Consider the following 144,179-nt stretch of genomic DNA (forward strand, 5'->3'; position numbering starts at 1 on the left):
CCCAGATTTAATTCCCAGCACTGCATATGGCATCTCGAGCACAACACAGCCAAGAGCAATTCCTGAGCACAGAGCCAGGAGTAAACCCTGAGCACAGCTTCATATGGCCCCAATCTCCCCCACCATAGATATTTTTAATTATTATAGTTTAGATCCCATGTTCATAATAGTGTTATCACTTATGGGTTTGATATGCAGTTCCCTCATCTCTGAATCTGCAAAGTGATGAAAATCCTTAATGTAAAACCCTCAACCAATGTACCTTTGACAATTTATGGTACTTTACATGCAAATCAAAAAGAAATCTGAAAATAGTCAGAGTGGGAGAAGTCTGGAAAACTCAGACCAGGAAGAGTATCCTTCCCTCCAAAGTTTCCTATTGAGTCAAAAGGGGAGCCTGGATGGAAGAGGCTGGGACTAACCCAAAATGCCCAGAACAGGAAATCTCCCAGCAATAAGAGATGTCAGTCACCTCAAACCAAGAAGTGGGATGAGACTTTGGTCTCTAAGCTGCAGTGGTTTATACAAGATGTGAATCTCAAGGTAAAATTGTGTTCATTGAACCTCTATCCTCACATGCTTTGAGTGCCTGTTCATTCTGAGGATGTGCTCTTTCTCTGTTTGAAAAAGGCTTCTCATCTTGCAAGGTCAAGAATCTAAGTTCTTGTCAGTCTTGGAGGAAAGAAGGCAATGAAGCGACTTCTACTAAGTACCACTCAGTGGAAAAGCCCCCGACTTATATCCAAGGTCAGGGGAAAAAAGGAGAGGCCTGCACCGAGCCACTCTACCCCAGCTATCACATCATCTTGATTGAAATGGGATGCTACATCAAGAGAGGGAGTCTGACACAGAGGCTCAGAAGCAGAGTCTGGAGCTAGGCTCCTGGATTCAAATCTTAGTGCAGCCCCTTTTACTAGCTACGTGCCTTGATTAAATCATTTAAGCTCTCCAGGGTTTACTTTGCTCATATATAAATTAATGACCATTGCATATAGATATTGAATGGATGAGTGATTAAAACGTAACAAGAGCTGTATGGGTCAGCACATGCTGCCTCCCCCAGACCCGTGTCCAGACAGACATAGTGATCAACTACAGCATTTGTTTTCATCGAACCTTTTTGAGATTGCTGTCCTTCTCAACAAAACCACTCCATATAGTTAATTGAATCACACAATGAAAATTGCTTCTGAATCAGAGTACATAAGTTGGACTATCTGGACAGTTTTCTGGTTTTTCATACCAGATACCCCCCCAAGGATAAAACATATCCTGATTACTGGTAAAACTAAGTAAGAGATGTTTGGTGTACATGCCCAGTAGAATCCAGTAGCCCATTGTGTAGACACGAAATGTTTTCAGCCATTCACTTCCTGTGACCAGTTGCCATGAAAGAGTCCTCTTGCCTGTCCTCATTTGCTATAGAACAAGAGTGGCTGCTAAGCCACAGACCACAAAGAAAAAGGTCAATTTCATGAAATGTTCCCTGGTCTTGCTACTGTACTTGAAAATGCACGCGCACTTCAAAGTCAGGCAAGGATGAAACACTTGAAAGCATTTATTTCTATGAGGAGCATTTAGCCCTACAACCCAGTCCTTGTGAGGCTAAACCTTGCATCTAAGAACCTGCATCACAAAAGCTCCATTTAACCAACACAAGTGGAACCAACAGTGGAGACACATGGGTAGCAGTTCATTTATAACCAACAATAACAAGTGTGGAGGCAAAGGAAAGCAACCCCCCACCACACACACACACACACACACACACACACACACACACACACACACACAGACTCAGACTCATCTGACATTCTTGGTATGCCTTCTCTACACCTCACACCCCAATTTCCTGAACAAAGACACTATTTTGTTTTCTCATGAGACTCAAAGTAGACTATTCTTCGAAACTCAAAGGGAAAAAGGTTCTTTTAGGATATGGGGAAGTTCCCGTGGTGAGTGGGGTAGGTGAGCAGGTCATGAGCCTGTAAAATCAGGTAATTTTGGAGCCTCAATGAACGTTGACTTCCAACTCCCATTTTCACCCGCATTTATAGGAGTTAATAATGATAAAAGTGGATTGTGGTCTTGGAAGGCAACATAAAATGGATAAAATATTCAGAGCCTGAAAAAGAACAACAGAGGCTTTATTCCTATACCAACTTCACTGGTAAAGCTGCTGTTTCAAATCATGCGTTCAGCTGGAGCTCAGCAGACTTTGCATGAGAAGAACTGAGTTGGAAGCAGGTCTGGCATTATTCCCTGAGCATCACCAGGAGCAACGGCTGAACACAGGTGTTGTAAGAGAGCCCCACTCAGCGTAGCCCCGAAGACAAAATAAGTAAAAAGAAAACCATAGATTCAGGAGTTCAAGAAATGAGAGTGTGCAGCTTAAATTCATTGTCCATCAGCATGAGTGGCAGGGCAAGAGTGTGCTCTCAAGGGCAGCATGCGCATCTTTAAAAGGAGATAAAGAATGCCTCCAGCAAATCTTTCTTTAAATAACACTGCACTGTCCTCCCATTGTTCATCAATTTGCTCCAGCGGGCACCAGTAACAACTTCATTGTGGGACTTGTTGTTACTGTTTTGGGCATATTGAGTACACTACAGGTAGCTTGCCAGGCTCTGCCGTGTGGGCGGGATACTCTCAGTAGCTTGCCAGGCTCTCCAAGAGGGATGGAGGAATTGAACCCGGGTCGGCCATGTGCAAGGCAAACGCCCTACCCGCTGTGCTATAACTCCAGCCCTTTCTTTAAATAAGACTTAAAAAAAATAAGCATAGCATTAACACAAACAAAACCTTATAACCCCCATATTTTGACTTCTATATATACACATTGTGATCCTCACCCCACTCTAGTTTTCACTTTCCACCATACAATGTGCCCCTTCTACTTGTTTCATACACTAACCTCCATCCCTGCTCCTCCTTCCCCACTGGGTTCTCCAAAGTGCACTGTATATCTAAGAATTTGCTACTATTTTGCTTTGCTTGTTTTGTTTTTTTATATTCCACATACAAGTAAAATCATATAATACTGACCTTCGTCTGACTTATATGCACTCAGCATAATGCCGTCAACTTCCATTTTTGTTGTGCAAATGGCAATTGTCTAATTTTTATACCTGATTATTATTCCATCATGTGTGCACATGTCTTGAGTTTGTTTCCATTCATCCATCATTGGGCATCTTGGTGTTATTGTGAGGTTTGAATAATATAATGTGTATTTAAATATCCAATATAAGGACTAAGGTTGTAACTTAGTGGTAAAGCACTTGGCGTGGATATGACTCCTTAGGTATGATCACTGGCACTGCCAAAAAAGAAAACAAAAAACCACAAAAAACAACAAAAAAAAATCTAACATAGATCTAGGAACATGGAAGATAAATGGTAACTATCACCATCAACACCATTTTTACTGATGAATGTTCAAACAAGGCAACCTATCGAATATTTATGACTATATTATCTATAAATATTACAGAGACAGTGAGCTAATGAGTGTATATGCTAAAGAAGAGTCAAATGCATGGTACCTTAAAAAGCAGGAATAACTGAAAGTTAACTCATTCTATTCACGTGAGTACCTATAAACCTCAAACAAGCAGCAGGAAAATATTTGGGATAGGGAGGAATTGCACGATGCCATACATGTCATGCAACCATTGAATTACACTTACAAGAAAGGGACTGTAAAGCATGTCATTTTTACCTCAATAAATATGTTAAAATCATTCTTCAGACAGGATCTGAAGGGGGAATTTAGGCAGTAGGAAGAATATAAATTCTGAAGAGACGAAGAGATAGGATGAAGTGAGAGGCTCTAAGATGTGCTGGAGTTCAGGAGCTGGAAAGGCAAAGGCCATTGACAAAGGTCTAAGACATACTCACAGGTAGACTCCAGTGCTCGGGAAGAGCCTCATCCAGAAATTGATCTGTTGAAATCCTCAGGCATGCAGGTTTTATGACTGAAATCTCCAGGCTTTTATGGAGATGGGGATAGGCTAACTCCCCCCATCTCCCTGTACTTCTGGAAGCCTTGACAGTAATGTCCGTGAATGTCCTCTGAAGCCAAGTAAGCTCATTAACAAGTCATAATCCAGATACTCATAAATAAATCTTGAAAGAGGTCAACGAGTTGCAGAGATGCTTTCTGACCCTATGCCAGGCTGAGCAGTCTGGGGATCCCAAAACCACCATCCAGTTAAAAATTTAACTCAACTCTATCACTCCATTCAAAATTTTGGAATTCCTGGAGCTGCCCTTCAGTTCTATATCCAATAAAAAATATTTTTTCAAGAATGAAGGCACAAAAATAGAAATAGCAAAAATGCAGATTTGCCACCCACAGAGTTTCACTAAAAAAATTCCACTTTAATTTTTTACACCCACTATAATTCTACATCTCTTCCATGTGCTTAATCTTGAATACTCAGTGATGAATTAGGTGTAATCCCTTAATTTCAGGCCTAAAACTCACAGCAGGGTATTAGAATTATGAACAATAGAAGATACCAAATAAAATTTCAGATAAATAAGTATTTACTACCTACATGCCCTCAATATAGCATGGGACATTACACAACATTAGAATGTTTCATACTTACATTAGAAAATTATTAGTCTGCAATTCCAACCAGACAACCCTTCTTACATAAGGGGAGAAATGTCAAGAGACTTCAATGGAAACTGACAGCCATTTCCCAGGTCTTACACGAAACAGCAGATCTAGAGGGGCTTGGAGTGGAGCACATCAAAGGAAAGCTAACTATGAAGGGTCAGACTCTGGAATTTTAACCTTTAAGAGGTTGTTTGGTTATTAGCATAGTAAGTAAACAACAGCCAGTGAAACCATTGAGTCCCCCCACCAGCAGAGAGAGGTTACTTTATACCAATGAGTTAAAGTCTGGGTATGATAAGGATAGAGAGAGAAGATATGACCACAATCAATAATTACTATACAAGGCAAAATCTGTTTGTCCCCCTTCAGTGGACACAGACCCTCCCCTGAGAAGAAATCCCACGTGACACTTCCCTGCCTGTTTGAGCTACCTTAGCCTTCAGTTTTTTCTGTGATTGTTTAGTTTCAGGGTTTTGGGGGATGGGAGGGCACACCCATGGCGGTGTGTACGGGCTGCTCCTATCTCTGTGCTCGAGAGTGACTCCTGGCAGTGCTGGGGACCGTGAGTCTGGGGGCTAAACTGGGGTCAGTAGCACACAAGGGTCTTAACCCAGGCACTAGATCTGTAAGGGCCTTAACCCAGGTGCTAGATCTCTGTAATCGTGTTTTGCAGGATACCATTGGTTTGTGCTTTCTCCTCTGCCACTAGGAGCTTAGGTTTACTGAGTAATACCCACCACAATGCTCCCGGAGCACTCCCATTTCCTCGGTATTCATCTTTAACTTCTCTGTGCTTTGCTTTCTCTACCTATTAATCACTTATTTTCCCTAAGCAGTACCTGTGACTTGTAAAGTCAAATTCCTCAGAAATCCCTGGATTTGTATTTGAAAGGGAAACATTGCTTTTCTCCTTCCCTTATGTCCTTTGTTTCATAGTTTACTTTAGAGCAATGTCCTTTTTGTATAGACACAGGAAGACAGCTAATTTGGGAGTTAATCAACTCCCAATAGTACTCATTCCTGGGCATGTTTTCTCAGCTTAAGACTCAGTTGCCCTTAGTACCTAGCACCCCAAAATCAGGGTCTCAATGAGGGACTGGATGGACCCAGGGCAAGCTGTGAGCTACCTTGACATCGAAATGGGACAGGCCAAAGCGCCATAATACTTAACTGTAAGTTAAGGGCACGATCACGGACAAATTCTGTCATGATTCAGAGTAACAACTGGCTTAGGACCCTACTAGGGTTAGGAAAGACTAATCTGGGCTGAGCACCGTAGTCTGGGATTTATAGCAAGATGTTCCCCGGGAGAACCACCCTACAAGCTTAATGTATCCCTTACTGTGTCCATACAAAATGACTAATATTAAAAAGAAGTAGAATTAAGGTGAATGTTTAAATGGTTGTTAGATACTAGGGAAAGGAGAAACACACCCCTAGACGGTATTTGGCCCCTGAGGGGACCTCCTGGCTGTAGGAGATCTTTAGAAAAGCTTCCCCTGAAGGAAGGGCTTCTACATATGTTGAGTGTGCCATCTCACATGTGTGGTTGCAACCCTCAAGGGTGGGAGGTTGGGGCCAGACGTGACTTTGAGAGGCTGCAAAATGGATCTAGATGGAGCACGAGAGACTAGCATGCAGGACAGGAGGAGATGGGAATGAGGGGCAGTGTGAGACTATCTTGGGGCACTCAGTGAGACTGGAACGGGCGTGTGGGGAGAATAGAATAAACGGCAACTCGTCACCAACCAGCCTGGTGGCCCTGTTCCCTCCTTCATGTGTGTGTTAGTGGTGGCGGCAGGCCAGTGTAGGGAAGTCGCTCATGACCATCAAACACTTGTGGTGGGCAAGAGAGAATGCCACTGCCCGCTGCGCTCACTTAATTATTTTGTGATTACACAGTTTTCCTTTTTATCCTTTCTCCTTTCTCCTGCCTTTCCTCTACAGAACCTCACTAAACATCCTCCTCCACCCCCACCACACACCAGCCCAGTCCTCTTTACTTTTGCAGGGGCCACACCGGGCGATGCTCAGGTGGTTTCTCCTGACTCTACTCAGGAATCACTCCTGGTGGTGCTTGGGGAACCCTATGGGATTCCGGGAATCAAACCCGGGTGGGCCGCGTGCAAGGCAAACGTCCTACCCTTTGGACTATCACTGGTCTATCAGTGGACTACCCTGGTCTTCTTTTCTGGTCCTATCTAGGCTGATTCCCCTTCCCACCTAACTTTTAAACTCCACCCCCACCCCCAGTCTCTAGCCCCCACCGACTTCCTTATTTTTTTTTCTTTTTGGATCACACCTGGCCATGCACAGGGGTTACTCCTGACGCCGTGCTTGGAAATTACCCCTGGCGGTGCTCAGGGGACGATATGGGATGCTGGGAATCGAACCCAGGTCGGCCTCGTGCAAGGCAAATGCTTTACCCACTGTGCTATTGCTCCAGCCCCAAACCAGATGCTTTTTTCAAAGATTACATCCCTGCTACCGAGAGTATCTCACCCACAAGGCAAAGCCTCGCAAGCTCCCCATGACGTATTCAATATGCCAAACACAGTAACAAGTCTCACAATGGAGACGTTACTGGTGCCCGCTTGAGCAAATCGATGAACAATGGGAGGACAGTGCTACAGTGCTAAGAATGATAAATAAAAACTAGGTGTTAAGGAACTTCAAAGGCACCTTTCAATTGAAATTCGTTCCCTGTTCTTGAAAGGTGGGCCTTGGCTGGTAGAGAATAGGAAAGGGGAAGTCTGAATTGGAAGCATAAAGAGGAACAGAATCTTCAGAGGCCTACAGTTGTGAGAGAGAAAGCAGGTTGGAATGAAGAACAGACTAAAGTCCTGCCTCAAAGGGTGGCTGGAGAGAGAGTACAGGAGCTAGGCACCTGCCTTGCATGCAAGTGCTTCAGTTGACTCTGGTTCGATTGCTGGCATCACATATGGTCCCCTGAGCACCATCAAGGGTTATTTCTGAGCACAGAGCCAAGAACAGCCCTCTCCGCCTACCCCCCCCAAAAAAAACTACTCACTTCAGCCCTGAAAGCACTGAAAATTCTTTTATAGCAACGTTTCAGTATGAACTAGTAATGTGATGTTTGCATTAAATGAAGAACACAATGGCTGCACACTTTGAAATCTACCATCTTATCTGGGGCAATGGTTGGGTTGTGAAGTATGGGAAGGAGCTTTTTCCTTGCTGATAATCCTGTTTAGTCATGACCAAATTGAGCACTATTTCTTTATTAGGTGAATAATCAAAGTGGATGTCCTATATTAGTTCACTGAGGTAGATACTGCTATTAAAGAGACAAGTTTCAAGAGCTAATCAGCCTACACTCACACAGCTGTAAATAATGGGGACAGAGTTGCACCAGAATTTCAACCCCACTTAAGCCTGAACACCAAGCACCTGATACTACTTTGCAATTGCCATTGCCTCTGAGGGAAATAGTTATATTTCTATAACAAACCATCAGCCACATAGAGTGTGTCTACCTCAAGATCTCGCGCTCATGTAAAAGCAAAATAGCATTGATTTTGGGCGGGGGGGCTTTTTCGGTCACACCTGGCGATGCACAGGGGTTACTCCTGGCTCACACACTCAGGAATTACTTCTAGAGGAACTTGGGGGACCATATGGGATGCTGGCAATCGAACCTAGGTTGGCCGCATGCAAGGCAAATGCCCTACCAGCTGTGCTATCACTCCAGCCCCACAAAATAGCATTGAAAACCTTCAAAAAGAATTTGGTCCTTTATGGGGTTATGGTGGGCTGGAGTGATAGCACAGCGATAGGGCATTTGCCTTGCACGCAGCCAACATGGCCGACCCGAGTTCAATTCCTCCGCTCCTCTCGGAGAGCCTGGCAAGCTACCGAGAGTATCTCGCCCGCACGGCAGAGCCTGGCAAGCTACTCGTGATATATTCGATATACCAAATACAGTAACAACAAAGTCTCCAATGGAGACGTTACTGGGGCCACTCAAGCAAATCGATGAACAACAGGAGGGCAGTGACAGTGACAATGGGGGTATGGTACCGCCAGCAGATCAATCTGTACCTGTGAGGAAAGTGCATCAGCAGCCTGATGGCGCCTTCAGACTTCCAAAACTGCTGCTGTGCCTTTGGCCAGACCCCAAAAACTTGGGGCAAAGTTTACCAAGAAAGTAAAAAGCCACACACAGCGAAGAAAAAAACTGGCTGGAGGGCCCCACAGCTCCTGGAGAATTCTCTGGGCCCCATCCAAAGCCGATATCAACGAAAGGTCCCAGATGGGGTAGGTGCTGTCTCCCCGCTTTCTCCAGATGGAATCCCAGTGACCATGAGCTTCTACAAGCAGGGTTCTGGCATGCGGGTACCAGGATTATTTTCTGAACCGAGCGGCTGCACAACATTTCCTGATATGCAAAGTGATCAATGGAAAGTAAATGATTTAGCACTTGTCCCTGAAAATCAGGCTTGAGTGGTGGTGGGAAAATATGAGCAAAAGATAATGCCCAACCGAGATACATCTGGACTGTGTATTTAACTATGGTGCTATGTCACCCTGAGAGGGGAAGGGTGTCCCTTTGCGGCAGCGACACGGTGGCCTGCGTCTTTTAGAGCCTAACGAACGGCCAGGTATGAGATTGCATTGACGAGGTACGTGGGGCTTCATGGGATGGGGGTGGAATCAGCCCTGCTCCTTGCCATGACAATGCCCCGGGTTGCCACCCTCAAACACCTCCTCCAGCTTCTGACCATGATCCCAGAGGCACACATACCAATCTTGGAATCCAGGGGCTTCTGGCATTAATCCCTCTAGGATAATTACTAAAATATCAGAAACCCAAATTCACATGGCCACTACTGTGGCCACACGACATCATATGCTCTTCATAATCAGCAATAGAAAACAAATTTTCTAATGATGTCTTTGTGGCAGGTCTGAATGTTGGGGGAAATTCCAAATAACAACGTTGGGTCTTTTGCTGTAATATTGAATGTGATCAACGGGGGGGGGGGGGGGGGGGGGGAGGGGGAGAGAGAGAGAGAGAGAGAGAGAGAGAGAGAGAGAGGTGGAAATCTGCCACACAGGCAGGGGGTGGGGGTGGGAGGCGGTTATACTGGGGTTCTTGGTGTTGGGAAATGTGCACTGGTGAAGGGACAAATGTTTGATCAGTGTATGACTGACTGAGACTTGAACTGAAAGGCTTTGTGACTATTCTCACGGTGATTCAAAAAAAAAAAAAGTAAATGGTAAAAAGTTAGGTATGTGGGAGACACACCCACATCTTTGGCTCAGCTATATAATTGGAGGCATGGCCTCTCTGGTTCCTGATCGAACTGCTTAACGGCCATGATCCCAGAGACTCAAACAAATCTCAAAACCCAACAGCTTTTGGCAGAAATGCATCCAGTCCCTGAAGTAGGTTACAGGTGCCGGGCCACCCCAGGTGGGAATAGATTTCGTGCCTTGGCCTGTTCCCCCTGCGGCCCGCCATCCTCCAGAGGCTACTGGACAGTCAGGTTTGGGCCCACAGTGACGAGACATGTGGGGCCTCACGGGATGGAGCCAGCCCTTTTCTCCCCATACCAACGAGACCCTGAGTTGCTGCCCACAAATGGCCTCTCTGGCTCCTGATCAAGCTGCTTAATGACCATGATGCCAGAGACTCAGAAACAAATCTCGAAACCCAGCGGCTTTTGGCAGAAATGTGTCTGGACCACTTAGTAGGTAACTGTCACCGGGTCACCCCAGGGGGGAAAGGGTGCTATACCCCCACCTGCTCTCCCTTGGTGGCTTAGTGGCCGCCATCCTCCAGAGACCATTGGACAGTCAAGTTTGGGCCTGCAGTGACAAGACACACGGCACCTCACAGGATGGGGGTGGAGCCGGGCCTTTCCCTCCCATCCCAATGAGAGACCCCGAGTCGCCGCCAACAAATGGCCACTCTGGCTCCTGATCAAGCCGTTTAATGGTCATGATCCCAGAGACTCAGAAACAAATTGCGGAACCCAGTGGCTTTGGGCAGAAATGCGTCCAGACCCCGCAGTAGGTTACTGTCGCCGGGCCATTCCAGGGGGGAAATGGTGCTGTCCCTTCTCCTACTCCCCCTACGTGGCTCGGTGGCCGTCATCCTCCAGAGGCCAATGGACAGTTAGGTTTGGGCTCTCAGTGATGAGACACGCGGGGCCTCACGGAATGGGGGTGGAGCCAGCCCTTTCCTCCCCATCCCAAAGAGACCCTGAGTCGCTGCCCATGAATGGCCTCTCTGGCTCCTAATCAAGCTGCTTTGTGGCCATGATCCAAGAGACTCAGGAACAAATCTCGGAACCCAGGTTTTGGCAGAAATTCCTCCATATTTGTTAAAATTTCAAAATCACATGGCCACTGCTGCAGCCATGCAACATCATGTTATTCATAACCAGCAATAGAAAACAAATTGTCTACAGTTGCCTTTTCAGCAGATCTGAGTGTTGGGGTAAAATCCCAAATAATGTTGGGTCTGGTGTCAAAATATTGAATGTAATAAAAATAGAGAGTAATATGGAAATCATCTGCCCCACAGGTAGGGGGAGTGTGTGGGATGGGGGTATACTGGGGCTGTTGGGGGTGAAGAATGGGCACTGGTGAAGGTATGGGTGTTCCATTGCATGACTGAGACTTAGACCCGAAAGCTTTGTAACTGCTTTCATGGTGATTCAATAAATAAAATTATAAAAAAAATGAAAAAAAAAGGTAGAGTTCATGCCCAATTCAATCAGCTAATCAGTGGCTGAATAAATAGCAGTACTCCTACATAAAAAAAAAAAAAAGAAAAGAAAAAAAAAGAATTTAGTCCTTTAGGGCCAAAGTGATAGTACAATGGGTAGGACATTTGCCTTGCACACGGCTGACCTGAGTTCAATTCCTGGCATCCCATAAGGTCCCCCACGCATTGCTAGGAGTAATTCCTGAGAACAGAGCCAGGAGTAACCCCTGAGCATCGCTGGATGTGACCCCCCCCAAAAAAAGAATTTGGTCCTTTAGTGATCAATGAGTATTTGTAATAAGGTAATCACCTGACTAAAAGGTAGTATGTTTCTTCCCCATTGCAAAGGCATACTTTCCTGGCCACCAGGGTTCCACCTGCTTATAAAAGGACTCCTCTTGGTACTGGAGAAAGAGAGGGGGTAGGACATTTGCCTTGCATGCAGCAGACCCACATTCCCATCCTGAGACCCTAAATGATTCCCTGAGATTGGCCAGGAGTGATCCCTGAGCACAGCCAAAACACAGAAAGAACACCTCTTTATTCTAGGGCCCATTTCTTTTATTTCTTCCCTCCCTTACAGGGGCTACCACGGTAACGCCATGATAATAAAGGAAATCCAAACTGACAGTGTTCTGTGGGGCCTAACACTCTTCACAAAATTACATGGCTCCCTGTGGTACCTCAATTTCATTGGTTTGGACTGTGTCACCTGGCCACAAGGGCTGCCCTGGCCAAAAGGCAGTCCCAACACACAGGAGCCCCATCTTCCAGGAGAGTGGCCGCACCAATCTCTGTCCCTGAGCAAGTGAGGATAGGATTCTGGGGTGAAGCCTGAACAGCTCATGAAACCATCTCTTCAAATCCCACCTGAGCGTGCCTCGGGCCACCTAGAGAACTACTTCAGTGTTCACGTACATTTTTATACACTCTCTTTTAGGAAGAAACAGGCCTAGTTATACTAGATTGAAGCTCATGAAATTGCTGCTTTTGGCACTATTTTGTTCATGAAAATAGTCACTTCCCCTGAATCAATCTAGACATAATCACAGGGAGGTCTAGGATTCTCAATATATTTTTCTACACTCAGTTTTCAACTTAAATGGAAACAAGGAATAAACTGAGAAAATACAGCACCTATCATATTCTCAATAAATGTCTGTTGAATCTTCAAGTGTGAGAATTCTAATGATCTTGAAAGTCTTTTATCTGTCTTACATAGGTTAGGGACAATTTTTCTTGGCTGGGTCGACGCCATTTAACACTGTGAAATTTAATTTTAGTAAGCCTGAAAATAACCAAAACTCCATTTGATTTATATATTTACATTTTTATTAGAATTCTCCGTAACTGTCAACAACTAAACAACATATCTGGGAAAAAAACAAACAAACATGGAATACTAACATCCTTTAAACTTGCACCGCTTACATATATTTACACATAAACTTACCGTATATATAAAAAATATTTTCAAGGACCCATGGGCTTGGGAATATTCAAAAGACATTATTGCTACATTTCAATATTTACAAAAAAAGACAAAAGAATTTCAAACATTAAGCCACTGCAAAGGAACACCTGATGTAAAAAAAAATTATAAAAATATAAACTTTCAAGAATATCCAAGACAAAAACTCTCAGTGGAGTGCCCCTGAAGTACCTAAGACGTCTACAATTAACAACCACTTTTCTTACTATCATCAAAGTCAATAGAAATGCAAAGGAATTTTTTAGACAAAGTATGGCAAACAGTGACAATCTCTTATGTGACAACAAAACCCAAAACCTGTAACCTTTGGAAGGTGCGAGAGCATAGAACTCCAGTGCAAAAGGTGACTTCCGGAGGGATGGCCAGTTGTCTACATGTAATCTAAGTGACCTAAGAGGGGGGAACCATGAGAACCACTGAACCTTGCAAGGTAACACACAAACCTGGCCGTGGACACATGGATTCCCTTAGAGTTGGAAAGTACTCAAAAAAAAAAGAGGAGGGGATAAATTCTAAATTCTAATACCCAGACTACAGCTTAAAGGGTAACATTTCAGTATGTTTCAGTTAGAGAGGAGCATTAATAAGGTACAGTATATCGAGTGGAACAGCAGAGACCCTTACTGCAGGTAAACAGATACATAATCACTCTGCTTCCTCTACACTCTGGGTGACTTTCTGGTTTGCTTCCTAGACAGTGAGGGAAGAGAGTTGAAAGCCTAGTTCCTGGGTACTAAAGTACCCTCATGGGCTCAGGGCAAGAGCAAGCTCTCACCCAGTATTGATTTGCAAGCATTCACACATGCATGTGTGCGCACATGTGAGTGCGCACACACGCACACGCACGCGCGCACGCAAGCAAGCACACACACAGCTATAGATACTGGCCTGGTGTCCAGGACATGTCGTCTGCAAAGGTAGCAAAACTCTTAACTCATATTTCCTATGACAGAAGAATTTGACCGAGGACAACATGCCACAGCTTCCTCAGTCTTGCCAAAGTCATGCAGTAAAAACCAGAAACGTTTTAAGGAGCATCAATTCACTGCACATGATGCTTTTCTGAAGCTGGTAGGCTCGTTCTGGGTCATTGACGGAACAAGTTCATTGGCTACAAAAGTTTTCTTGTTAACATTGTGCTTGGCAGTTATATTTTTCCCTTAAAGCGGGGCGGGGGTGGGGGGGGTGTAAAAAGCATTACCGGTTTCCTTCCAACTTGGCCCACTCCGAATTTCTTCTAATGTATAGCCGACTTAGGCCACAGCAGTAGCCAGAAACTACACCTTGAGGGTTTCGCCCAGCCCCTCTCAATGTAAGAACACGTGTAACATAAGAGATGAGTATATACAAAGGCCGACCAGGGAGATCATCTCTCCAAGGCGGCTCTGAAACTGCGAACTCTATTTAGAAACCAGGTCAGTAGTACAAAGGCCCAGGCATAGCAGCAAGACTTGACTCATGCTCAAGGAGCATTTCCCCATGGCCTATCTCTCCTTCCCACCATGAAGTACTAGATTTCTTAAGCCCAAAGAGTACCAGACTTCTGCCTGTGGTTCTAACAATGTCCCCAACCCCCTCATCAAGGGCTTACATTTCAGCATCTCATCTCTCAGCATCATCCTAATTCTAGGAATGGCTACGAAGCGGAAGGCCACTCCTGTCAGTGAGTCAAATGAACCGGCAACCATTCTTTTCCAAATAGAAATTGGAGAAGACTTGGCAAGGACTTGAGTTCCTATCCGCCCCTGCCCCTTCCCCTTCTCCAAGTCATCTACTTGTCCCTTCAGCAGGGCTACTTGGCAAGCGGGAATGTAGGCAGTTCGGCTCTTGCAACAAGAGGGCGGCGAATGACAAAACACAAAAGAAGTGGAAATAAAAAAGGTCACTCAAAAGTGCTTGTCCAAGACTGAGGACCCTGGGTGTCCACTACCTGGGAGCAGGATGCAAGTTGAAGGAAAACATAACAATCATTACAGAATGCAAAAGAAGGGGGGGTGGGGCACTTCCTGGTGTGCAGAGATGCCCCCTGGCCCCCAAGTGCTCGCTCCTTTCACACGTCTTCGTGCACAAGCAGAGGCTGGGTAGAAGAGGCGCTGCTTCCCACGGAATTGATCCGCACCGAATGGTCCACCACCGCCCTCTCGGGGTTGGGGGTGCTGCTCGACAGGTTGGAGTAGATCTGAGGAAAACAAATTCACAATCAATGCATCGGCACCCGCAAGGGACATGGTGACCCAGGGATAGTGTGTGGTAGTGGAAGCTCATGCAACTTGGCCCAGACTCTTCTGAGGAGAAGGTTTCAAAGGGCTTCAGTGCCCTAACCACAATCATTGGTCCAAGAACAGACAACTTTTGCTTGATCCCTCATTTTGCCCAGGATCTGAAGGCAGAGAAAGTGACGCCGTACCCCGTAAAGTGCTTTCCTTATGGCACGTATCTGGGAGCAAACCGTAGTTAACCCATTATTTCCCCCAGGAGGGCAGTGCCTCCCTGCCCCTGAAGGGTGGGTGTCCTAGGGCAAATCTAAGTGGAGAGTGTAACCTTTGACGATACAGTGAAGGGGTATTTTCTGTTTGTTTTTTGAAAGAAGGCAGGTTCCAAAAGGGGTGAGGATACTGATTTCCTTTTTCTTCTAAAAAGAAGAGGGTAAAAAGTCCCATTTAGTTTGGAAACCTCTGAAGGTTTATCAGTTTCTCTAAGCCAACTACAAATTGGATTAGTGTCCTTTGCTCAAGAATCAATGATCCTGTCAGTCTTCTGCCGAGAATCAAGCACTTAGTTAGGAAATGCTGCTTAATGTATACATTTGTGATTAAGTGAGATTTTTTTTAAGATGTAAAATCATATCTCCATTTTGATTGTAGCTATATTAAAAAATGGTGACAAGCCTTTGCATCTTGCTGACCTCAGCTTAATCCCCAGAACTACATATGGCCCCTGGAGCACCTCCAAGGGTCACTCCTAAGTAAGGCCTAGCCCCTGAGGCCCACAGAGTGTCACCTGACCCCTGTCAGCAGTATATGCACTTAGAAAAGAGCATTCCCAGCACACAATTCAAAAGAAAAGCAATTAAAGGCTAAAATCCAAGTCAGAGTAAGGATCACTAATTCCTTAAAGGCAGGAGTGAAAAGAATGAATTTGAATTTGGAATGTTCCGCTCTACTCGCCAAATCAGGGGATCTCTCCCCTTGAAACAACTCCTTTTTTCTCTAACTTGTGAGCTGACGCACCATCATTTCTGGCTATGCTCAGAGCTGGAGGCTAACATTACTTTGGATACAAGCCGCCTCTTCTATATAGGAGTTTATTCTCATGCACATCAGCCCACCCTCCAAAGACTAAGTGACCTGACATGGGAGAGATGACCCAGTGATCCCATGACCAGCATTTGGGGCTGGGGAGGAAATCAAGCAAATCCTTATGGAAAGGTCTAATTCCAGGCTTCTGAGTGCCACACCCTCATCCCACACCTGCTTTGGTTTAGGATGGAGAGGGTGAGGTGGGCCCTACCACTGCTCCACTTAGACCCAAAGCCTCGGAGAAGAGAGCCAGTTGCTGAGTCCTGACTCTCAATGCTGTAGATAGGACAGGGAGATGGCTAAACAGACTAGAAACATGTTCTGCATGCAGGAGTCCTGGATTCAATCCCTAGCACTGCACGTATCACATGATCCTTTAAGCATCAATGGCTTAGGGCCCCTTCCCCTCCACCATCACCCCAAACCAAGTCCAGAGCTTTAGAGAAAAGAGCTACCCCGAAGCAAGAGAAAGTGGGCTACACTCACATGGTTGGTGCTGTCTGAAATCTGCTTCTCAATGAGCTGAACGATCTGCTTGAAGGTGGGCCTCTTGAGGGGGTCGGCATCCCAGCAAGTCTTCATTATATCGTACCTACAAGAAGAGGCCCGGACATGGCCATGACTCAGAGCCTTGCTCCTCAATGGCCACCAGCTCAGGACTCCTCCCAGAACTCTGTGGCTGGACCTCTCTAATGATGCGTGCATATAATCAAACACTGGTTGTAGGAAATGCTGCCCAAAGAGTTTTGTTTTGGGTGAGACCATGAAAATAGACCATAAAAATAGGAGGCAGAAGTAATATCTGAACGGGGGACAAGAGAGTGGGTATTTGTCATAAAAAAAGGAACCAAATGACATTTCAGAAACCCTCAACATCTGGGTTTCTGTCTTTAAAAAAAAAAAAAGAAAAAGGGGAAACATCCTGGGAAGGAAAGTGATTCGGACCCTTACATTTCAGCAGGTGCATGCTCGGGGCTCAGCATTCGGAAACCTTCTTTGATCATCTTGTAGAACTTAGAATCCACAGGCATTCCTGGGTAGGGGCTGCTCCCTGAGACACAAAAAAAGTTTGGAAATCAACATTCATCCTCAGCGAGCAGGACACTGATTAACCTTAAGCTTCTGCTTTGAGTAGCATCAAGGTGCCTTTGGCAGGGATCATCTTACCTAAAGAGAACAGCTCCCACAGAAAAATCCCATAGGACCAGACATCACTTTCAAACGTGTACACACAGTTGAAAATGCTTTCGGGTGCCATCCACTTCACAGGCAGCCGAGCCTGCAATGGAAGCACACACAACAGATACAGCTCAAAAAATGAGAAAGCTCAAAGACAAAAAAACAAATAAAACACCAAATATTACACCACAGCACCAAATAGAAAATTATCTCCAGGGGCTGGAGCGATAGTAGAGCAGGTAAGGTGTTTGCCTTGCACGTGGCCGACCAGGTTCAATTCCCAGTGTCCCATATGGTCCCCCAAGCACTGTCAGGAGTAACCCCTGTGCATCGCCGGGTGTAACCCAAAAAACAAAAAACAAAAACAACAAAAAAACATATTTCCTATACCTGTTGCTCCTAGTAGAGAGGGGGTGAGAATTTGCCCACTATCTCACAAAGACCTTTTCCCTCTGACCCCAGAGACCCCTGACCTACATGGTTTTGCAAGTGTACTAAGCACCATCTTAAAGATAGGGACATGGGATCAGTCAGGATCAGTCATGGTTAAGGTGGTTAAGAGCAAGCACAGACATCACAGACAGATGTGAGTTCTGATCGTCAGTTGCACCACTGGCCTTGAGTAGCAGAGATTTGTCACAGAGTCTGTTTTCTCCTTCCCACTATATTAGACACACAGCTGCCCACAGTGAGAATCTACTGCCCAGCGCCTGTGTAATGAGGTGGAGACATGGGGACTTTATTTTGCTATCATATTTTGCTTTATGTGCTATGCGGCAACTTTAGGAAAAAAATAAAAAATGCAGCTCTGCCTTCCGACTTTTGTCTTCTTCCTCATTTCCCTGTCCATCCTGCCTTCTAGATGCGTTGGTTAGCTCTGCAGTGACAACCATAAAAAAAAGGGCTATCCACCCCAGGACTGAGTACCTCAGCTGCTTTCTCTGGACTAGCCTGGCCTGCTAACTCCCATTCTTCTCTCACATTAGTTTAGGTTTTCCTTCATAGGGATAGCAAATCAGCTGTCCCTTACTAATGTATTTGGAAAGATCATTCAAATGGCCATCAGTAATGCTTTGGCATCTTCTGGAAAACAAAAATACTTCCAAAGTCACTGAGTTGTTTCATGGGTTCAATGAGAGAATGTGGGGAAAAGAGCTTAGCACAAACTGCCTGACTTGCAAAGACCTGAAAAATTACCTAGCATAATAAGTACCCAAAAACGTCTCAGGGAGCTTCTGATGGTTCTGACTATTTCAAGGTGGTAAGTGGCAGATTTGGGGTTTAAATTCAACAGCTCCAAACTTCACATCCTGAACACTTTCCGCTCAAATCGAGGCAAACTTTCCATGACTATTCCTCTTAAGGACATTCTGAGTTCTTGCTTCTTAATCTACCATAAAAAAAGCAAAATCATTCCTTCTTTTAATCCAGTTAGGACTGAAAACTGGGAGGGCAATTTTTTTTCAGTGTTAAAAGTTATTTTAGTTGGGGGGCTCGGTGGGAGAAAAAAAAGCCTTCCAATATTCCTGCCTCGATTTTGCACTCAAGTTCCTATAGGAGCTCTTCCTCAGGCATCTTTCCTATCTTCAGATCAAGGTGCTGAGGAACCCGAGGGAAAGGGAGGAGAGGAGGAAATCACATTTTCTTGTTCACTAACTTCTAAATGAAGTTCAGCATTTCTTTAACCTTATGAATGACGGTCAGAAAGCAAGAGTGGTTGGAGCGATCACTTGATCTGGTCGCCAGCCAGAATCAGACAGCTAGTTTCATTTGATTAGCATTCAAATTTATCAACACTTTGAAATGATAGTGGCTTTTGGACAAAGACTTGGAACATATATAAATAGCGAGAATGTGAAGTTTTCTGGTGTGCGGTGAAGAAGTGTGTGCAAAAATATATCACCAATTTACATTTTAATATTTTGATACGTGTATTTCAATCTAACTGCTTTTCTTGGAAAAAAACCTATGTATTTTTATTTTATGCATTTGTAAAACGGTTCTGGCAAAGAAATCACAGGCTTCGCCAGACTGTAAGATACATATGATGAGGAACCCAGTGGGAACACGAGGAGGTATCAGATGACTATGATCTAAATCTGAGGGCAACTATGCTCTGAGAGTTGCCTACTTGTTTTGGTTTGGAGGGAGGGAGGGAGGGCACACTCAGCAGAGCCAGAGACCAGGCAATGCTGGGAATCAAATCTGAGTGTACTGTACGAAAAGTATTAAGGTAAAGGTAAAGGTAAAGGCCCTCCCGTTGATCATTGATTTGCTCGAGCGGGCCCAGTAACATCTCCATTGGAGACTTTGTTGTTACTGTGTCTGGCATATCGAATACGTCACGGGGAGCTTGCCAGGCTCTGCCGCGCGGGCGAGATACTCTCGGTAGCTTGCCGGGCTCTCCGAGAGGGGCGGAGAAATCAAACTTGGGTCAGTGCAAGGCAAACGCCCTCCCGCTATGCTATTGCTCCAGCTAATACGAAAAGTATTAGCTCGGTCCATATAGTACTCTCTCAGCCCCCACCCTCTCTTATTTTGAATGTGCCCACATACTCTCCATAAGTCTCGTGAAAGCATCACCTGTAACCAGTTATTTCAAATGACTTCAGCAGAAGTTTACCATCTGCAACCTTGGTGAGCCTAATGCATCCAGTCAATTCCAACGAAAGCCACCAACTAATGTTCAGTGATTCCGTAGCTACAACAGGACCACAACCATGATTATCTGTTTCAAATAGGACATCTCTAAAGGTCAGAATAATGCTTGCTAATCAGAGTACTAGCTGCAGCTAGTTCACCTGGCATGGTTCTACTCACTATTAACTCATGAGTCATCACACTGTAGCTTATTTAAGATAGGCGACAGTATTATTTCCAAGAGAAGGGAGATTCAAAAGTACTGGGAAGTCTTGTGAGAGATAACATAGGTACCAAGTGATGGAGCCAATCTGAACAAAGTTCATCTGGGTCTGGAAGCCAAGATGGTCCTTTGTTATTATTCAGAGCCCAGGATAAAGAATCACCTTTCATTTTTCCTTTAAACTTGGAATACTCTCCAAAAAGGAGGAGACTTGGTTTTATTAACACCCCTGGTGGTGAAATCTTAGCCTCGAGAGAGTTTTATTAAAACGTCATGTTTGGGGGCACTGGCGTGGTAGTATAGCAGGTGGAGTGCTTTCCTTGCATGCTGCCAAGCAGGGCTTGATCCCCAACACCACACACATGGTTGCCCAAGCCCCACCAGGAGTGAGCCCTGAGCACTAATGAGAGTGCTCTCCCTCCCCTGTCTCCGCCCCCAAGTGCACATTTTGATTGAGAGGAAAATCCATGAACAATTCTAAAAAACCAAGCTAAGTCAGTCTACCCCAAAGACCATAGTGATAAAAGAGAAAATATGACATTATCATGAGGGACACAAACAGTTACCTCCAGAAATACATCTGAACTGCAAAAACAGACCTGGGAAAATAGACAGATAAGAATATCTACACAGGACTATGTGGCTCCCCTCATCAATGGAATAGAGCTGGGAAAACATGGGCCTGTTTTCACCTCTATTAACCTCTGTCATCTCAGGGCAGGAAAAAACGCCACAGTGTGCTTTTAACTTTCCCTAACATTCAAAATACAAAAACACTGCATCCCAATGCCAAGGGTTTGTTCTAATGACATCATGAAAACTGGCAATGTAAATAAAGCATTCTGAAATAAAACTAAGTTCTATAAACCAGTTATTGCTCAGGAACCTATTTAATAAGCTTAATAATAAGCTTAATTATTTAATAAGCCCACTATTGATTATATGCTCCAATATTCTAAAGACCTAATTCTGCGCATTATCTGGGATTTTCATCTTTTTCACATAGCTTGTCACTCTTCAAAGAAAATCCCCCTGCAGTGACCTTCAGGTCCGCATTGTTTCACTTGAACAAAATCGAGTTCATTGCTATTCTAGGGCTATAATGAAAATTAAGGCTATTTCTGTTTCCTTCGTATGCCCCATAATTACACAATTAGAATTAGAAATTCTATTATCGGAATGTTAGTTGTAGTAATGTTCAGCATACCATGCAAATTCTGCTGAAGTACACTTAATTTGACTGTTCCAATGCATAGTATCACAAAGGTAGGATTTGCATTAGGAAAATCATAAAAAACAATCCCTGTAAAAACTGGAAACTAAAACCTTTCACTGGCTTGTCAAGCAGAGAAGGGATACTCACGTTTCCTTTGACCACATAATTAGAATCATTCTTGATGTCTCTAGCTAGACCAAAATCACAAATCTTCGTGATTCGACCGTGAGTAAGAAGGATATTTCTGGCTGCCAAGTCTCTGTGAATACACTATTAGAAAAATGGGGAAGAAAAGAAAACCATTTAAATTTATTTTAAATTTTTTAAAGAGTGAACACTGTGTTTAATACTAGGGTGCTCCTTATGTTATAAAAATCCAATACTTCTGCTTCACATTTAAACTATTCGGTGCACCAAAAATAAATATTTAAATTACGCCTTGAATGATGCTCAAATTCTGTGTTTCATATCGTTAGGACTGTAATTACTATAATCATTTTCCAAACCAACTTGAATAAACGCTTTCTTTCTTTGTAGGACTGCTTTCATTCATAGCAAAATACATTATAAATAGTCGTATCATATTTTTTAAACTCATTTCGCATGCTTGTCTTCGAATGTCCTTTTATAGTTTCTCAAATGTCTTTGCAACTTCCATTTGACATCTGCCAAGGACACAGTGAAGAGGCTCCTTTTTTAAAATTTTTTTTTCCCAGCCACGAGATCTCATATATTTTGTTAATTACTTGGAAATGTCACCAATGACACTTCAGGGTAGGAGCTCTAACCCACTTTGCAGGGAATTCCTCTCACTCTTGTAAAAAACCAAGTTCCTTGGTTAGGTTCCATCATTCCTTCCCCATCCCCATCCTTTCCCCAAATGCTTACTCTGTTCCCAAGTCTCTCACTTCATAAATCTTCCTACAATATTTGGGCTCTAACTTCAATCAAACTCAAGTATAAGCTTCCCGAACCACAGCAACTCCATGAGGTGCCCACCCCACTGTTTTAATGATAAAATAATGATCTCTTCTCTAAGAGCAGCTCCTAGATCCCCGAATCTAAATATTTTAAATGCACTCATTACGTATAAGGGGAAAAAAAGAAAAAATTCACAGAGCGCTCATTTTGACAGGCTTGCACTTTAAAGAAACTTATACAGAAGACCAGAATTTCAAGAGACAGCCGTGGGAACCTGAAGAAACAAAATTGCCTCTGCTTTTGGCTACCCCCACTTCAAAATGACATGCAGCATTCGAACTGCGGCTCTACAAGGCTCCATTCGGTGCCCGTTGTAAAGACCTCCCCTGAGGATCGCTCCCACTCACATTCTTTGAGGCAAGGAACGCCATGCCCTTTGCCACTTGGTAAGAAAAGCTTAGCAAGTCTTCCAGGTCCAGGGCCAGCTCATCGTCTTCCAAGACTGCAGGCCCCACCTCTCTCTCGATGTAGGAGCCTGGTGGGGGAGGAGGGGGATTTTCTTAGCAATTAAAAACGTCATGGTGAAAGAGGGCAACAAAGACCACACCTAGGACTGCTACGGAATAACCTGATGGGAATCTGGCAGACAATCTCCCAAAAGGTGATCCCTCTGTGTGACATCACAGAGATAATTGTTGCCGCGCATCTTGTGCTAACGATCATATTCGGGGGGAAAAGGATATCCCAAATCTTTTATTTTGTGTCTGAAAAATACATCCTTGATATATTTTGATGTGCCAAACTTATAAGGGATATTCCAATATTTTCCTATCTGTAGGAGGATGGTGGATTCAATAATACTTGCCCTTGCTTCAATGCTCATGAGTTTACTAAATAAGTAAACTTGGCATTTGCCTTGCATGCAGCCAGCTCGGCCGAGCTGGGTTCGATTAGTCCGCCCCTCTCGGAGAGCCCGGCAAGCTACTGAGAGTATCTCACCCGCATGGCGAAGCCTGACAAGCTGCCCGTGACGTATTTGATATGCCAAACGCAGTAACAATAAGTCTCACAATGGAGATGTTACTGGGCCCGCTCGAGCAAATCGATGAACAATGGAAGGACAGTGCTACAGTGCTACAGCGACAACCACAGATGTTATATATTTCACAGTGGCATGAGCAAACCCCATTACTCACACTTGTTTTTATTGCTTGATAGGTACCAACCTATTCGTGCAGATCTCCTTTTGTCAGTCTTAGTTGGGACAACATAAGAAACTCCGGGTTTCATGTCCATGTATTCATTAGTACTGTCATTGCTGGGGGAGAAACAGGCATTAGGTTATGACTGGGATAAAATGGGACATGGGGTCAGGGTGGCACATGCTGGGGGCAGCTGTCAAAACAATAGGCTGATTATATTTGAAGGAAGTTTGACAAAGTTCGCCTGAAGAGAACTGAGTTTCATACAGTTACAGTAGTTAATATTCAACATTAGAGTCCAATCCCCAGGAATTAGAGGTTCTTTCCATTTCTGTGTTCAATCATTGATGGGAGTCCGGTTAGAAAGTTACCATCTTTTGACACCAGGGATTTAGTGGGAATCAGAGAGCCAAAAACATTATCCCACATTACTTCAAACTCTCTAAATTAGCCCCAAGAGACAAGATGAAAGAGAAAAGAGACAAAAGAATAAGAGCTTCTGAGATGTGTCGGGGAGGAAGGCAGTGATCGTGAACATATAGCGACTGATGGGAGAAGGTTTGAAAAAAAAAATCAAGTTGGTTCAGATAAACACCAATAATTTGGATGATTTTCTGAACCATCTGGACCTCTTGAATCTGCAACATTTCAACATTTGGCTGGAAGAGTCTTCAAGATTTCTAGTACTTCCTGCTTCTGATTAGCATAGAAACACCATGACAACAACCTCCTTCCGAGCGCACTGGTGGTTCCAATCCCATCTGGGACCCCCAAAGCACAAAGAACACCTCCCAGGACTGAACATTTAGGCCACAATTTTCTGAAAAAAATATACATGTGGTCAAGTTTTTTTTCTCCCTAAGATATATATATATATATATATACATATATATATATATATATGGAGTGAAGTTTTCAGAAGCAAAGCAAAGTGACTCAGATATTCATATCCAGAGCTTATGTTCAGGGAAAGTTAACAAAAGGTGGTTTATAATGCTTTTTACTATAACTGAACACTCTGTCCTACTCAAGTTTATAGGATTTTTTTAAAAAAATTAAGAAGCCTCACTTGGGGATGAAAACTTGAGACAGAGGAACACAAAAGGGCTCTAAGAAGTGACCACCTATCAACAGTAGGTATGGAAAAAATCCTAGGGTGACCGGAAGATAGGTTTAAGAGACAAAGTCTGGACATCCCAAAATGTTGGGGACAAAGTGAGTGAAGAGGAGAGAAATCTACTACCCAGTCATAGAAGTGTGACTCATGAGGCACAGGGCACAACGAGTATGTGACTTGTCCCCAATTTTTAAGTGGTGGATTTTTACGTTCAGAAAGAACTGGCAAGGATGGCAGAGAGAACATTCTAATCTAATTGGAAATTAGACAAATGAATCTTCAAGGGACTTGAGGCTCTTCACGTGTTATATACAGAATGCTACCCACAACGGAAGAGAGAAAGCTAAGGTACAGGCTTTGTTGTTGTTTGGTTCTGGGCCCCACCTGACTATGTGGTGACAGGATTCAACAAAGGGTTGGGGGGCCGGAGCGATAGTACTGCAGGGAGAGCACTTGCCTTGCACGTGGCTGACCTGTGTTCAATCCCTGGCATCCCATATGGTACCCTGAGCACCACCAGGAGAAGTTCCTGAGTGCAGAGGCGTAACTCCTGAATACAACCGGGCGTGACTCAAAAAAACAAAAACCAAAACAAAACACAGGATCAGGCCTCAACAAAAGCTAGCCAAGTATCTCAATCTACAATGGCATCTTGCTGGCCCAGGACAAAATTTTTACAGATGTCTAGAGCAATTGTGCCTTTTTATGGGAGGAAGTGTATAAAAACAGGGCAAGATACAGAGAAATAATTTAGAGGAGGATGACAACAACTCTTTGCTACTCCCTATTAAAGGTTCCAAAGGAAGGTCTCTGCATTTTCTCTCTAAAGAGCATCTCAAAGAAGCATCTAGCACTGGCTCAACTGTGTAAATGCCACAGACATGGAAGAGAATCACAAAAAGAATAGAGAATGGGTCCAGCATTCATTCAGTGGAGAACTAACTAAAACTTAAGACAGGGGTGGGGGGAGAAATTAAAAAAAAAAAAAATGTCAACAAACACCTAAGGTTAACATTATCTGAATCTTTAAAAACACCATTTGAACTTGCTAAACTGTTAATCACATTCAAATGATTTAATAATTCTGATCCTACACCTCAAAGTACCTTAGTTCATTTTTTGAAAGAATCAGCCTTGATTGCAAACCCTTCTGACCCCATGAACTGCCTGTCAACAGCTGACTGTTTATGTAAATCAGTCTTACCAGGAAGGCTCCTTTGAATGCAGAAGGTTCTTATAAAGTGCGGCGTCTGCGTGATCTTCCTGCTTAGAGCAAATAAATGAATCGCGTTTTCTTCTCAGAAAATTCAAAAGATCACCATAGCAACAGTATTCTGTAATGACCAAGGTGGGACCTACAAGCATATAGGGAAAGGTGACACAGAGGTAAGCTGCAGAGAGGATCCTGCCTGCTCATTAAAATCCCCCGGTGATCATGGCCATTAGCATTCGGGTTCAAAGGAGATGCCTCCTTAGGCCCAAGGCCCACCTCTGAGGACTGGACCTAGGACTAATGCTTCACAGAGGCACATGGAGTTAAACAAGAATCTCTCCTTCCCCCTAAGTGATGCCTAAGTGCTTGGGGCCAGGCTTGACTGCTTGTTTCACAAGTAGGAATGAGCAGTTGCAAACGGTGTACTATTTAGCAAGCTTCCTACACGAATCCTTTGATTCATTTCTGTTTACAGCAGGCCTTCACACCCTCCCAGTAACGTTATTATGGAAATGACGAAGAATACAAACTGCGACATAATAGGAAAACCAATCACATGGAACAGCCAGCTGAGACAAGACTGGAGAGGGGGTGAAAAGCTGAACTAATAGGGCATCTCATCACCTGCGTTCAGAGTACACAGGTTGGGAAATTTTTAAAAGGGGTGTTCAGAACGTCTTAAGCTACAGCCCAGAAATTATTAGGCAACCGATGAACATGAGCAGAAATCTCTCGTGAACAATTAATTCATGACGTGGTGAAGCAGCGGTAGGAAATATTTTATGAAATTATATAAAGCAATGCAAAGCTTCCCTCCAGATCTCAAGGAACTGCTCATTTTAGGTCTCTTTGTTCCTCCTGAATGTTTCTCAACCTTTTTCCAACTGTGGCCCCTTGTGACCTTTTATCCTTCCCATAGCCCCCTGTCCTAATGATTAGCCTCCTAGTCCCATGCCATCACCTGCCTGCCCTTCTGACGGTCCTGCCCTCCCCCAATCAATGATGAGATTTTTCATCCGTGGCCCCTTTGTGAAGATACAGAGGGCCCAGGTTGAGAAAGGTTATTTTAGAACAAAATTCTTTCTGGAAACAGACCATAAGTCTTGTGTGAGAAGCCCAATGAACCCTTAGGAATTGTCATTTAGTTTGATTTTGTTTTGCTTTGCTTTGTAGCAACACCCAGAGGTGCTCAGCTCTGTGCTCAAGAATCACTCCTGGCGGTGTTCAAGGGACTGTGTGGGCTGCCAGGAGATTCAATCTAGGTTGGCCTCATGCAAGGTAAGTAAGTGCCCTTACCGTGAATCACTGCTCAGCCCCTGGACATTTAGTCTGCATAGCAATGTTTGCCTCGTCTTTTGTATATTTCAGGGCTGGTATAACTGGCTTAGGGGCTTATCTTAAATTGTGATATGAAATTAAACACCAACCCTATGATGACGGAATATAATCCAGCAAAACATGAAGTCTGCTAGATAAAGGAAAAATTCTGCGCAGACAATGAACTATTCTGGAAAGAAGTCAATGTGGTGGATGGTGACTTAATAAACCCAACAGTAATCAGAGGTATCCTAGGTTGTCCCACCCAGGCTGATTAAACCGAAATATGGACTTTTGAGAACAGTCACTTTTGGGGTGAGGCAGTAGAGGGGGCAGAATCTAGATTAACAGCAACCTGGATAAGTGGTCTTGCAAAAGAGACAGTCTCAAAAGAGAGAAGAAAGGTGACTGCCATAGAGACAGGCAGGGGTAGGGGGTGAGGAGTGGTGGGTGATGGGAGGGAAACTAGGGACACTGGTGCTGGGAAATGTACACTGGTGGAGGGATGGGTGTTGGAACACTGTATGACTGAACTCCAAACATGAACGGCTATGTAAAAAAAATAAATAAAAATTAATTAAAAAAGAAATTGTCATCAAGCATTATTAACATGAATAATGGCTCATCTGCTAGTTTGACAGATAACAGGAAGGAAGTAAAATCTGCTGTGGCTTTACCTCCGATGGTGCATGCGCCAAGGAGATTGACAATGTTCATGTGATTTCCCAGGTAGCTCAAGACTTTGAGTTCTGACATGAGGGCTTCTCGTTCAGTTAGGTGGGCACTTGCTGAAAAAAGAAAGAGAAAAGAAAGAAGGGGAAAACCTCAGAAACAGCTTGTTTTCATCAAGAATAATGAAAATTGCACATCCTGGCAAATGGATGTGGTGTGCAGGCAGAGGCCCACAGGGACTTACTTTTTTTTGTTTTGTTTTGTTTTTTCACTCTTTCGGTCATATTCAGCAATGCTCAGGAGTGACTCCTGGCTCTGCACTCAGGAATTACTCCTGGTGGTGCTCAAGGGACCATATGGGATGCTGGGAATCAAACCCAGGTTGACCGTGTGCAAGACCCTACCCGCTGTACTATCACTTCAGCCCCAGGAACTTACGTTTGAGCATCTTCACTGCGACAGTCATGGCTGCATCAGATTTAATCAGGCCATATGCAGTGGCCTCGACCACCTTCCCAAAGGCTCCGGCACCCAAGGTTTTCCCTGTAGAAAGGAAGAAGCAAAGGAAGTTACATGGCAGAGATGGTGTGGCAGGGTCCCTCACACAATGCCAAGACTCAACCAAGGAAGGACAGAACAGGTTAGGGAACTTTCCTGGGAATGTGCCAGGTGCCAACTCTATGAGAGGCAGTCAAGTTTCACAGCAAACAGTGTATGGGGAGAACCAGAGAGCAGAAGCATTAGGGTTCCCAAAGTCATTGTTATGCAAACACAAAAGGGTTATTTGGAAAGCCACAGTTTCATACTGACCAAAACTCAGCCTGTTTCTGGGAAACTCCCATTTGTGATCATAAGGAAGCTGCGTTGGGTCTATGTAAACATAATTGTTTCCATTGATCTCCTCCACAACCTTCCACTGGACTTCATACATCGGTTTCTAGGAGGAGAAAAGCAGAGGTAGATCGTCATTCATTCAATGCCCAGGGCTTCCGACAGGACAGTACTTGGGGTAGAAAACACTTAAATGGTTTAAATGGTCACCTGCAAATATTTGTAGGTAAGAATCATCACAATGATGCACATTATTCCGGCCGCAACCACAAAACCAATCAGCAGAGGCGTGAACAGGGTGTGGGGATGGATTTCTTCTAAAATGAAAGAGGAAGGTTAGAATCACTGCTCTAAGCCAAGGGGAACTAGACCATAACCACCCAACCCCAAACTCACCCACCTCCCCTCTTGCAAGCCCAGGCTAGAATTCAAAGCCATGTTAGTCTCTTGGTGATAATCTCTCACTCTTGCCATTCAAAAGCAAATCTCGGACAACAGCAAACTGAAACCAGGTGGCTCTCAGGAAGGAGCTGAGATTCCGATAGCTCAAGCCTTCACATAGGCTGTTTGTTAAGAAACTAACTGCTGCATAAACGCTGACCTTCGAAATCCCATCTTGGACAACATTTAAGAACTTTCTTTTGTGCATGGTTTATGTTTTCTTCTTTATGTTTTCCTGAGTGTCCTACATGTTCTACATTGAGCAGGAATTTCTGTCACAACCAAGAAAGTAATCTAAAGTGTTCTTCATTGCTCTGCCTGAAAAAAAAGCTACATCGAAGAACAATGTAATGTTCCCCCTCATTACTTAACACTGAAAACACACTGCTTTTTTGGCACTTCTCTCTAGCAAGCCAAGAAAATAGAAACTGAGCCCCTGAGACTGTAAGTGACCGTTTTTTTTCTCTTTTTCCCTTTTTTTTTCTGGTCTTCTAACTTCACAGCAATTCATCAATCTGTCTGAAGGATCATTGAATTCACGAGAACTAGTCATTCATGAATCAAATTTTTAAAGATGTTAAAGAATTAAGCACAATGTTACGACTTCCAAAAAAAAGCAATACTAATTTTCTGAAATTCAGCACACTAATTTAGTGTGCTAAATTACAAAAGGTTAACTAAAATTCTGAATTAATTAAAAAAAAAGAAGAAAACACACAACTGAAACTGCTTTTGTCTGGTTTCTATTTCTATAGAAAGTGCATCCCACTCTAACTTCTCTTCACCTTTCATGGGAAAAAAATGGACACATACATTCATCTCAGAGACACACGCACGCGTGCCTATGCCAACATACATAAGTGCACACACAATATAGATATAAAGAGCAAGACTAAAAGTACTGCATAAAATACATGGACTTGTATGAGAATGAAACTTAGTTTGATGACTGTAAAATGCAATGTAGGGTATTACCAGAAATGGCAAGGCCCGGGATGGGATGGACTTAAAAGTCATGACTGACATGGCAGGCAAGAGACTAAACATCCCCTTAAATTGGATTAAAAAGAAATATACCTTTGTTGTTACCTTTAAGTGCAAAGTTAAAAGAGGCAGCGCTCTCCCCCACATCGTTGTGAGCCCTACACTCTACTGTGCCATTGTGCTTGAAGGCGCTGAAGTCGATGGAACTCTGAACCACAAGCATTCCAAACGGTGACATGGATGAGTTTTGGATCTTCACGTCCACGAACCCCGTGGGAGCAGCGCATCTGTGTGGAAGAAAACAACCCAGATGTGCTCAAGGTCAACAAAGACTTGAGATGCTTTGTTTCTGGCCTCCTTGAAAACAAGTGAATTTGGAAATCTGCGATCAGACATTTCCCTTTACAACCGAGTGTGTCTGATGACGAAGAAGCACAATGTGAAAGAATGGTCCCACGTGGGAGTGGAAGAAGGTGGGTGGGAGTGAGATGTGGGTTTGAATCCAGACACAAGCGTGCCTCTTCTGTCAACTTCCGTCAGGCAAGTGAGATTCTCCAAAATGCATTTGGAAATGGGAGTGGCAACTCTTCCCTTCCAAGAGTCTCCGAGGGAACAGCAATTGAGTACAGTCAGATGGCTGGTACGTATTCTGGCACGAAGTACGCCTTTATAAATGAGCTAATCATGAAAGGATGTGTTTCAGAAGGAAAGCACTGAAGTCAATGAGGATATGAAGAAATGTAACCCCCCCCCAAAAAAAACCAAGAACAAGGACTACAGAGTTTCAGATCCAGGTGGTAGAACCCACTGATCTACAAGTGGCAAAATTCTGGGGAACCAGAATGTGATTTGGTTTCTGTACCAGGTTCCCTGTGACTGGTGGAATTCAGTCCTCTTCCTGTGCTCTAGCTCACATACCCTGGCAACAGCATAAAATAATAGATAAAACAGTAGACACAGTGCTTGTCTAGATGCAGGCCCAACCTGTGTTAGCTCACAAGTCCAGGGTGTTGGGGTGTCTTGTCCACTAGCACCCACAACATCCAGTGAGGGCTCAGATGCCCACTGGGCTCAACAGCTCTACAAATGCCTGTTCAATGAGGAGGAAGAGGCTGTAGTCATAGGGGGACCTCTGTGAGGAGATTTCCAGGTGACTGAAGCCCTCCTCATTGGTTCCTTCACCAAAGATGCCATTCCACTGAAACTAACTGCAAACTGCCATCCCAGGGAACCTCTTGCAACTTATAATGATAAAAGGGTCTCTCATTTGTGAAAAATAAAATTTTTTTATTATTACCCCACCTCTTTCATTATGATGTATATATACACCAGACTTCTAAAAAAACAAACAGAGAAGCACCAAATAAAGGGTGTTTGGAGGATCCTCCCAGGATGGTAGATGCATGTTGAAAGTAGACTATGGACCGAACATGATTGCCACTCAATGCCTCTTTTGCAGACCACAACACCCAAAAGGAGAGAGAAAACAAAAGGGAATGCCCTGCCACAGAGGCAGGGTGGGATGGGGGGAATGGGGGGGAGGGATACTGGGATCCATGGTGGTGGAAAATGGGCACTGGTGGAGGGATGGGTATTTGATCATTGTATAATAGAAACCCAAGCACAAAAATTTGTAAGTCTACAACTGTACCTCATGGTGTTTCACCAATTAAAATTAAAAAAAAAAAAAGACAAACAAACAAAAAAATAGGCAGCACTGATTCCATTTTCATACAGTCGGGTGATGTACAAGGAACAATGGGAGGTTTGTTTAAGTGTGAGTCAGAGGGCGAGGAGACCCCCAAAATGTGGGTTTCTCAGGAATTAGACCCCTCATCAACAAGCAAAGCTCCTTGAACAACACTGCTTTCCAACACCATATGGAGGCTGTAATTGCACCATCATTACTTTTTGGTAACTTGGCAATTAACTTCTGAAGTCATTTTTCCATGAAAACTCCAGCCACATTTCCCATCCCCATTACCTCCCGCGTATAGAGTGGGAACCTAATTACTCCATTCTGGAAAATTGCTTGACCTACCTGTGAGCTAGAAATTGCATGAGAAATCCAAAAAGATAATACCATCCCCCACAACCCGTCACAAATAGAAGTCCTTCATTGATCTCCCCTACCCCCACCCCAGTAAATCAAATTAATGTCTACCCAGAAAAGAGTTCAATTATGGCATTAAAAAGCCACACAGATAGAGGGGTGTGTGTGTGGGGGGGGGGGGGGTGGAGGGAGTAATCAAAACCCAGCCTTTCAGAAGGAAGCAATGTGAAAACACAACAGAAATGAAATAAACTGGACTCCTCCCCATACACATCATCAGTTATGCCCCCAAATAACTGCCTCACCTCTGCTCAGATAGGGGACAAAAGTACCAATCGATGGTGGGCTCTGGGAAGCCTTCTGCCTCGCACAGGAACACGCTGTTCAGCTGCTCGTGCTTCCGGATGCTTGGTTTGGCTGCAGGGGGAAAGAAGGAGCCCGTGTCAGCCTGTGGAGAAACCTCACTGAGAGTTAACACCTTCCGCCCATCACCACCATCCTCTGTCTCCAGTCCTTAGAACTTTCGGGAAGCTTGAGAGGCTCACCTGCAAGAACACATTCATAAAGGAGATGGGGCCTTCATGAAGGTAAGGCACTTACTTGCCTTGTACACGGCCGACCTGGGTTTGATCCTCAGCAACCCATATGGTCTCCTGAGCACCACCAGCAGTGATGCCTGAGCACAGAGTTAGGAGTAATCCCTGAACATTGCCAGGTGTGCTTCCCCCCTACCCCCCCCCAAAAAAAGATGTTCATTCATAAAGGACAATGTGAACCCACAGGTGGAAGAGACAGGAAGTTTTCGCAGCCCAGCAGCATGAATGGTCCACCCTGAGGTGGGGCTCTCTGAAGCAAAGGTCACAGGACCACCCAGTGGGGTTTCTATCTCCAGGGAGGCCATCAGAAAGATTGCTGACTGACAACTCTTCCGAACTCCAAGGGCCCGGCCTGCGCCACAGGTGGAAATTCTGTGCAAAGAGTTTCTGCAGTGAATTATTGAGTTACAGCATCTGCTGGAGAAATGTCAAGTCATTGCATGTACTGAAATGGACAAAACTAGAAAGTGAGATGAGGAGAAAAGTCTCCCTTGGGATTTTTTGAGGAAGGTACAAGGGGTGACACTGATAAAGACCTTAAAACATCTTATCTGCGTAAGGCTCAAAGGCAACACAGACTTTTAACAACCAGTTTTTATTTCCAATGATATACGTGGAGAGAAAATTATAAGAGGAAACCACCCCGAGAGCTTTATTCATACATATCTCTGAACCTGAGCACAATCACTGAAGAAGTAAATTGTATCCGCAGGAATGCTCTAATTTGACATTTCTGTGTAACTACAAAAATCAGCTGATATTCAATCAAGAGTGCCCCGAAGCACTGCAACTTCCTGAGATCATTTCTAAAGCAAAAGCGAAATGAACTTGTGCTCAGTTTTTCTATCTTGGGAGAAGAGACTTGGAGGATCCTGACCCTGTGAGGGTGAAGAAGCTGAACTGGCAGCCTCTGCTGGAGGGGTGGGAGTTGGGGGGAGAGGGGGGAAATAGAGGTGTACGGGTTCGCACTGTATTTCTGGCTGGAGCCCGAGTACCGAACTCAGGAGGTGGTGTGTGTGGGGTTCAGGCCCGCACCTTGGTGCCCACACCCACTGGTTCTCTGCCCTTGATTCTGTCCCCTGGGGAAACGTGGGGATAACAGGACGCTGTGATAGAATGAAGGGAGTGGAAACACACAAAGGACTAAGATGAGGGGCTGTCACTGTCCTCCCCTTGTTCTTCAATTTGCTCGAGCGGGTCCAGTAACATTGTGAGACTTGTTACTGTGTTTGGCATATCGAATACATCATGGGTAGCTTGCCAGGTTTTGCTGTGCGGGCGAGATACTCTCGGTAGCTTGCCGGGCTCTCGGAGAGGAGCGGAGGAATCGAACTCGGGTCCACCATGTTGGTTGCGTGCAAGGCAAACACCCTACCGCTGTGCTATCACTCCAGCCCAAGATGAGGGGCAGCAGAGATAAAAGAGTAGATAGAGCACTTGCCCAGATGCATATATCAAACCCAGGTTCAATCCAAACACCACAGATGGTCCTCCTGAGCATCACCAGGCTAGAAATTCCTGAGCATAAGGCCACGAGTAAGCCCTAAGAGCACTGGGGTGTGACCCTCAAACCAAAAAACAAAAGAACAAAGTCAATGATTATTAGAGCCAGAGGAATGGTTCAAAAGGTTCTACCACATGATTTAGCATGGGGGAGTCCTGGTTTTGATCCACCCAACTGCCTGGTTCCCCCAAGGACTTCTGGGAGTGACCCCAAAGCACTGAGGTAGCAACAGTCTCTGATCACCATTGTGGGTGTGGTTCAAACATCCTCCCTCCAAATAAGAAAAAAGTCTCAGTGATCAATAAATGTATTATCCCTCTGGAAAGAAGGACGGCAGACGCTTGGGAGCTTTGTGGAAAGCCAGGTATGAGCCGGTCGTGATGGGGCGACTGAAACCTCATGGGAAGGGGGGCATTCTTTCATGCCCTACCGAGGTTACGAGCTGCCCCCCACAAGCGGCTCTCCGGCCCGGCCATGGCCCCAGAGCACAGAAACCAATCTCATAACTATCTGAATCTCAGCAGAAATACTTCTAGGCTTAATAAGTAAAATACCAGAAATCCAAAATCATTTGATTCTTGTGACCAGCTGTAGAAAACAAATTATTTCACAATGCCTTTTCAGCATGTCTGATTTGGGGGTGTAAACTCTAAATAATAATGGTGCATCTTTTGTCGAAACAATGAATCGAGTCAAAGTAGATAGAGTGTTAACTAGAATTCATCTGCCTCACATGCATTGGGAGGGGTGGAGGGGGGTTTATTGGGGTTCTTCGTGGTGAAAAATAAGTATTGGTACAGGGAAATGTGTTTGGTATTTGCATGACCGAGACTTAAACCTGAAAACTTTGTAACTTTTCCCACAGTGATTCAATAAATAAATAAATTTAAAAAATAAAAATAAATGTATTATTAATTATAGCTGTCTTCTATCCAAATCCCTAGCCTGCTTACTTAACATTCGCTAACCGACTGTGTTCACTGTGTTTGCTACTCTAAATATTCTCTCAACTGACCTAAACATTTGCTTCTTCAAAACCGTTTGATATGGTCTATGTGGTGGCTCATCCACCGTGCGGAGAATCTGACACGCTCGTGTTGCAGCTGATAGAAAAATTGTCAGGACGAGGAGAGAGACAGCCAGCTTCTGAAACTTGGGAAGGTGTGTTTCCTTGAAGGAAGGTTCAGGCGGACAAAAGAAATCTTTAAAGAATCCCCCTCTCCAGCCCCTTGGCCGCTTGCAGGCAAAGGGGCTTGGCAGGGATCAGAGGGTCCATACGTGTGACACACTCACCTGTCACTCAACCTGGCCCTGAGGACGGGCTAGCCATTTGGCCAAGACATACACAAGAATGACACTCCGGAGCGATCTCAAGGTAGGGGCATCCTTGAGAACTGAGATCCAATGCCAGTTTTCACAAATAGAGCAAGAAGACGAGCCATCGTCTCGCGAAGGCACCCATCTGGCACATTTCATTTAATTACCATGGGCAACTATGGGACGGGGCTGGAAAGTAGGACATAACAGAGAAAAAAACCAGTAGAACTCGAGGAGAATGTGATTTGCTCGAGACGGCAGGCGCCATAAGGCAGGTCTCTCTGGACTTTGTTCAAGTGTCATTTCTTTTCCCAAGCCGTCCCCAACTCTCGAGGCCAAGGTCTCATCCTCCCTGTCCCGGCAGCACTTCAGAACTCCTAACATGCTTACACAACATCCTGGGGCCGGCTCCTCCATCACACCCAAGGGCAGGCCTACACCCTACTAAATGGAACGGGTCACTCTGATTCCAAAGGAATTCACCTGGAGCCAGCAGGAAGCCCGATGGGGGCTCTCTGGTATCAGGAACCATCAGAGAGACCCACACGGACCAATGACCGCAGGTGACACCCAGGCAGCAAAGCAAAGCTGACTGGATGGCGCGGAGACAGATGCCTGCACCCTCACAAGGCTTTGGTCTCGGTTTCTTCCGGAGCCTGCACAGTGGAACTTGGTCTGTAGGGAGGGAGTGGTTTAGGCTACTCTCAGTTCTGTGCTCTGAGGTCACTCCCACAGTGCCAAAGGAACTGCAGTCCTGGGGGTGCCACCTGGGTCTCCTGTGTGGAAAGCCTGTGCTCTCTCTCCAACCCTCCCCCATGAAGGAGTTTTGAGGGTCACACTGGTGGTACTTCGGGCTTACTCTTGGCTCTGCGCTTAGGGATCACAACTGAGATGGCCTGGGAGATCATATCTCTGGGGTGCCAGAGATCCAACCCAGGCTGGCCGTGTGCAAGACAAGCACCTCACTCGCTGTACTATCACTCGGGCCCCCCACGATGGATTTTTAATGGAATTAAATACTAAGTCTAATGGAAAGAAAGGCAAAAAATGGGGGGAAAAAAGGCAGAAAAAAAAACTCCTGAACATATGAACAATGGTTCTCTCTCAAGGAGTAGTTTCTACTTTACAGTTTCTATTTTATTCTGACTTATTTTCTCTTTTACTTTTGCAACAAACATGTAGCTAATAATGAACCTATAAAACACTTTTTAATTAAAAAAGTGGAAATAGCTCAAAATGGCAGAATCCATTCTCTTTAGTCATTTTGCATCGGCTGCAAGTGCTGTGAGGTCCAAGCCTCGCAGCCTGACACCTGGTCGCAGTTAGACAACAGCCCGGGCTGCCAAGTGGCGCGGCCGACTGGCCTACTTGCTTCCGAGTGCTGCTTCATTGTGCAGATTTTCCAGATTCCTCTCCCAAGCAGAGGGCAACTGAGGCTGGCGGAGTGGATTCTGTCTGGCTGGACCTCAGATGGGCCAACCAGGTTCACAGGGTCTGGACCTCCAATGTCAAGGTGCATCCCACGCACTGCAGGTTCCTGGCCTCACACCCAAAGGCTTAGTAGACTGAAGCTAAGGCCAGCAAAAGGCTTGGTTGTGTGTGATGGCTGTTGCTCTTATTGTGGGATGCTGGGGGCGGGGGACAAGCAATCCAAGGGTCACTCTACACAGGACTCAGCAAACATCTGGACTACTCCCAGCAGTGCTGGGGAATCAAACCCGGGGCCTTGCACATGCCAGGCATGTGCTCTACCACCTAAGCCCCAGCCCAGTGATGTATGGGAGGGGGTGAAGGAGGGAGCCACAAACTCCGGTGCTCAGGAGTCACTCCTGATTGTGTTCAAGTGTTTCTCCTGGTGGTGCTCTGAGGACCATAGACAGTGTTGTGGATCACACCAAGGTTGGCTGCATGCAAGACAAGTGCCCTAATCCCCCTGTACTAACCCATCTCTCCCTCCCCAGCAAAGTGCTGGAAAGTACTTTCAGGCATCCTGATTGGGGCCAAGTCTAGAGTAAGGCAAGAAAAATAGCACGAGTGTGGAATTTTGAGGGGCCCCACCCTCTAAATCTTGCAAATTCAGACTGGCAGCACAAAGGGAGGGGGGGGCGAGTTCCATAAATTTTGCACCCTAAGCACTTCTCTGGCTTAATCCCAGGCCTGTCCCTAACACTGACAAGGAAGGATCACCTTTGGAAAAGGCTAAAGCTACCTGAGGACAGTTTGGGCAACCACGTGGCACCCTGCAATGAAAAGATTTAATGCATCAAGAATGAGCCAGGTATAAATCCAATTCCTAAAAATGAAAATCTGGGCTCATCTGCATTTTTCCAAGTGCCTCAACACATGGAATAAGGCATTAAATATACGTTTTGCTTTCAAAGATATCTAATTCTCTGCCATTCTTCCGCCTAAATCTGAGCTGTGGTTTCTCAGCTACTCGGCCAGCAGCAGCAGCAGACCAAGTGACTCGTCCCCTAATTCCACCCCAGTTGGTAGGTTTAGACAAGCCAAAGAGGTGATGTTATGTTTTCCAAGAGGGATAAAGAGCCTTTTCTGATGAAGTCATGAAATTTACATACAAGTGGTACTACATGGAAAGCATCATGCTAAGCGAAATGAGTCAGAAAGAGAGGGATAGACATAGAAACATTGCATTCATCTGGGGAACATAAAGTAACAAAATAGGAGACTAACACCCAAGAACAGCTGAGATAGGTACCAGGAGGTTTACTCCATGGTTTGGAGGCCAGTCACACATGCTAGGGGAAAAGGCAGCTCAGATAGAGAAGGGAGCACCAAACAAAGGGTATTAGGAGGATCCTCCCAGGATGGGAGAAGCATGCTGAAAGTAGATTATAGACCAAACATGATTGCCACTCAATGCCTCTTTTGCAAATCACAGCACCCAAAAGGAGAGAGAGAACAAAAGGGAATGTCCTGCCACAGAGGCAAGGGGGGATGAGAGGGGAGGGATACTGGGACCCGTGATGGTGGGAAATGGGCACTGGTGGAGGGATGGGTATTTGATCATTGTATAACTGAAACCCAAGCACAAAAATTTGTAAGTCTACAACTGTACCTCTTGGTTTGTCACTAATAAAAATTAAAAAAAAATAATAAATAAAGAGCCTTTTCTCCATTCAAAGCAGTGTGGGTCTAAATCATCCTGAGTTCGACCAACACCACTGATCAGCTTGAAGACAGGTTTCGGAGCACTTTGGTGCTACTGAGAATTCATTACTTATGCAATGAAAAAATCCTAACCACTTGCTCACTGATTTACCCGCAGAAATGTGATCGTGAGAAACATTCCTCCTTAGGACTCCTCTTTAGGACTTCTCCTGGACCATATAGAAAGCAAGAACGAAATGAATGTCTAAGAACACTTGTGGAAAACAACAAGATGGGGTGCAGACAGAAGGGGGTGCGAAGAGGTGGGGGGACACGCAAGGACTCCTTCTAAGGAAAGGAGGCATTTCCCTGACACACCATCCTATCCACCTCCACAAACGCATGACTTCCCACACTCCTTTGTCAATGGGGAACAACAACAGACCCGGCGCTCCACCTAGGAAAAGTCTGAATTCAGAGAGAGCCCCAAAAGTCTGAATTCAGAGGGAGCGTGGTGACTCGGGCTCTGCTGTTGTCTCGTGGCAGCAATGTGCCAGCATCCTGGCTGGTGTGGGCCACAGCCACCATCTCCTGCTGCAAAGCCACAGGAACAGGGGCAGGGATGAAACTCACAAGGTAAAGCACCAGCCTCTGTCCCCGGCACTGCCTGCCCCAGCCCCATGATACACAGGCTCCCACAGAAACCACAGTGACTACTTTGTTTTTCCTTTTTGGTTTTGGGGCCACATTGGTGATGCTTAGGGATTACTCCTGCTCTGCACTCAGGAATCGGGGATCACTCCTGGTGGGACCGGGGAAATCCTATGACAAGCCCAAAGCTCGAACCTGGGTCGGCTGCATGCAGAGCAAGTGCCTTACCCACTGTGCTATCTCTAGTTCCACACTACTATGACATGTTTAAGAAGCTTTAATGCCTGGAAAATAAAAGCATGCAGGCCACTTAAATAAGAATTATTAAAAGTTGAAGAGGAAATAACATTTTAAAAAGCTTCACATCGGGGCTGGAGTGATAGTTTACAGCAGGTAGGGCATTTGCCTTGCACACAGCCAACCCAGGTGCAATCCCCAGCATCCCATATGGTCCCCTGAGCACCGCCAGGAGTAATTCCTGAGTGCAGAGCCAAAGGTAACCCCTGAGCATCGCTGGGTGTGACCCAAAAAGCAAAAAAGAAAAGGAAAAGGAAAGGGGCTAATTTAATGTAAAAAAGAGGTGGCTCCAATGAAAGGAAATTTCCACAGAGTAGAGAAGTCCTGGTGACATGAAGGGAAACTAGTTCTGCTGATTTTTAGCAGAGTCCCCCAGCCTCTGGGTTCTAGGGCAATACTACCTGAAGTCTACACAGTGGCTTCCCACACCGGGCTTCCCTGCTCTGCCAAACCTGCACAAACAGCCAGAGCAGATCAACAGGGCAGCAACGTGAGCATGGCCATCTCAGGGGAGCGAGGGGCTTGGTGGCCCACCTCGTTCCTAGGAAACAGGTTCAGCATTTAAGTAGCACTCCCCGCCAATTAGCAGAGTGATTTATCTTTTCAGCAGAAGGAAGCACCTCCCAAATGGTATTCAGAAGGTCTAGGGACCCCATTGGTGATTCCTGGCCACAAGGACCAGTGGTCCCATGCAAGAACCCGGGATGCAGTTCTGGGGCCTCTAAGGCTGCACCTAGCGATGCTCACGGGGACTTACGGTGCCAGGAATTGGAGCCGGGGGGTGAGTCACGCACATGCTAGGCTTGTGGCCTACCTGCTGTCCTCCCTCCCAGTCCCCAGAGTGATTCCTCTTGAGAGGCTGAAAGGATATCCACACTTTGGGGGAACAGAGGATTGATGCACCTCAGTTCAGAGTCATGTTTCCTAAATTTCATAGAGGCAAGATAAATAAATAAAATTCTACCATGAAAGCCGATTGTGGGAACATATGCTGCCCGAACCCCTGTGGTCGAGTACATGTGGTGCCCGCATCTCCCCTCTGGTGATGTGTACTTTCATGCTTTCGTGACTAATGCTGGGATGTGTCAAGGGGTTCTCTCTGCCCTTGGAGAAGCCCGCATTCTCTCTTGAGTACGTTACTCACTCCCTCCCAAAAAACACACTTAAAAAACCTTTCAAAAAAATCTATTTTACTTCAACAAAAGAAAGCCGATTGTAGAGCCGGGGCTCTGCAGAAGTAGTCTGCCTCCCATATGTGAGGCCCTGGGTTTGATCCCTGACACGCTTGCCTACAGACATGGCCAAGTCGATTGCCACAACATCCTTTTTTCCTTGCAGAAATTTGTATTTGGAGAAACATACTTTTGAATGATTTCCTATGTAGAAAAGTACCTCCAATTAAAAATAAATCCCTTTGATTGAATAAAGTAAGAAGAGGGCGGAGCGGGGTCGAACAATGTCTAACAACTCCAGCATTTACAGCGATCCTCTGCCTAGGGAGGAAAATATTAAAGTGCCACATCAAAAGCAGCTCATAACTCCCAAGGAATCGAAGAACAAAAAAAAATTTCATTTCAAGTGCAGGGAAAAAAAATAAAAACGGGACACTGTCAGATGTCTCAAATGAACACATATTACCTATAAAAAGGGTAAGGCAAAAAGACAAGCAACCATTTGTATGTAAATTGGCCACCACTCTGGGAAGACCTGAAAATCATTCCCTGACTTAGCACCCAGTGAGAGTCAGCAGGGCCGCCCTCTGGACACATGGTCAAGAAACAGAACAAGAACGATACCAACGGAGAAGGTTACTGTCACTTGGGCACTTAGGCGAGATCACTCATCTGAGATTAAAGAGAAGCACAAACTTGAATCATCTGACAAGGTGGTTTTTTTTTGGTCACTATGATTTACAATTTTAAATTCTCTGAATAGTGGGTTTCACGCATACAATATCCCAACACCAGACTCTCCACCAAAGTGCTCCTTCTGAGAGGGACAGATCTAGAATGGCTGCATTGACTGCATTCATTTGTGGTATATAAAACATGTAGAGTAGAAGATTAATGTCCCTGATTAGGAGAACTGACCAATGGCTGGAACTAATCACAAGTGTGTGTGGGTCTGAGGGTAGGTAAGATAGAGAAGAGACCAGTATGACAATAATAGCTGAGAATGATCATGTTGGATAAGATCTGAGCGTTAAAAGTAGATAAAGGGATATTCCTCATAACTTTTCAGTATCTGTACTGCAAACCACAATGCTCAAAAGCAGGGAAAAAGGGAGAGAGGAAGAGAGAATGAGAGGAAGAGGGAGAGAGAGTCATAGAGGCAGGCTGGGGATGATGGGAAGGAAACTGGGGACACTGGTGGAGGGATGGGTATTAGACTACAGTATGACTGTAACCTAATCATGAACTGCTTTGTAAGTGTCTATCTCACAGTAATTAAAAAAAAAAAAAACACAACAAAGTGCCCTTCCCTTCAACGTTTCTCAGTCCCTGCACTCCCAACCCCCCCCATACATCACACACACACACACACACACACACACACACACACACACACACACACACACACCTCACTGTCCCAGTAAGCTGTTCCGTAGACCAATTCTTTGATTCCGCTGCTTTTAACCATTTGTTGTTCCCTACTATCAGCTGTTTATTTGCTTCTGTGTGTGTGGGGATCATACCTGGTGGTGCACAAGGTTTACTCCTGGTTCTGTGTTCAAGGATCACTCCTAGCAGGGTTCGGGGCACCACATAGGGTGCCAAACCCAGAAAGGCCCGTGCAAGGTAAGTGTCTGACCCACTCACTGTACTAGTTAGTCTCTAGACCCCTCTGGGATTTTACATCCTGCCAATGAGAGAGATCATTCTGTGTCTGTGCCTCTACGAGGTCCTCTCCAGTTCCCTCTGTGTGATGGCTTTCCTTTACAATTCAGCCACTGGAAAAGAACAGGAGCAACCGGTGTTGGTGTGGATGTGGGGAGAAAGTCCTTCACTGCTAGTGAGAATGCCGACTGGTTCAGCCCTTATGGAAAACCGTATGCACGGTTCTCAAAAAATTAGAAATTGAGCTCCCATTTGACCCAGCAAAACCACTCCTGGGAATATATCCCAGAAAGGCAAAAAAAAGTATAGTAGAAATGACATCTGTACTTATATGTTCACTGCAGCACTCTTTACAATAGCCAAAATCCGGGAAAAAAACCCAAGTGCCCAAGAACAGATGACTGATTAAAGAAACTTTGGTACATTTACACAATGGAATACTATGCAGCTGTCAGAAGAGATGAAGTCATGAACTTTGCTTATAAATGGATAGACACAGAGAGTATCATGCTAAGTGAAGTGAGTCAGAAAGAGAGGGACAGGTATAGAAAGATTGCACTCATCTGTGGAATATAAACAGAATGGGAGATTAACTCCCAGGGGTGGTAGAGATAAGGATCAGGAGGTCTTCTCTACGGAAACTGGCCTCACATGCTGGGGGAAAAGGCAGCTCAGATAGAGAAAGGAACATCAAGTAAAGGATGTTGGGAGGACCCATTCAGATTGAAAGATGCGTGCTGAAAGTAAACTATAGACTGAACATGATGGCTACTCAAAACCTCTATTGCAAACTACAACACCCAAAAGGAGAGAGAACAAAAGGGAATGCCCTGCCACAGAGGTGGGGTGGGGGGGGGGGGATGGGTTGGGGGTGGTGGGAAGGATATTGGGAACACTGGTGGAGGAGAATGGGCACTGCTGGAGGGGTGGGTAAATGATTATTGTATGACTAAAATACGAAAGTTCGTAAGTTTGTAACTGTACCTCACGGTGATTTGCTAATTAAAAATTTTTTAAATAAATAAAATTCAGCCCCTGGCCCAGAGCAACAGACCAGCAGGTAGGGCATTTGCCCTGCATGTGGCCGACCCGGGTTCGATCCCTGGCATCCCATATGGTCCACCAAGCACCGCCAGTAGTAATTCCTGAGTGCAGAGCCAGGAGTAACCCCTGAGCATTGCTGAGTGTGATCCAAAAAGCAAAAAAAAAAAAAAAAAATTTCAGCCACATCATCTCGGAATCCCACCACACACTCCATAATGTTACAGGGTTCAAGAAGTGATGGGCAGAGAGCCACAAGGCCCCCGGTGCTGATGTAGAAGAGCAGCTTAAGGTCCTCTCAGAGCCCCAGCACGCAGCCACACACCACCCTAAGGTTACAGCGCAATAAATCCTCATCTTAATTTTAATTAAAGTTTATTAATTAAAAAGTTAAATACGCTTCAGTTTTCAATGATCTAGAAAAGTAGGTAGGATATTCGCAATAGCAATTGATAAAATGCAAATAAAATTAAAGACACAATACTCATTTGGTTCTTCATTGGCATATTTACACTTCCTATTCCTCATGCAACCAGTTTTAGTAAAAAAAAAAAGTTTATAGCCTGCCACTTTACTATACAAGCCTATTGTTTCTAGGAGTTTCTTGGTAGAGGTTTTAGGTTCTCTAAGTATAGTATCATGTCGTCTGCAAATAGTGAGAGCTTAATTTCTTCTTTCCCTATCTGGATGCCCTTAATATCTTTTTCTTGCCTAATCGCTATTGCAAGTACTTCCAGTACTATATTGAACAGTAGTGGAGAGAGTGGGCATCCTTGTCTCGTCCCTGACCTTAGGGGGAAGGGTCTCAGTTTTTCCCCATTGAGGATGATGTTTGCTGTAGGTTTGTGGTAGATGGCTTTAACTATATTGAGGAAAGTTCCCTCTATCCCCATTTTGGCAAGGGTTTTCATCATGAATGGGTGCTGGATCTTGTCAAATGCTTTCTCTGCGTCTATTGATATGATCGTATGATTTTTATCTTTTCTTTTGTTGATATGATGGATTATGTTGATTGATTTCCGAATGTTGAACCATCCTTGCATCCCTGGGATGAATCCCACTTGGTCATGATGTATGATCTTTTTGATAAGTTGTTGTATTCTACTGGCTAGTATTTTGTTGAGAATTTTCGCATCCGTGTTCATCAGGGATATTGGCCTGTAGTTTTCTTTTCTTGCGGTGTCTTTGTTTCCTTTTGGTATTAGAGAGATACGGGCTTCATAGAAGCTGTTTGGGAGAGTTTCTGTTTTTTCAATTTCCTGGAAAAGCTTGAGAAGAACTGGCAATAGGTCCTCTTTAAATGTTTGGAAAAATTCGCTAGTAAATCCGTCTGGGCCTGGGCTTTTTATACCCAAAAATCCATGGCATTCCTATACGCAAATAGTGAAAGAGAAGAAAGTGACATCAAGAAAACAATCCCATTCACAATTGTGTCCCAGAAAATCAAGTATCTAGGAATCAGCTTAACTAAGGAAGTATAGGACCTGTACAAAGAAAACTACAAAACGCTACTTCAGGAAATAAAAGAGGACACGAGGAATGGAAAAATATCCCCTGTTCATGGATGGGGAGAATCAACATCATCAAAATGGCAATACTTCCCAAAGCACTGTACAAATTCAATGCAATCCCTATAAGGATACCCATGACATTCTTCAAAGAAATGGAGCAAACACTCCTGAAATTTATATGGAACAATAATAAGCCCCCACGAATAGCTAAATCAATTCTTGAGAAAAAGAAAACGGGAGGAATCAATCTCCCTAACTTCAAACTCTACTACAAGGCAGTAATAATTAAAACAGCATGGTACTGGAACAAAAGCAGAGCTGCAGACCAATGGAACAGAGTTGAATATACTGACATTTCCTCCCAAACATATAATCATCTAATCTTTGATAAGGGGGCAAAAGTGAAAATGGAGCAGGGAAAGTCTCTTTAATAAACTGTGCTGGCAAAATTGGACGGCTACATGCAAAAAAAAGTGGGCTCAGATCTCTGCCTAACACCATGCACAAAAGTAAGATCAAAATGGATTTATGACCTCAACATCAGACCAGAATCCATAATGTTTGTTGAAGACAAAGTCGGCAAAACTCTCCATGATATTGAAGCTAATGGTATCTTCAAAGATGTCACGCCACTGGCCAAGCAAGTGAAAACAGAGCTAGACAAATGGGACTATCTTAAACTAAGAAGCTTCTGCACCTCAAAAGAAACATTGACCAAAATACAAAGACAGCCTACAGAATGGGAAAGGATATTCACCAAATACACATCCGACAAGGGGTTGATATCAAGGATATACAAGGTAATGGTTAAACTCCACAAGAAGAAATCACCCAACCCCATCAAAATATGGGGTGAGGAAGTGAACAGAAACTTTCGCAAAGAAGAAATTCGACTGGCAAAAAGGCACATGAGAAATGCACTACATCACTAATCATCAGAGAGATGCAGATCAAAACCACAATGAGATATCATTTCACACCACAGAGACTGGCCCACATCCACAAGAACAAAAGCAACCAATGCTGGCGCAGATGTAGCGAGAAAGGGACCCTCCTTCACTGCTGGTAGGAATGCCGGCTGGTCCAACCCTTTTGGAAAACAGTATGGATGACTCTCAAAAAATTAGAATTTGATCTGCCATTTGACCCAGCTATAGCACTCCTGGGAATATATCTCAGAGAGGCAAAAAGGTATAGTCGAAGTGACATCTGCAATTGTTTGTTCATTGCAGCACTCTTTACAATAGCCAGAATCTGGAAAAAACCTGAGTGCCCAAGAACAGATGACTGGTTAAAGAAACTTTGGTACATTTACACAATGGAGTACTATGTAGCTGTTAGAAAAGATGAAGTTATGAAATTTACATACAAGTGGTACTACATGGAAAGTATCATGTTAAGCGAAATGAGTCAGAAAGAGCGGGATAGACACAGAAAGATTGCATTCATCTGGGGAACATAAAGCAACAAAAAGGGAGACTAACACCCAGGAATGGCTGAGATTAGTACCAGGAATTTTACTCCATGAATGGAAGGCCAGCCACACGTTCTAGGTGAAAAGGAAGCTCAGATAGAGAAGAGAGCACCAAATGAAGGGTGTTGTGAGGACCCTCCCAGGGTGGGAGAAGCATGCTAAAAGTAGTCTATAGACCAAACATAATTGCCACTCAATGCCTCTCTTGCAAAACACAGTACCCAAAAGAAGAGAGAGAACAAGGGGGAATACCCTGCCACAGAGGCAGGATGGGACGGGGGGGGGGGGGGGGGGGGGTGGATGCTGGGACCCGTGGTGATGGATGACGGGCACTGGTGGAGGGATGGGCACTTGATCATTGTATAACTGAAACCCAAGCACAAAATTTGTAAGCCTATAACTGTACCTCATGGTGTTTCACTAATAAAAAAAGAAGAAAAAATTTTAGCAATACATATAAACAAATATTTGCACAAACCGAGTTATAGTCTAGTTACGATGGCAGTCTTAGAGCAAATTCTCAAAAGCAAATAAAATCAGAAAGAAGTTCTATTTAGCAGTAGCTTTATTTATGCTTAAGAACGCCAGTAATTTAACAGAGTAAGTCTACCAGAATCCACCTAATTGGGTAGAGAGAAAAGCATGAAAATGCAAAGCTTTTTAAGCAAAACTCAATGGGTCAATGTACTAAAATTTTAAGCACAAATATGGCTTGCCTTGGGCTGGAGCGATAGCACAGCGGTAGGGCGTTTGCCTTGCATGCAGCCAACATGGCCGACCTGAGTTCAATTCCTCCGCCCCCCCTCGGAGAGCCTGGCAAGCTACGGAGAGTATCTCGCCCGCACAGCAGAGCCTGACAAGCTACCCGTGACGTATTCGATATGCCAAACATATTAACAACAAAGTCTCCAATGGAGACGTACGTTACTGGGCCCGCTCGAGCAAATCGATGAACAACAGGAGGACAGTGACAGTGATGGCTTGCCTACTCGACCCCCCCCCCCCCCCCCCCCACACACACACTCCCCAAATTCTTGGAAGCTTTTTATCTTTACAAAATGGACTGGAAAGTAAGGGGCTGGAGGAACAGTACAAAGAGGGTCAGGCACTTGCCTGGCACGCAGCAGACCCAGATGGTTCCTTCATACTACATAGGGTCCTCTGGGCACTACGAGAGTGATCCCTGGGTAGAGATAGGAGTAGCCCCAAAATACAACCAAACCAAGCAAACCAGTAAAGGAAAAGGAAGGTTAATCCCAAACAGGTTAATTAAGAGCTAGAGAACATTTCTTAGACTCCAAGCCCCCACCAACCACGAGGTGGCAGAAGGCGAGCCCCTACTGCTATCATACTCTGGGCTAAGGGGCCAGAGGAGCCCAGTCAGGTGGAGGGCTCAGCTAGCTGGCCAGCAGGCGTGCCAAGACCATCCATCACCAAGGCCTTCAAATGAACAGGACTGCCCTCACCAACCTTGAATAAGGGGTAGGCTGGCCACGTACTCTATTAACTGGCTGCTGCCCCTCCGGTGCCCTCTCCCTAAAAGGAGAGCCGGGCCATCCGGATCTGGGTGGCCCAGAGGCAGAAAAAGGGCCGTGCAGAGTTTGCAAATGGGGTCAAAAGGAAACTTTCTCATAAGAGACCTCAGTCTGGCTGATTTCTCACTGGGAAGACTATCTGATCTCTTAATGATCCTGTACCCCAGACAGAATGCTAATTCTATGAGGCAGCGGTTTAGAACTAACACATTATTTAGCATTTCCTTAAGTTGTCTCCACCACCTCTTAAAGCTCTACCACAAACAGAGTAGGACTGGAGACTTCTCAGAGTGAACCGGTGTGACCTGGCAGTCACGGGGGTGGGGGTTGGGGGGTGCAGGGGGAACCAGTCTTGGTGAACATCTGCATGTTCGTTCCACAAGGCAGGCTGTGAGCTCTCTCTTCCCTATCTGCCCTGGCCTGCATGCTCCCCGACCATGGACTGGTGAGTGAAGGAAGGAAAGTGAGCTTCTTAAATTCACAATACTCATCCAGAAAATGCTTTCAGATAATGGGCCTCCAAGTGTCCCCTTAAGGTCCCTGGCAAATCAAAGCTACGAGGTATCATCCATCCTCTAGTAGGATGTCTGTTAAGAAACAGATTAGAGATAACACTTGTTGGCATGGATGGAGAGGGCCTTGGGGCATTGTTGTGAGAATGTAAACTGGTACAGACACTGCAAAACACTATGGAGGTTCCTCAAGAAATTCAAAATAGCTCAGTGGTGCAACCCAGCGGGACCACTTCTGGATACATATACAAAGGAAATAAAACCATTATCCTGAAGCATTATATTTACCTAAGTTCAAGGCGGCAATGATCACAAAAGCAAAAGCAAAGAAAGGAAAACTATTTAAGTGATGGTCAATGAATGAGTAGATCAAGAAAATGTGAGAGAGATATATAAATACACACACACACACACACACACGCACGCACACACATACACACACACAGGAATGTTATTCAACCTTCAGAAAGGAAATCCTGTCCCTTGCGACAGAGACCTTGAAAACATTATACAAAGTGAAATAGGTCAGACAGACAGAAGACAACACTGCCTGTATCACTTATTGTACTAGGAACCTTTGTGGTATACTAGGAAAATTTGTGGGGCAGCGGAAGGAGGGAATTGAGTCAATTTCAGAAACGAAGAAGAAAAGTGGTTGCTCAGTTAGGGTGCAGGTAGGGTGCGAGAGGAGCAGCTATTAAAGGGTGTTGTCTTTCAATGGTTCAGATGAATCGGGTTCAGCTATCCAATGATGTCGGGAAGGAGAGAGGTGGGGGGGAGGGGTGCAGGAGGGAAACTGGGGACACTGGTAGTGGGAAATGTACACTGGAGAAGGGATGGGTGATGGAACATTATATAACTAAAACAAAATCATAAACAACCTTGTAACTGTGTATATCACTGTGATTCAATAAAAAAAAAATTAAAGAAAAACACCTCATTGCATGACATCTGCTGTGACGTAAGACTAAGTGACACATACTTCCAGAGTGACAAGAGGTGTCACTTTTGCTAACATCTCCAGAAATTTTGGAAAGATGGTATCTCTTAAGAAATTGGAACAGTTTCCTTGTTTTTAAGCTTCTAGTTTTCAAAACTAAGAATCTGATATCTGTATATGTTTTTGACAAGCAATTCAAGAGCAAACATAATAGTGTGAGTTCAATGCAAAGGAACCAACGTTTTATGGTACATCTTGTTTTGTACTTAAAAACTCCCAGAAGTTTCTTTAGAATTTCTGCTCAAAACTCATAGCAAACACTGCTCTTGGCCATAATAAGTCACCTTTCATACCACTGAGCCAGCGTAATAGATCCATTTAAACTACTGAACAATAAGTTGGTTAAAAGGATTTAAAAAAAAGTGTTAAAACATCTTTCAGCTTAACATATTGGAGATGGGAAGAAGGTTGGGGCCAGGGTCAGGGATCACTCCTGGCAGGCTGATGGAGCTGTCTGGGGTTCTGGGGATTGAACCTGGGTTGGCTGCACACAAGGCAAGCAACCTTACCTATTGCTCTGGCCCCAAGCTTAACATAATTTTAAGCCTGGTTTTTAATTAAGCTTAATACTTCTCTATTAAACCAAAAGAACATGATTCCCTACAGCCTACTACATAGGCAATTACAACATATACACTATATATAAATAATGCTCTCTGTATATACATATATACCACACACACAAACATCTACACTCAAATCTGCATGTAAAATTTCCAAAACAAGAATTTTTCAACTGCTGAACATTTAACCATCCAAAACAGAATTTTCATGAGCATTTCTTAGAGCTGAATCTATTAAGTAATTGTGCATCAATGCCATGGAGTTAAAGCTGCCTGCTTGTCTCCATTAATAGTATGCACTTATTATTCTGATTTTTATTAACTATTTTTTGCAGAGCACATTCTCTTTCACCCTTGAGGCTAAGCTTATTTACAGAATAAACATTATAGTAGATCTACATATGCCTTTGGTTCAGTTAAATATCATGTAAAAACGGGCAGAACTGTACCCACTTTGGATTTCAAAACTATTTTTAGCTTCTCATTTGAACATTAAAAAAAAAAAGAAGAAGAAGCTTGCCCCATAAATATGCTAACTTGAATTTGTGTTCAATCAAAAACAAAATCAACAAAGAAATTAGCTAACTACATCTGTGAAGAGCGACTGGGACAGATTTCACACAAAACAGATGTTTTAAGTTGCACACAAAAAAAGCTACCTCTGTCAAACCATTTGGAGAACAAGAAACCCAATGTGTGAGGTAAGTGAGATCAATCTGTTAGTCAGTGTAGAGTTTGTAGCAAATTGACATCGATGCAAAGACTTCCTGAAGCGCTTAACCTAAAAGGACAGCGACTCTGCCATCCCATCTGTTGGTCCAGTGCCCTGAAGCTTGAGAACAAATCAGTCCTGGGTGGGGATCCAAGACCCCCAACAAATAAAAAGACCACTGGGAAGGATAATGCTCTTTCAGTTGTTTTCAAACAAGCATGAAATTTGCCAAGAGAGGGGGTTATGTTTTGAATAATACTCATGCTTGGGAGATTGCAAATTACCCTGACAAGTAAAAATGGTAACAATTTGGAGACCTGAATAGGGCACTTGCCTTGCATATGGCTGACCCAGTTCAATTCTCGGCACCGTGTATGGTAGAAGTGACCTCTGACATAGAGCCAAGAGTAAGCCCTGAGCATGGCCAGGTGTGGCCCTCTAACTCTTAACAGTAGCAATTTGGACACTCAGAGTGAAATAGAACTTCAGACATGTCTTCCTAACACCAATGTCTCATGACCAACTAGTGAGCCACATACTGTCAAGGAAAGCATAGAAAAGGGGCAAAGAGACATATCTTCGTGCCCTCTTGGGATTAAGGCCAGACAAAGAGACAGTAAAATGATATTTCATTTGAGACAACTTCCAGTGAGAAGCTGGGCTTCCCAAAGGAAGGTGATTGGAGGTCTGGGCTATGGTCGGCCACTAATGACCCCTAGCAGGTAACTATAGGCACAGAGAATGAGCACTTACAAGGAGCAATGCAGCAGAATAATTTTTACCATCTGTTGAATCTGATCATTAAAAAATTAAAAAATTAAAAAATCCAAGCCTGAATTTTGAATGTCTCGATTCTCTTTCATTTCACTCTCCTGGTAACTGGTTATTACCAGATTTTATAAGAAGCATTGATCCAGAATAAATTGGAAATATAAAAACCAAGAAAGTCCTCTGCCCTGTTTAAGACAATCTGAAGCAGAGCACCCAAATAAAAATTCTGTATGGATAACACGCACATTATGCTTGCAAAGACACTGATTTATAAGCAAACATCTCTTAAATTACTTGAATATTAAGAATTTTTTCCAAAGCAGATAATTTTGCCCATGAGTAATACAAATACACTAAGTTCCTCTGATTAACATCTGAATTAATCTAGATCTATTTGAATTGTGGGTCAATGAGATACCATACAATCAACAGTGTTTGGAAGAACTGAGATGCTTCATTAACGTGATTTCATTGAGAAAGGAAGAGTTCTGTGGTCCAACAAGTGTGGGGCACAAACTCTACCCCCCGCCCCCCACTCCCCTCCTGGAGAGGCGTAATACACAGGCACATATTAAGCATCCTTAGAAGGCCTGTAGTTAAAAAACTGTTCAAATGCACAGATGTGCTCTTTCTCCAAACACATGTTAACAACCCTGCTCGGGGAAAACACAATTTTGGAGACGCTGTAATAGTCAAGACTCCAGATTAGCAATCAAAAACCTGCCCTGAGTATCACTTACAAGCTGCTTCTTGTCTTCGTCGGTAAGTGAACCTCATTACCCACCTCAGTGCACGCTGAGTGGCAGCACGGATGAGACAAGGATGTAAAATCACTACTCTACTCCGGCAGGAAGGGGCAGCAGGAAGTGAAGGATTTGCCCGCAGCCTGGTTCCCGCCACTGCACTTGACAGCCCAGCAAACACCCAGTGCTCACACAGACATCGAATTGTTCCAGGGGAATCTTCTAGGTTGTCCCTGTATCAGCCACACACTCAGGCTGGCTAATGCATTTAAAAAGTTATGGGGGGGGGGGGGGGGGTGCGGCACTAGAGCTCAGGGGGTAGGGCATTTGCCTTGCAAGTGGCTGACCCAGGTTTGATTCCCAGAATCCCATATAATCCCCTGAGCACCGCCAGGAGTAATTCCTGAGTGCAAGAACCAGGAGTAACCCCTGAGCATCACTGGATGTGACCCAAAAAGGTAAAAAAAAAAACTGCTTTGGGTGGGGGGGGGCTGGAGTGATACTACAGCGAGTAGGGCATTTGCCTTGCAAACAGCTGACCCGGATTCAATTCCCAGCATTCCATATGGTCCCCCAAGCACCGCCAGTAGTAACTTCTGAGTGCAAAGCCAGGAGTAATCCCTGTGCATCGCTAGGAAGACCCAAAAAGGGAAAAAAAAAAAAGTTATTTGGGGGTCGGAGCGGGGACACTCCCTTGGACCCGTTTGCCCTGAAGAACCCATCATCCTCTGGTTGTTGTGGGAGGGTGGGTATCCGGCATCAGTCCCTGAAAAGATAGACGGGCCCCAAAGGAGAGTTGGTAGAGGCCACAGTCCCTGTGCAGCCACACAGCTCGGAGACCTGGGGGAAGTGTGGGTCACAGCTGGGCAGAACCCAGGGGGTCTCTGAGACCCACATGCACTGCCAGGTTCCCCGTCACTCCCTTCTCTTACAGAAACTACAGGTGCATGCAGGAGAAGCTGGATCAATTCTGGATCAATACAACTTACACAAACTGTATCACAGCCCCCAAGAAAGCAAGCAATGTCACACAGCAATCACATGAGGGGACTTGAGCGTATCTGTCCAGCATCACAGTCTAAGCCAGCTTCGACTCCCCTGGTCAGCGATCAATAATAATAGAGTTTCCCTTCCAACCGCGGGTAAACTTCAATGGCATCTCTGTGTATGGTAGCACCCCACAAGTGGGGCTGTGTCTGCCAGGTCATTCATGTGGTCGGCGCAACGTAGGTCAAGGCCTGGGTTTCCTTTCAGACATTCTTCCAACCACCAGACCAAGGGGGTCTTTGTTAAGGTCAAAATTATCATGAAACATTATTTACATAGCACACAGTAAGCACGGGGCCGCAGTTGTTACCAACACGAGTCGCAAAGTGAAAATAGGAAAAGGAAAAAAAAAAAAAAGAAACAAACCAGAAATGAAAACGATAAGAAGTCATTTGTTTCACTCACTGTTCACATAGACGTTAAATGTCACGGAAGAAACAACTTCGGCATTGGACACGAGAAACGTGTACGTGCCTCCTTCGGTGGCTTTTAATCTGGTTAGGTGAAGTTCATTGACATATCTACAAAGAAAGGACAAACACATCAGTCACCGAGACTGGCCCACCTCAGCACCAGGGGGAACAGGTGCCAACTGGGGGCAGGAAGAGGCTTCACTTAAGTCAATACTGACTGGAGTCGTGTGAATGCGCACACACACACACACACACACACAAGCACTCGGGGGGGGGGGGGGGGAGAGGGAAGAGAGGGGAGGGAGAGAGTAAGAGAGAAAGAGAGAGAGAGAGAGAGAGAGAGAGAGAGAGAGAGAGAAGGAGGGAGGGAGAGGAAAGAGAGCAGGGAGCAGCCAGTGGCTTTTTTCTGAGCCTAGAGGCCAGCTCGTGAGCTCTCCCTCCAGCCCTGGCCAGCACATCCCCTGGTCCTTGTCCACCCCCTCTCCTCGGGATGCTGGCCTCCCTGCGGCTGCTGCCTCTTTCCTTACCGGATATTACTGTCGTTCTCTGACTTGGGGTAACCATCCGACTTGTCGGCGAAGGTTCTGTTCATGTACAGCCACTGCCGGTGCTCAGGTTTGGGGTAGGATTCATATTCAACAATCAGATCGACATTTTCGCCATTGTTTACAAACACGGTGGTGTTCATCATGGGGAAGATATTAATGAATCCTTTATCTAATAGTGACAATAAAAAAGAAGGGGGACGGTTATCCACAAGATCAGACTGCACCCCACATCACCCCACCCCAATCCCCAAATGGTACAAACACAACTTCATCTTTGGACTTGGTATCTGACTCATTTGCAGGATTAATTGGCAAATATAAATGAGCATTTTCCATTACAGCTTGCTCTCATGGAATTGTTGTCATAGAATGAAATGGAACCCAAATCATACAGAGCAGGTACTCTGAGTCCTTTCAGCCATCTCCCTGGCCCCTCCCTTTGTCCTTTTTCGGGTTTTAGTTTGCTTGCAGGGTCACTTTTCTGGGAGTGCTCAGGGACCACTACTGGTTTCATGTTCAATGTTGTCTGAGAGGGGCTTTGGGGAACCACGTGGTGCCAGGAATCAAACCTGGGCTTTCATGTGAAAAGCAGGTGCTTGGTTCCATGAGCTCTGTCTACCTTTGTCTCTAAACATGATTTGCTGTGATGGTTCTTAGGCTAAAATAACAGTGGGGGAAGGGTGCCCCAAGAAGCACTGGAGAGAGGAAAGAGGCTGTGTGCCATGCCAGTCATCCAATGCAACAGTGTCAGAATTGTGCATCAGGTGGGTCCTACCTAAAGAGGGTCTAAGTTCACCTGAGTCACACTCTACAGTTTTGGGGTGCCTTTGGGGTTGGACTCAGTGCTTAAAACCCAGCCCCACATGGCTATCCTCAGGGGACTGCGTATTGTTGCTGGGGATCACATTCAAGGCATGAGTCCTAATCCTGGTACCATTTCCCTGACCCCTTAAGAAGTCACTTGAATTAAATTTAGTCTATACCCAGATTCAATATAGTTGGGCATATGGCAAAGAGGTGTCATAAATCAAAAAGAAGAGGGATTCTAGTGTTTAACAAAAATGCTGAGAAATAGGCTGGAGGAGAGATAGTATCAGGTAAGATGTTCAACTTGCATATGGCTAACCCAGGTACAATCTCTGGCGTCACATATGGTCTCCCAAGCACCACCAGAAATGACCCCTGAGCACAGAGCCAGGAGTCAGTCCTGACCATAGCTGGGTGTGACCCCAAAAGAAAACAAAATGTTAAAAAAACAGATAGCATTTAAAGAGGAATAAACCTTCATTCCATCACTACAGCTGGACCACAGATAACATTTTCCTAATCATGCCCCCTTGGAGGGAGGCATGTTTTGGTTCACACCCAGTGATGCTCGGGGGCTATTCCTAACTTGACTGCTCAGAGGGTATCCAGGGATCAAACCCAGGAGTCCTGCATACAAAGTGGTTGCCCCACGTCACTCGGTTATCTCCCAGGCACAAGGTCCCCTTCCAGATATTTTCAATTAAATAACATAATCAATTTCTATCAAAGTTCCATGGCAGAGCAGTTTTCTAGGCTTTTGAAGCAATGGAAACAAATGATAAAAAAAATCTGAATATATAAATATTTTAAAATGCATGTAATTTAGAAATGTAAAATTAATGAAGGGGACAGGAAAAAAGGTCATGAAAATGTAGAAGGAAAAAAATATTTACACTAGTAACTGAAATAAGGCATCAGTGATCACTTATTAAAAACAGCAAAAGCTTGATAAAGCTGTTAAGAAAGAAGTATAGCAAAACCAATCTGAACCAATTTGGAAGTGTGGAAGAAGCATAATGAATGATTGAATTGGTACAGCTCTTTCAGAAAGCATTTATCAATACAGATTGTTTTCCCCAAAATATCTATTCCTCGGGGCCAGAGAGGTGGCTTTAGAGGTGGAGCATGTGCTGTTCATGCAGAGGGCCCAGGTCCAGTCCCTCCCCAGTACCACAGGGGGGAACCTTCCAAGTAGCCCCTCAACATCACCAGGTCCAGGTGTGCGCCAAGATAAACCCCCCAATTAAATTCTCTATTCTTAATTTATCCCCATAATTTGCCTTTGGGAATGCTTCTTATTGAGGCATGAAGTTGTAAAAGGAAGTTCTATTCACATTGGTACAGTAATTTAAAAATGAGGAAATGAAGAAGAGATCTGATAAGTATCTTAAATGTTTATACGGGTGCCCCCCCTCCCCCACAGCCTGTGTTCTTTATTGAACACGTATCCTTCTCTTTCTCTCCTCTCACAATTCCCTAATTAAATTCCCTTAAATAAAAACTATTTTGCTTCAATCAAAGCAAAACAAAAATGGTTATACAATAAAACAGAACTGAAGAATAACTGAGGGCTGGGGAGAAACTCAAGAGGTAAAGCACATGCCTAGCATGCATAAAGTCTTGAATGTGATCCCTGGCACGCTATGCGCCCACCCCCAGAACCACTGGGGATCGCCCAATCACTCTGGGCTACGGTGAGCTCTGCTGGGAGAAGCTCCTGAGAGTGACCCAGAGTGACCCCTGCACTGTAGCACTCTCCTCCCCTTGTTCATCGATTTGCTCGAGCGGGGACCAGTAAGGTCTCCATTCATCCCAGTTGCATGCTAGTGCAGCCCAATGGCATCTGCTCACTCGAGGAACACGAAGTGAGACTTGCTGTTACTGTTTTTGACATATTGAACATGCCACGGGGAGCTTGCCAGGCTCTGCCTTGCCAGCGGGATACTCTTGGGAGCTTGCCAGGCATTCTGAGAGGGATGGAGGAATCGAACTGGGGTTGGCCACGTGCAAAGCAAACACCCTACCCGCTGTGCTAACACTCCGCCCTATAGAAGATAACAAAATCATTGCCAACATGAATTTTTTTTTCTTTTTGGGTCACACTCGGCGATGCTCAGGAATTACTCCTGGTGGTGCTTGGGGGGCCATATGGGATGCCAGGGATCGAACTCAGATCATCTGCATGCAAGGCAAATGCCCTACCCACTGTACTATCATTTTGGTCCCCAATATGAATTTTTGTAGTCACCATTTATAGAATGTTTACTGTGTACACCAAATTGCCCTAAGAATTTTACAATACATTGTACATATGATATATTTAATCTTGTAATATACTGAAAGAGAAAGCTTAATAACTTTAATTTACAGATTAAAAATATTGGAAAGCCTATAGCTAGCTACCCAATGGCAAGTCCTAGATTTGAACACAGATCTCTGAGAAAACTTACTATGGAAGAACTCAGAGGCCCCACATAGTTTCAGTGTACACAGCATACAAAATAGAAACCTCTGCTGTACAAAAGTATAAAAACTAAATATTTCTATCAAGTGAGATTATAAAAGAGTTCATTGTATTCTCTCATTTTAAAAAAAGGATTTCACTCTCTTTGGCACTCTGGTTAAAATTACCGAAGTCCTATGGGAAGTTGTCCTCTGAGACTCTTGAACCCACTTTGGTTTTCTAGAGGTGCAGAAGAAAAAAAAATGAAATCCAACTCTCCTGTGTATAAACTCAGAAAAGTGGACTCAGAATATTAAATGAAAATCAGGGACAGAGATCATCACCTATCTGAGTTGAAAGTAATAGACCTAAGGATTCTTAAAGCGAAATTTGATTACTCTGGAGAGAATACGTTTCCTCAGAATGCTGCAAGAAATTTTCAAGTTCTCAAAAACATAAATCCAAGGATATCACAGAACACAGAACACTGAGACACTATAGCCAATAATAGACTGAATTATGTCTCTGGCAGTCAACACAGATATACAACTCATCTCAGGTTCCTTTGGAGTTTCCTTAAGTAAGTTTAGGGTGGGAGAGATCTCCAAATTCTTTAATTTAGAAATTATTGGAACCAAATGAAGAAGTTGGTGGTTTGATCAAGTGCAAACAAGATGCGAGGCAGTTCTAGACTATTTATTGTCTTTCTTCCTTTCTGCCTCCCTGGAAGTTATCAGATGTGTTTCTCAGAAATAAAAATGCAGCAGAGTTAAATTGGGGTGCATTTAAAAGACAGAGTGCCAATTCAATACCGGATCAGGACCACTTCAAAGCCTTCACCAGTATCTGCGCTATATTCAAATCCACTTCATCTCCTTTGCCGTGTCCTTCTGTTTGTGATCTCTCCAACCCACTACCGAAACAACGCAAAACCAGATTCGGGTTTCACCACTGAAGGTCTTTCCAGTTATACAGTAATATTCTTGGAAATTGATGAATGCATTTAAAAAATCTGATTACATACAACAATATGCTCAAAACATCCTTACTAATTGCTTTCTGGAGCTGAAGCTGATATATCAACATGCTCCCTAATCAACTTAGCAAATTAGCACTTATGGAGTTTTAATATTTTAAAAGCATAGCCTCCTATTCCAATTAATAAATGGCTCACAATCTCACAATCACGTTTAGGGACAGTAGTGTTCGTTCTCTGGCCTGACTGTAATTGCAAGTAAAGTATCTTCTCCACATTGGGTCTGGTGACACATTTCCCATTACAGCTTGGGCAAGGATACCAAAATTCAATGAGAGTAGGGTGGGATAAATCACAGGGCTCAAGCACTGCTACATCAATTATTGAAGAAATGGTTGGGGGGAGAAAAACAAATACCACAACATTTTATAATGGTGCATGAAGAAAACTTTCATCGCTCTGGAAGTGCTTAAGCAAAATCATGCACTAAGAATATGGCTGCCTGAAAGGGACAAAAGCTAAATCCAAAAATTACTCAACTTAAAAAAAAAGTATGAGGTACTTTAAAATTATTCTCAGTGAATCTAAACACAGCATATTTGACTGTATTCTGTTCTCTTTAAATTATTCTCAGTGAATCTAAACACAGCATATTTGACTGTATTCTGTTCTCTTTAAATACAAGTACTTGGAGACACACAAACAAATCTCAGATCCGAGCAACTTGCTGCAGAGATGGGCCTGGACTTTGCAATAGGCTGTTTCCACTGGGCTGCTCCAGACGGGGGCAGGTGCCGTCCCTCTGCCTGCCCTCTAGGAGCCCCGGCGGCCACCATTTTTCAGAAGCCAGCAACAAGCATCAGGTACAAGGGGCAATGGTGGAAGATGCCAGGCCTCACGGGACAAGGGTAGAGTGGGTCCTTCTCCTTTCCCCTCTGCCCCAATGGGACTCTGAGATGACGTCACATCCGGCCACCGTCTACTTAAGCTCCCACAAGGCCACGATCCAGAGACACACCAACGAATCTCGGACCCGAGCAACTTGCTGCAGCGATCTCTCTAGATCCTAATTATTAAAAGTTTAGAATTCCGAGAGTGCGCGGCTGCTCTCTCAGCCACCCGACATTATACTGTATTAATAACAAGCAATACAAAACACATTGTCCAGCATTGCCTTTTTGGCAGGTACGAATGGTGGTGGGTCTGGTAACTAAAGTAGAGAAAGAGTATTGTGCAAATTGTCTGCCACACAGGCAGGGGAGGTGTAAAATGCGGGGAGGGGGATACTGGGGATTTTGGCACTGGAAAAAGTGCACTGGTAAAGGGCTGGGTGTTTGATGACTATATGTATGATCAAAGCTCAAACATGAAAGTTTTGTTACTGTACCTCACAGTGAATCAATAAAATAAATAAATAAATGTGCTTGGAAAGGAAACAGCTGAGGAGCTATGTGGCATAGGGAAGAAGCACTGTAGCACTGTCCTCCCCTTGTTCATCGATTTGCTCGAGCGGGTACCAGTAACGTCTCACAACAAATTGTGAGACTTGTTGTTACTGTGTTTGGCATATTGAATATATCATAGGTAGCTTGCCAGGCTTTGCCGTACAGGTGAGATATTCTCGGTAGCTTGCAGGGCTCTCCGAGAGGGGCAGAGGAATCGAACTCGGGTCGGCCATGTGCAAGGCAAACGCCTTACCCACTGTGCTATTGCTCCAGCCCATAGGGAAGAAAGAAAGGAGAGAGTAAATATCTAGACTAGGTATAATGGGGTTAGGGGTCCAGGTTGCCAGGTTCCAATTGCTACTCTGTAAAGCCAACAAATTTTAAATAACGTGGTACCATAATTTGTGCTAATTAGGACACATTCAAGTGTGAGCCACCAGTGGCACATGCAGTCGTCAGCATGATAAGGAAAAAGAAAGTGTCTGAGATGGAACAGACAGGGGGGGTCTGGGGCAGAAGTGCAATTCAGCAATTCAGCCTTTCCTGCCTCTAATGACCAAGAACCCACAACAGGTAAAACAATGAGCTAAATGGCTGAGGAACCCCGCCAAGAGTCAGAGAAATAAGTCTCGGAACATTTGTGGCTTTTAATTGAGCTATCATGGTTTATAATAGTATTAATATCATTGCTCTCTGCTTACAAAACTACCACGCGACACCCACTCCAGAGTGCAAATATCCCACCACTAGGGTCCCTGGATTCTTTCTCTCTGCCTCCCCCTAACCCTGCCCCACCCCATCCTAGCCTCAGTTCTCAGTGCCCCGGGCAGTATCTTATACAACATTCATAGAACTCTCCTTACATCCATCTCTAAATTCAAGTTATTCAGAGAGGACTCAGCCTTTAAAAAAAAAGCTCAACAATTTATGCTTTATTTGTTTTGGTGGGGAGGGGAGGGAAAGTTGCACCAAAAAATGACAAGTTTCAACAACCCCAATTACAGCCTCCACTTCCCTCCTTATAGTTGATAAATTTTACTTTTGTCACCTAGCTGGAATTGGCTACAAGGACATTCCCTGCCAGCCAGCCACTCATTCATTCAGTGATAATAAAATTTCTAAGAATCTGTTCAACATTCCATTTACATAAAAAGGAAACTATCTAGTAATTTCTTTCACAACCGCCAGTAATTTATACATTCCAATAGAGATATTTACCTACGACTTCCAAGGTTGTTGTGACATTTGCGGATCCAAAAGTATTATTGGCATAACACATGAACACTCCAGAATCATTAACTCTTGCTGAGCTGATAGTCAACTTTTCCTGACGTACAAATTTGAAGTTGTCCTGGTGCCAGCTATTACTCTGTACCTGTGCTTTCGTCTGCTGTTTCAGAAGGGGAGGGGGGTTAAAAAAGAATTAAAGATTACCATAAAATTCATATTCATGATCTTTCCTGGATAAATTAAAAATAGCAGCAATTAACTTCATATTAGCATTTATTATACACTTAAATAAGAATAATAAAGCATCGTGACAAGTCTGTCATTGGAACAGTTCATATTATAGGATTATGTTGAATGACAGTCATTAACAATCATTGGAAAAATATAAAATTTTATTTCTTAATAACCACAGCATAGTCCCTTCTAAACTCCACAGTGATACATTTTTTTCATTATGAGTTTTAAAGTTAGGTGATAAATATCACAAAACAGATACTTGATGAATCAACATACTTATGACTTACCAGTATTTCCTATAATTCATTTGTATTTTATATTCCAGTGAGTGAAAGAAAACACATTGCTAAATAACAATCTTGTTCTACCTTATTAACAACTGTGCTATTTCCAGTAAAATAAAAATAATTATATTGTCAATAACTAATTTGGAAATCCTATGGTTATTCTCAAAATTTTGCCAACTCTCAAGGCAGTTCCAAGGTACATGAGACATAAGATCAAGGCCCAAATTACTCAAGCATTGGTTGAAAAGAAAAGGCATAAGTTTTCCGTTATCTCACTTAGTATTCATCTGTAGATAAGACATGAAGAGATTTCTTCAAAGGCTGAGGGGGGGGGAGAGAAGAAGGGGCAAGGGGGACCCATAATACAAACTATAGCTGCCCTATGAAAAGATTAAAGGGAAGGATATATTGTTTTCTGCATCTTTCAATTTTTTTTGTATTTTTCTGTCAATGCACACAATCCCCCCAGAAAGAAAGTAAATAGGAGCTGAGATTGATACAGAATGAGATCGAGTAATTTGTCGGCCAAGCTATGGTGAACCTCTATAGCACCAGAACATTCTGACAATACAGCAAATCAGAACAATTATTCTAGAAAGCAATCTGGCAGTCCCTTTCTACCCTAGAAAGTAACAAAAGCAAAAACTCCAAAATGTTTACTGCCATAAACTCAGGTATATATATCAGGTATCATATCTGTGACTGTGCTGAAATAAGAAAAAAAAAGTTTCTATTATATAAAAAGTGTAAGTGTATACAGTAAAACTATAACCCTGCGATAATATGATTTTTTTTTAAGATGCAGGTATATGAACTGGTCACATGTTGCTACTGAACACCTGAAATATGGTCATCCAAATTCAGTGTCAGAACTAAATTATGTGACAGATTTTGAAGTCACAATATGAAAAAAGAAAACAAAATCTCATTAATTTATGCGGACTACATGATAAAATATTTTATAATTTTAGGCCAAATAAGACACATTATTAAAATCAATTTTACATTTTCAATCCTCTGCCCTGTGCCTACTAGGAACTGTTTAATGACATAGGAGGTTTGGATTATATTCTTACTGCCTAGTAAGACTACAGAGAACCATGGGATGATAAACTATTTTTAACTCATGTTCCATTTTGGGAATTTTTTTTTTACATTAAAATAAGTGCACATAAAAGCTGACTGCCAAAGTGGAATGCTTCAAAATAAAAGAGAAAGTTGTTTTTGTTGTTAACTAGCAGAAATCTCAGGCAAGTTAAGGACACCACTGGCCGGCTTCTAAAATGGGGTGAAGGAACAAAGATCTCTGAAGACCTCTGCAGTTTGACACACAATAGAGATTTGAAGCTACCCCCTATTATTTGTTGTTACAGAGCTAACCCGGCAGGTGGTCAGGCTCGAGTCACAATACAGGCAGTGCGACCCTGCAACCCGGACTACCCACCTCTAAGACTCTTCTGATAATTGGCAGCAACCTGCCATTTAACTGCATAAGATAGACTTTATTTAATAAGTTGCAGTAATAACATGAACACGTTTCCCACTTTCTCGCATCACAGGCTTCTCCTCTGCAAAGGAAGACCCACAGTGGATAAAATGCTTCTAGATTCAGGCATTTTTCTTTGATACTTGCAAAAGCCTAAGTAGCATCTACATGAGGGATCTAAACAGGAACATCGAGATGTCAACACTGGAAGGAAGAGCTTGGTCATGCTGGTGGGATATTAACAACCCGATCCAAAGACCTAATTAGGACTTCATCAAAGATCACATGCTAAAGCAAGTAAAAGGACTGAGAAGCATTAGAAAAGCTGACCAAGACTCCCTTATGTTACCCAACCAACAAAGGCAAAAAACTAAAAACACCCTCTCACTTTACCCTCAATGACATTCTGAGTTACAGTTACTCTAAATGGCCAGAATCAAATACTATGGATTTTTTAAAATAATTTGATAGTGCTAATAGTGCCAACCATTCCAAATTAAGCCAAAGGATATCAATAAAAGATTCATGGATGCGCCTTGGCAGGGAGCCGAGAGCCCATCTGCAAGTCACACATTACATATTGTTTGCACCTGATTTGGTTTTCCTTAACCCTTAGAGGGGCATGCTGGGATTTCCCTTGGGTTCCCAGCACTGCAGGCTGATCCTCCAGTGCCAGTGGATTAATTGGGAATGGCATGCAAGGCCCCTGGGAAAACCGCTCAGAACAAAACTGCCTGGGGCAATTTAATTTCTCATCTCAAAAAAAGACTAATTTTCAAGTTATACAGATGTTCACACACACACACACACATACACACACACAGTCTAAATTGTTCTTTCATCTGAAATCAAGGATTATAAAAAGTCATTAAATATGGGACCGTGTTCTGTTAGGTAAAGAATCCATCCATAAACTATTGCTTTTATTAAATTATGGTTTTAAACTTGTTTATCTCAACCATTAACAACAAATCCATAGCATAATCCATTCTCATAGTCAATGGCTGGTTTCATTTAGCAAGGTATCATCCATCACTGGTCCATACAGCTACCATTATAATGCTCTTGTATTATGCTAATCACCATGGTTACTTATTTAACAAAGAATTCTTTAACAGGCATGAAATTGCCCATGTTGACTATATATGAGACCTGAGGAGGAGGAGAAGGAAGAGGAGAAAGAAATCATGTTTCTGTTTTCCAATGTAATACAAAACATACAGAGAAAAACCATTATGATAGCAAGCTTAGCTAGCCAAGCCTAAACAATTTTGACTGAAATCTCAAATCAATGGAAATCTCAAAGCAAAGTATTAAAAAAAAACAAGACATTTCCAAGACATTGTGGTTAATATTTAGAGGGAACATTTCCTTCAAATGTAAGTGGTTAAAATTTATTTTCATTTTAAGATATGATGGATCTGGTATCTGACAGAAAGTAGCCATTCAATAGGCATTTGTTAAGTGAATGAAAACCTAACCATGTGCAAATGTTTCAGATGGAAGATAACCATTTTATTAATAGGGCCTAAAACAAATAGAAAACCATTAGTAACTTGATCCCAGGTAATCAGCCCCAGGAGGAAATCAGACCCATCCAAGCAGAAACTCAGCTCCTCAAATGCAGGGGTCACTTTGTGGGGGAAGGGAAGGACTTCCAGGGGCACAGTTGAGATCGTTGGGATTTTTTATATATATATTAATATGGAAGAAAAGGGCAACTCTTGCCCATTTTTGAATGTGTTCTAAATATGCTGGTCACTTGTCGTAAAAATCATGGAAGAATATAGTTAAGCACTCATTTTTCTTAACTTTCCTAACTTAGGCATTCAAAGAAATAGCAAGAGGTAAGATGAGTTTGAAAGGCTGTGATTCAATTACCTGACAAAATGCCATTTGGTACTAATAATGAAAATACACATAGACGTGATTTACAGAAGGTGTGATAAAAGGAAAATTAAGCACCCAACATACTTCCTGGGAGAGGCTTGGCAGCCGTGATAGCTCCAGCACACTCAACAGAAGCTATGGAGAACCTTATCATGACCCCCTCCCACAGACAGCAACACACTGGGGCGAATGAAGCCAAGAGTTCCCTCACCTGACTGTTCTTTATCCACATTGATTCCACGAAACTAGACACATCCTGTATCCAGCAAGTCACTGTAAATTCTTCCCCTTCCCGAAGAAGTTGGCTTGGTTTGGAGACAGTCACAATGGGCACAGCTTTGATGGCTAGAAAAATAAAATTTTGGCTTTCAAACAATTTGCTTTAGTAGAATCTGGAATTTGTTCTTTACCATTATGCCTCATACTTGGCACAGCTTATTTTGATGTCCTTTAAATAAAATACCAAGTATGGTACTAACAATTCTGCATTGTTTGCACCACTGAAGACACCAACGATCAAAGCAGCCTCCTCCTTCAAGTAAATCCATTGAATTTACTTGAAGTCCTACTGAATGGAGAGGTGAGGAATGCTTTGTTTGAGAGGACAATGCTATTCCGAAACAGGTAAATATCCTGACAGGGCAAAGTGGCATGACCTTCCAGGATTCATTCGGATGTGACCCACAGCCAGTGACACTTTACACCTAGTGGACTGGTGCAATATACAAATATCCTGCTTATTTCTTGAAAAACCCTGTTTTAAATAATCAGACTTGTCTTCATTTCAATGAGCATCCTTTTCCAAAAGCCTAGAAAACACCAGCTTAACAGCTAAATATCCACCATTACTGAACTACAACAAACCTAGAAAGAGAACCTAGATCTCTTCCTGCTCTAGAGGACACCACCAGAGCAGTCAGGATCCCCCTCCTCCTCAGAAGAGGAAGTTCTGAGAACTCATTAAAATGAAATAGCTGAAAAGAAAGCTGATGCATAAGGATCTCAAGGAATGAATAATCCGGATGTGAATCAGAGCTTCCCAGTTTCCCTTGGAAGTACCACTTTGTGCAGTGTAATGGCTTTGTTGGGAGGGGTTGGGTGATTGGGTTTTGTTTTAGGGTGTCAGGGATGGACTCAAGGGTCTCACCCAGGCTAGACTGCTGCACAACCAGAGTTGGGTTCCCATGCCACATCCCGGATGCCCCTTTGTGTAAGCATGAAGTGTTTTGGTAAAACTGGGAGGCTTAAGGACCACCCCCCTAGACGGTCTCCATGGGAACCCATGACAGAGAAGCTGTAGGCGGTCATGGAGGAGTACCCAGAGGGTGGGGTCTGAGGAAGCTGGGACCCCACATCTCCAACATGAATTTGAAGCTCAAGAAATGGAGTTTCTCTCAGCTGTCAGAAGGATGAGACAAAGTTAAGAGAAGAGGCAGATGGCCAGGGTGTGTCCCCATCCAGACCTGGGGAAGAGCCATACCTGCCCTCACTTTCAGGGTGAATTTTGGGGAGAGCACTTTTTTGCCCTCGTGGATGGCAGAGCAGTGCAGGCAGAGCCGATCGTACTCCCGCTTCACGTTGTGAATGGTGATGCCCGCCTTGGGGTTGGCCACAAACTTCAAGTTGTTAGGAAGGGACTGCCCCGAGCAGCCTGTGAGCGAGAAGTCAGTCACCTCTGGGTTGGTCGGCAGACAAAGGACCAGCGTGTCCTCATCTTCTTTGCCAAACAATGGGCGGTCAGATTTGATGAAGAGCTTGTCAGGATCTAGAAGGGATTAAAGAAAAAAGGAAAAGAGTCAGTACCATGGCAAGGTACTGACCTGCAAGAACCCTTAAAAATGCTGATTCTTCTATTAACTGGCCCAGGGGTCTCGGCCACCTGCTGGCCTTTCCTTTGCAATCAAAGTAGAAGGAATGAATACAACACAGCAGAGTTCACCGTCCATCAGCATTTCCCTTGTGACAGGCACTCCACAGGGTCATCAGTCACTTTATCTCCATTTACTGTATTGTTCTGGGTCACACTTGGCTGTGCTCAGGGATCACTCTGGTGAGGCTCCAGGAACTGTACAGTGGCCAGGATGGAACTTTAGTTGGCCACCTGCAAGGACACAGCCTTAGCTCATGGTGTGCGTGCTCGCTCTCTCTCTCCCTCTCTCTCTCCCTCTCCCTCTCCCTCTCCCTCTCCCTCCCTCTTCCTCTGGCCCCACTTTATCTCATCTAATCCTTAAAACATATCTCATCTAATCCTCAAAACATCCCTATATGAAGGGCACCATCCTAATCAATCAGCCTTCAGAGAAGAAGTAAAGGAAGCTGTTTCACACACAAGTGGAGTCTTTCCCAGAGCAAGAGAGTCCCAAATTTGGGGCAGTGGGCACAGAATCCCACCTCCAGTGCCATTTTTACCACACCCTAGGTGAGCTCTGAAAACTCTGAAAGAACAGCTACTCATTCTCAACAATGCTTCAAAGAGTACTGGTCATGAACAGGTCCATCTAATCATACCTATGATTGTCAAAGGGATGTGACCCACAGCCAGTGACACCCTTCTAACCTAGAAAGCTGCTCTCTGGTGCAGTATACAAATACCATGCCTGTTTCTTGAAAATGCCTGTTTTTAAGTAATCAGACTTGTCCTCATTTCAATGAGCATTCTTTTCCAAAAGCCTAGAAAACACTGGATTAACAGCTAAATGAACACCAACTGCTACTGAACTACACAAACCTAAGTAGAGTATCTAGATCTCTAGAGGTTCCTCCTCTAGACCCTGGGCACAGACCCCCTTTCCAAAACCCCCTCCTCCCTGCCCACTCCATATGTAGCTTCTAAGAAGAATTTTAAAAAACCCTCCACAGGGGCTGGACTGATAGCACAGCGGGTAGGGTGTTTGCCTTGCAAGCGGTCGACCCAGGTTCGATTCCCAGCATCCCATATGGTCCCCTGAGCACCACCAGGAGTAATTCCTGAGTGCATGAGCCAGGAGTAACCCCTGTGCATCTCTGGGTGTGACCCCCCCCCACCAAAAAAAAAAAAAAACACCAAAAAACAGCCCTCCACAGAAAACCCAGTGCAAATGATATGTGGGCCTGATTCTATTCTTTATATTCCTTGAAAGGCATGTGCAATTCTGGAAATTAACTAAGTTTAAATGCACATGGGGACCTAGGAGTGTCAGCAAGCCTGTGGAAACTTCTCAACTATCTAAACCCCTTTTTAAGAGCAAAGGGTATTAACGATCATTAAAGTAAGACATTAGGCATGGATGACAGAGCTTCAGACCAATTAGGCTGTCATGTAAGCAAAGAGAAACCTCAAGTCTACACAGAATAGAGTTCTGAGCTTTAGAGTTGAGCTCACAACTTACATTTAAGTTTTTGGGGCCACACTCATTGGTGCTCAGGGCTTACTCTTGGCTCTGCACTCAGGAATCACTCCTGGCAGGCTCGGGGAAACCATATAGGATGCCAAGGATAGAGCCTGGGTTGGTCACAAGCAAGGCAAACATCTTATCTGTTGTGCAATAGCTCCAGCTAATTGTTTTTTTCATTTGTATTAAGGCACTACAATTTGCAAAGTTATTCATAGTAGCGTTTCAGGCACACAATGTCCCAACACCAAATCCCACCACCAGTGTCACCTTCCCTCCACAACTGTCCCCAGGTTCCCTCCCAGCCTGCCTCTTTGATTGGCACACTGTTAAGCTGGGTTGCCATAGTTTCTATCTCAAGCTTGCGGTGTTGTTTGCTCTGTGGTTTGGATATAGATACACACAGCACAGTGCGCCCAAGAACCCTGACCCCTGTCTGCCTCTTACTTCCCCGCTAAAATTTGTTTTTAAACAGTCCTTTCCACCTGGAATCAGATGCTCCACACAACATGAATTTTGACATGACTGAAACATGCCATCCATCATTTAAGTTTGACCTATTTTGAAAAAATTTATCAAAATGAATTGTGCACCTCTCAGTCTGTGCATTTACTCTGCAAATGAATTACTGCATGGAGATTGACTACCATGGCTTGGTTCTTTTTTTTCTGTCCTTTGAATTTAGCTACTACAATTCTCCACTTCCTGAAGGCTATAATGTAGGTTAAGTATCCAATCATCTTAAATAGGTGATAATTTAATTCTAAGTTACTGACAGAGACTTCCCCTGTTAAAGGAAATCCATGGATTTTATGACATTGATTTGGTGACTTCAGCAGTTTTTCCCCATTTGTTTTCCCCAGTTGTCTCTCCATTCTATTAATCCACAGGATGATGCTTTTAGCACAATCTGGATAGACAGTCATTTCTTCTTTTATTTGATTTTGGCCACACCCAGCAATGCTCAGGGCTGACTCCTGGCTCTGCACCCAGGACTAACTTGGAGGGTTAGGAAAGGGATGGGTGTTGCTATTGGGAGGCTGGGGATCAAACCTGGGTCAGTCATGAGCAAGGTAAATGCCCTAATGCCCTATAACCTCTGTCCTATCACTCCAGTCCCAGCAGTCATTTCTTATCGAATGTCCAAGAACAGCATACAGGTTGGCACATTGATGGAGCCAGGCCCAGAGGCCAAGCTGTGTGGCCTATCGGTGAATATTTCTTCTCTGGACTCTACCTCAGAAAGGACAGTACATGAACTCTGAGGCACAGACAATGTCACAGCCAACTTCTTTAAATGGAACACATGAACCAGCTTTATTCACCACTGACAGAGCTAAGCTTTGGCCACTCTGTCTCCCTAACAGTCACAAAAGACAGGCAAAGCAGGAGACGGAGACCCCGGGGGTTGGTCGGCTCTGCAATTTGGGATAAATGCATTCCTTTCGCTTCTCCCATGGGTGAGGGCTCCTATTCAGCCTGTTACAGTGATAGCCCCATCCAGCCACCAAACCAGGACAAACAAGAAGCTACAAGCCAGGTTATGATCTAAGATTTAGATGCTGAAATTTGGGGGGAACTTTTTTCTCTCCCCTAACAAAGAGACACTCCTCCCTAAACCTTCCCCAGCAAACCTCCACTTGAAATGGTATTCACTGCACAAAAACAGCTGAATCACTGGATTTGTCCCAGAGAGCAAGGTGTCAGACTCCAGCTGCCATTTTTATCTTGCTTCTAAGTGATCGCAATGTTTTACAATGGACCAACTAACATTTATTAAGGACCAAAGAGGAGTAAGGGACAATTAGCTCACTGAAAATTTTTTCTGGAATTTACTCCCTGAAAGTGGGTCAATTCTTTTGAAGTGTCAGTCTGTGGGGGTCTGTAGAGGCCCTTTGTTCCCTGAAGTGTCTTTACTAGATGGGGGTGTCTGGGATCTCAAGGTATTAAAAAGTAGATTTCCCAGAGGGCCTAATAAAGTCTCAGGGTTGACCACAAGCCTCAAGACAAATGGACCTACGCATTGTAATCTCATTAGGAACTGGGGCACAGTCTGACAACCTTCAGTTGGTGTTAAAGCTACAATTTATCAAAAGATGGGGAAGACTGACAAACAAACAAACAAAATGTCTAGGCTTCCTAAACCCAGCCAGTTCTGTTTCATCTACAGCTCTGTCATCCTTATTTGTGTTCGTCAAATGCTGGGACCAGTGCCAAACTCATAGGTGTAGTAGAAAGGCTGAAAAACCACCTTGGTTATAAAGTGCCAAATTGGAAGAGAAACGGGACATTGGAGGTGGAAAATATACGCTGGTGGTGGGAAGGGTGTTGGAACATTATGTGGCTGAAACCCAATTCTGAACAACTTTGTAACTGTGTATCTCACGATGATTCAATAATAAAAAAAAAAATCTAAAAAATCAAATTAAATTTAAAAAAAAGAAGAAGAATGAGGGGCTGGAGCATGAGCACAGCAGGTAGGGTATTTGCCTTGCATGCGGCCAACCCAGGTTCGATTCCCAGCATCCCATATGGTCCTCCGAGCACCGCCAGGCGTAATTCCTGAGTGCATGAACCAGGAGTAACCCTATGCATCACCGGGTGAGACCAAAAAAAAAAAAAAAAAAAAGATCCGCAAAAGCAGTCTTTCTCAAAATTGGGATCCATAAGCCCCCCGCCCCTTGGGGATACTAGGCTATTCTGAAAAGTTCACTGGTTAAAACTGCAGCAATAATAGAGGAGGGAATGACATGCAACTGGAGGTCAACAGGCAGGATTGGGGGGGGGGCGGGGGGGGGGCGGGGCGCCGCACAAGGATGGGGAGATGGCTGGCCACAGGAAAGAAAAAGCTGGTAAAACACTGCTAGAAAGCATAATTACTGGGGAGGGGGGGAGAAATCAAGTCTTTACCTTTCACAAACACATAAATAGAGCTGCTAAGGCCAGCTTCATTGATGCAGGTGTAATTGCCCGTATTGGGGGCCTCAGCGCTGTCTATAAGCCATTCACTCTGAGTATTCTCATTCAGCACATCCAGGGATGCAAAAGTCCACTTGACAAATCCAGGATCGGTGCAGAGCAGCCGAATCTCGTCACCAACACCAACTATTAACTCTGATTGCGCTGGCTGGATGGATGGAGGAGATGGTTCCTGTGGACTCACAGATGGTTGTGGAGAGCCTGCCAAGAAAAACAAGAATTGTGTTGAGTATGATCTTTCTATTTGGTAACATAAAGCCTTTTCTACAATCTTCCTTTCCATTTTCTGTGTTCTCTACAATAAAAATAGGACAGAGCGGCCCTGCTATTTATGGTGAGGAAGAAGAGATTCTTAAGTTCATCTAAAAAAACTTTTCTACAACTCTCAATTAATCCTGAAGGTCATGCTTGGTATGCAAACCAGGACGTGGTGGATGCTGTGACTTCTCTGGGTTAAATGTACAACTAAACCAAGTTTCCATTCTGAATATGGACTACTAACAATGGTCTGAGGACAACCGGCTTAGATTTAACAACAGCTACAAAAATCTCACAATGAAAAACAAATGAAAAAAAAAGTTATAGTCCTATCCCTGTTTAATTGTACACAACCATGATACAGCCTAGTTTTGTCTTACAGTTCTATTGATTAGTCATCTCCATGGCAGTGGCCTGTAGGACAACCTACACCCAAAAGAACCATTTGTCAATTTCAAACACTAAGCAGATATGACACTACCTCATAAATATATTTCTTTGTGGGAGAGGGTGGTGTGAGCACCACATCATAGCCAAAAAGTACTCAGGAGTTACTCCTGGCTTTGTGCCCAGGGGACCTGATTGGTGCAGGATCAAAGCAGGGTCAATGGCTTTGTGCCCAAGGGACATGATTGGTGGCAGGATCAACACAGGGTCAATGGTGTACAAGGCAAGTGGCTTAACCCAAATACGACCTGTCTACCCCCAAGAGCAGACCAGGAACTATTTCAAGGCAGATGTTGGGTTGCAGGCTGACTGACCAAATGGCTAGATAGGCTTCCCAGGGAGAAAAATTAGCAAGAAGATGCAAAATTTAGCCCAGAGATGGGAAAGGTCCAGCTCCAACTGGAAACCATGGGTTCTGGCCGCAGTATATGATGTTCCAGATACGTATGTATGCTTCTCCTTGGCTGCCTATGACCAATTTGCTGTACTGTGTGACACCAAATATTACAAATATCCAAATGGCTCTTGGTAGAGAAAAGTCTTCCCAAACTGCTTTAGACTGTGAATATAAAACATGAACCTTTTCATTCATGCATGAATACAAATTATATCCGTTCATTAATTATATGCAGAAGCAAGGTGCTGGGGAAAGTTCATTTATGTGTGACATGTGATCCTTACACTTCAGAGATCCATGAACATTGCACTCAAATGTCCAAACAAATAAATGAGACACAGCTACAAGATTGTACTTTAAACTGGAGGGAAGGGGGGGTGTGAGCAGGATATTCACAGTATTAGAGGAGTCTAGAAAAAACAGACATGCACCACTGGTATTAAATGACTGTAGAAACACAAGCCCTTTCAGCACTAAGCCCACATGAAATAGACTGAAGGGCAGCTGTGAAAATCTGCAGTATTTTCCCCTTTGCGATCATGTAACACACCTCAGGCTCACTAAGAGGTTAATTTTTAATTCATTTTCAGATTGTTGCCAAATTTTTCGTGACCTACCTCTCTCTCCTCCTCCACATACACTCAGTTACATGAATCCATGTGAGGTTATGACCGGTAGTTTAAGAAGCTAGGCACCATGCTATTATTAAAGCAGAGGTTCCAAACTTATTTGGCCTACAGCCCTCTTTTCAGAAAAAAAAGGGGGGGGGGGATCACATCACAACTTCCCCTGGAAATCAGAAGGGAACAAATTGAGAGGGAATTGCACCTGTAGTCACTGCCTTTCCAGGCCCATCACTCATTCTGGTAAAGACTGTCAGAGAAAAACCCTAAAAATGGTTATGAAGTAATGTGGCAAAAAAAAAAAAACCCAAGGTTGACCAGATGCCCAGGCTGGGTACAGGAAATGGAAGCAAGTTTTCAGCTGGGAAAGGGCTCAGTGGCTATCGGTGCTGGCCTTGCAAGTGTGAGCCACGAGTTCACTCCACGGAGCCTCCCAAATATGCATAAAATGGGGCGCAGAAATGGAAGCCCAGATGCCTGGGACCCCCAGCACCACCACGGGAGATACTGTCTCTGGCAATAGTTAAAAACCAGGTCCAGAGGCCCAGGAGATGGCTTCGTGGCTAAAGTACCCACCTTGTATATGTGAAACTATGAGTTTAATCCCTGGTGTTGCCCATATATGCTAAGCGTGATCCTGGGAGCTCTGCCACTCAGGCCAGAGGCTCGACCTGGTGATCCCTGGGAGCACTGTGGTCAAGGACAAGAGCATTGCAACCCAAGAGGCCACCCCACAGCAATGCAACTGTGTGGATGTGTGGAGGCCAGGCACCCCAACAGCAGCAATGGAGCAAAAGAAAAGGGGCATGGGGAAGAAGAAAAGGTTTCTGGGTGGGGGGGGCTGGGCCAGCAGCATACAGAATGCCCTGGAAAGCTTTCAGTCAGTTCTGCAGAATCTCACGGTATGGACTCCCAGGGATGGGACGTGGGTGCCACCAACACACACCAGGATGGACGGTGCCACCAACACACACCAGGATGGACACTAGCACTGCCCTGATTCAGAAGCCGGAGTGAGCACCACCAAACAGGTGGGAAAGGGGGCTGGGAAGGAGTGCAGAGGCTTCCAGGGAACTGTGCAGAGGCTCGCGTGCTGTAAGGGAAGAGGAGCAAGGGGAGATGAATGGGCCAGGAGAGACCAGGGCTATTCCCAGCTGCCACCCGGGCAGTGGATGGATCGCTCACCTTACGCCCAGATGGTCAGATGGTGGAGGCAGAAAGGCTGGTTTCAGTGAAGATAAGATATGGGAGCAGGTGATCAAGGCTAAGGACTGTGGGGAAAGAGAACAGACTGAGGGTGGGTCTTAGAGGGCTCTGCTGGCCAAAGAAGAGCACAGAGGGGAAATTACAAAAGTGTACACATGCATGCACACACACAGACAAGTGCACACACAAACACACACAAGCCCAAGTACACATATGCACACCCAGGCACACACATGCCAAAGCACACAAGTATAAACATGCCTACGCAAGGACCTGCAGAAGTACACAGATAAGCAGGCACGCGTGCGCGCGCGCACACACACACGCACACACACATAAGACCGACTCGAGCAAGCACACATACTCATCCAAGACAGGAAGAGAAGAGATCAAAGAGGCAAAGAAGGTAATGCACAAGGCTTCAAAGGTAACACGGCTGGGCACTAGATGGTAAACGCTGAGAACAATGAGAGAAAATGATAAAAGGGACCCACATTTGATGAGAGACCACAGGAAATTCAGGAGTAACGATCTCTGCTATCTAGGAAATCCTTTTTGCTTCTCAGTTGAAGGGAAAAACAACCATCGACGTTTCCAAGAGCGGGCTGGGGGTGGCAGAAGGCAGAGAAAGAGAGCTACAGTCCCACATGGTTCAAAGTGATGCAACCCAGAGGCCCAATTGGCATGTGAAGCTAGGAGAGAGGGATGTCGTGAAGGTGCTCAAAGATGGGGTGAACCTATCCCCTAGGATAACTGGGATGGGAGCTGCCTCAATCCCAGTGCATTACTCAGACAAGATCTTCAGGACTACCCTGGCATCAGCCACTGTCTGCGGTTGTCACAAGAAGCTTTTTCAGTCGGATGAGGCCATCAGCAGGCTGGAGTCCCAGAAGGCAACCATAAGGTCATTATAATCATCAAATGTCACTTTTAGCACCCACAGGAGACAGGCTGCTGGGCGAGGCTCCCAGGTCCACTGAACTCAGCCTCTGAATGGAGCCAGCACAGGAAAGTATACGGAAGCCAAGCAGCCAGGATTATTCTCAGAGTCACTCAGAACACTCGAGAACACTCCACAACACCCCAGAATGGGAATGGACACAGAAAACAAAGGGAAACACTATAATCTTATCTCTCCCCCCTTTAAAAAACAAACAAACAAAAGGTAGTTTGGGGCTGGAGTGATAATTCCAAGGATGGAGCCCATGGCTGGTACACACTATCCCCCAAGTCCCATCCACAGCATCACAGAGTCCTCTAAGCATGGGGGTGGGGGGGGGAGGGTCCGGTTGACCCCAGCAACACTGGCCCAGCACTGAACTGTCAGAGGCACACAGTCAGGCCCCAGGACTGCCACACCGTGTGAGGCAAAAAGCAAAAGAGCAGTTCAAAGTGAATGTGAGTAACCTGCATAAAAAATTCCATGCAGAAATTCTATTGCAGAGGAGGGCCAGAGAGAGCACAGGGAGTAAGGTGCTTGCTTGCCTGACACACAGCCAACCCGGGTTCAATCCCTGGTATCAAATATAGTCCCCTGAGCACCCCCCAGGATACACATGTGTCCCTGAGCACAGAGCACAGAGAAAGGCCTGTGTACCCCAGTACGTGGCTCCAGCCCCCAATAAACATTTTACCAGCCTTCCTCCCATCAGCCCCAATTTTCACGTCCTGTGGTGAACAGTCCCACCATCTTCTCCAGGGGCTCCTCCTCATGTCTCCACTCCAAGCAACAAATCCCAACTCCCTTTCCCTGGCACCCGCACATCCAGGCACCCCTTTCTCTGCTGCAGTCCCGACCCAGACCCGACACCTGCCCCCTCTCCAAGAGACACCCTGCTCTCCCTCCACCAAAATCTCCACGTCACCAGCCTCAGCTCCCATGTACCCTGCTCCTCCTGACTTACAGCCCGGAGGTCCCCAGGCTGTGACCTGCCTTTTATACAACCTAACTACGGACTCAAATCCCCAAAGAGAGACCTCAGGATGGGTCCCTCTTTGACAAAGCATTTTAACGGGTCTGATTCCTACCTTTCTTCCTGGACCCCACCATCCTCCCCCTCCAATAAAACACAGTCTCCGACTGACTGGCTCATAGTCCTGTTAGGGGTTTCCATTCCTTGTGAAGCCCCTCTTTCTGCTCTTCCATCCACCTGGGCCCCCAAAGACATACCTCCACTGAATCGAAAGGTCCTGGCATCGTGGGTGCTGTTCATACCACTGCAGGTTGACCTGTCTTCACTACATCCTGGGACACATTCAGGCTTGCCTTCATGAGCTTGTTCAGACTGTCCCCAGAGACCATGTCAGATCTTACCTCCTTTCCCTGAGCAGAGCAGTGTCAAATTCCCTTTACGGACTGAACACATCCAAAACGGGACAGGATAGGTCCCCAGACACCAACCCCCTGGAACCACAGTCAGCAGTCCACAGACTGAGCCCCACTCCAAAGAGGATTCGGGTCTGGTCCCTTTCTCAGGGAAAGACAAGTCAAATTGATCCAGGAAAATGGCATCAAATTCATCCAGGAAGATGGTCACGGACCTTCCAAAGATGGGCCTCCAAGTGGCAGGGCCTCCATTCACGCTTCGCTTCTACAGTTTTCGAATATTCTTCAAAAAAGTAATTACCACCAGGTGCATTCCGGGTTTGGATTCCAAAATAAATTATTTATATACTCAACTCCCAGAATCATAGTACAAAATGAGAATAGAGCTGATATTATGGTGGGATTATGGGTAATGTTTATTCTTTTTTTTTTCCCCAAAAACTACCTTGAATGTTGTTATAATGTTCTCGTAATAAGACTAGAGACTCATGTTAAAAGATAGATGTATGCAGTATGTAAGAGAGAGAGAGAGAGAGTGTGTGTGTGTGTGTGTATAATATACAATTCAGTGCCAATAAGGTATTCCAACTGAGCTGAATGCTCTGAAATTACGCATTTGGGAAAGCATCCCTACACGGCGCGTACTCAACAAATGTTCGTGGAAACAGGTTTTAGCTACATCAGGACTTTTTTGCATTAGCAAATGTACTTCCTAAATAATCCTGGGCTTGAGATAAGATTGAGTGGGTTCTTTCTGTTCTCTGAGCACATGGTAAATGAAGGTGTCAAAAAAAAAAAAAGAAAAAGAAAAGAAAAAAAGCCCTGCGAGACGAGACAGCAGCTCCTCACACTGAAGGCTGAGGCTGGTCAGCAAGTCTGTAGCCCTGGACTCCTGCCCCAGTGCTGAAGGGAGAAGGTGGCAGCCTTGGCATGTGAGGGGCATGCACAAAGGGCACAAAGGCAGGCACAAAGTCAATAGGAACAATCCCTCTGATCACCTTTATGACCCAGAAAGTTGTAAAAACGTTCAGACCGCGCCCTGAAAAACAACTTTAGGTACCCAAAAGTAGCAACCACCCAAGGGGACAACAGACAGAGGAGCATACATAAAAGGCATTCCTTGGGGCTGATGCTACAGTACAGTAGGAGGGCATCTGCCTTGCATGCAGCCAACCTGAGTTCAATCCCCAGCACACCATATGGTCTCCCAAATCCCACCCGGATTCTGAGTTCAGAGCCAGGAGTAAATCCCTGAGCAAAACTAGATGTGGTCCTCAAACAAAAGTAAAGATAATAATAGTTAAGAGGTGGCTCAGAGCAGCATCTTCAACAGCAGGACCCCTAGGCTAATCCAGGCAGACACAGGTAATAACTGCATCCGTTGGTGGGGGGGAGAGGGGACAGACAAGGGATGCCCAAGACAAGAGGCACACAGGAAGCGAAGTGTGTGTGTGTGTGTGTGTGTGTGTGTGTGTGTGTGTGTGTGGCGGGGGGAGGGGGCAGAAAAATGATGAGCAACTGCCCTGCACGAATGCACTGCAGACCGTTTCAACCATCCAGCCTCACGCCTCACAGGGAGGCCCTGCCTCCCAGGCTGTGACATCCATAGGCGTTGGCGTTGGCCTCAATGTCCGAGATGAAGTCGCCTATGCATGTGTCTCAGACAGTGTTCCTGTCACTGTCTATACAGCAGAACAACATTCAGCCATTAAGAAGCAAAATTCTAGGGTTGGAGCAATAGATAGCACAGCGGGTAGAGTGTTTGCCTTGCATGCAGCCAACCCGGGTTCGATTCCCAGCATCCAATATGATCCCCTGAGCACCGCCAGGAGTAATTCCTGAGTGCAAAGCCAGGAGGAACCCCCAAGCATTGCCGGTTGTGACCCAAAATAAGGGTGGAGGGGAGTGAAATTCTAACCTACTACACACATATCTCACCAGAGACCAGATGTGGCTTGAGACTTGCCAATATTGCATGAGGAAAAACACGCATGGCCCTTCAATTCACACCCAGGGAGGGGTGGGGATTCTACCCTCCAACTGTTTCACAAGCAGTATGTTTTGGAAATAGAAATGAGAAAAGGCAGACCCGCAACTTGGGAGGGGTGAGGCCCTCAGCGACCCTGAGAACTCACACTGAGCTGACATAAACCCCAAGGCATAAATACAGAGCAGCTGTTTATCTTTGGGGGGTGGGGGCGTGCTTCTAGCTTGTACTCAGGAGGGCCAGGGGTCCCCACCCGTGACTCTCAGCCAACTGGACCCGGGACTGTGTTTTGATAGTGGTGGCAGGGGTGGCTGGGAGGCCCATGTGGTGCCAGGGACAGAACCCAGGCCAGGCGCACGCTAGACATGCAGCCCAGTCACTGAACTATCTCCCTGCCCCATCTTTGAAACAAAATAAATAGAACACTCAAAGCATACCTGCACGCTCTGTCACCTATCACTTAAATAAAAGACAACCTAAAGCGGCCACCAGAGAGATAGTCCAGTGGGTAAGGTGCTTGTCTTGTACATGGCCCACCAAGGTTCGGTCCCTGGCATCCCCTATACCTCCTACTGCACTCCCCAGCGCTGCCAGGAGTAATTCCTGAGTGCAGAGCTGGGAGTAACCTGAGCATCACTGGGTATGGCCCCAAAACAAAATTAAAAGCAAGAGACTCCAGACGGGTCTTATACCGCGCTATACACATGGGACATCTTGCCAGGCTCAGGATTCTCCCCCAGTCAACCCATGTAGGGTACCAAATCAGTCACCACGGACACTTTCCAACCACCCCCCCAACCCCCGCCCAGGACTTCACCTGCTCCCACACATCTGAAGCTGCCAGGATGGGATTTATAGCAGGGGTTGAAAGTGAGGAAGTCGCCTTCTCTCCTCTGAACACATAAAAGGAACTGGGCGACACCATGGGGAGGAAGAACCCCTCCCCGAGACCCCCGACAGGCCTCTGCTCACCAGGGGAAGTGGAGCAGGATGGGCTGCCAGGGGGGCCCAGCCCCCACCAGGCAGCTCAGCCTGCCAACGGTTCCCGTCCTGTTGAACCACAATCCATAAGACAAAAGCTGATCATCTGCCTATCATACTGTTTCTGACATACTTTTCTAGACCCCCTAGGAATAAACTGGATAAAAACCAAGATGGAAGGATCCTGAGTTGCCCACAACACCCAGGAGGCTTTCAAACAAATAGATGATTCTGGAAATAGAAGCAAGCTGGGGGCAGAGAGGGGTGGGAGTTCTGGAAAACCACCCCAAGTGCTCAAAAAAAATGCTCTTGTCTGACAGGGGAGAGTGTGCACATCCATTCTGAATGTCTGCACCACGAGGGATCCAGGGAGGTCCCCACTGGGCAGGGGAGGCCACACCACTGTGACCACAGAAAACCTTTCATTTCCATGTGCAGAATTGTGACTAGATAGGGATGGGAAACCCGGTCCAGTGTAGGAAACAAGCTCACTGCAAATGAAATGAGATACGGAGATAGTACAGCAGACAGGTCACTTGCCTTGCACATGGCTGACCAGGGTTCAAGCCCCAGCATCCCATATGGTTCCCCCCAAGCCCTGCCTGGAGTGACCCCTGAGCACAGAGTTAGGAGTAATCCCTGAGCACTATCAGGTATGCACACCCACCCCTTAAAAAAAAAAAGGTACTGAGAAGGAAGGAACATAGCCAGGAGTCAAAGGAGCGTTTTCCCTCTGCCTAACTGCAAGAGAGAAAGTTGGGGGGCAGAGTGGGGGAGAAGCTGGAATGGGAGTTATGTGCAAGACTGCACAGCCTACACAGCCAGAAAGAATTCGTCTGCACAGCTTTTATTTATAGATGCACTCGAGGCGCAGGAGTAATAGTACTGCAAGTGGGGCATTTGCCCAGCATCCCATATTGGTCCCCTGAACACTGCCTGGAGTAATTTCTGAGTGCAGAGCCAAGACTAACCCCCCGCATTACCGGGTGTGACCCAAAAAAGACAACAACAAAAATAATAACAATAAAGGTTCACTCGAGGAAGGGACTGGCCAACTCAAAAGTTTTCAAAGGTGAGAAGTGATTGAGCAGCTCACCCTAATGGAGGGTGAGCTTCTCAATCACTTCCACTAGCCCCAAAGTGCGAGCTCTCAGAATTCAAAACAGGGTTCATATCCACCCTAGCTTCAGTGTCTCAGAGGGCAGGAGGCACGGAGGGAGCACTGGGAGGGATGACTTCAAAGGGATGGAGAAGAAGCACAGAGGGAAGACCATGGGAACAGAAAGCGTCTCCCCAGGGGTGAGGGTACCAACTTTCTCAGTGTCCAATAGCTGCAAACTCTCTTATTGCAGGCAGAGGGTTCCTGATAACCAGGATTGGGGAACTAATAAAACTTGCTTAGTCCTGAAGTAGCCCAAAGACATGAGACCCCCCCCCCCATTCCTTTGAGATGCAAATCCTGAGGTATGGTGGCAAAGGAGAAACTGAGGCATCACCCAGAGAAGGGTGGACCCTATCAGAGGATACCGGAGACTCTCAAGGTCCTGACAAGAATATGAAAGGGCCGTCTAGGGAGTTCATAGCTTTCCCAGTGACAACACAGAGATGAACTCCAGGCCAAGACAATACGGAGAGATTATACACAACCTTCTTCCCCAAAAGTCTCCCTGCCCGCCCCCCCATTTAACCTTCTCCTGGAATTCTTCTCTGCGAAGGAAGGCGATGTTTCTGGAACATCTGTGCCCAGGTGAACAAATCCTGCTTTTCTGCTCTACTGCAAAAAGCAGTTCCTCGCCCCAGCCTGCGTTCACATCTCCCCCAAGAATTTGGGTGGGGGAGTTCCCCACAGCATGCAGGACAAACAGGCTTCACAGGCAGCTTGGCGGCTGCCCCACGGGGCTGGTGTGAAGCAAGCGTTCAGATGTGGGTGCTCAAAGAGTCCACTGAGACCCACACCAGGCGGCGGTGGGCTGAGCAGAGAGGCGGAAGCACTGTTTGCTCCAGGATGCCTCCCTCGCTCCCCTCTTCACCCAAGGCCCCCCGCCACATTCTGTTATCTTATGTATGTTCTAGATCACATCTAAAAAATAGTCAGGGGCTAGAGCGATAGCACAGTGGGTAGGGCATTTGCCTTGCAGACGGCTAACCCGGGTTTGATTCCCAGCATCCCATATGGTCCCCTGAGCACCGCCAGGAGTAATTTCTGAGTGTATCACTGGGTGTGACCCAAAAAGCCAAAAAAAAGTTAAAAAGAGTCAATGCATGTGGGGGCTGGAGGAGGGGTTGAAGCCACCCCTGGTGGTGCTGGGAGGGGGTTGGGGGGGCTACTCCTGGCTCTGCACCCAGGGGGCTGTTCCCATCAGGACACAATGCAATACCAGAAATCAAATCTGGACTTCCTGCATGCCAGGCGGGTCAGTCCATGATGCACTCAGTGTGTTTTCAAGGAGCATAAATCCATGAGTTTTTCAAAAGAGTAAATCACCTATTTCCAAATACACACCACTCAATCTCTGCTAACTGCAACATCTAAAAGCCTCTTCCTGGAAAGAAGTTTGAGAACAGTCTTAAAATTTAAATGCATGACAAGCTCCCAGATTCACAATTCTATTTCCAAAGGCTTTCTGGGCAAGAGAGAGTTCAGGTCTATCTTTAACCTCATAATACGGATTAAAGCACCTATCTGGGTAGAGCTCATCATTAAAATCTACTCAGGTATAGACACAGGTAAATAATAACTACCTGACACCATCTCCTTCACTGACTTTTTGAAGTCTTGCCTACAATTCTCCTGTGTCTGGGGGGGGGGTGGGGGGGGGGGGCGCGTGGAGAATATAACTCCCTGGTGCAATGCAAATGTGAATTTCACTCTTAAAAAGCAAAAGCAAGAAAATTTTCTCTCTGCACTCCAGGTCTCAGTGCTATGTTCTGCACAGGATATTGACAACACAAAAATCTGTTTCAATATTGTGACAGTTTACTGTTCCAAGAAATAAGGATATGCCATTATAAAAATGATCAGCCATTTGGAAGTCGGTTTTAAATCACTAAGAAAGACTTCACCGCAGCCCACTTTAAAAAAAAAAAAGAAAAGAAAAGAAAAGAAAAAGAAACAAAGGCAGCTCTGGTAGTTGGAGGAAAGATTATGAACTAATTGACAGAAGGAAGCCCAAGGACAGAAATAAAAGCAGGAGCTTTGGTAATTAGCAGTGTGAGAGGGATCCATAACAAAGTCAGTACTTTTGAAAGGTGCCTTCTCGGAGGAGGAGAAGAGGAGGAGACAGTAATTGAGTTCCTAACAGGTAACCTGGGAGGGACCCAGGGACCCAGAACACAAGCACAGCGGAGGGGCTCACAGCACAGTGGATAAGGGGCACTCCCACCAACAATCACCATAAAAGTCAGCAAAGGCCAAAGGGGGACAAAGGAGCGACAGAGGGGTGGGCAAGACAAAGGGAGCTCCAGCTGGATAATGTGTGACCCCGTCCAGCTGCGGGAGGCCTGAGAACAGAGGTCTCTGGACGAGGCAGTGGAAAGAGGCAAAAGCAAAGGTCACAGATCCAGACACAAACGCAGTCACAGAATCAGCGACAGCACAAGTAGGAGACCCCAGGGGGCTGCAGGGCAGGGCTCCCCAAGGGTGGCCCGAGTCCTGCTGAGCCTGTCCTGGTGTGGGTGGTGCCCCTTGGGAGCAGGACAGGCTGACCAGCACAGTCAGGAGACAAAACCATACGAACCAGAGCTGATGGGGAGGTCCAGCAACCATCGATTTGCTCGAGCGGGCCCAGTAACATCTCCATTTTGAGACTTGTTACTGTGTTTGGCATATCGAATACGCCACGGGTAGCTTGCCTGGCTTTGCTGTGCGGGCGAGATACTCTCGGCAGCTCGCTGGGCTCTCCGAGAGGGGCAGAGGAATCGAACCCGGCTCAGCCGGGCTGGCTGTACGCAAGGCGAACGCCCCATTGCTCCGCAATGAAAGACAGAGATGGTGTTTGGAGGGGGAAGGGGGGGCATGGAGGTGTGGCGACAGGCTGCTCTGGGTCCTGAAAGGACAAGAGGAAGGAGAGAAGTCAGAGTTAAGCCCAAGGGGTCAGATCAGGCCACACAGACATCCTGGGTCCTGCAGCCGACACGGGCTGGGGTCTCGGCAGCACAGAGGGGAGCTTCAGGGGGATCCGTGGAGTCACGCAGGGAGGGAGAGGAGGGGCTGGAAAGAACAAGTCCAGGTGGCTGGGGCAGGTCAAGGAGATGCAGAAATTCCACCGCAGATGGTGCCCAGGGGCCTTCTAGAAGGAAGCTTGGCAGGAAGCAGTTCAAGGAGCAGAAACAAATGAAGCAGTGGCCCCCAAACGGCCATTCACACCCCTTATTCCAAAGCTTGGCGACACACTAGTATTGCAGACAAACTGAGAAGGGCGGGTGGGGGCTGAAGTCATGAGTTTTTCAGGAATTAACAAAACTAGAAAACGTCCCAGTTTTAGGGTAGCCCAAAGGCTTGAGGACCACACCTCTTTGAAGAAACAAATACTAAGTTCTTTGGAGGAGAAACTTAAGGCACCACCCAGAGAAGGGAGAAGCCTCTACAAAACAGGAAAAGCTGGAGAATCGAAAGGTCCTGATACGAATTTGAAAGAATCTAAGGGAATTTTTCCCCCTGTGACAATGCCCCGATGAGCTTCTCTGTATGAAGAGAACTCCATGCAGTTCAGAAGAACTTGGTAAAGACCCAACTCTTCAACCTCCACCCAGGAGACTGGCCACACCTCAACCCTCAGAGATAGACGTACTCTTGCCATGTTTGCCCCCTGGAAGACCCCGCGTTCTCTCTTGGACACGTCTTTCTCCCCTCACACTTCTCTAAATTTCTTTCAATTCTTTTAGGGGCCGGAGTGATAGCACAGCAGGTAGGGTGTTTGCCTTGTATGCGGTCAACCTGGGTTCAATCCCCAGCATCTCATATGGTCCCCCAGCACCACCTGGAGTAATTCCTGAGTACAGAGCCAGGACTTAAACCCTAAGCATCGCCAGGCGTGACCCAAAAAGAAAAGGAAAACAAACAAACAAAAATCCTCTTTTACTTCACCTTCCTATCTCCTCGTGAAATTCTTTTCTGGAAGGGAAGGTGATGTTCCTGGAAGGACTGACTTCCCTTTACTTCAAGGAGCCAGACTTCACTGGAGTCTGCCCTGCAGAACCATGGGCTTCAGGCACGGCTGGGCAGCTGCGTCTTGGGGCAGGGCAGGGGGATGGGAGCACTTATGCTGCGTAGGTACTTGGCGCAGACTTTATCAGTCCTGATGCTCACCAGGTCTTTTCCAGGAGGGTAAAATGGCTCAGCACTAGTCTCAAGGCCTCCTCCCTCATACTCCACCCAAGTCACCGACACCTCTTGGGGAAGAGAACCACGAAGCAGGTGACTTGCAACCCAACTTGGGGGCAGCCCAGGGAACCCGCTTTCAAGAGGAGGCACCTCTCCCTCCCTCGAAGTTAGCATCACCCACACCCCAGACCATCACACACCACTCCACTAGCACCTCTCTGTGTGGTGCTAGGGCCAGGGTATGACACTGTGGGTCACGGGGGAAGAAAAGCCTTGTCTGACGGGGCCAGGGGGGAGAAGGGAGTAGGGAGAGTTCTCGGAGGGGACAGAGAAGGAGGACAGTGGCTGCTGGCAGAAAGACATGAGTGCTCCCAGAGGGCTCAGTGGACAGTGGGGGCACAGACAAGAGTCACAGGCAGCTGCGCAGGGGCAGTATAAAGAGAGAAGGCTGGGGTGGGCCGGAGAGATAGGATGGCATTTGCCTTGCGAGTGACCCCAGGTCGTCAAGTCCTGCAAGCAGTGACCCCTGAGCAGAGGGCCAGGACTAAGCCCTGAATAGTGCTGAAAGCAAGCAATCAAGCAAGACTAATAAAGGAAGAGGAGGAGGAGGAGGAGGAGGAGGAGGAGGAGGAGGAGGAGGAGGAGGAGGAGGACACCTACAGACCTGAGGCTTCAAAATCACTGTGTCTGACTTCAAACACTGAAGGATATGAAAAGCACATGCACCAGAGTTGAGAAAACACAACATTTGAGTTTTTCTATGCTACTGACAGTCTCCTTGCTGAAATATCTTGATGCACAGAGATTGCCCTAGCCATGGACCCTATGTCACCATGGATAGGGAGGTATGACAGGCTCCTGGGTGCTGGAAAGGGTTGTACCACAACCCATGGGGTGCACTTCTCAAGGGAAGCAGGGTCCATGCACCTCCAGGCTACAAGGCTGCACCTACAGTTGAAGCCAATCCTGCTTCTGCAAATGGAGAGAAGTTTCCTCCAGAAGCCCAAGGCAGTGAGTGGCTCCATCTTCAGCCCTAACCGTGTGAACCAGCACAGTGTGAATCAATGCCCAGCATCGACTCTGCACTTTCTGCTTTCTGAGTTTCTGGAATCCTTGGGTGGGTACCATTAAGCTCGTTCCCTGCTGGAAAGCATTTCCCACTTGAATACTTCTGGCCTGTCCACGGTGGGATCAACACAGCAGGGGACCCCACAACTTATCCCTGTGCCGGTTCCCCCATTCACAAGCAAACTATCTGCGGTCTGGTGGCAAGATGTCCTAGGCTGCCAGGGATTTTTGGAAAAGTTGATCCAGGAGATCTTTCCTCTCTACATGCGTCTAAAACCACTCAGTAAGAGGACCTACACCTGACAGAAACCACTTAAACTTTGAACAAATGTCTCTTCAACCTTTGACACATAGAGCCAATGAGACAACAGGGGTGAAGATAATGCTTGCCTTATACAAAGCTGATCCTGATTCCATCCCTAGCACCTCATATGGTCCTTCCCGAGCATCACCAGTAGTGATCCCTGAGCACAGACACAGGCCCCTGGGTATCAGGTATGGCCCCAATCCCATGCACCCATCCCCAAAATGTAGCACTGTAGCACTGCCCTCCCGTTGTTCTCGATTTGCTCGAGTGGGCCCTGTAAAGTCTCCATTGTGAGACTTGTTGTTACATGTTTGGCATATTGAATATGTCACAGGTAGCTTGCCAGGCTTTGCCGTGCGGGCGAGTTACGAGACTCTCCAACAGGAGCGGAAGAATCGAACCAGGCTTGACCGGGCCAAGGCAAACACCCTACCCACTGTGCTACTGCTCCAGCCCCCCAAATGAAAATAAATAAATCTATGACATATGCCCAAGTGGGTCAAAAATGAGCGAGAGGATTACAGATTGGATGTCTAAGATATCTAATATTGCCTGGTTTGGATAAAATGTACTTGACTGCCTATTTTTGCATGGGGAAGGGGGGGGCATGATATAATAGGACAAGATACACACACACACACACACACACACACACACACACACTCTGGAACCTAAATCTTAAGTCACTTAGGTTCTCAGATCTATTTTCTCCTCTATAAAATTATGAAGAGATCATCTCACAATTCCTAGATCTGTCATCAGAAAGGCGGGCTACCAAAGTCTAAAGAGCTGAGACTCCGGGGCCGAAGCGATAGTACAGCAGGGAGGGTGTTTGCCTAGCACATGGCCAACCTGGGTTTGATTCCCGGCATCCCATATGGTCCCCCAGCACTGCCAGGAGTAATTCCTGAGTATTACTGGGTGTGATCCACTGTCCACTGTCCTCACGCTGTTCATTGATTTGCTCAAGCGGGCCCAGTAACATTCCATTTTGAGACTTATTGTTACTGTGTTTGGCATATTGAATACGTCACGGGTAACTTGCCAGGCTTTGCCTTGCGGGCACGGTACTCTTGGTAGCTTGCCGGGCTCTCTGAGAGGGGCGTAGGAATCGAACCCAGCTTGGCCAGGTTGGTTGCGTGCAAGGCAAATGCCCTACCACTGTGCTATCGCTCCAGCCCCGGGTGTGACCCAAAAAGCAAAAAGAGAGATAGAGAGAAAGAGAGAGAAAGAGAGAGAGAGAGAGAGAGAGAGAGAGAGAGAGAGAGAGAGAGAGAGACCAGGACTGGAGCAATAGCACAGCAGGTAGGGCATTTTGTTTTGCACATGGCCAACCCAAGTTTGATTCCCAGCATCCCATATGGTCCCCTGAGCACCTCCAGAAGTAATTCCTGAGTGCATGAGCAAAGAGTAACCCCTGTGCATCGCCAGGTATGACCCAAAACGGGGGGGGGGAAGGAGAGAGACAAGACCCCTTTATAGAGCTAGCTGTGAGAATGAAGATGTGCATCACTCTTCACCTCCTTCGTTTCAACAGGGGAGCTGGACCACATAATCGGAAAGCCGGTTGGACCATGAATCTGGGACTCTCACGTGTGACAGCATCAGAGAGGAGGTTCCCACAGCCTTCCTAGAGTTCATGCTTCAGTTGGCTATTTTGCAAAGTTTCTTCCAGATCCACAGACATTTGCAGCAACAAAGGTTTTCAGAAGACTTGATATTTCCTACTCACTCATCCTAAGAAAAACACAAACCCAAGTTTGCGGAAGCAGAACTTCCCCTTTCGATCTCAGACAAAGATATGGAGGGAGAGGAAACGTCTCCTCTGCCATCACGCTGTTGGTCTTTGGAGAGTCAGATAAGGTCTGCCCTTGACAAGTACAATATATTAGTACTCATCCCTGCAGCTGAAAAGAGGAACTCTCTCATTTCCAGTGGGTTTTTCCCAATAGCCCAGTACAGCTCCTGCTGTAAATACACAGATTTCTGTGTTAGGATTTCTGAAAAGCACTTACTGAAATCAGAATCAGTTAAGAAGCACTTCAGGTTTTGAATCAACACCAGAACAAGACCCATCTGTGAGTGGGGTGGGTGGGGTAAGGGTATGGACTTAGGGAGTGACTCCCAACTTCTTCCAACATGCACTGTAGCAATGTCCTCCCGTTGTTCATCTTGCTCCATTGTAACACTTGTTACTGTGTTTGGCATATCTACTACATCACCGGTAGCTCGCCAGGCTCTGCCGTGAGGGCGAATACTCTTGGTAGCTTGCCGAGCTCTCCGAGAGAGAGTGGGCTCTCCGAGAGGGATGGAGGAATCGAACCCGGCTCAGCCAGGCCAGCTGCATGCAAGGCAAATACCCTACCGCTGTGCTATTGCTCCACCCTCTTCCAACATGAACTTCTTTACAGAACAACTGAGAATCAAACCCAGGTGGGCTGTGTGCAAGACCGGTGCCTCACTCACTGCACTCTCTCTCCAGCACCTCAAAAGCCACTTGCTGCCTGAAACCTTCCAAACTCAGAAAAGGTGCTGAGGCTACTGTCTCACCTCAAAGAAGCCCCTCCTGGTGAAGTCCCAGAAAAGACTGCATCAGCGCCCCACCAGACTGCCCAGGTCAGCGGCCACTGTCATTCACTGAGGTCCTGACTTGAACACAGAGCAGAGGGCAGCTTAGTGGGGACACACAGCTCCCCAATACAGATGAATGACTTCATTATTGGCTCCTCAAATTCCAATTCCCTGGCCCCAAAGGGGAAGGAAGATGGGGATGGTAGCAGATAAAAACGCTCTAATTCTACAATAGTTCAAACTTACGACAATGAAAACAATACTGGATGGTCTATGCACATGTGGACACAGAGAAGGACTGGTGATCCATGTAAACACACACATGTCTACACAGAGATACACATATATACGCATAATCAGGGTATTAAAATTATTTGTTTACTGCTGGACCCATAGTACACAGGGTAGAGCACTTGCCTTGCAAGTGGCCAACCTGGGTTTGATCCCTGGCACCCTATTTGGTCCCCTAAGCCCTGCCAAGAGTGACCCCAAAGCACAGCCCTAAGCACCATCAGATGTGGCCAAAAAAATAAAAATTAAAAAAAAAAAACAAACAAACTTGTTTGGGACCAGAGAGCTAATAAAGCATTTTCTTGCATGTGGCTAACTCCATTCAATCCTAGCACCACCTATGGTCTCCCAAGGATCATTCCTGAGCACAGTTCAAGAATGATCTCTGACTACTACCAACCAGTAGCCCAACCCACTAGCCCCCAGTTGTTTTTTTTTTTTTTTGAATGTTCATGCTAGCAAAATAGATATAACTGACCACTTGGGCCACTGTCATTGTCACGTTGAAAGGCTTGATTTGCATGTACAATATTGTGCAAATATCACCACACTCATCCTCCAGAACCTTTTCATTCTAAGCCCAAACATCAGCAGCTCCTGGTCTCCCAGTCCCAGCTAAGGTTTCTTGAACTCTTGTCTCTAGATATCTGAATGTCCTGGGCCTCAGAATATTTATCCTTCGGTGTTTTGACTATTTAACTGACAGAATCCCTCGAAGGCTCGGCTATGTTGTAGCATGAATCAAAACTTCCTCCTTTTTAAGGTTGAATAATATTCCACTGGAGGTAGATGCCCCATTTTCATGAACCCATTCAGCCTGGCATTTGGGATGCTCCCCTGAGGCACCGTTTTAAAAGCCTTCGCTGAAATGTGATCTCCATTTTTTCCTCTGATTTGTTGGCTCTGAAAAATGTGAGCAATTCCATTTGGCTTGCATAGATAATTAAGCTAATTTTCACCATGAGCAAATCAATCCATTTTGTTAGTGATATACTCTAAGTCCCACTTTTAATGAACCTGTCAAATAAGAAAAACTGGCCCTTCCCTCCTATCCCTCTATCTCTACACAGAGCAGATAGAACATGTTTTCCTTGTTCCACTTTCAAACTGTCCGCTATAGCTGGAGGGCTGGTTTATACCAAAGGAAGTTTAAAAAAAAAAAAAGTAGAACACATTTTTTAAGGGAGTTTTATCTGAGGCAGTTGCCAGAGAAAAGGTTAGTAGCATTGATAACTGTCTTGCAGACTTGAATTAGCAGGAGAAAAACAGTTTAGCTGTGGCTTTGGGTAACAAGCTAAAGCGAATCCCCTTTCTCCGCTCCACATAAGGCAGAAACAGAGGAAACCTTCCTCTTCCTATTTATTTTCAATTTGCCTTTGGGTTCCCTTGTCTTAGAGGAGATCTGGCTGAAATTCGCGGGTGCCACACGAGCCCATTGCCAGACAGGCTGCGGGTAAGTCTCAGGGTGTGATCTGAATTTTAAGGACTGAGGGCTAAAGTTGAGGGTAAAAGGTTCCACTCGAGAGGATGGTGGCAAGAAAAAAAAGTCCCAGTTGGGGAAGGAGGACCTGAATGGATTTAACATATCAGGCAGAGGCGCCTCCAACCAGGGTCTTCAACCCAGCAGATGTGCTACATATACAGGCAGCCACACTAAATTTTGGCAAAGTGTGAGCAAGCGCTCTAGGGAAAGGTAAGTGAAGGGTGTCTGATGCTCCCTGTACTCACTTTGCAACTTTTCTGTAAGTTTGAAGTTATTTGCTGGGAGCTTTAAGAACAGGGATCCTGGTTCCTTGCTTGATTCAGCAATAAAGGCTAGGGGCCAGCTCAGACACAGCAGATAACAGCTGCAGCCTCCAGCTCAGGCTAGCGAGAGAAACAAATCCAGGGACAGGACTAAGTAAGGGTGGCGGGGCGGGAGCCAGGCGGGCAGATGGATCCCAAGCCAGCTCTCTGAGACTCTGGGGAGGAGACTTACCCTCTGCCAGCCTTGGTTTTTCCATCTATACATTGAGGGCAAAAGATATCAGGATGCTGCCAGCCTCTCCAGTTCTTCTATGAACCCGGCACTCAGCAAGCTGTCCTGTTACTCTGAGCCTGACAGCAATTAAGAAGAGGGTACCGGGGCCAAATGAGCCGATAGGGGATCTATACTGGGCACGCCAGGGAAAACCAAGAGTAAGTAAGCCCTGAGCATCACCAGGTATGGCCTCCAAAACAAAGCAACATATAAAACACCAAACGAGAAGCTTATGAGATTCTGCTGCCACTGCACCCATCTGTCCAGGGAGGTAGGAGGTGGGTAGACAGTTAAGCTTTATAAACTCAGTGAATTCTGCGATCACAGGATAAGGATGCAACTGTCCCTTCCACACCAGCATGCACTCAAGTACATTTCACCTCAAAAGTTTGCTGTGAGCTTGTCCCTCCCCTGATGAAACTGCCAAGTGCCACAAGAGCACAGATTTGACAACATCACTACAATGCAATGACTATGCTAGGCACAAGCCAGCAAGCACTGCCCTGAGAGTGTTGGAGGAGGATCATAAAGGAAACATGTGGGCCGGGGGGCTGCAGTGCTCTCAGAGATCAGGCAGCCGCGTCGAGTCGCAGATGCAGAAGGCATGTGTGAAGCAAGCAACCAGGGAGCACGAGGGCGTGCCCTACGCGTGGTTAGGAGGCTCAAATGGGGATCCAAAGACGACATGGGAGGCTTTTTAGTGGACCCACAAAAACACTGTATTATTTCAGGGAGTCTTTGGCAGGGCGGGAGGAGGGGGAGCTCCTAGTGGTCTTGGTGATGAACAGTGGAATGCCAGGGATCAAACCCAGGGCTCCAGCATACAGCATGTGCTCTAGCCCCTTGAGCCATCTCCCTGACCCCCACACTTTTTCTTTTGGGGGAGAAGGGCACATGGCACTAGGTGTTGAACCCAGGTCAGCTTCATGCAAGGGAAGTATCTGTCTATGTACCCCTGTACTATTTCTCTGGCCCCCATAGTTTCTTTCTTATCACAAAGCCAGGAAGTTCATCAGAAAGGCAATGCAATCACAGATGTCTTTGCCAATCCAGTTTTCCTCTTGAAAAGCAGAGGTTAAAGCAAGGAAAAAATAATTTGGAAAAACTACTTCCCAAAGATCAAAATCTACCTGCTTTAGGGGCAGGAGTGATAGCACAGCGGTTATGGTGTTTGCCTCGCACACGGCCAACCCGGGTTCGATTCCCAGCATCCCACATGGTCTCCCGAGCCCTGCCAGGAGTAATTATTGAGTGCAGAGCCAAGAGCAACCCTTGTGCAATGCTGGATGTGACTCAAAAAGAAGAAAAAAAAAAACTACCTGCTTTGGGCCTGTGAATAGTACAGCAGATGAATCCCTGAAGCATGAGACTGCCCCAAGTACAAACCAATCCCCAGCACTGTGTATGGTTCTCTGAGTCCTGAGCAATGACAGGTGTGGCTAGAAAACCAAAACAAACAATAAAACGAACAAAAACCCCACCTCCTGGACCTTCTCTGCATCGTCCAGAAGTCCAGCCCTGTATGTATCACCGAAAGGGGATTTCTGCAGCAGAACAGAGCCGGGCACCTGCTCTCACACCTGCTGACTTTTGGACGACCCCAGCCCAACCCTCACAGATGATTCGGATTTCATGCCATGGCTGTCGGATGTCCCTCAACCATGTCACCAGGAGTAAAAGAAAGTCACTAGGAATCTTACACTGTCTCCACGTCATTCAAATGAGAAGGAAAGTTTGAGAACTTTCTGCTAACGTGGTCCAGCAGATCTTTAGCTGGGACCAGCCAGAACCCAGAGCAAACTGGTGGGCTTGTCCAAACTAGTCCAAATTTCCATCCAGCGCTGCAGTGGGAGGATAAGAATCTCTAACACATCCCAGACATCACTGTGCTCAGGTCACATTGGAGAAATGACCTCCCCTCACTGGCAGGGACCGGCAAACCCATGGCTTTCCAGCAGGAAGAGAGAGGGGAAAGTCGCCTCTCGTCTGGATCTTGGATCTCAAGGCAAACCTGCAAAAACAGATTTTCTTGAGTGAGCAAAATCTGCTTGGCTTTTACACCTAGAAATCGGCCCCGCTCTGGGTCCCCCTGACAAGAGTTGGCAGCCACCCGGGCACAGATTTCTCGACTCCCCAAGCTTTAGAAGTGGGAAATGCTGCAGAATTCACGAGTCACAGCTACAGGACTCTAGCATGGTGACACTGGGTGGCAATACAACTGCTGCAGCATATCAGACCTCAATCTGGGGCGTTACATCTGAGGGCGCGGAGCCACGTGCTGGGCCCGTGCTCAGAAGGGAGGGTCTAAGAGCAGGAGACTGGGGGAGGGGCTCCACCCCACCCCACCCCACCCCCACACACAGTTCCATCAACCCCCTGCCATTTCTAGTGGGTGGTCTCAGACCAATTGTCTGTTTTCTCAAATGCTCATCATTTCCCTGCAGCAATAGTTAATTCTCCAGGCCTTTCCACATGTGAACAAGCAAAATACAAAAAATAATTAGTCGACTCCAACAATCCCATTGTTCTAAAAGCACACTAATGGACAAATTTGTTTATTCAAATTGGTGGCAACATTCCGAACACTTGCTGGTCAATTTGCTTAATGAGTGTTCACTTTTCCTTTAATTTTTCTTGGGTAGCATTCACTTAGAGCAATACATTAAACCCACTTCCCTTTAGCAAAGAGTCCTTAATGACCAGTCCCGTGGTCCAAATTTTATCTTCTCCACCTCTTTGAGGAAATCTACAAAAATGATCTTATTCTATTTTCCAGAATTTTTCTTAAGTTGCCGGTATGGCCATTTAGAAAGTTCTATTTCTTTCTAAATGGTGTTAGAAAAATAGTTATCCCCAAAAGGGAGGTGGAGGGATGGAAAAATTGTAACCTTTAAGTACATGATTTAAATCAATGGCCCACTGGAGGAAACTCAAGTTTTAGGAAGGAAACAGTATTTTTGGAAATCTAAATTAATATTACGTCAAGCCCTGGCAGCAATTTTTTTTCTCTCCAAATGACTATAATTAGAGATAGGCAAATTTTACTGGGGGGCGTGGGGGGAGAAGCTAAAACAGGAGAAAAAAACCTAATTAAGTGATGGTTTTATTAGATGGTATTTTTAAAAAATAATAAGTAAATGTGTTTTAATGCTTTTAGAAGCATAAAATGGCATTGTCATCCTCGGAGAACAAGGACTACCAAAACAAACAGTGGCAGAGTGTAACTTGGGGGATGGGGGGAGTCACATCAGCCAGTGCTCAGGGGATCCTGTGTCTCTGGGACACCCACCTGCAAAGCATGCATGCATGCACTCCAGTGCTTTCAGCCACTTTCCAACCCTAAATGTGTTTTGATTTTTTTTTTTATACATGTTCCTCAGAATCAATAGCTCATAGATGAGCTGCTGGGACTCAGATCGTTTTTTCAAACTTACATTTATTTTGGTTGAGGTGCCATTGGTTGGCATCATGCTATATTTTCAAGAGTGCTTCGGCACACCTCTTCAAAAGTAAATTGAAAACATCGGCACCACTGTAGGATCAAAATCCCTCCATCAAACCCCTCCATCCTCTCGACCACCAGCAACCTCCCCTCGGGGAACCTCGCTTCTCTCGGGTGAGTTAATGTAGGATTGATTTTGTTTGTTCCCTCGCACTGCTTATAGCCCTCTTGAGTGGTTAGACAGCACCTGGTATGCATCTTACTCTCACTTGTCTCACTTACCATAAACCCCCTCCCAATTCCAATCATGTAGCAAATTCCAAGACTTCATCTTTCCTGCTAGCTGAGACTATTCCTTTGTTGTGTATCTATGGGCTGCATTTCCTTTACCCCTCTGCCTTTTTTGTGTATCTGACTACTGCATATAGCATTGCAATGAACATCGGAGTGCCTATAGCTTTTCAAACGATTTATATTCTTCACTTGGGCATCTAGTAGTGGGATTTCTGGATTGCATGATCTTGAGAACTTCTGTCTTATAAAAAGCTGGGTCAATTTTTACATTTAGGCCCACACATTTCTCTGCAACCTTACCAGCACTTCCAGTGGAAGGGGTTCTCTCATTGCAGTCTGGGTTTGTATTTTCTTGGTAAGTGATGGGAAGCACTTTTGGTTTTTAAGTCCCAATTGGCCATATATGTTTTTTTGGATAAGCGTCTGTTCTTCTTTTTTACTGGGGCATTTTAAAAACTGGTTATTTTTATTAGTCCTTTTTATACCTTGGATCTTAGTCCCTTGCAGGATATGATATGCAAATATTTTCTCCCATTCAGTAATGTTTTTTTCCATTTTACTGAGTTTCTTTTGCTGTGCCGAAGCTTTTTGGTTTGATGTAATCCCAGGTATTTTTGCTTTTGTTTCCCTCGCTGTTGGAGTCCAGTCCTCCAAAACATCACTGAAATCAATGTCATGGAGTATTCTGCCCATGTTCCCTTCATTTTATTGTGTGTGTATTTCTTTCAAGTCCAACATCCAAGCCTTCAGTACATTTTGATTTAATTTCATGCATCCTGTAACATAGTGGTCTACTTTCCTTCTCTTGCAAGTGAAGTTCTCATTTTCCTAGCATCACGTGTTGAAAAGACTTTCTCCCTGTACACACTTGAGTGCTTTGTCATAAAGTCCCATATGTGTGTGTATTTCTGGGCTTTCAGTTCTAGTTCATGGATATACATGTCGATTTCTGTTCCAGCTCCATATTGTTTTGATTGCTATCACTTTGTAGTAGTCTGAAATTGGAACTCATGATGCGCCCCTCCCCATTTTTCTCAGGATTGCTTTGGCTATCCAGGCTCTTCTGTGGTTCCATAAAAATTTCAGTACTGTTTACTTGAAGACTGGCAATGGCATCATATAAAGATTGTTGTGCTTTTCTGTTCTGTTTTTTGAGTCATCCCAGTGGTACTCAGGGCCTACTCCTGGCTTGGTGCTCAGAGATCACTCCTCGTGGGCCATAAGGTAAGTGCCTCACCCTGATGGCTGCATTTAATCTATAAATTGCCTTGGATATTCGGGTCAATACCCAACGATGTTAATTTCTGGGCCGCAGATGAGGCTCAGAAATTGAGCACTTGTCTTGCATGTGTGAAAGCCTTGGGTTCAATCCACCGCACCACTAAATAATTCATCTAATCCATAAACACAGAATATCTTCTCTTCTTGGTGGTATATTCTTTCTTTGGGAGGGTCACCTTTGGTAGTGTTTTAGGGGCTGTTCCCAGAGATGCTGAGAGGACCGACTCATGCCAGGAATCAAACGGAGGGATCCTGGAAGCAAAGCTGATGCTCCTTGAGATCGTTTCCTCTCACCTTTTCTTTCTTTTAATGAGGATTTAGTTTCCATTGTACCACTCACCTCTTTTGCTAAATTTCTTTCAGGGCAATTACAAGATAGTTTCTTGGTTTCCTTTCTCTTCTATTCCATTGTTTGCAGATAGAAATATAAAAAACTTCTGCTGTACTGATTTTTGTAGCCTGCCTCATTACTATTAGTCGACTGTGTCTAGTAGCTTTATAGCTCTGGATATTCTCTATTTATGTATAATTCTTTCATATTATATCATCTGCAACTAATTGCAGCTTTATTTTTCTAATGTGAATTACTTTTATTTCTTTTTCTTGACTACTTGACTCTGGCTAGACTTTCAAAAGTATGCCTAATAAAAGTGGGGAGAGTCGGTCGGCATCAAAGGCAAAAAATGGAAAGTTTTTCCTCTGAGATCAGGTTCTCGGATGATTTCAAATCTGGTATTTGTCGTAAACAATAAGCTTAGAAAGCTAACACGAGGTAAGTCGTAAAATGTTTCTCTTGGTTTTCAATCACAACTTTCTCTCTACAGTGGTTTCTTAATAACTTCCATTGTTAGAAATTTATGTTTAAAGTCAGTCACTAGTTATTTGGAATGTGGGAATGTTGAGACTCTGCTATATTAATCCCATTTTGGTGGAAATCAAGTCACCAACTTTTAAAGAGGTGAGGTTGGGGGGGGGTTGGGGATCACACTTGGGGTGCTTAGAGAACCATGTGGTGCCTGGGATAAAACCAGGGATGGCAGCATTAAAGGGAAATACTTAATACCTAATACTGTACCACCTCTCCAGTTCTGTCTAATTTTGCTTTTAAACATCCATATAAAGTCTGACCATAGCGGCTACTGTGGTGGCAGAATAAGTTCTGACTCTGTAACTATCCCCTGTCCCTGTCCCAAGCATAAAAGAAAAAAAAGACAAAGAACCAAAACCCCAAAGACGACAACAACAACACAACAAACCCAGATGAATAGATATCCTTGTGAGGAGGCAGAGCTAAACCACCAACAGATAAAAAGAACTACGCAGTCTCACCATGCTGAGCACAGAAACTGGATGAGCTTTGTAAGTTCCAGTTCCACCAGTGAGGATGGCTACCCCGGCATGACAAATGTGTGGGAATGTTCTGGAATGGGGGAGGTCAGATCTCTAAATTAATAAGCCAGGTCAAAGCCCTATATATGGGAACAACTGCTGTGGATGAAAGAGAAGCAAAGGAAAGAGTCAGATTGGGGGGTAGGGAGGGTGGCAAGAGAGAAGAGAGAAGAGAGTTCAAATTTTTGGCTTTCAATAACTTTATTTTTAAAAAATGTAAGTGGGGAAGTCAGTACTCAACTGAAAGTATAGGAAAACCACAGTGAACACCAGAAAACAATTGTGGTTGCATTCTAATTTGTTTTTACGGGAAAAAAAAAGAAACAGACTGACATCCCTGGCAATAAAATCATGCAGAAAAAATAAAAATTAAAACTCTGCCTTAATATTTTAAAAATGAGTACAGAGAGATAGTAAGACGGTGTGGCACTTGTTTTGCCTGCAGCGAACCCGGGTTCAATCCCAGAAGGTCCCAAAGCACACCAGGAGTGATTCCTGAGTTCAGAAGCAGGAGTAAGCCCTGAGCATAGGCAGGTATGGCCCACCCCCCAAAAAGAAATTAAATAACCCCCCCCAAAAAAAGCATAAGCTCAGAAATAATAATTTGTAGATAATAAGAATTTGAAAGCAGAAACATAGAACTTAAAAATAATAATACAAGAATAAATAAAATTCAGTTTTTTTAAAAACAACTAGCAGTTTCAAGATCTTTAAACTTCAAACAAATATCAACAGCAGAGAAAATGATGGAGATAGCAAAAAAGCAAAGATCAAACATATATATAAAATGAGAATATCACCAAAAAAATTTTCACAAGGAAAAATATAATTCTAGTGTTACCTGGAATTAATATGACAAATCAATCATGTGACGGGGGAGGGGCAGGGGACAGGGAAGTGGGTGGGGAAAAAAAAAAATCAATCCAGAACAGTATAAAGTACTTTAAAAAAAAAAATCCAACACTATAAAATGACTCAACTTTGACAGAGGATAAGACTATAAAGTGACAGAGCATGTATGTTTTGCCTATGTGAGCCCCTGGCTGAATTCCCAGCACCAGGGGCTAGAGGTAAGCTACTTGACTTACACGCATCCAACTGGGGTTCAATCTCTGGCATGCATCCTATACGGTCCACTAAGCACCACAAGGAGTAATTCCTGAGTGCAGAGCCAGGAGAAACCTCTGGGCATCACTGGACATGACTCCAAAAATAAAAAACAAATTCCAGCCACCACAAAAATTAAAATCAATGTATATACCCTAATTTAAAAATACTTTACAAAAAGAAAACAGCAAAGATGACTCCACTTAAAAGAGAAGAGGCAAAACACAATCCTTTGGGGATCTAGGCAAACATAACAGATTCAAGGTGAGGGAAAGAAAATCGGATTATTATTAGACCATGGCACACTTTAATGGCAAAGAACTCTACAGTAAAATATTAAATAGAGATGTGAGCAAAGGAAAGATCTTATACCAGCAACCTGACTTCTAAGTAAGTATCAAGTCTACAGAAAAGTCTGCTGTCAACATATAATCCAGGAAATATTTCCCACGATTTCTATGAAAAGGATGAGTTTCAGGAAAAAAAAAAATCTCAGGGGGAAAAAATGCCAAGAATTAAGGCAACCATTAATCATTTATCATGTACTTGTGGAACCAAGACTAATGTGAGCAACAAAACAATGAGTCTATGCGTGTTGTCCATACTAAAAAGTAGTTTTGGTTCCACTGTCAGTAGACTTAGGGTTGGAGGAGTCAAAAAGCAGAATATGATCAGTAATTGCCTAGTACAGAGTGAAAATAAAAAAAGAATATTTCTTTAAATTTCAAGATAGGAGAAGGGTAGGGGGTAAGAAAAAGGCCAGAATTCACTCATTTTGTTTATTTTAGGAAGAGGGGCCTTACTCCGGGCAGTGCTTGAGGGATCCATGTGGCACTTACAGCAGGAAAGCAAGAGAAAACAGCCCCCAGTCCGAAAGGTAAGCACTGGAGTAAACATACAAAGTTTTGCAAGTGTCCAAAGATTTACCCCACCCTATGGGGAAACAAGTGTTTGAGTCTGATCAATCCACATATCCCGTGCATCCAGAGGAAACAAAGGGAACAGAGAACAAGTTGAACCCTACCCCACACCACAAGGATGCAAATGGGCGGAATTCAGACTAAAAGGTGTACCAGGCAAACAACTTCTCCAGCCACCAGAGAGAGAAAGCCAATGGTGTCCGCTGGTGTGAACAAACATTTTGGGGGACCAGAATGATAGTACAACAAGTAGAACCTTGCATCTGGCCAATCAGGGTTCAATTCCAGGCATCCCAAGTGGTTCCCCAACCCCTGAGTTCAGAGCCAGAAGTAAGCCCTGAGCACCATCAGGTGTGACTCCAAAACAAAAACAAAAACTGACCATTTGACCATTTGAGGGAGCCTTGGAACCAGCCTGACCAAGGATGGGAAGCAGCGCTTGGTGGAAAATAAAGTTTCATGGGAGAGAATCATTATCACAGAAACCCAATGTTTGAACAGGAAAAAAGATGGAAGTTTTCATTCATCTTTTTAAGTGTTTTTATTTTATTTTTTGCATCACACAGGGTGATGCTCAGGGGTGTTACTCCTGGCTCTGAATTCAGGAATTGCTCCTGGCAATGCTGAGGGACCATACGGGATGCTAAGGATTGAACCCAGCTGCATGCAAGGCAAATGCCCTCCCATCTGTACTATCAAGCTTTTTTTTTTTTTTTTTTTGCTTTTTGGGGTCACACCTGGCGATGCACAGAGGTTACTCCTGGCTCATGAACTCAGGAATTACTCCTGGCTGTGCTCGAGGGACCATATGGGATGCTGGGAATCGAACCCAGGTCGGCTGCAGGCAAGCAAAACACCCTGCCAGCTGTGCTACTGCTCCAGCCCAAGATGGAAGCTTTTAAAGGGAGGACCAGAGCCCCCAGTTCTTGGAGACCCATGGGCGGGAGCACTGCACCTGGAGCCCTGAAACAACTTTTTTTTTTAAGGGGGGACTTTTTGGGTCACACCTGGTGATGCTTAGGGCTTACTCCAAGCTCTTCACTCAGGAATTACTCCTGGTGGTGCTCAAGGTACCATATGGGATGCAGGGGACTGAACCTTGGTCAGCCGCCTGCAAGGAAAACGCTCTATCCACTGTCCTATCTGCTCAGGCCCCAAGAAGCAAGTCCTCAGTCTCAGTATGAAAGGCTTCCCAGGTCATTCTGGAAAAGAGGGCAGTAACCAAGGCAGGGATGTACCCTTGCCATTCAAAGTGCTGAGCATACAGGCACTAGGCTGTGTGCCCAGGGAGTTGCAGACCCTTGGCCAATGCCTGGAGCAAGTCCATCAAGAGGACGGCCTGCTCCAGAGGCTGCAAATACCAAGCTGGGAGCAGAGACCAGCAGGGATAGTGGCGGCACTCAGCCTTCCCTGGGCAGAAAAGGCTTGGGAAAAGCATCTCAAAAGATGCTCCAACCTGGCAAATTTCAGTCCCTTACCTGCCCTTTCCCTCCCTTCCTCTCCCTCCTACTTGGCTTCTGGGCTTCTTTCCCAGAAAATCAGCTCCCAAGACCTTTGTTTCCCTCTGATTCCTTCCCTCTTTGGGGGATGAGTCAAACCTGGCAGTGCTCAGGGGCTCCTCCCAACAGTGCTCAGTGGACCACAAGGTGCTGGGGATGGATGCATGCAACCAAGTGCTCAGCTCCTACAGTGGTCTCCCTAGCCTAGCCCCTCTGCTTCCTTCCTTCCTTAATAGATCAGAACACAGAACTGGACAGCGTCTACTTTATAAGTAGCTTTCTTCAACAGACACTACCATTTTCTTCTTCCTGGTCTCTTTGTGGGCCTGAACTCCTGAGAGACAAAGAATCCACTGGATTGTCAGACTCAAAAGAACAAATTTTGGGGCTGGAGTGATAGCACAGTGGGTAGGGCATTTGCCTGGCACTCAGCTGACCCAGGTTAAATTCCCAGCATCCCACATGGTCCCCTGAGCACCACCAGGAATAATTTCTGAGTGCAGAGCCAGGAGTAACTGCATCACCGGGTGTGACCAAAAGAAAAAAAAATTTGTCTTGTGGATTCCCTGCTAACCAACCCCACCACCTCCTCAAATACTTTCGGTGATTATTTGTGAACAAAATCTATGAAATCCTGGTACAGGGCAAGGTTGCAAGAGACTAGACTGGCCCAGCAGAACAAAAACATGAACTTAAGCGGACTGTTTTATGACCAGGGCTGCTGCCCTGGCATCTAGAAGCTGGGGAGAGAAACCAAGTCCAGCCTGCTCTGAATTGTCCACAGCTGATGGCACGGACCACCTTCACTCCTAGCATCCGCCCCTTAGCCCACCCTCTTTACTAGGCAATCATTCTGAAAGTAAGGTGATCGTTTTAAGCAATATCCCTTGAAAATACTGGCATGTAAATGAGGCTACATATTCAGAGCCACTAAAAAATTCATAAACCCTTCCACATATGCTAGTTTATTTTAAAGAGCAGGAGGGGTGCTTTTTCAGGAAAGTGATGCATGTTGGTTGAACTCAGAACTGCTTTCCTGCAGTAAATACACCGACTCCACTAAGTGGAGAAATAGTCAAACATCCCAACAAACCGCTTTCAAGGTGCTGTTCTAATGACATATGGGAGATACAAATGCTGGTGTAGGCCAGGGAGGTAGCTTAAAGGGCGAATGTGTGCATACCAGTTCCATCCCGGTCTGCCCAGCGCTGCTGGGAGCTAAGCCCTTCAGCAATGAGCTGGGAGGAGCTCCTTAGTTTGGTGGGGTCCAAACAAACAAAACAACAAATAAACCAAATCATAGTTTAATCTTAAAGTGTCCAAAAATCTGAGGATCAGTCCATGCTTTTTATTACCTTTCTGGTAAATGAAAAATATTTGCTAGGGTCAATCAATCAATACCAGCCGTTCAAAAAGAAATCTACATTGTGGAAAGAAGGATGAAAAAAAACATTTATAATTAACAAACTATGAATTGTATTGCCTCAAAATACCCTTAGTTATTTCTCAGTAGGTTGATTTTTAGCAGCATTTTGTTTTCTTCTAAACTTGTACTTGCCAAGTGGAATAGCAAATGCCGCCAGTCATCGTTAACACTAACTAAAGTCGCCATATATGTTTGGCCCAGAAGACAAATCTACGTTAGACCCCTTTCCACAAATACTTCCGCGAAAGAGACACCAAATCACTTTCAAAGTTCTGATAATGCCCACCCTTTGTTCTGACTCTACTAAGCAATTCCTCTGTGAGTCTGCGATTATCTTTAAATAACTGGCACCTGGGGCTGGAGCGATAGTATAGCAGGTAGGGCATTTGCCTTGCATGCGGTCTACCCGGGTTCGATCCCTGGCATCCCATATGGTTCCCTGAGTACTGCCAGGAGTGATTCCTGAGTGCAGAGCCAGGAGTAACCCCTGAGCATCGATGGGTGTGACCCCCTCACCCAAAACAAAAGTCATAAATAACTGGCAGCTAGAGTATATAAAATAAATTACTGGCAGTTGCACTGTTTTTGAAGAATTTTATAATTCCATAAAGCCTCTGAAAAAAGCCCAGGTCACCTGAGAGAATCCCCAAAGTTGGGCATGTTTCTGCATTAAAAACCAAAAAGAGCTTACCATGAGATGCTGGCTGGTGTGTACCACTGGTGATTCACACCTGGCTGTGGCTTAATTAACACAAATTGCTGGACCAAGGAGCTGGAGCATTTGCCTGCCCGAGGCCCCAAGGCCCAAATCTGAAGCCCTCGATTGGACACTGCGTCCATGCCAATCCCTGGCACCACCATGGTCCCCCCCAAGTACTGCCAGGAATAAGCCCTGAGCATAGACAGGTATGTCCAAAAAGAAAAAAAATAAGAAAAGGAAAAGAAGGAAAGAAAAACAAAATCTCATCACATATGGTTCTGTAGGAAACATTGCAAGGAATTAAGAGCAGGAAAATCCAGGGGCCCTGCAAGTTAACCCAGCCCATCTTTGCACTGGTCTCCACAGAGCGTTTCTATGGGAGACTTTGGTTAACCGTTTTTGTTCCTTACACCTGTCCCAACCCTCCGAGGGTTTTATCCCAGGCCCCATACCTTCCTGGCTAGAAATCACTCCACTCAAAAAGTGTTACCCAGTCCTTCAGCCCAAAGGTAATGAAAATGTGTCTTCGCTTCTGTACTGGGATACCATGACTGGTATTTAAATCTCTTTACAAATATATTACTTTCATGTCTACCTAGCACTTACCTCCCCCACAGATAACCCGGACCCCTTAAGGGCAGGGCTCACTCCTCAGACACCATCACAGTTAAGATGAGACAGGTGCAGAGAGTGAGCAGCTAGAAGCAGTCAAATTGCAGCTTCATATCTACCACCTGGGACCACTCACTGCTGGCGGCTCTGAGGGGCATCATCGAGTCGTTACCATGAAATGACCCATGGGACAGGACGGGTAGAAAAGGATTAAGAGTCGTCGGAACAACCACAGGGTGAGAAGCCATCCCTGAGCAAAGGCCAAGACTAGGACTTGCTCCCATCCTAAATCTTCCTGCCAAACAAACCGGCATGGCCAGCTGGATCTTAAAACACCAATCAGCTGGGTCATCCCAGAGCACCGCCAGGCCTGCCCAAGTCAGAGTTAATGAGGACCTACCCATTATCCATTCGGAACTTCTCGGGACCTCGACTTCCTTTTGCTTTTCTTATTTGGATACTCAGCCTAAGTGATGGCCTGGTACCACCGTTCACTCTGCGGTTAGAAGGGCCCCCCACACCTGCCACAGATCAATAAGCCACTTTTAGCATTCATCATTGGCTGCTCTCAAGATAGCCCCAACTGCGGAGAACTCATGTTCAAGTCTACGGAGCATTTATGAGAAACACACAAGGCAGTGAGGAATGAAAGCCAGCTGACGACTTTATTGATAAAGCAAGGATCTCAGACCGGCTCCGCCAGAAAGCACCTTAGCCATTTCAAAATGAGAATTATTTAACTTGCCTCGCACGAACAGTTAAAGACCTGTTTCCTTAGTTCCAGTAATGCAATCTAGTCTTTTGCAACCCTTCCAATGAGAGAATTTTCCCTAAGGAAAAAAAGAGAAGAATCTCAATTTCCTTCTAGGGCAATTGAACTCCTCTCATTCTGTTCCATTCTTCACTCACATACTCCAAATATTTGAAGATTGTCATCCGCTAAACCTCCCTTCACCTTATCTTCTTCGGAATTAATAAATCCAATTTCCTTAAGTTGCCTTCAAAAATGCCTATTTCCTAAAGCCTCAATCAACCCTACGTCCTATTCTATACCCCAGCCGTTCCATTCTCTGAGAAAACCCAACAAGCCCACTTTTTAAATGCCCTAAATGCAGAGAACCAAAGTGTTTCTTCTCTTGAAAACTTATTTTGCATCATATGACTCGTCCATATTCGATACACTATTCTTCACCCCCCAGAACAGACCCTAACACCCCAGGGCCCTTTTCTGACAACTCCGGGATTTAGTCTTCAGATTTTGCTCTGATCCTAATGTCATTTATGCCTCCATCACGGCTGGAAAAACGGGCTTCAAGACAGACTGGACATAAATTACAACACACGGGAGGAGGTGTAATTCTCAACCTCAAATAGACTCCTCTTCCTCCTGCTTTTCTGTTAACCCCCAAACCCTGTCATTCCTTCTTGTTCCCACACCCAAAGGTGTTTTCCCCCTAACTGTATCTCATCAGTGCCCGATGAGCAGAGATGCCAATACATTCGCCAAGCGAATGAAATCAACCACCATTTCCTTCCTTGATTCTCATCAATACTCTTCTTTCCAGAACATGTACCCTAACACCCGCCTGCCCCCCTTCATTCAGAGATCATCTGAAGAGCCTAGTGGGTCATCTCCGGGTCCACTCACACATAAACCCCACCCCACCCACAAACACTCTCGGTATGAGATTAACCATCCTCAAAGAGAAACCCTCTCAGACTTTCCTCTGTAAGTTTGTACACTCATATTCAAAACAACGTCAGTTACTAATTCTTCTGAGGTTCAAGTCTACCTCCAAAATAAAATTAAACCCCAAAGGTCACAGACCATGGCTGTGATAACTACGGTAAGAAAGGGGGAGGGAGGATGAGGAGTCAGAGTTTCGAAAGAACTGCATTAATCATGAAGCAGTCCCTGACAAAAAGTAAAATTTAATAAAAAAATTTTTAAACAAAATTTCAAGAAAAGAAGATCATTATTCACTATAAGGTAAAAAACCACCCAAGTGTCTGTGGGTAGAGGAATTAATAAGCTAAGAGTGCATACACAAACACACACACACACACACACATTGGCTGTCTCAAAAAGAAGTTCTGAGGGCTGGAGAGATAATACAGGAGACAGGGCGTTTTCCTTGCGCTTGGCCAACTCTGGTTCAATCCCTGACACTGCATATGGTCAGTCCCCTGAGAACCATCAGGAATGATCCCTGAGCACAAAGCCAGGAAAAATGAGTGTGACCTCAAGGCCACCCTAACCACCCCCACCCCTCAAAAAAGAGTAGTAGTTCTGGTTTATGATACAATATGAGTAAAACTTGAGGACATTATACCAAGCGAGATAAGTCAATTACAAAAGAAAAAAAGTATGTATAAATATTGTACCGGTTCCCCACTACATAAGAAGTTCATAGAGAAGATCAGGAGCAATAAATAGTACACTTGCCTTGCATGTTGTCAACCTAGATTTGACCCCCGGTACCCCAAATGGTCCCCAAGCACCTCCAGGAGTGACCGCGGAGCATTGCCAGGGGTGGCCAAAAAAGAACCAAAAAAAAAAAAAAAAACCTAGAGGAATCAAATTCAGAGACAGAGCATAGAGTGGTGTTAGCCAGGGAGGGAAAGGGCCGCCCAGAGACTCTCTCTGCAGAACAGATACAGAGTTTCTGCTCTGCAAGATGAAATGTGCTCTGGAAACTGAAGAACAGCAAAGTGCATGCACTTAAACCCACCCAACTGTCCGCTAATCTTGGTATGGAGGTGACTTTTATGTTACATGGTGTTTTACTAAAATCTAAACACACACCCCACCCCTCAGCCATAGCTCCCAGCAAGGCGAATGTGTCAGATTTTTCAGAGTTGTCAGAAAGGGAGCCCACCTGGATGGAAAAGGCCACCAGCAGCCCTGCAGGAGGTCTCAGCTGAGAGAGCAAAGCTATCCTAACCCAGACCCAACTCGGCCTCCCTTCCCTCACAGCTCAGTCTAATCAGTACTTACCTTCTGCACCTCCCCCCCAAACCCTCACCTCCAGCCTTCGCACCAAATGAAAGACCATTTAAATAAGATCTTCATGTCCTGTTCCCTATTTCTGTTACTTTTTACCCACTGACGCCTCAACGAGAGATACTTCACTACCTTCTTTGAAGATGCAAAATTTCATCTAATGGGGCCCAAATAGTATATGGGGTAGGTCTTGCACGTGGTCAATCAGGGTTCAATCCCCCCACCCCCACATCCCATATGGTCCTGCAAGCAACACCTGGAGTGATTCCTGAGTGTAGAGCCAGGAGCAACTCCTGAGCAACACCCAGGTGTGACCCAAAGACCAAAAAAAATAAAAAAGAAAGAAAGAAAGAAAAGAAAGAAGAAGAAAAAGAAAAAGTTCATCTCAAATAACACCCCCCCCCCCATGGGCAATCAGAGATTTCTGGTCTCTAGCACCTACCTGCCCACCAAGAATAAAGTCCTCTCCCTTTATAAATAAAGTCCTGTCCATTGCTTGGCATTCTAAAGTATATAAACTATAAAAAACGAAATATGGGGCTGGAGCGATAGCACAGCAGGTAGGCCAACCCAGGTTCAATTCCCAGCATCTCATATGGTCCCCAGAGCACCTCCAGGAGTAATTCCTGAGTACAGAGCATCGCTGGATGTGACCCAAAAAGAAAAATATATATATATATATATATATATATATGTTTTAATAACGGTAACCAGTTACAACCAAGACACTGACTTTTCTCATGAATTACTATAGATTTCCAGTACCTAAGGGTTTCAGGAAGTGTAATCCCGCAATCGCTAAATGTATATATTCACTTCTTATGATACCAAATTCTGCTTTGAACGGATATCTGTGTTATCACCCTACCCAAGCCCAAAACTTCAGTGCCTGTGTGGACCGGGGCCCTAAGGATTTTGTAGCCCCACTATAAATTTATGCCACGTAAAATCTGAATTAACAACTGAAACAAATTCTGCAAAAAATGCTGTTAAACTGAATCTGAAACGTTTACTGAATCTGAAATATTGACCGTATGAGAGTGCTGGAGGGGAAATGTTAAAGCAACAGAGACCAAAACCATCACCCTCCTGGCAATGGACAGATTCACTTCATCCTCACTCAGAGGGTAGGCAGATCCAGAGTGCTCCTCACCCAGAAGATCATGCAATGCCACCTGATACTGCACGAGAGTTCAGGAAGGCAACTACTCCCTGATCTGTGCTGGGTCATCCCTCACAGAGATGCTCCAGGACCTGCCAGGCCAGGGAGCAAAGTGAGGGGGCAGAGGCAAGGTAAGAACAAGTACCTTAACTCTAACGCTAGCTCTCTGCTCCCCACACCACCACTCTCCAAACTTGAATCCAGAAATCTGTATTGCCCAGAGCCAAGTCACTGTCACTGTCACTATCCTCCCGTTGTTCATCGATTTGCTCGAGCAGGCCCAGTAACGTCTCCATTGTGACACTTGTTACTGTGTTTGGCATATCGAATACGTCACGGGGAGCTTGCCAGGCTTTGCCGTGCGAGCAAGATACTCTCGGTAGCTTGCCGGGCTCTCTGAGAGGGGCGGAGGAATCGAACTCGCATCGGCCAGGTTGGCCGCATGCAAGGCAAACTCCCTACCCGCTGTGCTATCGCTCCAGCCCAAGTAAAATCCAAAAATAAAAACCAAACAAAAATAGTTATGGAGAAACATATTTACTGACAGAGAGGTCAAGTTATTTGTTTAAAGTCACACAATGGGGCCAGGGGTTAGAGCGCAACAGTACAGCAAAGCAGGGTGTTTGGCGTGCATGCAGCCAACCCAGGTTCGATCCTTGGCATCCCATATGGTCCCCCAAAAGCCACCAGGAGTAATTCTTGAGGGCAGAGCCAGGAATAATCCCTGAGCATTGCTGGGTATGGCCCCAAAAGCAAAAACTAATAAAGTCACACAGCTTATAACGGACAAAACATACAGAAGTTGAAAAAAAAAAGTGAAGCTCTAACGGGTTAAGCAACTGACTTCAAAGATACAAAACTGCCAGCCACGCAGCCAGCAAACACCAGACTATCTTCACTCCTTAGTCTCGCACCCCTCCACCAGGCACATGTCTGTGGTTTCCCCTTGCTCCCCAGGGCCCCAAGATGATACACCCCATTGCCCTAGGGCTGGCAATGGACTGCAAGCTTCCCTACTGAACCCCAGAGAGCCCAACTCAGCCAGGCCCAGCTTCCCAAGTCTCTGAGAGAACAGAGAACTCTACATTTCTCAATATTTAAACCTTGCCTCTGTACTTGTGTTTTCAAAAAAGCATCATGAGAGCCTAGCAAAACAAGGCCCCGGACCACAACCTTGCAAGAGTCTAAAAATCTGAGCGCTGGGAAGAAGCTCAAAGGGCCGGAGCTCAGGCCTGGCACTCACAGGACCCTGGGTTCAATCTGCAGCACTGCACGGTATCCAAGTACCACCAGGTACAGCCCTGGCGGCCCACACACTGCTGGGGAGTCCCCTAATCTTCCCTTTGCCCCCTTCCCCCCCCAAAAACGCTTTAGTCTAAGGATGAGCTGTCTCCTGTCCAAAAACGTCAGCAATCACGGCTGCTAAGTCAAGCTTAGTCACAAGTCCCCTCGACGTTCCACAAAGATTTACACGGGATTTGCCCGAGATTCAAACCTTTAGCTCTGGTTAAGTAAGTCCCTTGCAGGCCCTTTCCAGCGTGGATATGCAACCACGAAAATGCCCAACGCTCTAGACAGCGCCTGCGAGATTTTGCATATTTCAGATTCCTTCAAAGGCCTTTCAATCCCCTGTTTGAAAGTCACCCCACATGAAAGCAGCTCCAGAAAGCACTTCCCACGTCCCAGTCTGCTGCGGCCTCGCCTCCGGCCTCTGCAGGAGCCCCACAGTGCTGTGGACCAGGCAAGAATTCCAGCCCAGGACACCGCAGCTCGTTTCCCGGAGTCCTTCTAGAATCAGCTGGAGTGCCTTGAGGAAATGAGTCAAAATCCTCAGGGCAAGTTCCAGCAGCCAACAACAGTCAACAACAGCAGCAAAAGCCATCAGCACAATATCTGTCCAGACAGGCGCTGCCAGAGACACCCGCAACACACACCGCTGACAAGAATTTGTTGGGGAAGCAGAAAGACTGAGGGACCACATCCAGGCTCAGGCAGGGCCAGTACCCACTCCTGGGGTGCAGCGCTGCTCGGGGTGGGTGGGTTGGAGGTCCCTTTCACAAGAATGCTACAAGTATTAACAATGCTGAGACCTTTTCTTTTTATTTTCTTCAGTGGAGGACGGAAAAAGTATTTTTAAAAGGTCAACCAACTCTACAGTCATTTTTTGAGAGAACATTTTTTTGAAAAGAGTTTCTCTCTCCTCACTTCTGAGAGGCTAAGGAACAGGACAGCTAATACCTCATGCGATCGCTCGGTCACACCACAAGGTCAAAGGCCCTAGTCAGGCAATCCTTCAAATTCAAGAACTCAGACAAGGGGCTGAAGCGATAGCACAACGGGTAGGGCATTTGCCTTGCATGCGGCCGACCCGAGTTTGATTCCCAGCATCCCATATGGTCCCCTGAGCACCACCAAGAGTAATTCCTGAGTGCATGAGCCAGGAGTAACCCCTGAGCAGCGCCAGGTGTGACCCCCCCCCAAAAAAAATGAAAGAAAAAAGAACTCAGTCAACAGGAGCAATCAGAGAGGTAGGTTGATACCTCTAAGATGTTTTTCCACTCAAATTGGGAAAAGTAACATCGTCACACTTTCCTACACCAACCAGGACCAGGATGGAAGAGTGACTCAGGAAACATCTCCCATGGACCCTCACTCCCTCCAAAACCCATTCTGATTCTGTGTGGTCACTGCAGGGTGCATTTGCAGTGACCTGAAGAGGCAACCTCAGATGACACCCCCAATTCTCCGGGGACATGACTTAAGCTCAGCCAGCTTCTCTCACCCAAAATGGTGGGTGCAGAAATTTCAGGTCAAGGTCCCAGCCTGGCACACAGTAGGTCCATCCCAACCTTGCCAGGAAATCTAGGACATGGTAGAAAGCACGTCTTCACAGCACCACAATGGCTGCCATTTCTTTTTCAAAACATGACTAAATTTTTTTATTATGCATGATTTATAAAAGCAGAAGAAAAACAATGTGTGGATGGGTGGGATCCGGGAAATATCTGGGCTCCCTTTTAGAGCCACCGTGTCATTTCCAGCTGGGTAAGAACCCACAGTGTCCTGTGTCCAGCTGCTGGGGATGACTCCTCAGGCACCTGCAGGAGGAGCAAGAGGGAAGCTGGGAGTGACCATTTCTCACCAGCTTCTCCTGCTGGACACAGGCATAGTAAACGCTGCCTGGAGTTATATCCTGCAACAGACTCAGACCCTGCAAGCCCTCGGAGAGAAACTGAGGCCTGTGTAGACTGAGGAGAGGATGGACCACCTGAGTCCAGCAGAACTGTAGCCCACAATCAGCACATGGGTTCTGCATCTATTGTCAGTGCCAGCAACCATACTCAGGGCCTCACACATTCGAGGCTGTGCACTCTGAGGCGTCTTTGACACCGGTAGAGAATTGTCCAGGTTGGCTCATGCTGTGGAGGCCTCCCTGTGCTCTGGGGGAAGTGGAGTGTTCTAGAATCTCAGCCATGAAATGGCTGGGAGAAAGGACACCCAGAAGCACAGGGCATGGCTTTTTTTGAGGCACCCCATTACCCCAGCAGGAGCCAGACCTGACAATTTCTTTTACCTAAAAAATCTCAATGCAGCAATACCGTTCTAAGCAAGGAGGAAAAAAAAAACGCTGAATTTATTCATTTTTAAAGGGGGAGGGGAGTTCTGTGGGATCTGTCTCTCCGGGGCCTTAGCTAAAATTAAAATTAAGAAAATGCACGGGACTATCAAGGTACAAGGCGGACACACAGATGGAATCCAGAGCCTCAGTCCGGATCCTCCCACCCCCAGCCTGAGGGATCCAGGTGTCAGCCTCTTCCCCACAGGAAAGCCCTCACAATGCTCATGACAAGACCAGAGCTGGGCAGCGACTTCAGACCACCGGTGAAAACTGACCAGCGGTCAATCCAGTCCCACAATAGTTCATCAGCACGCTTCCTTTCCAGTCCCTGATTTTTCAATTCAGATTCACTTTTTTGTCCTTCACATCACCAGGGTGGCCTTCAAGGTTAAAAAAAAAAAAAAAGACCTGGGAAGGGGGCTTTAGGAGAGAGTATGCAACAACCCACCCTTTTAGGGTTCGTCGGTGATTCCCAGGGAAAGAAAAAAAAGCAACAGGGAGGGGGTGAAAAAAAGGGTAGGAATCCTAGGGAGGGAGGGGCCCTGGAGGCTGCACATCTTCCTCCCGCCGCCCTAAAACCCAAGTTCCCGCGCAGACAGACGCGGATTTTCCTAATCTTGGAGCTTTAAGATCCTTGCCAGGAAGATGTAGCCGCAAAGTTCCACGCCATCTCCCACCCCCATCTCCCACCCCCGAGCTCGGGCAGCCCAGTGTTAATGCTTTCACGTGGGAACGAGGAGCTGCGATCTTAGGGAGGGGAAAAAAAATTGCACGAGGACCGGCGATTGCAAACAGGTCGCAGATCTCGGACACCAAGACGAGGGATTTGCACACCCCGGCTCGGCAGGCTGGGGATGGGCGCTGGAGGTAGTGGCCCGGGGCTCGGGATCAGTTTTCCAGCGCCCGGTCCGGTCCTTGCCTTCCCCGGGTGCAGGCGACAAACGCTGCCACCAGCCGCTCCGAGGAGGCGCGTGGCGGCCGAGAAACGACAAGAGGGGTGGCGGAAAGGGGGCGAGAGCCTCTGGCACCGGCTTCACCAGAAGCAAAAAAAAAAAAAAAAGTCTGCAACCTAGCGGCTGCTTTGCTCGCTCCCTGCCCAAGTTGTGTCCCCCGTCGCCGCCACCAGCGCCCCCACCCCCCACCCCCAGCTCCGCGGGGTCGGTCGGTCGCGGAGTCGCACGCCGTCCGGCCTCCGAGCGAAAAACAGAAGCAGAAACGGGGGTGCAGGGTGGGGGGGGGGGTGAAGGGTGGGAGGGGAGGGGGCGTTGGAGGGTGCCGCACGCAGCCGAAGCACTCGGGTCCCACGGGTGGCGCCGCGGGCCGGTCCCCAGCTCCGGGCGGGCACAAAGGGCGCCCGCGGTCGGAGGAGAGCAGCGGCCGCCGAGCCCAGCCAGGAAAAAGCCTCTGCAACTTTGCCCTGGGCGCGACACGGAACCTCCGCGATGCGGGACACACACGCGCAACTTTTAACAAAAGGAAGCCGCCGCCACCGCGCCGGGCTGCGATCTGGGCTGGGGCTGGGGGTGGAGGGGGCGAAGCCCCCCAGAACGCCCGCCTGCCTCTGCCCCGGCGCGCCCTCAGCACAAAAGCCACCCCAAACTGGCCCGCCACCCTCCGCCTGAACCTTTCTCACGCCGGCGCGCCCCCGTCGCTGTCCTCGCAGCGAGATGCGCCCCCCTCCCCGCCGGCCGCACGCGCGGACCCCTTTCCCACACCCCCGACGCCCCCCACCACCAAGCTGGGGACTCCTCGCACAGGTGAGCGAGGGCGCCAGGGCGCGGGAGAGTCCCGGGGACGCCTCGAAGCTTCCCCCGCCGCTGCAACGCGTGGACACCCGCGGCCAAAGAGCCCGGCGGGCCGGCCCGACGCCTCCCGGGGGTGGGGGGCGCCCTCCGGGACCACCACCACCCGCCCTCTCCCCGAGGCGCGTCCCGCCCGCCGCGCCCGGCCCGCCGCGCCTCCTCCCACCTGTCTGGACGCGGAGCAGCAGGAGCAGGACGCCGAGCAGATCCCAGGCGCCGCGAGCGCCTCTCATCGCGGTGGCTGCGCGGGGGACCGGAGCTCCGTTCCACGTTCCAGCTCGCGCCCAAGTGCACGGAGCCGCGGCCGAGCCGAGCCCCCAGAGCCGCGAGCGGCGCGCGGCAGCCCCTCCTCCCTGCGCCCTCCCCCTGCGCGCCGGCCACGCCCCTTCTCGGCGCCCCTCCTCGCCTCCCCCCTCCCCAGCCCGCCGCGCCTGACCCCTGGCGCCTTCGACGTGCTACTCCCGGAGGGGCTGAGCCCGGAGGGAGTCGGGGGTGGGGGGGGCGGGGTGGGGAGGGCTCGCTCGCCCACCGCCCGCCCCCCACACTCCCCCGGCTCCGGCCGCCGGCTCCCGACCCCGGAGCCCCTGCGGGTCTCCCCCCACCTCCCCGCCCCCCCAGTGATGTGGTCCGGCCGCCGGAGGCGGTTCCCCGGACCAGGCGGGTGCAGCCCGCGCGCTTTGTGAAGCCTTGGGCACCGCGCGCACGTGAGGGCACGGGCCCCGCCACCTGCCAGGTGCTCCCCAGACAATAAAGGTCCGCCGCCCGCCCCTCGGGCACGCTCCCCCGGGGGCCGGCTGGACGCCGCTGCTGTGGGGCAGGGGTGGAGGGTGGTGGTGCTGGTGGTGAGGGGACTGGGAGGCGGTGGGGTCGGGGGGATTGGGCCCCGACAGTCTTCTCCATTCCGAGGAGTGGAAGGGGCCCGAGCGTGGCGCCGAACACCGCGGAGAACTGGCTGAGCCTGGGGTCCGGGATTCTTTATGCTCAGTTTCTCCACCTGCTCCTTAACCTGGAAGAGCACAGATGGTTTCTATTGGTCCGCGTAACCAGCCCCTGCCGAGACTTTAATGCAATCTGGGGTTTTGCCCGGGAGGGGGGGAGGGAAGCCTTGCGAAGTTTGTTCTGGGAGCCAGCGTTTTGAAACCCATTTATGCTGAAGTCCTAAAGCTGAGCCCTCTGGGCGCTTTATTATTATTATTATTTTCTTTTTTTCCCTGTAGGATTCCTCTTACAAGAGGACAGTTAACGCTAGTGGGGATCCTCGCCTTCCTATTTGCTGCCCTAGTCTGGACCAGGAGCCAAAATAACAGCAAAATGATTCTCTTAAACCAGACTCCACTACCTAGATAGTGCTTTATCCCAAGTCGGAGGACTTACGGTTGTTCTCTGTGCTGATAGCATTTGGTGCTCACACGACTAGCTTTGTGAGCTGGGCAGAGTAGAGCAGGATTAGGAAGTCTAGTCGTCAGAGTGGCCCCAGTTCACAGGGTTAAAAGATGGGACACCCAGTTACTTTGAAACTGTGTCCAAGTAGGATGCATTTTCCCTGTGCATCTAATGAATCTGCAGAAACCCCCACCACACACACTTCCAGAAGGCTCTAGAACAGAGAATAAATGAGCCACACCTCTAAGTATACACCATGGGGTAATTTTTTTCTTAATTTTTATTAGTGAAACACCATCAGGTACAGTTGTAAACTTACAAATTTTTGTGCTTGGGTTTCAGTTATACAATGATCGAGTACCCATCCCTCCACCAGTGCCCATTCTCAACCACCACATATCCTGGTATCCCTCCCACCCACCCCCATCTCCCCCATCCCACCCTGCCTCTGTGGCAGACCATTCCCTTTTGTTCTCTCTCTCTCTCTCTCTCTCTCTCTCTCTCTCTCTCTCTCTCTCTCTCTCCTTTTGGGTGCTGTGATTTGCAAAAGAGGCATTGAGAGGCAATCATGTTCGATCTATAGTCTACTTTCAGCATGCATCTCCCATCCTGGGAGGATCCTCCCAACACCCTTTATTTGGTGCTCCCTTCTCTATCTGAACTGTCCTTTCCCCTAGAATACCCAGCTGGCCTCCAAGCCATGGAGTAAACTTCCTGGTATTTATCTCTGCTATTCTTGGGTGTTAGTCTCCTATTTTGTTATTTGATGTTCCCCAGATGAATGCAATCTTTCTATGTCTATCCCTTTCTTTCTGACTCACTTCGATTAGCATGATACTTTCCATGTAGTACCACTTGTATGTAAATTTCATGACTTCATCTTTTCTAACAGCTACATAGTACTCCATTGTGTAGATGTACCAAAGTTTCTTTAACCAGTCATCTGTTCTCAGGCACTCAGGTTTTTTCCAGATTCTAGCTATTGTAAACAGTGCTGCAATGAACAAACAATTACAGATGTCACTTCGACTATACTTTTTTGCCTCTCTGGGATATATTCCCAGGAGTGGTATTGCTGGGTCAAATGGGAGCTCAATTTCTAATTTTTGGAGAATTGTCCATACTGTTTTCCAAAAGGACTGAACCATTCAGCATTCCCACCAGCAATGAAGGAAGGTCCCTTTCTCACCACATTTGCGCCAACACTGCTTGCTTTTATTCTTTTGGATGTGGACCAGTCTGTGTGGTGTGAAATGATATCTCATTGTTGTTTTGATCTGCATCTCCCTGATGATTAATGATGTACAGCATTTTCTCATGTGCCTTTTAGCCATTCGGATTTCTTCTGTGAGAAAGTTTCTGTTCATTTCGTCACCCCATGTTTTGATGGGGTTGGATGTTTTCTTCTTGTGGAGTTCAACCAGTACTTTGTATATCCTTGATATCAACCCGTTCTCGGATGTGTATTGAGCGAATATCCTTTCCCATTCTGTAGACTGTCTTTGTATTTTGGTCACTGTTTCTTTTGAGGTGCAGAAGCTTCTTAGTTTAAGATAGTCCCATTTGTCTATCTCTGTTTTCACTTGTTTGGCCACTGGTGTGACACCTTTGAAGATACCATTAGCTTCAATGTCATGGAGGGTTGTGCCAACTTTGTCTTCAATGTACCTTATGGATTCCAGTCTGATGTGGAGGTCTTTAATCCATTTTGATCTTACTTTTGTACATGGTGTTAGGCAGAGATCTGAGCCCATTTTTTTTGCATGTAGCTGTCCAGTTTTGCCAGCACAATTTGTTAAAGAGGCTTTCCTTGTTCCACTTCACATTTCTTGCTCCCTTATCAAAGATAAGATGATCATATTTTGGGGAGAGATGTCAGTATATTCAAACCTGTTCCATTGGTCTGCGGTTCTCCTTTGTTCCAGTACCATGCTGTTTTAATTATTACTGCTTTGTAGTAGAGTTTGAAGTTAGGGAGGTTGATTCCTCCCATTTTCTTTTTCCCAAGAATTGCTGTAGATATTTGTGGGGGCTTATTGTTCCAAATGAATTTCAGGAGCGTTTGCGCCATTTCTTTTAAGAATGTCATGGGTATTGTTATAGGGATCACACTGAATTTGTACAATGCTTTTGGAAGTATTGCCATTTTGACAATGTTAATTCTCCCAATCCATGTGCAGGGGATATCCTTCCATTTTCTTGTGTCCTCTTTTATTTCCTGGCGTAGCGTTTTGTAGTTTTCTTTGTACAGGTCCTTTACTTCCTTAGTTAAGCTAATTCTGAACTATGGGGTGATCTAGACACACCCAGACTCTTCCCTATACTATCACCCACCATTTATAATTGACCAGCTCCCTTTGCCTCTTCATTGAATTTTGAAAGCTCTCCTATTGGATGCTGGTAGGACTTCAGCTAGTTTACGGACAATGATTTGGAATGTAGCTCCAAAGTAGAGCATGTGTGAGGCCCTGGATTCAATCCCCAGCACAGGGAGAAAGAAAGAAGAAAAGAGTTTTCTTTGGGGGAGGAGAAATTGGGACTATACTTCATGGTGCGTGCTTGGAGACTCAAACCAAGTCTTGTTTAATCCTTTGGTTTTTCTCTTGATCTGAAAAGACTTTTGAAGCTAATCACTTAGCAGCTATCACTCCTAGATCAATATATACGATTACCACTCTTTACATTTATTTCTGCAGCCAGCCAGCATCTAAATATCCACAGTGAAGCAAAAAGGAGCTCTTAGGCCCAAATGCACTATTGTTCTTAGACAAATCAGCCACAAACCTTACAGTCCAGCATGAGTAGGCCCATCCTAAAACTCTTGCAAATGCTTCAAGTTCCACAAATATGGGAGAACTGAAATTAAAAGATCTCCATGCTCTGATCCATTGGACCACATCTTATTCTTAGAATTTCAGAGATAAACGATACCACTCAGAGAAATCGTAAGTTTCTAGGATCTTGATCTATTTATAAAATCCATTTTGTGGTGAGAAAAGAAATCACTATGAGTTAAAATATCAACATTATGCCTGAGAGAGAAAATTTACAATTTTCTTCTTCAATCAACTGATATTGGAGAGGATAACAAGTCTCCAGAAGAGAGGGTGAAAAGAGACCATATTGCAATTTAATTCAAGGCAGGAAACTTCTATCAGGGAGAGAGAAGAAAATTCAAGATGGGGAATTACACAATGCTGAGCTGGGCTCATTCATGGTCACCATTTAGCGGAAATTTATTGAGCATATAGGTAGTGATGAGATTTACAAAAATCACTAAGACCAAGTCACTGCCTGGGGAAATTCACACTGTGGGAAGGAAGACAGATGTCCAAATCAGAATCTATAATATCTATTAACTGGCTTACGTTCTGAAGTTCACACTGATGGTTAATAGAACATTAAAATCCTGTACTGACTGGGTCAAGGCCATTCCCCTTAACACTTACTTGTCCCCTCACTCCCAACTCCTTTCTGAGATCCCCAATCTCAAATTCATCAATGAAGGATTTAATGTCAGGCGTGTGGGTGCCTCCAGCCTGTGCCTTTGGGGCTGTTATCTGTTCCTAATGATAGCCACATCTGCAGAAGATATACTGATAATGATCTATATCATAAGTGATATCCAGCAGAAACATTTATGATGATGGAAATGTTTTATGTCTCAGCATACACAGGACAGTTCGTGTTCTGAGATCCCGGGACCCTTTTCTGAATTATCTTTGATATATCTTATTGTTTTCATCATTGTATTGGTGACCACTCTGGATAACAACATGTAGAAGTCTGAAGTTCAGCAAAGATACTCAAGTAATGCTGGCTTTGTAAGTGGAAAGTGCAGTGATGTATGGTTACAGACTTTTCTAGATCTAAGGACTCAACATGATTAGGATTTGACTGTGTTGGTGATGGCTTGGTTCTGTACATGCATTTTTTCCTGATCCAGCCTTTGGCAATAGATTCCTGTATTGTCTGCTGGTTGTCATGTGCATGCAGGAAGTTCCAGGCTTATAGTTCCACAGTATCAATGTCAGCAGAGCTTTCTAACTCCAAGAGCAGTGCTGGGGGGAAATCACATGCCCATCCAGAACCAATTACAGAAGCCAGATAAGTGGCATGTGATGATTGGCCAGATCTGGGTCACATGCCTGCCCCTGCAGTTCTCCATACAGACTACTAGACCCCAAAATGGGGAGGCATGTGTCCCCCAACAAAAGCTGAGAGAATCTCACCAAAAGAAATCATGATACCACACAAATAGAACAGAGGACTTTCCCAGACTCTTGCACACCAAATCTAACTTAAAAATTTTGTCTCTGGTTGTAAAAGTGAAAATACTTAACTGTATACCATTGAGAAAAAGAATTTTAAAAATATTCTACATAGCAGCTGTTAGAAAGGATGAAGTCATGAAATTTACATACAAGTGGTACTACATGTAAAGTATCATGCTAAGTGAAATGAGTCAGAAAGAGAGGGACAGACATAGAAAGATTGCATTCATCTGGGGAACATAAAGTAACAAAATAGGAGACTAACACCCAAGAATCGCCAAGATTAGTACCAGGAAGTTTACTCCATGGTTTGGAGGCCAGCCTCACACTCTAGGGGTAAAGGCAGCTCAGATAGAAAAGGGAGCACCAAATAAAGGGTGTTGGGAAGATCCTCCCAGGATGGGAGATGCGTGCTGAAAGTAGACTATAGATCGAACATGATTGCCACTCAATTCCTCTTTTGCAAACCACAGCACCCAAAAGGAGAGAGAGAACAAAAGGGAGTACCCTGTCACGGAGGCAGAGTGGGATGAGGGGATGGGGGATGGGAGAGATTCTGGGATTAGTGGTGGTTGAGAATGGGCACTGGTGGAAGGATGGGTACTCGATCATTGTATAACTGAAACCCAAGCACAAAAATTTGTAAGTCTACAACTGTACCTCATGGTATTTCACTAATAAAATTTTTTTTAAAAATTCTACATAGCGAAAAGTTCATTTTGTATGTTCCTCTTTTTTCCTTTACGTATGTTAAAGGAAATATTCTCTTTTTCCTTTACGTATGGTTAAAAAAATATATTCTACATAGCGAAAAGTTCATTTTGTATGTTCCTCTTTTTCCTTTTCCTCTGTCAGATTTTATCACACTTGCTGGTTTTCTATCCAGCTTTTTCAGTAGTCATAACATTATCATTATCTCAGATCATCAAAAATTCTTTGGAAACATATACAATGGGAATATAATGTTCAGTTGTATAGACGTGCTTTAACTCTGGATGTTTAATTATTTATTAATTCCCCACCCTAGCTTTACATAAGGGCTGGAGTGATAGCACAGTGGGTAGAGCGTTTGCCTTTCACTCAGCCAACCCAGGTTCGATTCCTCTATCCCTCTTATAAAGCCCAGCAAGCTACCGCGAGTATCTTGCCTGCATGGCAAAGCCTGGCAAGCTACCCGTGACGTATTCAATATGTCCTACCCTGTGGTATCGCTCCAGCCCAGAGGCTGAAGAACTACACCAGGGTATAATCCTTTTCAAGTTTGTGACTACATAATCCTTGTTTATCCAGTAACCATTTGGAAGTCTTTTGTCCGCAAAGTAGGAGAAATGGGCCATATCTAGCAGTGCTGGGGCTCTGCACTCCGGGGTTCACTCCCAGAACCTTGGGTTGGAAGGACTGGCATCCACAGCATGCAAAGCAAGGACCTTATTCCCAGACTAGCTTTCCAGCCTGATAAATGGATTTTTTTCTTTTGTTTTTGTTATGTTTGTTTTGGGCCTCACCCAGAAGTGCTCAGAGGTTACTCCTGGCTTTGTGCTCCAGGATCACTCCAGAGAGATGGGGGGGGGGGGGGAAACCATATAGGGTGCCAGGGATTGAACCTGGGTTAGCATATAAAAGACAAGTGCTCAACCCTCTGTAGTATCTCTCTACTCCACCCCTCCATGAAATGAATTGTTATTCGTGGATTCTAGACTAACAACCACCTCACACACAGCTTGTAAAAAAAGATAATGCATACCTTTGGTTAAGCCTTCATTTGACATTTACTGAATACCTTTCACGTGTCAGTTGGGCTACATGGGTTCCAAGAATGCAAAGCTAGATAAGGTACAGACACTGCCCTGCCTTCCTGGACCTTAGAGCACAAGTCTCACAAGGGACTCAGAAACAGGTGCCCTGATAAAGTTATGACCAGGGTGAGGATTAGGAGCACCAGGTAGAGGTGCACCTGAATCAAACTATAAATAACCTAGCCAGGCTCCCCCAACAAGGAGGCACTTTGATTCCGAGTGACCAAGAGAAGGTCAAAAAGGAGGCAAATGTGCACGCAGTAGCAGGCACACGCCTTGGCGTGAGGCAGGAAACAGTTTATGAAGAACCACACGTAGTCTCACAGTTAGGGAAATGGGGCCCAAGGAGGAGGGGGAGAGCTCAGACCACAGAGATAAACAAGAACTGGGCAGGCCAAGAAATGTGAACTTCATGCTCTGGGCCTTGAAGAGTCACTCAAGGACTTGATGCTGGGGCTAGATGTGATAAGACTGAAATTCTGGAAAGAGAGCGGGAAGCTCTGAAGGATGAATTTAAAATGGTCAAAACTTGAAGCCAGATATAAAGCATAAGGAGCCTAACATGGTCATCCCCGAGAGAACCAAGCGCATATTGGTGAGAATGGTACAAAGAGATGGGTGTGAGAAGGTTCTGGAGACTCATTTGACTTTGAAAACTGGGGGGGAAACTCAGAGGATTCCCCAACTTCTTTTGGGGTATAGGGTCTTGGGCCACACCTGGCAATACTCAAGGCTTAGTTTGCCTCTGTGCTCAGGGATCACTCTCAGCATCGCTCAGAGGATCTCCTGCAGTGCCAGGAATGGAACCAGGAATGTCTATGTCGGAGGTTAGTGCTCCACCCACTGTACTATCTCTCCAGCCAACTTCTGCTCTGAGCCACAATGGGCTGCCTTGCAAGACAGGAAGGCAGGTGTAAAGTCGAACAGGAAGGATCTGGAATGAAGCCTGTCGGGACTGAAGTGCTCATGAGCCTCTCAAATGTTAGCCAGCCAGACTGGAGTTCAGCCTGAGAGCCAGCTCCAGCCTGACGTGGGAATGAGATCACCTCAGATGGGAGGGACAGCAACAAGGAAAGCGAGGGGCTAGCAGGAGGACCTTGGGAAACTCCAGAAAGCAGATCTCAGGAGGGATTTTGATAAACAAGGGAAAACCAAGAAGAGAAGGCAGCGGCCAAAGGTACTGTACGCATATTGGATTGTATGCTATCTCTTCAGAAGTCAGAGTAGATAAGGATTGAAAAGTTTACCACTGCAGTTTGGGATAGTAGGGACGAACCAAACCCAGCTGTTCTGAATTCTTTATATACAAGAACACTTTTAATCACCACACTGAATCTATCCAGTTGGTACATTCCCTGTTTCACGGAGGAGGAAGGTAAGTAATTTGCCCAACGTTTGCACCCAATTTTGTGATAACTCACTTCCTGGATTAACCTAGAGGTCATCAGAGTCTCCGCTGGCGTCCAGACTCAGACATACGCACACAATGTTGGGGGGAGTCAGAATTCAGGCTGCAAGTGGGTTGAGCAACACTTAGACATGCAGAGAAGCAATATATTATTCCTTGATAAGTTTTCAGGAAATGTAGTGATCTAAGGAAAAGGTGGATGGGAGATCAAGGGAGACCGGGAGCTCTGAGATGAAAGGGGGAAATTTGGAAGGTGCAGTGAATGGGGAGGACATGATGGAAAAGGGGAAATGGAAATAATATAAACCCAAAGATGGAGACAGGAGCCTTAGAAAATCCTGAGCACAAGTCCAGTGAGAAGTGAGAGAACTAAGTCAAATTTAAAACCCGGGCATCAAAAAGAAATAATAAAAAAAAAATAAAATAAAACCCGGGCTTCATGTCTCGATTTGTTTTGTTTTCAGTATTTGAAATATGACACTAGAAAGATAACTTTGCTATACCTGTAACCAAAGCAAAGAACTTCCTGCCCCTGGGGCACTGTACTAAATAAATAAATAAACAAGTGATAAAGTCCCTCTTTTTCCTCATTTGGTTTTCTGGCCCCGCCCTGTGGTGCTCTGGGCTCTGTACTCAGGATCCCTCCTGGCAAGGCTCTGGGGACCATATAGAGTCTCTTATCTAACTCCTTGCATTCTTCCCAGAATTGGAGTCCTTTTATAAATGTCTGTCAGTGGGCTGTGTCAAAAATTCTCCCAGTACAAGTTTCAGATGTCTCTTTAAGTCACCTATCTTTCATGGCCTTTTATTGAGATTGTTTTCTTCTCCTAGTCTCACCACCAAATGATACATCCTTGGAGGATGGAGCAACTGAGGATGGAACTCAGGGCAGGGCTTCTCCTTAATCAAGCCCTGCACACAGTAGGCACTGCCTGGTACAAGTGGAATTACTGACACATTATGTACTTGACTGTCTTGTAATGGTAGCACAATTTATTTGGTTTGAAGAAACTCAGCTTCTTTGGGGGGTTTGGAGGAGGGGGACAGGTTACGAGCTTTGGTGCTCAGGGGTTTTTCCTGGCTCGGCACTCAGAAATCACTCCTGGCAGTGCTCATGAAGAAATCCAACTTGTTTTCTTTCTTGTTACTGTCATGAATTTGTATAATCCAAATCTTTTGTGTTGTTTTGTGGCCACTCCTGGCGCAGTGCTCAGGGTTTGCTCCTGGCAGTGCTTTGAGGACCAAGTGGTGCCAGAGATGAAACCTGGGACTCCTGCATACACCACCTGAACCCCAGCCCACTGCACTCTGCTGCCAGCCCCACAGATCTGTTTTAATCTCCTAGCGAATGTCATGACTTTCTGACACATTCCTTTTAGCTCTGACAGAAAAGTCACATTGTAGAAGTGAGAAAGAAAAACTTGCCCTAAGATCAAAAGCGGTGATTGAGTAAATACAAAGGGTAAAGTGTATTTAACAGACACACAAAAAATTCAGATAAATCAGTCTCCTGATTAGGGCCCAGAGATAGTATAGCACTTGCCTGATACAGCCAACCCTGATTCCTGATTCAATCGCCAGCATCCCATATGGTCCCCCGAGCAATGTCAGGAGTGACAGAGCCAGGAGTAAGCCGTGGGCATTTCCTGCTGTGGCCCCCAAACAAAAACAAACAAAAAGATCAATCTCCTGACTGGGGGAGGTGGGAGGGAGCAGAATTTTGTTTCACAGACATGCAATCAGTAAAATTTGCAGATAAGAAGAGAAAAAGTTCCAAGGACTGTTCATGCTTTACATGCAGAAAGTCTGGGTTCAATCCCTCATACCACATGGTTCCCCACACCTCCAGGTGTGGCCTGACAACCTCTCCCCAAATGAGATTGCAGATAAAGGACCAGGCTTGTTGCTTAGCAGTAGAGTGCCTGCCTTGTATGTGTGAAACCCTGGGTTTGATCCCCAGCATTGGGAAAAAAAAAAAAGGAAAGAAAATGGAAAGAGATGATTTCAGATTAGAGATCGAGTCCTTTTCTTAATTGCTAGAAATCATTTCCATAGTAGAAACAGTAGCAATATAAGTATGGCCCTGTTATACCAATGCTGTAACACAAACTATCCCCAATGATGGACAGAAGGAGCCTATCTACAAAACACCAGCAGTTCAAGTTGACTGTGGACACAGAGGACAAGGAGGGTGGAAGAGGATGGAGCTGGAAGCAGTATAGATGCTTTTAAAAGGAGGGGCTGGAGCAATAGCACAGCAGGTAGGGTGTTTGCCTTGCATGCGGCCAATCCAGGTTCGATTCCCAGCATCCCATATGGTCCCCCTGAGCACCACCAAGGGGAATTCCTGAGTGCAGAGCCAGGAGTAATAACTACTGTGCATCGCCAGGTGTGACCCAAAAAGCCAAAAAAATAAATAAATAAAATAAAATAAAAGGATACCTGTTGCTCTTAGGGGAGGGGTATCTTTTGGGGTCACACCAGGCAGTGCTTGGGGTTACTTCTGCTCTGCACTCACGAATTACTCCTAGCAGTGCTCAGGGGACCATATGGGATGCTGGGGAATCATACTCGGTTTGGTCGCATGGAAGGAAAACACCCTACCCACTGTGTTATGGCTCCAGATGCCTGATGCTATTGTTAAAAACATACTTGAGGGGCTGGAGAGATAGTACAGTGGGTAAGGCATTTGCCTTGCACACAGTGGAACTGAATTCTATCCCTGGCACCCTATTAAGTCCCCTGTGCCATGCCAGGAGTGATTACTGAGCACAGAGCCAGGCATAAGCCCTGAGCACAGCCAGGTGTGCCCCGCACGCCCAAACAAAACAAAACACAAAAACACACATACGAGGGTATAGGCAGGAGGAGCATATAATTTATCATTCAAATATTTGGGGGAATAAAGAGGATTAAAGGCAATCCAGGATGAACTTTTATCCTGATCAGAGCGAATAAAAGAACTTCTCTGAAACAGCTACTCAATTTCCATTGGGAATTAGATCTCTTCTGTTACACCCCTTGGAAAAGAATTGCCTTGGAGAATGCAGTTATAGGAATTGTCTTTCTAACTTAAATTTAGATGAGTTTGTGAACATAGAAGAGAACGAGGGGACTGGAGTGATAGCACAGTGGGTAAGGAGTTTGCCTTGCACGTGGGCCAACCCAGGTTCAATTCCCAGCATCCCATATGGTCCCCTGAGCACAGCCAGGAGTAATTCCTGAGTGCATGAACCAGGAGTAACCCCTGTGCGTCGCAGGGTGTGACCCAAAAAGCAAAAAAAAAAAATTAAAAAAAAGAAGAGACCAAAAGGAAGAGTGAAAGAGGGTGGGAGATTGGAGACAGAGAGAGGGATGAGAATAAAAACATTTTTTACATTCAACTGTAACCGAGAATGCAAGTCAATAATTTTGATCTACTTGCACATTTAAAAAAATGGAGCAGGGTCACAGATTACAGGGATTAAGGCTTGCAAGTGGACAACTCCAGTTTGATTTCGGCACTACATATGGTACTCTAAGACCTGCACAGAGCCAGAAGTAAACCCTGAACACAGCTGGTGTGGCCCCAAAACTACCGTAGATGTTTAACTTTCTCTGCAAGAAACAGTTTCAGAAAAAGATTGTTTATGACATTTGACCAAGTGCTGAAAGCCTTGGTAGCAATTGAGGCCATGGGTTGAACCATCATACCTCTTTTCAAATGAAGAGTTTGTCCTAGTTGATCTTGGGGTTCTATCTAGGTTCTATCTAGATTCTATCTAGTTTGGTGTTCTCTGAGTTAGGGGAAATATTTGAAGAAGTACTAGACCCAGGAGGAAAAAGCAACATCACTCACAGTTCCTTCTTAACCTTCCTTGAGCACAACACTTTTGTATTTTGCTTCTCATTTTATTTTGACAACCTCGAGCAAGTTCTTTATTCTGGGCACCTCAGTTTTTTCCTCTGTAAAATGGAGAAAGAAAAAGCTCAAATGCCCCACATAGGACAGGGCTGGCAGCGACCTGAATTAATGACTGCCAAGAGCTAAAAACAGAACCTGGCATGTAGTATGCACCCCATAAAAATAGCTGTCTGTTACTATCTTCATTTTATAGCTATTAAAATGAGTTGTAGTGCAGTGATAAGTGCTTTAGCCTGTCTGTTTTAATAAACAATGGAGCCGGCAGTTAAAGGCAAGTGTTCTGACCATCCATTCAGTGCTACTTCCCCTCAAATTGCCCTCTGAGAGCATTATTATGATAAAGAGCAATTATGAAAAATTATACTAGATGATAATCAAGGGGGACCAGGTAGAATCCGCAAACTTGGGCAGTCACCACAAACTAAGTTAACATTGGTTGTTAACGCAAAAACTTCAGCAGCCTGGAGACTGTGGCCTCCGAGTCTTGGAGCCAGCCGGCCTCTCTCGCAGACAGCCTGGAGCCCACACAGTGCAGCCCGGGAGCTTGGGATGGCTGGAAAGGTAAATTACATGAGGCAGCAAGAGCCAGCGCAACACAGAGAAGGGCATGGGCCCCACTTTTATTTGCAAACTGGAAAGCTTTGAGCCTAGTACTCCAGGGCCCTAGCAAAGAACCAGCCTTCTGGACAGGTTGACCTCAGGCAACCCAGTTCTTTTCCAAAGGGCAGCTGCTGAAAGAAATTTTTTTTTTCAGTAGCTCCTTCATCCCCAGCAATTCTTCTCTGTAGCATTCATCTGTCATCTCAGGATTATTGCTGCGTTACATTTTACTAATATTTTCGGAGACGTCATGGATGAAAGCAATACAACGCGTCACTACATGTCAACAGACTCCTTAAAGGTAGGTCACTAAAAAGCAAAGAGAGGTCAGAATAATAGGTGTAGGATGATTCAAATCATGTTCATATTAGGTCAGATCAGACAGAGTTGCTGATGATTTGACCATTTTGACTAAAAAAATAGAAATTCCAGGGGCTGGAGTAATAGCACAGTGAGTAGGGTGTTTGCCTTGCACATGGCCAACCCGGGTTCGATTCCCAGCATTCCATATGGTCCCCCGAGCACCGCCAGGAGTAATTCCTGAGTGCAGAGTCAGTAGTAACCCCTGAGTATTGCCGGGTGTGACCCAAAAAAGCAAAAAAAAAAAAAAAAACCCAGAAATTCCATAGGACCATGCCCCGGAAAAGACATGGCAGCAAATTGTCATCTAGGTTCATTAATGGTAAAAGGAGTTGACTTAGGGAATGGGGTGGAGTGGGGGAGGGTGAGTAGGAACCTGCGGGGGCTAAGGCAACACGGGGGTTCACTGCTTTCTCTATTTCTTTCTGTACTCTTTGAATTTTTATTCAACAATGCTCATGTATTGCTTTTATAATTAAAAAACTAGGCAACTCTGCCAAATTTAGCTCTGTCAAATATTTTCTGGAATGAACTTAGGCATTAATAAATATTTATGTCAAATTAACATTCTTAGCCTCCAATATGTTCGCATTTTGCATGTATTAGGGTTACATACTTCAGATATCACAAGCTCCCAGTTTTCTGTTGATTCATTTCACTATTTTTTCCCAGTGTGATGTTTTGTGCATATGATGTAAACAACTAAGTATGTGCGTATCTAAGTGTTCATTTGTGGAGGGGGAGAATGATAGCAAGGATAACTTTTGTTTCATTTCACACGAAGACAGAAGTTTTATAATGGAAGCAATATATCAAGCCCCTGTAGACAAAGTTAGGGGCTCCCTATGTGTCATGAGTGTGACTCTTTAACACACATGTGTAACACACTGCTCACACTGGACCATAGTCCCCTGTTGACCTGCTTCCATGTCTCTCCACACTCTCTCACACCATCCCCCATTCCAATCAACCAGAAAGATCCTCCCAGGTCTGTCCACTGAGACCCCCAGCCAAGCACAGACTGTTCAGCATAACTGAGACGCATGCACATTCATTAAGTGCATGAAAGCTGGTGTGAGTCAGGGAAGGCAAACTCTTCTCGTAAAGTTCATTTTATCTTAAAGAAAATGCATTCCATGGCAGAGCAGAGCTTGAAAGAATCACTCACGAACCAGTTCAAGGGCAGAGAGCTGAAAATCAGCCCCAACTTCTTCCTATTGTGTGCAAAGCTTGCTAACTCTTCAGCATGTATTAAATGTTAATAAGCAGCTCTCTGGGTCAGTGGGTTAAGTAATAGCGCTGGTGGGAAGGTGAGAGGTGAAGAAATACACGGAAATTACAATCGGAGACAGCTTGACTCACCAGAGCGCAACTGGTATAATGGCGTGCACGTGATTTAACCATCTTCTCTCCCTTGTCTCATCTAGTGGGCTTGATCAAGTGACAGCCTTCTCTTTTATTCAGGCCTCTGTAGAGCCTTGTAACTCTGGAAAATATCAGAAGGCTTCCAGGGTTGGGTCACCTCTGAGTGGAATTTTTAAGAATGAAAGAAAATCACTACATTGAACAAACTGTCAGTTGATTATAAGTTTGTGGTTCATTCCTTCCTCCACTTTGCATCTGACCATTTGTCTGTACATTCTCACAAATGCCAAGGAAAGAAACAAAGGGAGTTTTGTAAGCACCCAGTTGCTGTTCCTGCACAGCAGTGCAAAAAATAATGAGACCAGTTGATCTTTCTCAAGTTCTTACCATGTGCCAAGGACCTTAAAGGTCTTTTTGAGGGGCTAGAGAGATAGCACAGCTGGTAGGGCGTTTGCCCTGCACATGGCTGACCCAGGTTCGATTCCCAGCACCCCATATGGTCCCCTGAGCACGGCCAGGAGTAATTCCTGAGTGCAGAGCCAGGAGTAACTCCTGTGCATTGCCGGGTGTGACCCAAAAAGCAAAAAAAAAAAAAAGTTTTTTTGGGTTTTGTTTTCCCCCCCACTAGGGCATAATGACAATGCCTGGAGATAATTTTCATTGTCACAACTGAGAAAGAGGGGCTGAGGCCAGGGCCCCTATCCTAGGGCACAAGGGACCAAATTCTTCCCACTAAAAAAAAAACAAACAAACAAACAAAAAAAAACTCTTCTGGTCCCACATGTCAATACCAAGGTTGATGTAAGCCTGGTTTTAACTAACCTGTGTCTTTGAAAACTCAAAGGATAAGGCTTACACCTGCCTTGCATATGTGAGGCCCTGGATTTGAACCCCCAATACTTTATGCCCTTCACCAACACTGCTACCACCACCACTACAAATCAGACAACCCAAGAATTGTGTCCCTGTTTTACAGGTCAGGCAAAGGGAGGTTGAGAAGCTTGCTCTATTGCCGGCTCTAGTCAGTATGTTACAGAGCAGCTTTCCAGTCCAAGATTGTCTGGTTCTTTATTTGGGGGGCAGGGAGGACACACCATGCTCAAGAGTCACTCCTGGCGGTGCTAAGGATATTACGTAGGGCAGAAGACCCAGCCCCCAAATCTCTTCATTTGTTTGCCATGTGGTGCTGGGCACACGTGAGGCAAGGGCTCTATCACCCAGCTACAAGCATGGCTCTGACTCTGGAAGTCTTATCCTTGACTGGAGTATTGGTGGGAAAGGAAGAGAAAAGCCTGGAGTACATGTAGGTTTTATCTTTACGTACCTAGAATTGCTACCATCAGCACTTAAGTCCAGCACATGAATCTTTTAGGAACTTGGTGTGGGGGGAGGGGGGTGCAAGGGACCACTTTACTCTTGGTGAAAAATGTGAATTCCGGGTGCATGGCAACTCTTTGTCCCTTTCCCAGCTAAAACAGCAGGGTTGTTAACATAAATATTGATTTAGTGTTCTTTATAGTACAATTTCATAAAAATATTTACACAGCAGTTGGTGACTAGTTGTCCAAAATAATAACAATATGAGCAAAGTAGTCAACGAGGACAAGCAGCCTTTCCTTGGTCCACAGAATTTTCCTTCAGCCATGCAGATCAGTGGGCAGGAGGTGTCTCAAGGTATGAGAAATTCATGAAACAGCCTTCTATTACTTATCAGCTCTCATTCTCCCTATTTTAAATTGGACATTTAAAGAGAATCGAGCATTTAAGTAGGTCTGTACCAGTGCAGGGCAATAGTAACAGACCCGGCAATAACCTATTTCACATGGTTGTAATTTTATTTTATACAGAAGGGCTCCTTTCCCCTCTCTCCAAGTCCCCAAAGGCCTGTCACTGACAGACTCGATTGAAAATCACCCTTTTCCATGAAGTCAAAACAGGTTCCATGCAGAATGGACCAATATGAAACAGACTGGAAATATTACTAGGTATATTTTGTTTTCCCCTTCTCTGTGGAGGTGTGCTTGCTTCATTCCTCTTTGTCATAATGAGATTTCTTGTGTATTGACTTATTACCACATTTGTCTTGAGACCTTCCAGATCATATGTCTGAACAATACTCAAAGCTATTTGCAGCAAAGAGAACAGGGATGTTGTGGGACTCCAAAACAGTATCTGTCACAGCACCACCCCTGCCTCAATGTCCCAAATTTGTGGTCACTCCTACGGCCTTGTTGGACTTCTTAGAAGACACTCAAAGAGGAAGAGGAGGAAGGAAGAAGAAAAGGATTCAGGAAATTCAGAAATAGTGAAAGTCCTTAAATACTTTAACCATGGTTATTCTTTTTTTAGTCAAACTTCTACTAATTTTTAATAAAATATTAGAATAAAATAATGATGTGCTTTAGTAAATAAGTCAATTGACTAAGGAGGACTGCTACTCAATTCAAACACTAACATTAAAAACTACGCCATCAGACAAAATACAAATGAATAGATCTCCTTATTTAATACTGAAGACAGAAGATAATAAGTCCTCAAGATAGAAATCCCAAAATAATTTTGAGTCTACGCTATGCCCTCTCATCCAAACTGTACACTGCAAGAATATTTTTCTAAAATCAAAATATAATTTCCAGGCCTATTTCTAAAAGCTTCAATAGCTTTCAGTATTACCTTGAAAATAATGGTTCGAATGCCTTAGCATGGCATTAAAAAAGGCCCTTCTTGATTTGACTATAATATAGCCTCCTAGTCTTATTTCTTGACAATTGTCATTTCTTTCTGTTTTTATTATCACTTGAAAAGCTTCAGCTACAGTCATGGGAGACCACTCAGGATCTTCCAAACATGTGTTACCTTGTTGAATCCTTTATATCAATGTTCCTTATTACTGTACCCTATTCAACCCACTTATCTAGACCCAACTGAAACAATACCCTCCTACCATGTACATAACATGTTGTCCATTTCTCAACAATGGGATCCTTTAAAACATCCAGTGGGTGGGCTTGGGAGATGGATCAAATGTCAGAACACATGCTGAGCATGTGAAGGACCTTAAGTTCAATCTCCTACAGCACCACCAGGAGTACCACTGACCCATGCAGTGCTGAGCTCTGTAGGGAATGCCCACTACTAAAAACAATAGTGACAACAAACCTTCCAATAGGTATTTCTGTCACTTGCAGAGAACTCTAACTCTCAACAGTTTCTGGCTTCAAATCTTATCCATCTTTTGTAATATAGATTCATGCCCCTAACTGGGAACCAAGGAGTGTTTAATTCTAATTGAGTTCAGTGACCAGAGGGAGTATGTTTTTGAGAGTAGATTACCCTGGGAGGCTAAGTGTAGTACTTACACCAGCCACTCTTTAAGTTTGGCAAATTTTAAAGGCATTTAAGTAGAAGCAGTGTGCAAAATGGACCAAGAATAAGGACAGTCTCTTAAGAACTGTGAAATCTGCAGCATTCAGACAGATTCGATAGTATTCCAAACAGAAGCTCCCCATCCCCAGATGCCTCCATCTTTAGATCTGAGGATGCCTCTGGAAAAGCTAAAAGAATTTTTTCACTTGTTATTTTCCCAGAAAAGTCATTTCCTTTCACTTCTTCCAGTTATATAGTATACAGTTACTATAATATAGATGCAAGGATTTTATCAATATGCTTATGGCACCCAGTGCCATACAATATTCATTATAATTTTCAAAATAAACAAAAAAAACCCCTAAACCTGCCAATTTAAAAAGATCTTGATTCTTGATGCAAAGGCACATTACCAATGGGACAAACATGCAGCCTAAATAGGTAAGCACATGGGTACATTGTACTTGGGAATTTGTGAACATAGAAATTTTAGCCTTTGGACTCTTCCTGCAGTCTCCTATTCTCTGGATTTGTTCTTAAGGTTCTTTCTGCCCTGGGAAAGGAAAAGCACAAATTGCTTTTCTGGTACAAACACTGAGGAAAGATGGAGCATATACGGAGGGACCACTGAGGCTCAGACCTGGTTAAGAGATTCACCCTGAAGGTGCCATCTGAGATGATAACATTGAAAAAGGGCTTTGTGCCGGGGACCAGCCCCAGATGAAGAGGCCTGAAGCAGAGATGCTATGCATGAAGATTAAGAAAAGAGTCAGATACAAGAGAAAAAGCATGGGGTCAGAGGCTAAAGGCCTCCTGGACCGAGAGCCCTGACTGTCCTCCACACACAACATTTATTGCTTAGAATCAGTAATCATCAGGAGAACATTCATTGGGTAAATGCCTAACTACCTTAATCTATCTGGGCTAGACTTTTACACATCTGAGGGGCTTAGTTTATCAGGATAAACATTTTTGTAATGGGTTTTCTCTAGGTTCTTCAGGAGAGGCAGCAGAGATAGAGCAGTTAAAGGACCCCACTGGGGCAGCATTCTGCCTCTGGCACCAACATTCTGGATGGAAAGGTTTCATAAGTTGCCCAGCCTGACCAATTCTTTTATATATCTGCTCCCCAACATTTTTTTTCTTTTTGGGTCATATTCAGCAATGCACAGGGATTACTCCTGGCTCTGCACTCAGGAATTACTCCTGGCAGTGCTCGAGGGACCATATGGGATGCTGGGAATCGAAGCCGGGTCAGCCGTGTGCAAGGCAAACGCCCTACCCACTGTGCTATTGCTCCAGCCCCTGGTCCCCAACATCTTTGAGGCAAGAATCAGTAGCTACAAGAGCTCTAAGCATCAAGTAGAAACAAAAGTAAGAACAGGCTAGCAGGGAAAAGAGCAGCTACTATTAAAATATGAGAGTCTGTGGCCATTTAAGAGACTAATACACAGGTCAGAGAGAGCTCAATGGGCTGAGCATATGCTTTACCTCTGGGAGATCTGGTTCATCCCTGGTTTCACAGGAGTCCCTGAGCACTGCCCAGAGTAATCCCTAAGTACTGCTGGGTCTGGCTCAAAAACTATGAATCCATGAATAAAATAAAAAGAAACAGTGTTTCTATCCTGTTCCTAGACAGTTGCTAGAGAAGAATGAGAGGTCCCTTGTTGACTCAAATTTCCAATTTTTCAAGAGAATCTGTAAACATAGAATATGTTGGGGAATATCTTTTGAAGGGTTCACATTTCTGGAAGTCTTCTCAGCCAACATCTAAGTCCAAATAAAGCCAATCTGCAGGTTGGATGTGGCCTGGAGACCTTTACCGTCCTAGTTTAGAGTGCTTGGAGACCGTTTAACTCACCTCTTTCATTTCTGCAGCTGTGAGGTTGCAGATGCCATCGAGTTCATCCACGGTTGGAAGCAAAAAGATGGCTAGAACCCAGATCAATCATTGCTAACCCTCTTAAAATCCTTCACCGTGGAGCAGGCATTTGAATCAGAGTCAATGAAAAGAAGGAACAAATCAGCCTGGAGGGCTTTGCCTGCTTCCTGGCCCAAGTGAGTTAGATGGACAACAGCAAGTAGATCCGTTCAGGTTTTTCCAGCGTCTGGGAACTGGACCAGCCACCTCTTTGCTCACATGGCTGAGCATCAGATGTACCTGAGCTATCTTCCAGATGATTGATTTCCAGTTTTCGCCCCGAGAACTAAATAATCTTAAACTCCAGAGCAAGCATACTTTACAAAGAAATTCAATCATTTTATTATATGCGCATTTTTTAATGCTAGTTAAATTTTCATTTAATTTTTTTAGTTTAGTTTATAAATTACAATGCTGCATAAGTTTATGGTATTGATGTACCAAGTTATTGCACCAAAGTGCCTATGCCCCTCTATCCAATCCCCGTCATCTCTGGCCCTATCTTCCCTCCTACTCCATTCCTCCATTATTTGTTGATTGACAGTTATGAATTTGGAGTATACTGTTACTTCCCTTAGCACCACCCATGTGCTTGAGATCCTCCTTCTATGTTCCCATGTAACTTCCAATCAGCTTATTCCCCTAACCCCCAACCTGGCTCCTTCTGGTCTGTAATCCAGTGCCCACGGTTTATTATCGATTGATATGGTCCATACCTTTGATTTGAGAAACTCAATGACTTTTATATCTGCTACTTTAAACTGGTAATCAATGAAGTCCGGACTAGGAACTTCAGATTGACCCTAATCTTCAGGAAAACTCAATCAAAAAATGGTGCTTAAAAACATGAGCCTAGGCAACTAGCTTCCACTCTCTTTTCATCTGTGTTTCAAAGCAGTATTGGGGGCTGGAGATAGCACAGTGGGTAGGGCATTTGCCTTGCATGCGGCCAACCCGGGTTTGATTCCCAGCATCCCATATGGTCCCCTGAGTACTGCCAGGAGTAACTCCTGAGTGCAGAGCCAGGAGTAATCCCTGTGCACTGCCGGGTGTGACCCCCCCAAAAAAAAGCGGTGTTGCACACTTGAGGGCCACTTGGCTCCTGTGGACCCCCAGGAAATTCCAAGGGGACCAAAAAGGAAAAATCACACAAATGTTGGCCAAGAATGTAATTAGGGTGCCAGCTAGAAACAGAGTAGGGACAGAGGAAAAAAACATGGTCAGAAGGGAGCTGTGGTCTCAATAAGATTGAGAAGACTGAAGAGATAGTTTAGTGGATAAGGCACCTGCCACTGACCCAGGTTCAATCCCTATCACCCTTCAGCTTTGCTGGAAGTAAGGGTCTTTGCTAGAAGTTCTGAACCATATTCTGGTGACTCCAACCCCACCCCATCCCCGCTACCATAAAAAGAAAAGAGAATAAAGAGACTTTGTTATAAAGCATTCTTTTCCAATTTCCAAGATTTCTATTTTCTCACATGGTTAGGGGAAAGAAGAGAGAAAAATCTAACCCTGTTGTGGTAAAACTTTTAGTTTTCAATAGTATCGCTGAGTATATTTTTATTCAGGAATGAACTTGAGCAGCTGCAATGAACTACTTAATTAAATCATGAATGATAAATTCCTCATAAATTATACTTAAACATTTTATAATTTTAATAGTTCTTGGTCTTTTTTTTTACTATAATCTGTAAACATTTAAGTGGAAGCTATGAATTAGATTTCAAAAAGATGAGTAATTTTAGATTGCGGCATCCATTTCCATAGCCTTCCAGTTTATTTTAAGGGACAATTAGTAGCACTTATAAAAATGTATCTAATTGCTAGGCTGAATCAAAATCTGCAGTATTTGGCTGTTTTTACTCTCATCAAGCTTATTTTTTCCTCACAGTGACCAAAACAATAAAGGAATGGGAGCAAAGAAATTCTAAAAGGCAAATGATTATAATAAATGTAATTATCATTTTTGAAGTCAGCCTAGATTTGCTTACACCAATAACTCCTTTTTAGGTCACATAGATTCCCTTGTTATCTTGACCCTATTGTGGATATGGCCAAAACATTTCCTAATCATAAGCAACCTGATATCAAGTTCAGCTATTCATAATTGTATTCATTGTTCAATGACTTAACTTTTTTTTTTCCAAAATCCAGGTTAAAACTCAGTTGTCATCAGCAATGATGGTAGTGGCAGTAGTTATGGTGAAGATAGCGCCAGTGGCAATGGTGATGATGGTGATGGTGGTGTATGAAGTGATGGTGATGATGGTGTTATTTATGGCGGTGGTGATGAGGGTGATGGTGGTGTCAGAAGTGATGGTACTGATGGTGCTATGTATGACAATGGTAATAACACTGATGGTGTAATGGTGGTGTCAGGGGTGATGGTGCTGATGGTGCTATCTGTGGCAATGGTAATAATGGTAATGGTGTGATGGTGGTGGCAGGGGTGATGGTGCTGTTTATGGCAATGGTGATGATGGTGGCAATGGTGGTAGTGATGGTGTCGGCGGCGATGGTGATGGTGGTGGTAGTGATGCTGGACTGTTGCTAAATCACCATCCACAGGTAGAATAAGCACTTTGACTGGTGTTGTCCCAGCACTAGTTGACGAGTGTTTCAAGCCATGTTTCAAGGTATGTGATTCAGTAAAATATTTAAATAATGCCTAGATTTATTTCCTCCCTTCTTTAAAAGTTGGGGGCACAGTGTCCTTGAAGAATTTTTATGAGCTGAGTTAGCGTGGTCCTAAGAGGAAGAAATCAGTTTAGCTTCTTATTCCATGCCCAGAATTTAACAACACAGAAGCTCTCACGGGTAAATCATTTCTATTCCAGCCACTACCCACTGCACCACTTGCAGAGATCTTTGAACAAATCTCTCAAGGACTAATCAGGCCTAACTCCATCTCAGTCTTGCACAAATATTCCCTGAGTTGGCTCTTCAGTTCTGATGGATTTTCTGATCAAATTCTCTATTAACCTCATTTTAAAATCCTCCACTATTATCTCCAGCAAAACTGTAATGGGGAAAGAATGCTTACATGACTGTAAATGGTCAGAAACAGCCCAGGGAGGGCCTGTGCACCTCCGAGAAGGGCAGGTGCAACCGTGCCTCCAACATCAGACCATGTGCCATATTTTAAGAATAGTTGGTGACCATATTTTCGAAATGCTGATTTTTAAACTCAGGCAACCGACTGAAAATAACTTCAGCTATGGACCAGAAAGATAGTACAGTGGGCTAAGGTGTTGCCTTGAAAGCCAGCCTGAGTTCAACCTTTGCCACCACATATGATCCCCCAAGTACCACCGGGAGTGAGCCCTGAGCACAGAGCCAGGAGTAAGCCCTGTACACTGCCAGGTGTGGCCCCGAGACAAAAAAATGAATGGATTAATTTAAAAAAATAGTTTCAACTACTCCCTAGGTTTAGCAGTACCTACTCATAAGACACTTATTCCTAAAATACTGTCATTTTGCAAACTCTCTGAGAACCAACCACTGTTGTGTAGTTTTATATAGTCTTAGTGTGAAATCAGTTTAGAAATTTCTGGATAGCTTTATAAAATAGCAGTGCAGATACAATACCTACTTCATGCAGGGCAGCTACAGATTCTTGGAGATATTACAATGAGCAAAGGGGACTAAGTGAACCTTACGTTCTAGCACATTCCATTCATAATATGATTTACAAATAATACAACAAAGCTTGAAGGATTGGGAGGATAGAAAGGACCTCAATGGAATTTAGAACTAGATGATGCTAAGAGACACTTTAGCTTGTCAGAGAGTTTACCAATGTTCTATTTTTATTTTGTTCTGGAACCACACCCAGAGGTTCTCTAAAAGCCATATCGCTCAGGAGTCCTGGATATAGAACATATAGTATTTTATAATCCAACAGATATTTGTTGAACCCTTGTAAAGTTTCTTGCTAGAGAGAGCAGAATATATAGAATGAACAAGAAAAACATAATTTAAACTCTTTGCATTCCAGAGTAAGAAACAGAAAATAAAGCAGGAATAAATGACTTAGCAATAAATCATGATGATAAAATCTTGATAAATGCTATAAAGCATTTAGTTTTAATCAACACTTAAATAAGAGACCAATGCCGACAAAGAGATGCCTAGTTTAAATAATATAGTCACTGCTCAAGGAAGTAACATGTAGACCAAGGTCTAAAAAATAAAGAAAAAGGGGTCAGAGAGATAGTACAGAGGAATAGTACATACAGAGCACTTGCCTTGCATGCCAACAAGTGGGGCTCAATTCCTGGTACCACATATGATTTCCAAGCCCTGCTGGGGTGGTCCCTGAGCACAGAGCCAAGAGTAAGTCCTGAGTACTGTGAGATACCCCACACCCACCCACCCACCCCCTAAAAACTCACAAGAAAAAGTTATCACTTGAAAGAGGACAGCATGGAGGGAAGATTTCTTTGCCCATATTCCACCACCACGAACCCCAATATCCCTCTCACCCTCCATCCCCCCATCCCACCCTGCCTCTGTGGCAGGGCATCCATGGAGGAAAGATTTCTAAAGAGAAGAAACAGCATGTGCAAAAGTCCCAAGATCAATTCATTCAGATAAAAGTCACTGAAGTCTAGTGAAATTAAAGATTTGAGCCTATACAAACTGGATGAAATACTAGGAGTGTGATATAGAATCCTAAGGAAGTTAGGTCATTTTATTTACTTTTAGAAAATCATCTAATTGTATAAAACACACACAGGAGTTGTGCAAATTCCTCAAGGAGATGAAATAGGAGGCCCTTGGAGGCAGGAGTCTCAGTGAGGGCACTTGGATTCCCTAGCAGACTGGCACTAGAGCTGGAAGAGCACAAATCTTTACTTATATTTGCTCCCCTCAAAGAGGTTTCCCCTGACTCTTTTTGTCTGCCTACTACTTTTTTTCACGGGGAACTAAAAGCCCAAAGTTTAAAGTCAGCTATGCCTTCTGATATGAACTGAATACCGGAAATGGACAGTCCCCTCAAGTCTACGGAATAGACTCAAAGTTGTTAACAACATCTCCACAAGCTAACTTGCACGCAGCTTAAGTCCACAAAGATTAAGAATGGGGGGCATGATCTTGTCTGCTAAGTGTCTCCCTTAATGCCAAAAAATTTGGGTTACTAAGAGTTCTTTAGATTTTGAAAAATACAAACAGCACGTCTGTCCCTCTTATCAAAACACGCCGCACATGTTTTATTGCTTCTGTGCTGGAAAAAAAAAAATCTGACACCATGGTTGCAGAAGAGACTTTATTGTAGTTCATAACCAAATAAAATAGATGAGGAGTGAATCTTAGAGAAAGTTTAAATGAGTCCAATAAGCCGACTTGTCCTGGGATGTGGGATGCTTGTGGCTTATTTATTTTTGTCCTCTGTGTAGTAAGGGACCAGGAAAGCCAGCCTGGCTCCAGTGGGGCAGAATTACTAGCAAGCGGGGCTTGAACACCAAGCACATTTGAAAGAGAAAGTCAAAATAAACATCTGGTGTTTCGTCAGCTTGATACAAAGTGGGCAGCTCTAGATAGGACCTGGAGAAAACAGCAGGAGAATTCTGCCTGTGTTTACTCACCACAAGGAAAACGAATGTTCTCCTAAATCCTCAGTCACCCAAATTCAGATAAGTATAAACCTGTTCTATCTCATACCTTCTTTTCACTTTTCTTATTCATATCTTCTGCAATCCCATCCAGCATTAGATTCTTCTTCTTTTTCTTTTCCTTTGTTTTTTGGGTCACACCTAGTGATGCTTGGGGGACCATATGGGATCCTGGGAATAGAACCTGGGTTGGCTGCGTGCAAGGCAAACACCCTACCCACTGTGCTATCGCTCCAGCCCCTGTTCTTGTTATTTTGTGGTGTTGGAGATTAAACCAGTTCCCCACACATATGAGACACATAGAGCTGCATCCCTGCCCTCCAGTATGGGTTTGAACAAGGGATGACAGGAGAGGATTCTGATAGTAGAAAAATTGGCAGATTTATAAGAATTGGAGTGTTAGAAATTCCCCTAGTTTTAACTATCTAGGTAAAAAAAAAAAAAGAATTAAGAAAAGGTCATCAAATACTGGAGCTGAGGGGCTGGAGAGACAATAAAGTAAGGCACTTACCTTAATCCAGTGGTTTGATCTCTGGCATCCCATATGGTCCCCTGATGAGTACCCCAAGAGTGATCCCTGAACAGAAAGTCAAGAGTGAGTCCTGATCACCTCCAGGTGTGGTACAAAATCAAAACCAAACAAACAAACAATGCATAGAATTCAGCTACCTCCCTATACTTTATTTAACCTTGAAGCAGGTCCAGGATTCTTGAAGAGCATTGATTCCTTTAGCTCATTGTCTCTCAACTAGGAGCTAGATGATCCCCCCAGGATATTCCAAAGGGTGAAAAAAATCATACAAATGAGGATTCACGGTACAAAACTAGGGATTCTACTTAGATGGGGGCAGCGCAGAAAACAAACTTGGAATAGGCCAGGATTGTTGAGAAACATTGATATAGCTGAGGTTGGACTCATTTCTCAGCCTGCTGTCTCCCACCTGAACCTAAGTAAGCATCCTCTCTTTGCTACAGTTGGGATACGTAAATCTTACTCCTGGGACCCAGTTACCAGGAAGACTCAGCCTAAAACCACTGGAACAGAGGGTTTGCAGCCAACTTCAGGAATAGCCCAAAGGCTTCAAACTCTTGGGGGAACCTCTGGAATCTAAATCAGGGCCTTCTTCCCTGAGCTCAGGATATGACAGAGAATGGTAATAGCCAAGAGAGAGGGTGCTGATGTGTTGGGCAATATCCTAAGAACTTGGCTTCACAAGACCTCATTAAGTCTTCACAATGACACTCCTACTAGTGTGTGTGTGTGGGGGGGGGCACCATGGCTCCAGATATGTGCTTGTAACACACTCTGTTACCCTCTAAACTCCAATCCCTGACTTTCACCCCCACTTCCCTGATACATGTCTTCAATCAGGATTGGTACTCATTTTATCCCTCATGTTTCGGGGGCCACATCTGCAGTGCTCAGGGTTCACTCCTGGCAGTGCTTGGTGAAACCATATCTAGTTCTGGGAATCAAACCAGGATAAACAGCATGCAAGGAAAGTGCCTTATCTCTTGAACTAGGATTGGCATTCTTTTGTGTTTTTTTTTTTAGGCACCATGATTTACAATACTGATAAGGATAGTTTCATATATGCAATGTTCTAATACCACACCCTCTACCAGACCCCCCCACCAACAACCCACCACACCTCACACCCCAACCTATCCCACATTCTATCCTACCCCCACCCCCAACCCCCCCTCCTCTGCCCTTCACCATAATAAGCTCAATTTTCTAGAACAGTTATTTGATTCTGTTGTCTTTGGCTATTTGTCATTCTGCTCCTATGTTTCTTTATATCACACATTTGAGAGAAGGCTTTCTCTTTGTCCCCTTTTTTTGCCTGACTTCACTCAGCATGATACTCTAGATCCATCCAGGTAGCAGAAAATTACATGATTTTGTCTTTTTTTTTTAACAACTGAGTAATATTCCATCAGATAGATACATACATAGATAGATAGATAGATAGATAATATATACATATCCCACCATTTCTTTATCCAGTTATCTGTTCTTGGACACTTGGCTCATTTCCAGATGTTGGCTATTGTGAATAGTGCTGCAATGAATAGCACTATAGCACTGTCCTCCTGAATGCAAATGTCCTTTTTGAATAGTTTTTGAGCCCTTATGGGCTCAGAGAAGGAGTCTCCCCTATACTTCTCACATGGAAGAAAGAATAGTCTCTTCCTGTTACTCCAAGGGAAGGGAAGGAAGAGGGGATTCCTCCATCAGGACCCTGGGGGACACTCCTGGTGATATCTACTCTTCTGGACCAGCAGTCCAATACTCAGGCCTGATGATGAGGGGTGCTTGAGCTGTGTGGTGTCAAGGACCACTAGGGCCACCATACAGTGCTTGGAGAGCACCAATGCAACCCTTGGTGATGCTCAGGGCTACATTTGGTAGTGCTGAGAAGGCTGGGAACATGACGTGCTAGGGATCAAACCTATGCACGAGCACCTTATCCCCATGCTAGCTCCTAGCCCTAAAGCTATTTGAGTTTTATCACATAATCCTAGAGATCAGAACAGTTCCAGGCCGGTTTACAGCAAGTGATTTCTCATGGTATCTAATGGACCATAAGGCAATGTTGCCATAGAGGAGGTAAAAAATTAAATAAGAGAGCCATTCGAAAGCCATTCAAAAGCATCTTCCTGTTCCCTCATGAATCATGAAAAATCAGTATCAAAACACAAAAAATTCAAAGACATCTGATAATACAGAAATAATAAAGTATTTCACTGTGTTAACAAATGTGTGAAGATCCATGGCAATACAGCACAAATTGGTTTTGTTGCAGTTGTGGATTGGACCTGACTCTTGTCTTCTGTTTTTTCATTTCTTCACAGTATTACACAGGCTTTATATTTTCTGATGGTCAAGCTTAACAGACATGTGCAATCAGAAAATGGAAAGCCAGTGCATAGCACTGCACTGGAAAATGAAAACACATCCATTTGCAAAGAGTTGGGTTCTTATTTCCTCAGTGGAGAAATGAAACTGAACTGACAACCAGCTGAAATACGCTAAATTAAGCCAGCCCATGATGGTTGATGGATAGAATGAACAGCGGAGAACAGAAACCAATCAGCCATTGGCCCTTTTTTTCCTTGAAAGTAAAATCATCTACTGATCAATTAGCTAATGCTTCTGCATCAGAACTACCAGACACAGAATGCTGAAGGGGAAGTAGGGCAGTACCAAGGCGCCAGGAAGAGTTCGTTTTCTTGCCTTTTCCAGTTTCTCCAAGCAACCTCGCATCCTTGCTCCTGGTTTCAGGTTACCCCTGTCTCTGCTTCAGTCTTCCCCTCTCCTCTAACTCTGACCCTCACCCTGACTTCTAAAGGCCCTTAATCTTACAGAGAGCCACCTAGGAAACTCAGGCTAACTCCTCATCTCAAGATTCCAACTTAATCCCTTCCTGGAAATCCTCCTTGCCATCTAATACAGCACACCTGCAGCTTTCAGGATTAGGCAACGGACAGCTTTGGTTCCACGCGTAAGCTATGGAATTCATAAACTGGATCCACGTCTTTATGAACTTTGTGACTTTGCTCACCTTATTTTCCACAGTCTTGCTGGCCACATCAGTCAACAGTTTATTTTACTTGATTTCTTTAGGAATAATGGATAGAAGCTGAGGGTTGCACTGTAGCACTGTCCTCCCATTGTTCATCAATTTGCTGGAGCAGGCACCAGCAACGTCTCTATTGTGTGACTTGTTGTTACTGTTTTTGGCATATCAAATACATCATGGGTAGCTTGCCAGGCTCTGTCATGCGAGCGGTATCCTCTTGGTAGCTTGCCGGGCTCTCCGAGAGGGACGGAGGTATTGAACCCGGGTCGGCCACATGCATGGCAAATGCCCTACCCACTGTGCTATTGCTCCAGCCTGGAAGATGAGGGTGCATGCAGTAATTACATACCTATAGACTTGACTAGCAGTAAAGTTCCCCTTCCCTTTCTCTAGCACGCGATGGAAGAGATCTCTTCTCTGACCCGTTCTCTTGTGGGGACTGGTTGGGGGCAGGGTTGGTGCAGCAGGCCCTCCGCAGTGGAAACTGAACCTTTGTAGGACTGGAAACTGCTAGAACCATCTGGTAGCTGTCCCCTACTGCATTCACACATGGTGTCCTCTGAGCCCGGGCTGCTAGTTTTGCTGCTTATCACTGGTTCCCCTGCCGCCACTGTCTGTGAGAGCTGAGTCAAGCTCTTTGGGAAGCCTAAAGCAATTCAAAAGGAAAACCAGGGGCAAATGGCATGTCTTGAAGTCTCTTAAAGCCCAGTCTTTTTGTCATCACTGCTAAGAATTTGTTGGGTTTGGGGGCTGGGAGTATGGCTCAGAGGTAGAACACATGCTTCAGATGTGTAAGGCCTTGGGTCTGAACTCCACGGGGAAAAAAAAAAAGAGAGTTCATTAGTGCATTGATTTTCATCAAAGGTGGGTTGGGGGTGGGAGAAGCCATCTTGAAAGTGGTCTCTAGTGAGTCTACTGGGATTGAGCCAACACAGACCATTAGCGCTCTTAGGTAAGATAGCGAGCTATGAAGTGCTGGGAGTGAGATGCTAGCCCACCTCTGGTCCGTACTATTATTTTGCTTAAGGTATTTCTTTC

The 144,179-nt window shown here is 45.2% G+C and overlaps 1 protein-coding gene across 4 annotated transcripts; it reads right to left on the reverse strand.

Moving 5' to 3' along the window:
- Positions 1–14,609: 14,609 nt before the first annotated feature.
- On the reverse strand, positions 14,610–113,893 carry KIT (KIT proto-oncogene, receptor tyrosine kinase). 4 transcript variants are annotated; one of them, XM_056111238.1, is made up of 21 exons: positions 113,729–113,893; positions 71,432–71,701; positions 66,631–66,915; positions 65,362–65,495; positions 61,239–61,407; positions 54,329–54,518; positions 53,794–53,909; positions 32,472–32,583; positions 30,207–30,400; positions 28,899–29,005; positions 28,668–28,794; positions 28,296–28,400; positions 27,863–27,973; positions 25,860–26,010; positions 23,563–23,654; positions 22,744–22,871; positions 21,563–21,685; positions 17,325–17,436; positions 17,109–17,208; positions 16,644–16,749; positions 14,610–15,037 (listed from the first exon to the last, which is right to left on the reverse strand). In XM_056111238.1, exons 1-21 carry the CDS (start codon positions 113,793–113,795, stop codon positions 14,909–14,911), a joined length of 2,928 nt encoding a protein of 975 aa, XP_055967213.1. In that variant the 5' UTR covers positions 113,796–113,893; the 3' UTR covers positions 14,610–14,908. The 4 variants fall into 4 exon arrangements, with proteins under 4 accessions (XP_055967213.1, XP_055967215.1, XP_055967214.1 ...); XM_056111240.1 differs by having other exon boundaries at positions 28,899–29,002; positions 30,219–30,400; positions 61,239–61,410; XM_056111239.1 differs by having other exon boundaries at positions 30,219–30,400; positions 61,239–61,410.
- Between the last annotated feature and the right edge of the window lie 30,286 nt (positions 113,894–144,179).

This window comes from Sorex fumeus, unplaced genomic scaffold, assembly GCF_029834395.1.
Source record: "Sorex fumeus unplaced genomic scaffold, SorFum_2.1 ptg000013l, whole genome shotgun sequence".
Classification (NCBI taxonomy): Eukaryota; Metazoa; Chordata; class Mammalia; order Eulipotyphla; family Soricidae; genus Sorex; species Sorex fumeus.

Bases quoted from the DNA above. Each gene is read 5' to 3' on its own strand.
- KIT (XM_056111237.1), bottom strand. From the start codon at position 113,795: ATGAGAGGCGCTCGCGGCGCCTGGGATCTGCTCGGCGTCCTGCTCCTG. The intron at 65,496-66,630 runs GTATGGCTCTTC...TTATTTTTCTAG, and splicing joins CACCCTGAAAGTGAGGGCAG to CCATCAAAGCTGTGCCCATT. The intron at 21,686-22,743 runs GTGAGTGGGAGC...TTTTTCTAATAG, and splicing joins CGTTCCTTGCCTCAAAGAAT to TGTATTCACAGAGACTTGGC.